Consider the following 144,179-nt stretch of genomic DNA (forward strand, 5'->3'; position numbering starts at 1 on the left):
CAGCGACCTTCATTCCTCCATTTAAGACCTATTTCTCTTGCTCAAATCTCACTCTCTGGGGCTGGATCTGAATGAACTCAGCCTTCTTCTTAGGTTTATTTCAATGACAACAGTCTCCTTTTACTGGACAATTATACACTGTTCACCATTATACACTATCTGCCAGGCACTAAATTCAGACTCTTTGTCCAGTTCCCAGGCAGAAAGCGTTTGGGCCACCAATTTTATACCAAGGGGAAGAACCAGTGAAATCAGTGTGCCCCCATAAGTGTTTCTTGGTGTGTCCAAGGTAGAAGGTGCAACCTTCACACCTTGGGCTTCCTAATTATAAATACACTACTTCGAGAGAAAGAAAATAATCATGATCTTAGAGGACTAAATAAAATGTTCATCAAATGAAGGTATAAATGAAGAGGAAGCTTTTCTATGATTGCTTGCCTGTTTTTCCTTCCTTTTTTAGTGACAAGAAGGAATTTCTATCTTTAATGAATAATGTCTTGTAGTTAGTTAAAGCATGTGTCTTTATGAGTTGTCATTTTAAAGATTCCCTCCTACTGGCTAAATATTCTGTACCTTAATTTGTTTAATATGACTAATGGTGTGAACTTGGGCAAGTCACTGTCCCACCTAGTTTCCTCATCAGTGAAGATTCTAGATTGGAGAATTGACTTTTAAATTTTGCTGAGTATGACCTACATAAAAGGAATTGATTTTACAAGGAGACCGGATTTTTTTTTGTAGAGAACTAAACATTTATTACTGACTAGTACCTACCATTACTTGTGGGCAAGGGTCTCTGATAGTTTTTGTTCTATTTACCATTTTAAAAAATATTACTTGTTGTAACTCATGAAACCAACTTTGCAGTCCTGTAAGGATGGTGACTGATATTTTACAGATTATGGAACTGGAAAGTCTTAAAGATTTTTTTTTCTGTTCTAATATCTTAAATAAAAATCAGAGGTGTGTATTCGGAACATGGCAAAACAAAATAACATTTATCCACAGTCTTAGTCTTACTGAGTCTTTCCTTTTGACCTTCCTCCACTTATCAACTGTTATAAAATAAAATAAAAGGGAATTTTCTGCATCTCCAAGGAACAAGGTCCCCTAGACACTGGTCTATGCTTAATCCCCCAACCTGGACACACAACAGCAGGTAGCCCAAGGCACTTAGCATCTCTAAACCCCAGCACCCTCATCTGTAAAAGGTAGCGATAATGGTGACTTTACAAGTTGTGATGAGGATAAATGAGATCGTAGTATGAAGGTGTCCACAAGGGCCATGGCCTGTCGGTCCCTTGAGCTGAGCGTGACCTGCAGGTGTGGTTTGTCATGCATCATGCACATCTTCCACTTTGCCATTGTCCTTACCATCCATATTTGACATGTGAAAATAACAAAGGATGCATACACAGAAGAAACTTGAAGGACATGCACTTTATTATGAATTAGAATTTTGGTTCTCATCTTCTCCTATAGGGACAAGGGTGTATGTTTGCCTGGGCTCCTTTCACCCAAGCAGCCTACCACACAGCTTTGATCCCTTAAACTCCACTTATGAAGCAAAAGAAAGCCCTAGATCACCTTGCTTCACTACTCTTAAATTAGATGATCCAAGATATTTGAAGAGAACTAAATAGAGGCATTTTAACCTTTTCAAACTTTTTTCCGTATACCACCATCTACTCTGTAGTTGGGTACTTTATCCTTAAGAATTCCATTATTTTGCCCTTAGTTCTTATTCATTAAGGGGACAGCTATAGGAAAATGTTTAGGCCCTGAGACACCCCCTCTTTTCTTCCAGGGGTTAGAGAATATAACTGGTATTTGTTCTAAATATCTTATTTTCTTTCTTGACATCTTAGGCCTCAATAAACAATCCGATGTTCAAACAGTGGTGTTGCTATTCCTAACAAGGAGAGAACAGTGGATTATCAAAATCCTGTGTATACTTTGAAGCTGCATTTACAGTTTTTGTTTTTGTTATATGTATCTTGCTAGAACCTGGAATATAAATGTCACAAGAACAGGAATGTTTGTCCTATGTTCACAGATGGATCTCAAGAGGACTGGCCCATAGTACATGCTCAATAAATGTGTTGAAAGGATGACCTGGAAAATTAATAATTAATCCTAGATTCAACTCAATTGGACTTTACTGAATGCATATGTTTCTATTATTTTATTGCCTCTAGAAGCCACAAGAAATGATTTACCTCAAACCCAAAGTATATGCTAGAAGTCATCCTTTAATTCTATTTCTTATTTTAAATTATACATAGTTATGTTGTCCAGACTTATAAGAGTACTATGTATAACATGTGCAAGAAACACACACATTGCCAGACATTTGCTACTTCAAACTTTAACTTTTCTGTAAAATGTAAGATTACAAAGTCTATCCTTTTGTCAACTCAACCTTTTGTTTGAAATTTAAAGTTCTAACAAAATTAATCTCCCCAGACAAACCATGAGATACTCTTAATCTCAGGAAACAAACAGGGTTGCTGGAGTGGATGGACGTGGGAGGGATGGGGTACCTGGCTGATGGACGTTGGGGAGCGTATGTGCTATGGTGAGCACTGTGAACTGAGTAAGACTTATGAATCACAGAGTTGCACTGCTGTACTCCTGAAACAAATAATCCATTATATGTTAATTTAAAAAATTAACCTCCCCAAAGATAAGTCAACTTAATAATCAAAATGCACAACTAATTGACTAAGTATGTAAGTAAATAAATTACTAAAGCAAAGTGAATACCTTCTAAGAAATGTATAAGAATGGTCATCCTCTACCATTTTCTACTTAACCCATTGTCCCAGAAGGATGAGGGATAGTAACATGTTGAAGTCTATGGTAAGCTCATGAGCCTTTTAAACCACGTCTGATGTTGAGTTACTGCCACATCAGATCTCTCACAATTCCATTTCAGAAGCTGCAGCTAAACATTAGGAGATAGCAATGTCTGTGCTTATACCCACAAAGGAGAGCAAACACAATCATAACCAATGTGACCACAGCAATAGCCTAATTTAGGTACCTACTCTCCCACAGGAAACACTTCCCAAGCAAAGATAATGTGCCCCATATCCAATACATATTTTATAATCTAGGCTACTGTTAGCAGCATAGAACATAGAAAATTTTCAGGTGTGACCTGGAATGAAATAGAAAATGGTCAGATAAGAACAAAGAACAAAGGAAAGGAACGCTCTTCTTACGGTGAAAAGGGAGGAGTTGGGAAGGGGCTCTTATAAACAAAAAGTCCGTTAGGGTAAACTGAGAGCTGGAAATATAGTGGCTTCTCATTGGCTGAGCTATACCTGTCTCTCATTGGCTGGGATTTTGCTGGAGGTGGGAGAAATTTTCCTTTCTCCTGGTCCCATAGTAAAGCAGTATCCAATTAGAATGAAAGTCTCTTCCTGTTGGTTCTGCTGTTGACTGTGAGTGGTACCTCATTGGAGCTCCTTCTGCCAACTCCCCATTCTACATTCTAGTGATGTTTCCTTTTATTGTCACACAATTCATTTAGACTTTATTTAATATGTTGTGAAATCATAAGAAAAAAGGACAGTTGATCCGGCTGTTAGCTCTGTCAGAACCTCTGTAGTTAAATGATTCCTACTGAAATTATCTCAGGTTTATTCTTTACTAAGTTTGAACTTAGGACGACAACCCATCAGTTTCCATTGTCCAGAGTCCAGCATCTGGGAATCAGCACAGTCGAAAAATTCTACCGTCAGGGCCTTGGCCTTGCCCTGAGTAGTGTGACTATTATCACATGTGTGGCATCTGGAGGTGTGGGTTTCCCAGCTGAATGGTACCCAAAAGGCTCCCTTGAGACCCTGGGACTTTGTACCCTCTGTCTTTGCATGAAAAACTGAGGAGGCTGTCCAATGTGGAATCAGACAGCTGGGCCCAAGAACCACAGGACACTTTCATTAAAATGCTATATCACAAGTGGACATTGGTTAGGGAGTCATGACTTCAGATGGTGCTAGGAAAAAGGAAAGTTTACACAAAGGAAGGAAGGAAGGAAGGAAGGAAGGAAGGAAGGAAGGAAGATAGATAGATGTTATGGTCACCATATACTGGAAAAAATACAACTCTGTGAACTCTCTGCTCTCTGATTGGTATTTCAGACACTCCTGTCTTCTTCCAAAACTTCAAAAATATGCAGTATGCCACATAAACAAATGCCCCCCAATCACTGGAACTTACCCATAAAGTCTGTCCCATACATTTCATATCTTTTAATTCCCACATTTCCTATGAACTTTGTGCTTCAGAGCATCTGAAAGTTGAACCGAGGATTGTCTCTATCGAGTAACTTGGCCTTCTAGTGAGCAAGGTAACTGGCTACTCTCCAAGCATTCTATTGCCTATGTTCTTCACAGTGCCAGTTTCCTGCCCCTTTTTACTTATCCTTATCAAGATATTAAGGTGTTTTTTATCCCTGGGCCACAGGAGCTTGCTTTCTCCCCTGTAATTCTATGCAAACATCTGACTTATTTACACTAACTGGTGACTACATTCATAAGAGAAATTTAAGCACATAGCCTTGATTCGTCTTGTTAAACGATAACTAAAACACCCCCTTGTTTTATTTTCCTCATTTATTTTGACATTTATTGATGAAGATTTGCAGACTTTTAAGTGGGACACTTTTGTCACAGTTTCAGTTAAAAATCCCAAAGCTGAAGATAGTAAGAATGAACTACCTTGCCACACATACACATCCTAAAAAAAAGCATCAAGCAGCTGCTAGACACCCACTCTAAGGCTTTCTAGCATATTTAAACTGTTCCTGTGAACCTCACCCTACCCCCATTCCAGTTGAGCTATAGGGTACAAGTATGTTGAATTAAATTAATTCATAGGGACAGTGACTGGTGGGGAGATTAAGGGGTTTCCCACAGTCTGAATATTGCTTTAGGTAAGAGACCGTGGAAATGGAAAGAAAGAAGTATGCAGATAACAAAAACAAAGCCCTGTATCCTGGTTTTTGGCAGTGTGGTTGTGTGAGGTCTCATGACTCCAGAAAGGAAATACTATGGGATGTGTGTCTAAGATAGGACAAAAAGAAACCTCATAAAATATATCAGTGTCCCAAATGTGGAAGAGAAGCCATAGCAAAATTGCTTTGTCCCGAGCAGGCATTGAACAGCAGCTCTGTGCTGGGTCGCATGAGTCATCAGACAGGGACAGTAGCAACAAGGCAATGAGGCAACTTGTGTGAATGAATAGACAAGAACAGGATGGCTCCAACTTTCCCTCTTCCCAATGCTTTGATATTGAAAAAGGTCTCACTTGAAGGAGTAGCCATTACTTAGCATGATTATTTTATGGGGGTAGATTCTTAATAAGACAACAGACTTTTTACTGAGGGTAATGGGGTGGGGAAGAATATAGTAGGGCATATTATTATTCTTATAAGGAGACTTGGTGGAGCTAAGAAGGATATTATTCTAGGATCTAAGGATTCTTCTGGGAAAGAATCGTATGGGAAGAACCAAGATGAACAAATTTGATTCAACAGAAATAGAAGAGTGTTTGAAGACAGCGGGGAAGTAGACTTTAAGTATAGCATGATAGATCAGAATGTATTTTAGGCCAGGCCTCAGACACTTAAGTCTGAATCCCTTAGCAAAGAGAATGCAGTAAACAGAGTAAATCTCCATAAGACACCAAAGCCAAAGAATCAGCAGCATTGGTGCCAACAGCATTGGCAGTAATAGAATGTACTATCCTTGAGGCAGTGTTAGTACTCTAAATGCAGGCATCTGCAGCATTGTCACAAGGAGGGATTCAGCATCAGTAATGTTGCCTTGGTCCAACAAAGAGTTTAGGCATTAGTGTTCCTGGTGAAGCCTCAGCATCCTGAAGTCATCTGTGGAGAGTAGCAGCAAGAGACATCATAATTGTAGAGAGGGACAGAAATTGGCTGAGATTCTTTAGAAGGAAATTATTGCAAGGGCTGTAAGCTGGGTAAATTAATCAAGAAGCTTAGGTTCAGATTCTATTTGGCCAATCTCAGTGCATTCCAACCCAATTTCACTATCTCAGTCAAGGCTATTGACTGGACAATGGCAAGGAAGGAGGCTAAAAAAAAGCATGGATTTTGTAGTAACAAGAATAAAAGTAAGAAGAATAAAACTGCTATGAAATTCTCAAAGGTGTCTACGGAATTCCTTCAGATTTATGGATGAGATCAGATGTGTGTTTAGTTTCTCCCTCCCTCCTTCTCCATTCAAGACAAGGTCATGTGGACACAGAAAAATTTTCTGGGCTAACATCAGTACTTGGCTCTTTGCATTGACACTGCTTAACATTAGGAACCTAGGAGAAAGTGGTAAAGGAAACCAGCATCAATGGTGTCTGATGTGACAAGAGGAATAGTGGGAAGTTTAAAGTAGAGTACAGAGGATTTGACCAACATGGACATTTACCACTTGAATGAGATAAAGAGCAATAAAACTTTATACTTTTTTTAACAATACAATTTTGTCTAGTATTACCTTAAGCTTAGTGTAAATATAGAAAATACCCAAAACTGAAGGATTTCCATTTCAGAAAGGAAGTGTGCAAACATCAGCTTTTCTATGTGGGTGGTACCTTGAGCTCCACAGGCCTAAAATGTAGCAGAAATCATGTTACTGAGACCTCTGAAACCTGCCAATATGACCCGTAAAAAGTTTACAATTAAAGTGTCTTTACTCCCAGGAAGTTTTAATTGACATTATTACTGCAAAACAGAAATCCACGTATAACTATTTTTATGGACTGGATGATGACATACAGATAGGGAATACATTTTTTCAAACCAAAAATTGGGGCAAATCGTTTTTCAAAATTTTCTTCTCTGATTTGCTAATGTATTAAGAACATTCCTACAAGTGAATAAGCATTAAATCACATTTAGCCATACATTTACATCTTCTTTATTTAAAATTAAATAGTAGTATTTACCCTAAAGATACAAATGTAGTGATCTGAAGGGGCTTGTGCCGAATGTTTATAGCAGCAATGTCCACAATAGCCAAACTATGGAAAGAACCTAGATTCCATCAACAGATGAATGGATAAAGAATATGTGGTACATATATACAATGGAAAACTATGCAGCCATCAAAAGAAATGAAATCTTGCCATTTGCAATGACCTGGATTGCACTACAAGGTATTATGCCGAGCGAAATAAGTCAATCAGAGAAAGACAATTATATGATCTCCCTGATATGAGGAACTTGAGAGGCAGAGAGGGGGTTTGGAGAGTATGGAAGGAAAAAATGAAACAAGATGGGATTGGGAAGGAGACAAACCATAAGAGACTCTTAATCTCACAAAACAAACTGAGGGTTGCTGGGGGGAGGGAGATAAGGAGAGGGTGGCTGGGTTATGGACATTGGGGAGGGTATGTGCTATGGTGAGTGCTGTGAAGTGTGTCAGCCTGATGATTCTGGGGCTAATAATACATTATATGTCAATAAAAATAATTAAAAAAATAAATAAAATTAAATAGTAAAAAATTGGAACTGTTCCAGAAATACCTGTGTGTATTTTTTACTTGTGCAATTAATATGTTGCTAACTATTTCAGCTATATTCAGCAAGCATCCTAGAATCCCTCAATTCCTCACTTTTCCTGGATCTTTACCCTGACACCATACCCAAACATCTGTTTTGTCTCTGCTGAACTCTGCAATAGAAAGTTCACTTCACTACAAATGTACGCCATTTAATCTCAGTTCAGCATTAATTACTGATTGACAATTCCTTATTCATCCCTATGTTGATGCCCCTCAAACAGCTGTTCAAAATGATTTCACTTTTCATAGGCTCTCAACCCTCAAAGAAGAAAATCAAAGGAAGAGAACAACAATTTTTAAAAAGTGTAATTCATGAAAATGTCCCTTAAATAGGATTTAAAGCTACATATCAAAAAAGGAAATTGACCTAGCCAAAGCAACCAACACTGAGATATATTCTGGTAAACTTAGTAGACTTTAAAGAGAAAAAATTTAGAAAAAGGACCAAAATCACTTATAAACGAGAGGAAAGTAGACTGTCATCAGACTGTTAGAACAAATCATTATGCCATCAGAAAATGGAATAACATATTTAAAATACTCAAGGAAAGAACATGTGAACCAAAAATTTTATACCCAGGCTAATTTTCACATAAAAAGCCACAAACAAATCTGTCAACATCTGAGAATTCAGGGACCATTGTTCCCACAAGTCCCTCCTTATTTTAGAGAATGAGCTTCTAACAACTAAAACACCTGGAGAAATTTCATCAACCTAAAGACTGTTGGCATTGATCATTAATAGCAGAAAAAAATATTACTATACTATGAAGTCAAAGGAAAAAAAAATCGGAACTAGCCTGTAGGACCAGCTACCCATCTATAGGAAATTCAGGACAGAGCAACATATTAAACTACAACAGAGGATAACATCGAGTAAAATCACGACTGTGGGAAACTCTAGAGTTCAAGGTACAGTTCTTCAACAAAAAAAAATCACAAAGACAAGCAGGACAGTCTCCAGCTTAAAAGAAACTTATGGGAAAGGAGAAAGGATAACTAAACTAGTGCTTAGGAAGGAACATTTGAGTGATAAATTTATAAAGAAAATTAAAAATTCACTACCATAAAGGTCAGAACTGTGATTACTTTTGAGGAGAGAGAAGGCCTTATGATTAGGATAAATGGACTGCAAAATTCTACCTTTTAGCCTAGTTATAAAGCTATTTGCCTCATAAAAACTGATTACACTACATTCAAAAACAACTACATTCATTTTAAGGGGTTTCTTATTTCTGTTAGATTTTACAATAAAAAAGTATTTTTTAAGAAAACACTATATGTTCTTTTGTATAGGTTATTCTTCTATTTTATAGCAGTGAGGTATTAAGATCCAACCCAAAATATACATTATTTTATATAACAGGGCAAGTCTAGAATGGTCTAGTTGCTTAGGAAATAAAGAAAACTCAGGGCTTATTCAGATTCCTGCAGTGAAAAAATAATAGTAGTAGTAGTAGTAGTAGTAGTAGTAGTAGTAGTAGTAGAAGATGGAGAAGAAAAAGAAGGATGAGGAGGAGGAGGAGGGGGGAGGGGAGGAAGGGTTGGGGGTGAAAAAAGAAGAGAGGGAGGGAAAGGGAGGGAGGGAGAGGGAAGTAGGGAGAAAGAGGGAGGGAGAGAAGATAAATATCAGGAAATACATTCCTCTGCTTTTGTCCATGAGAAGTATCATTACTTCCATTATTTCTATTATAAGTGGTGTTTCCTCGTGCTTTCAACAAAGTAAAAGAGAATTGTTTAAGAGAACAGTTATGCACAAAGACTTAATCAAATGTTGGCAATTGATGCCATTGCCTACAGAAGATCAAGGCCAACAGCCATAGAAAACTAATATTCTGCTAAAGTTGAGATTTCCCACTTGACAGTTTTAATTATACTGCCTGTTAACACCAGTGCTTATGGAAGATCGAAGCCAACAAATTCAACAGCTTTTTCTGGACATTTTGTAATACCTTACTAAACTTTAAGTTTGCACTGTAAAGGTTGTACTTTAAAGTTCAATCCATCCATATGAATAATCGAAGGAGAATTTACCTGGAAGCAAGGTTTGGGCTAGCCGCAGCTATGCTCTAGATGAAATCACTTAAAATGTTGAAACTGTCACCCCACAGGATGAGTGATACCAAAATTTTCTTGAAGTTCTATATTTCTACGTGTTTAACAAATTGGTTTTGAGTAGTGTTATCTTTCTATGGAGTTAGAAAATAATGCTTAAAAGCTCTTTCCAATGAGTTAACTCTAGTTGAAAAATGCTGTAGGAAAAATTAGGTTAAGATATATTAACAATTTAAGGAATATTTTAAATAAAAGTTTTAGCTAAGTATACAATCACTGGTATTCTGAGGAACTGCTATTCCTGAGACTTTTTTCCTAGCATAATTTTGGAAATACAAAGAGATATTTTTCTCTAAGGAGCTGGAAAACCATTGCCTGTATATAATGCAATACTCAATGAAGAAATATGTGGAAAGAAATAAGAAGTACATTAAAGCAAGATTCTGCTTCAGATAAATCTCAGAGCCAAATTTTTACCCTGATCTTAACCTCTGGAAATGACAAAATATGGTTAGCATTGTCATTTCTAGAAAAATATTGAACGTGAAAAACACTTCTTTTTTTTTAACATTTTTTAAAAGATTTTATTATTATTGGTTTTTTTTTTTGACAGAGACAGAGATCACAAGTAGGCAGAGAGGCAGGCAGAGAGAGAGGAGGAAGCAGGCTCCCTGCTGAGCAGAGAGCCCGATGCGGGGCTCGATCCCAGGATTCTGGGATCATGACCCGAGCCGAAGGCAGAGGCTTTAACCCGCTGAGCCACCCAGGCACCCCGAAAAACACTTCTTGATAGGAAAAGTAATCTTTGGATTGAAAATGCTTGTTCACCATTAATTGAGATTATTAGTGCTCCAAACCTTTCCTCCTACCACCACGAGAAAAGCCTAGAAAGTGGCATGACCGAACACATTCTAGTGCTGTCCTTTAGCACATTGCAACTGCCATGTCTTAGGACCATGCTGCTCAGAACAATGAGACACAACTCCTAACCCCCTTCAAATACTCACTAAAATCATTATAATAAAACTCAATTTGCCTTTTGATATCTTAGCCATGTAGAGAAAGGCTTCAGTTTTCTATTTCAATTCTGATCCTTTTGCAGCTGCTCTTAACTGTGAGTGGGGGTGGAGGGTTCAACAACTTACTGGCACTCCTCAAAAGTCTAGCAGTCCAGTCTCCAAGATCTCTGCTTCTATACTGCTGACCTAGCAGATCATGGTTGACTGGCCACTATCTGGCACACATCTCTGTCCACTACAAGATTTGATCAATGATTCCTGACTACCTAGGATTCTCTGTCCTCTTTGCCCATGTTCCTTTTCACTGTAAGATTTCTTTCTGGCTCTTCATTCACAATCAGGATTCCTTGGCAATATGGTTGCCCACTTTCCTTTCCACTAAGAAAGCAGATTTGCTTTCCATTGTAGTTGGAATTTCCTATCCATTGACAGATTTCTCATTGGCTGCCACGGTAGCTGGAGTTTCCTGCCCATGTTAGCTGTCCACTACCTTTTCTACCATGATCCAGGACAATGTTGCCACTATTCTAGAGTTCCCTGCCCACTTTGAGATAAGACTTCTACCACTTCTTTCTATCATAGCTTGCCTCTACCATGTTCTGGTGTTTTCTTCTTACCAGGAGACTCTTTCATGCTCCTATTTTTCTTCAGCAAAATTGCACTTTGGGATAAAAACCAATGCCACTCACATCCACATAATCTTTTCAATAAGCAAGTGGCATATAATCAACTTATCTAGCCATGTATTTGGTAATCACTTCTTTTGCCTCTCTCTTTCTTCAGGCAAGATTTAGTCATATGCATTAGGCAAAACTAATAACTAGTCCAGAAGCAAACATCACTGCAATTAATTTGAGATGCCACTTTTTCTCCCCTTTCTTAAAATCAGCATTTACTTATATTGATCAGGCCCCACTTTGACTAATTTGCCCAGGATTCTAGATCACTGGAACGCTTTTTGCTATTAGCATTTGTTCCCCTCCTCTTTCATATAAGCATTTACTTAAAATGATTAGACAACACATAGAGTCTAGAAAAAAAACAACGCTTCATATAATTTGGGAAGTGGCTTTCTTCTTTCTCCCTCTTCAGAGAAGGGGTTACTTATATGGATTAGGCCCCATGCCTAATTCATCCAGAATTCAATATCACTTGGATTGATTTTGGTGGTGACAGTTTTGACCCTCCTCCTTCAAATAAATATTTACTTCTGTGGACCAGACAACATGGTAGAGAAACAAACATTGCTGGATGTTATTTTGGCAATGACTTTTAACCCCTCCTCCTTCTGAGTCCAATTTGTCTAGATGCATTCTCCAGACCCCACAACTATCCTAGCCAGCCTCAAATAGCAGTGGAATTTATTTCAGTGTTCACCTAGAACCCAAGATTTCCCCTTTGGTTTTGTCAGCTTCTTTGCCCAGTCCCAACCTCAAGTCTTGCCCTTTTTCTAGTACCCTTCCTATTGTTTTCACTTTATTTGGCACTGTATGTCACTTTTCTTCCCCATAAGAGTAAAAGATATCTCCAACTTGGCACCTATAAATTATTCGTCTATCTGGTTTAAGGAGTGTCTAAGGCTGACACAGTCAACTGGATATCCAGAGTCCATGTTTAAAGATATAAAGGAGGAAGGAGGGGAAGAAGGAGATCAAGATAATACAAAGAAGCTGGTCCCATAATGTGACTTACAATTAGAAAGAGCTAAAGAGTGCCAGCTTTGATAAAAGAAAGAAAATACACATAATAAAAGCAGTTGGTCCACTGTCTATTTAGAATCTTGAGACTCATGATCATATATGATGATCAGTCTCCCTATCCAAAAACAGCATCTGCTAGGCTCTGCCTTTTATCATATAGCTCTTTCCAGAAAGTTCTTTCCTCATTCTTCCACCTTCAGAGAAACACCCAGGGGAGGGGGAGGTTAGTGCAGCAGTTCCAAACACATCTGACCTCACAGCCCACAATTTGCTTCTTCCAGAATGTTGTGTCTTCGGATCTCTGCCCTTGCAGAAATTTTTTGGGAAGGAGTGCTACTCAGCTCTCTTTGAATCAATGGTGTTCTGAGCCCACCCATGATATTTTCCTCTACCACTCACAAGCACTCCTGCTCAATCTTTTCCTTGTCCCATAGTCCAATTGGTCTGGCCTCTCCTTCAGAGCCCGGTGCCCAGACAAGGCTCTGAAGCAAATTCTCTCTCAGGGGCTGTAGCAATGGCAACAGAGGGCTGGTTTGGAGCAAGGGGTCTTATGGATACTGTCTGCTCTGCTTCCAGCATGCACGAAGCCCACTCCTCAGAACACACATGTGGCTAGACATGCAGGTTCTGGGGAATGGGTCATGGACACAACTCCTCAGGAGGAGATGCTGAAAAGTCATGTCTGAAGCCTGAGCTCTAGTGACTTTCTTCAGCTTTTCCTCAGTTCCCTATCAGTCCAGCTTGAGATCTGCCCATTCATCCAGACCATAAAATAGCTTCTTAAAAATACTACCCTAATGAAATTTATAAATAATGATGAATGGTTTTTGCAAAATAGTCCCATTCCCAGTGTGTACAGTGATGGTATTTTCATGAAACAAAAAGTAGGGCACGTCTTGTGGCATAAGGACTTAGTGCCAGTCAGAGATTTTGGAATTGAGGCTACCTTGGGTCGATCCAGAGCTTTCATTTCCTGGGGAGTAGGTATAAACTAGTTTTTTTTTTTAAGGAATCTGAAGTCCACTTCACTAAAATGAACATAACTCTGTCAGCTGGAATTTATGAAGTGCTCATGTGGTCAATGCTGTGTGCTATCGTATCAGACCCTCTACCATTGCTTTCCTCAAGAGAATGACAGAAATTGTTCCAGCTCCAAAATATTAGAAGGGGCACAAGTTTCTCCTTAAATGTGAACATGTGTAATAGCAGGGTCTGCAGGGATTCTGATGGTTGATCAGTGTGAACACCAAGTAAACATGCTCAGAGTGATTATTTATTAGATGTACGTTTGTTTATATACCACTGACAATCAGTATATATTGCAAATATTTCCAAATAATACCTTTTACAGGTACATTGATGGGTGGCAAGAGCTATGAACCAGTCATCAGAACACCAGGCATTACCATTCATTAGGTTGTTACCTTAAGCCGGTATAAGTTGCATGAAGCAGGTTACCTAAAAATCTTTGCCAATGATGGATCAGAGTCTGGACATTTTCAGTTTTCAGGATCCAACAGAAAGGAGAATAGTAGCAATTTGGATCGATAAATTCTTGGCTCTATAGGCCCTCTTCAAGTCTAGGTGTACCTGCAGATTAGCAAAGGCATCTCAAAGAAGGAGTTATCTCCTCTCTTTTTCCAGGTTAAGAAAGATGCTGTGGTCTACACTGCTATATTTGCTCAAATACAAATGACCACTTTACTCAATAGACTCCAGAACAAGGTACCAGGCATTTCTCTCTTTCATCCTGAACCACATATCTATTGATAAATGTGTAACAACTAGCTTTCTAGGGGGAAAGGGGTCTTGATTTGTAGCATCTACATATTTCAGCGGTCCAGCTATGGCCTATATCAAGCCAGCAAGGTGATGTTACTGAATCATTAAATCAGTGAAGTAAGAGTTACACAGAATTAGTTCTGATAAAATGATGTGAGCTGGCTCCAGTTCTGTGACCAAAAATATAATCCATCCAGAAGAGAAGACCAAGTTAAAAGGATAAAGAACAGAGGCTTCCAGTGGTGAAAGGCTATCATTTAAAAAAATGGTGTTTATTCATTCTTTACGTCAATGGTGCACAAAACAAGTGGAACAGTCTATGCAGGAAGATGAGTAATTGATATGGACACAGAAGTTAGAGCCACTTTGGATCCAAATCCTGGTTCTGTCATTACAAATGTGATCTGTTTATCTTATGAAACTTTTATAATCCTCATCTAGAATAACTCAAACTAATAATGCAAGCAGGGTTCTAAGAACAATATATGGCACATTCCATAAAATATCAGCTCTTATCAATATCACCATCGTTACCATTTTCTGCAGAGTTGGTATAACAACCAGACTGCTTTCCTTAAAAATGTATTACAGGGGCACCTGTGTGGCTCATTCAATTAATCTCTGACTTTTGATTTCTGCTCAGTTCATGGTCTCAGGGTCATGAGATTGAGCCCTACATTGGGCTCCATGCTGGGCATGGAGCCAGCTTAAGATTCTTTTAAGATTCCCCTCCCTCTCTAAAAGGTATTACAAACTGAAATACTGCATGTGAAAATAATTTGTATTCTACAAACACTATTCCAATCATTTTCATGATGATTTGTTGACCTCAGAGATGTAAGAAAGCTAAAGGTATTCCTAAAGGAAATGCATGAGTTCTCCAGAAAGCTCTAAAATTAAAAGAGTCTCATTGTCTATGAAGGATCCTGTCATAGTCAGTCACAGGCAAAGTCCTTAGACATTGGTGATCATTGGATCATATAGAGGTGAAAATAGTTGCTAGAAGTTTAGGAAACTTAATGAAGAGTTAGCATCAGAATTAGGATTAGCATATGGGGCATTTGACTCCATATTCTTGCCACCAAGGGCACATCAGTGTATTACCCTTTTGGAAAAGAACTTAAGAAAGAGAGTTGATTTGAGCCAGACACTGTGCTAGGTCCTGGAGTGAAGACCTATGGTAATCTGATTCCAGAGGTCAATTAGACTTGTAGATCCTGCTGTCTCCCAGCCAAAAAGGAATAATAAATTTTTAAAAATTGACTAACTCTTGAGATCAGAAATTAGTGGGAATTTTGATACAGTTATGTGTTTAATACAGTACCAGGTTTGGAATTTACTCTCATGATATTTTCACACAGGGTGGAAAAACTGAAGGATTTGGTTTAATCTAAGTTGTACTTTCAACAGTTAACAAAACCAAAAGACAACTGACAGAATGGGAGAAGATATTTGCAAACGACATATCAGATAAAGGGCTAGTATCCAAAATCCATAAAGAACTTATCAAACTCAACACCCAAAGAACAAATAATCCAATCAAGAAATGGGCAGAGGACATGAACAGACATTTCTGCAAAGAAGACATCCAAATGGCCAACAGACACATGAAAAAGTGCTCAACGTCACTCACCATCAGAGAAATATAAATCAAAACCACAGTGAGATACCACCTGACACCAGTTAGAATAGCTAAAATTAACACGTCAGGAAATGACAGGTATTGACGAGGATGTGAAGAAAGGGGAACCGTCCTACACTGTTGGTGGGAATGCAAGCTGGGGCAGCCACTCTGGAAAACAGTATGGAGGTTCCTCAAATTGTAGAAAATAGAGCTACCCTCTGACCCAGCATTAGTGCTAGTGGGACTACTGGGGATTTACCCTAAAGATACAAATGTAGTGATCCAAAAGGGCACGTGCACCCCAATGTTTATAGCAGCAATGTCCACAATAGCCAAACTATGGAAAGAACCTAGATGCCATCAACAGATGAATGGATAGAGAAGATATGGCCTATATATATACAAACACATACATACACAATGGAATACTATGCAGCCATCAAAAGAAATGAAATCTTGCCATTTACGATTATGTGGATGGAACTAGAGGGTATTATGCTTAGCGAAATAAGTCAGTCAGAGAAAGACAACTATCATGATCTCCCTGATATGAGGAAATCGAGAAGCAAAATGGGGGGTTTGGGGGTAGGAAAAGAATAAATGAAACAAGATGGGATCGGGAGGGAGACGAACCATCAGAGACTCTTAATCTCACAAAACAAACTAAGGGTTGCTGGGGGTAGGGGGTAGGGAGAGGGTGGTTGGGTTATGGACATTGGGGAGGTTATGTGCTATGGTGAGTGCTGTGAAGTGTGTAAACATCGCGATTCACAGACCTGTACCCCTGGGGCTAATAATACATTATATGTTAATTTTAAAAAGTTGTACTTCCAGTTATAGTAGAATTCTGGGGTCACTTTTTGCCTGTTCTTTTCAAGGGAAAAAAAAAACTGGTCTACTGAGATCCAAAGTGTGATCTTGTCCAAAAGTGCCATCAATTCCCTGAGCCTCAATGTCATCGGCTTGTTTGATTAGATAATTGTTTTCAGTCTGGAAAACATTTATTGAGTGCCTATTATGTGGCAAATGTTGTGCTAGACTCTGGGGATACGAAGAAGAAGCAGACAAGCCCCTATCCCTATTGACTTTAAGAGTCTAATGGAGGAAACAGTTTGTGTAATAATAACAATAATATGTACACAGTGCCATGGAAGAGAAAATGACTCCTGGTAATAAGGAAGGCTTCAAATAGCAGATGATATTTAGGCTAGGTCCTAAAGGATGAAGAGGAGTTTAATAGGTGAAAAACTTAAGGTAGAGCACTCTAAGCAGGAGAAACAGCCCTCACAAAGCTAGAGAAGAAACAAAGGGTCTGGTCGGTTTTAGTAACATCAAGAAATTTGGAATGACCTCAAGTGAGTGTCTAATAATAGTAGCATCTAACACGTATGAACACATCATATGGATGAGGAACTATTCTGGAATCAACATAAAAATACTGATGACATATTGGCTTTCTTTTAAATTTGATATGCATTTAATGTCTGCTTACATCTCAGTTCAAACCAGACACATCTCAGGTGTTCAGAAGCCATTCGTGACTAGCAAATGCTCTAAGTTGCTCTCTTTATTATGCTGTAGCGTGTAGAGGGTTTTTTTTTTTTGTATTGCTTTGTTTTTTCTGCTGTTTCAACACTATCACAGTTCATACGGTCTTTCAAGGTGATACCCTGTAGATCCTGAAAACCCAGAGACTCCCTTAACCGACCTGTTCTGTAGTCTTCAAATTTACTACCCCTTGGTTCAGGCCAATTCATCTTCCTCTGGGCAACTTTTGTATTCTTGGGCTTTCCACTAACTAAGCGAATGTTCATACCTGTACCTCAGCATAGACTAGCTTTATAGCAGGAGATATGCATGATGACTTATTCATCAGCATATAATGGTAATTGAAACCTTGAGAATGAGTAGGGTCACTCAAGGAAAGTATGTATATAAGACAGAATGAGAAGACAAGATGGCTGAGGGGCTCAAGAAAGCACCCAACTGAAGGGAAGAGCAAAGGATGAGAAATGGTCTAAAAGTTACAAGCAGAGCCAGGGACAGAGTGGTGTCTCAGCAACAGAGAAAGAAGAACCTTTAAAGAAAGGAGTAGGCAACCATAGCAACAACTGGAGAGAGGTCACCATGATTAAGGAGTCTATCCGCTCTACCACTATACAATTCCAAGATCAGTTAACTAGTATGTTTTCAAAGATAACCAAGTTCAATTTTTAGTGGAAAGAAAATAAAGATGGCAGAGCGTACATTAAATCACCTTTATTTTCATTTTAGCTAAAAGCTCCCCCTTGTGTCCAGAATGGGGATTTCCTTGTCAGCTCACAAAAAGGTTTTAAGAACAGCATCTGTTGGCTTATATTTATTTTCCTAATATTCTTCCATAATACTCATTTTTGCTGATCCATGTGTATTAATGTTATAATCAAATATTATAATAAAAAGAAAAAAAAACAAGACTGTTTTTCGTCTAGATTTAAAGCTGCATTGGACCGAAAGTCATAGTGTAAACACAAAAAATTGCATTGACTGGTCTGCCTTTCTCAAGGAGGTAGAGGGTTCATTGAAATCCAGTAACATCTGGGAAAGACTGACATGTTTAATAATCAGCTCAGGTGAACCAGATCACTTTGGAGTTTGAAAGCTCTCTCTCTGGGCCCCAAAACTATCCTGTCTCCAATAAAAGGAGAAAAGAGGAGCAAAAAACTCCCGTTTAGGGACCCAGGAGATCTGTAAAGCTCAAGAGCCCAGACGCAGGGAATAGAGTAGCCCTGGAAGGTGCCAGAAGCAGAGGTCCTAGCCTGGTTTGTTCCACTGGTGGGTGTGCTGGAGAATTGAGGAAAAAACACTGTCCTAGAGAGTTGGAGGCCTAGGGGCTAACATCATGAATCTGCCTCTAAATGGCTGTGTGTGTGTGTGAGAGAGAGAGAGAGAGAGAGAGAAAGAGACTGACTTTGAGCTGGCCTTTTCTTTCTTGGACCAGACTTCAGATTCTCTTCTGATGGGACCTTTTCATTCTGTGGTCTAAGAGTCACACCTCAAGGGAGGCTGGATTATAAAGCAGGTGATGTTTCCCATCTTCCTATCTCACCTATTTTCAGGACTATTATCCAGCATGAGAGTCAAGGCCCGAAGACCCTCTATTTCAGCACCTGTGCAAACCATGAGCACTTTGGACCAACTTCCTCTCCACAGTGCCGTTTACCTACTGGACAAGTTAACAGTACTTTGGCAGTGGTTGCATTTGCAAGATGAACTGAGGGTTGCTGTGCAAAGAGTAGAGCTTTTGCTGTATACCTTTTGTTAAGCTTGGATTGTTTACCATGTACACACTGTGTGGGTGCAAGTATATGTTCCCGTGTGTGCATTAAGCCACTCCCTACTTTGCCTGTCAGTTGGAATCTGGTTTCCTCATAGCCAAACACAGGTGAGAAAAGTGAATTCCCAGTGAAAGATTACTGGCACCCCACAATGATAGGAAAAAACTCTACATCCTAGGAGTGTTGGCATTGCTGCAGGAGGTGTGAGAGAAATAGAACTTCCTAATAGATCCAATAGAACCTTCTTAAGAAAGGGAGTTGATGTGAGTCAGACACTGTGCTAGGTCCTGGAACGAGAACCCAGGGCAATCTGATTCCTGTGCCTCTCCTCCCTCCACTATATCATATACTTTGCTTAACCCCACAGTAGAAACTGAAAAAGCTATAGCTCAAAGAAATATTCTTTGTGTAATGAAGTGCTGAGCAGAGAAGCGGGAACAGCCACACGAGCTAGGTGTGAAGCCTGAGAAACCACTGTTTCAGGGCTTTGGTCTTTTTCATTTCCTTTATTTTCACTCTGTTCTCCTTTCCTGTTCTTTCCTTTCTTTATCTTACCTTGCCTTGCCTTTTCTTTTTGTAACAAAGGCTGCAAAAACACCTCTCTTCCTCTCACCTCCTGGAGATGGGGGTCAATAGAGGGACAGCAGCGACAAGGATGTGGTGATATGAAGGCTGATGTGTTGGGTGTAGTAGCTGTAGCCTGGCAAGGGATTAGCAAGCCCACTTAGACTGATCAATGCAAGTCTTACCTTCGATTGAGAGCACAGCTGACCTGTGGAGCAGCAAAGAACAGTAGTTTTGTAGGGGAGATAGGGAGGTATAGGCTGCCGGAACATTGACTAGAGTTGTTTTTCTTCTAAAACTCAAAACTGTACTAAAAGAAAAAAAGGTATGTAGGAAACAAAGGATTCCAACCTCTTCTCATGAAAAATCAAGGGTTACATTTGGATTGGATTGTTACTACTAGTCATTGGGAAGGAAATAGTTTTGTGAGATTTAGGACACATCTGGTATTAACCATTGCAAGTACAAATCACACACAGAAAAATAGCACATGTCAGGGGCAATGCATATTCTCTCCTTTCTGTCTCCCCTTCCCTCCTCCTCCTCTTCCCTTTTTCTGTTTATTCTTTTCTCTCTCTGTGTCTTTCCTCTCTGTCTCCCTGTCTCTCCCTCTTCATCACTTCCCCTTTTCTCTCTCCCTCTCCTCCTCCTACCCCTTCCTTTCCCTCTCTTTCTCCGTTTTCTTCTCTCTCCCCCTTTCTCTCTCTCTCTCTCTCTCTCTCTCTCTCTCTCATAATCCGACCAGGGAGTATCTTCAGAGATTTATTACAATTATGTTGAAAGAAAGCAGAATAGTTTGGTTCTCTCCTATAAAACCCTATGCACAGATGGCAACACAGTACTCACCAGGGAGTTCTCTAACTTCCCTTCTCCCTTAGGAGGGAGAGGATGTAAGCAGCTAGTCAGGCCCGCCTGCTGAATGGAGGCCAAGTGTGGTGGAAATGACAGAGTGCTACTCCTGTGCTGTCGAACGGAGTTTGCCTTGAGAGCCAAACCCACTAAAATGGGGTCTGGAAGCTATCAGAGAAGAAATCTGATACATGTATGTTTTTACCCACAGTCGTCCATCACCAAGGATTTTTGCATTTGAGGCGTGTTGCATAGACTCAGGCAAGCTGCTGTATATCAACTGTGATCAATTTTTAACATGCTGTAATAATCTAAAGGGAAACAGCCCTTGGAATCTATACCATTTCTTTTTTTGTTCTTTTACTAATTTGCCTTTCAGTGCCAAAAAAAAATAAAATAAAAAACCTGAAAGGCAAGATTTTTTTAAGATTTTATTTATTTTAGAGAAAGATACAGAAATGGAGACCACAAGCAGGGGGTGCGGGCAGAGGGAGAGGGAGAGAGAGAGTCTCAAGTAGATTCCATTCTGAGTAGGGAGTCTGATGCAGGGCTCGATCCCAGGACCCTGCGATCATGACCTGAGCTGAAACCAGGAGTCAGATGCTTAACTGACTGAGCCACCCAGGTGCCCCTGTAAGGCAAGATTTAAATTCGGCCATCACTACTTCAGAAAGACCTAACTTACTTACATGTTTGTCTGTAGCTACAGGGCAGAGTGTGCATATAAAGGTAAACGGTAAATTCAGGTAATGAGTTGTGTTGGCCACCTGTGTTCCTAAGCACTGGGTCTGGTGCTGAATATTTTGCATAGGTTAAAACTAAGAGGAGGAAACTCTAACTGGGTCAAAAGTGATGTGACACTTCAAAGCATTTTAGGTCAATGAAACAAAGAAAGTACATCCAATTTTCTGCTTAGAGAGGCTTTCAGGTAAGGAGCTCAAAAAACTTTATCATGAACACTGTCGCAAAGCAATTTGTAACAATATTCAGAAAAAGGTACTGTATTAGAAACTGAAAATATGCAGTCCTAAAGTTTGTTAATATCCTCAATTATATAAGCTACAAAAGTTTTACAAAGTTCCAAGAAGGAAAGATTGAGGTTACTCTATTGGGGTTTCTTACTTAATCCCACAGTCCCTAAAATATACAGCCCAGACAAGTACCAACATTTCCTGGACCCTCCCTTCTGTCTTCCCCTCAAATGGTGATAAACTTCCAAGTTTTTACCTTTGGCCCTCCTCTGTTCTCACTGTATGTCTTCTCTCTAGGTGATCTCATCCTCTCTTGGTGACTTTTACCATCATTCATCTGCTGATACTTTCCAAATCTCAATCTTCCGTCTTGACATCTCCCTGGAGCTCTAGACTCATATACTGAAAAATGTCCAGTGAACATCTCCACTTGGATGCCTCCAAACCATCTGAAACTCAAGAGGACCAAAACTAAACTCATCATTTTCTTCCAGATTCTATCCCCTATTCTTTATCTTGGCTGGCAAAACCCAAGTTCACTCCTCATTTAGCCCATAAATCTGGGAATCTTTCTCAACTCTTTTTCCTTCAACCAGCGTATCAAACCACTCACCAAGTCCTGCCACCTTTATCCCCTGACTCCCCCATCACTCCCCTCCTCTCTGTCACTGCTGCCTGGCCTTAGTCAAGGCCCTCATCATAAGTGTGAACATTCCATGCTGTTGCCTATCTCTGCATCTTTGCTTGTGTTATTCCTGAAACTAGAGTGATAACCCTATTCTGACCTTTTCTTTGCTTGGATAACTCTTTTTACCCCCTCAAGACTTCATTCCAGAGGCCCCGCTTGTGAGAAGTCTTTCCTGAGCCCCCTGCCCCCAGAGCAATGTTCTTTCTCTGTGCTTCTCCAACACCTTATGTGTGTGTGTGTCTCACTGAATGTACCACATTGTATTGTAACTGTTGGTTTGCCTTTGATTTGGGTTCTGTCTTCTGCACTGTGTTGTCAGCTCCTTGAGGTTAGAGTAGAGGCTACATAGCAATTGGGCTTATCTCACCATTGGCATGGCTACCATGTTCGTGCACATCATCACCATTGCTGGCTTGAACTCTCTCCCTGTATGCAGCATTTCCATGTCCTTGATGATTCTCTAGAGGGTAAAATCCAAAATCCTTAGCTTGGCATACACCAATGGGTCTTGGCCAATCTCTAAGTCTATTTCCTGGCAATACATAACCCTGCTCACATCTGTAGTCCAACTATCCCCAACTACCATGCATTTGCATACTTTCACCCCTCTTGATGGACCACCGCAGATGGGCCACCCTCTATGATGCCTTCCCTAAATCTCCCAAGGCAGGACTGGACAGGTCTATCTTTGTAATTCTGTTGAATCTGTTATAGCATCTTCTACACTCAATTATAATCATCATTTTAACTTGTCTGGGCCTCAGTTTTCTCATCTGGAAAATGGAAGATTACCATAACTTCTACTTCACAAAGTAGTTTGTAATAAGTAAAGGAGAGACACGCAAACACATAGCCCAGAGCCTGGTACATCATAAGTGCTGAATTCATAATGGCTAACATCGTTTGAGCTCTCAGTCTGTGCCAAATACTACACCTGTATGAACTCATTTCATCATCCTCATGACATATGTATAATTACTGCCTCTGCATTCCAAATGAGGATACAGTGACTCAGAGAGGGAAATGACTTGCCCAAGGTCACATGGCTGGCTGGTTAGCAGGAAATCTAGTTGAATTCATGTGGCCTGGCACCAGGACTGTACTCTTAACCTTTATACCTCCAAGTATTCTCTTCTTATTCTGACTCCTCAGAGCAGAGAAACCCCTCTAGGAGAGAAATTACTTTTGCCTCCATCCAAAAGTCAGACCCACAATCTCTCTTTCTGATGTGCTCCCAAGAGGAGCTACAGATGCTGGTGGCCAGCCTTCAACTCTGCTTAAACAACAAGCACTTTGCCTCTGCTCCCTCACTTGCCCCCGTACTCAGTCCCATTGCCCTAAAACATTTCTAAGTGTTTTACATCTCTAAGCCTGTCTCCTGCTGCTGCTTTTCTCTTCACACTGCCTCAATGCCTTTAATACATTCCAGATCTACCTGAGGAACCCGAGTGCACTTCTGATAAATAGAATAGTGTTCTACGCTACATAAGGATTTCAGTCAACATTCATTAACTGTTTTATTGAGTATAGTTTTACAGTGATTACCAATAGAACTGCAAATGCACCACAGAGGCTGCTATTCTGATTGATACGTCCAGGCCACAATCTGGGAACTATACACACCAGCTAAATTTGACAAACATTGCCATCCATTTCAAAGATGTTAAAAGTTGGTATTGTTTAGCAGTCTTGAAAAAGGCAGCAGCCTATGAAGTGAATGGCGAGCAGTAGCTCCAGAATGTCTATACGGGCATCTGCCCCCAAAACATTGTGTTCATCTTCTGTATTTATGTGGGAAGGGGCTTGAGGAGGCTGCAGAGTAAGGCATTTGCCTTTAAAGTGCGTTTGTAGAGCAAGTAAGCACACTTTTTGCAAGCATATTTGGGGTAACTCAAGGGTGACTAATATCCTCTTCCCCAAGCCAAATGACACTGTCAGTGAGAATGGCTCACGGTCACCTAGTGAGTCTCCGGTAAAAGACAAAAGTTTCCACTTCTCAGCTCCAGTTGCAGGGTTCCTGAAAACTTAGTTTCACTGTCCTTTCCAGACTTACTAATTTGGGAGAAGATGGAAACGCTTTGCTGGTGCAAAGTCCCAATTAGAAAGATAAGAGAGTCAAGCCAGGAAAGGAGGGAGTAGGGGAAAAGTGGGACAGGAGCCAAGAAGAAGGAAATCACACCCACACCAGAGTCAAGGCAAGGTTTGTAGTTCCCACTAAGAAACCAAGAAAGCTCAAAACAGGAAGAAAGAGGTGAGGTGCAATCCAAAAAGCAATCAGCTCACTGACATTTTATTTATTTTTACCTGGGGTAAATGGGTGTGGGGAGGGGGTTGGGGTCCCCAGGCTGACCCAGCAGCTGCTGCTGCCATAAAGGAAGAAGGTGTTGGAGGAGAGGGAGAGGGGACCAGAGTAGGGAGGGGGGTGGCAGGCAGGGACAGCCTGTTCCTTGCTCCCAAGAGAGGCCCAGAGAATCTGAAGGAAAGAACCTGAAACTGTGTGAAGCCCAAGAGACTAAGGTATTTCCAAGCCTGCAGAAAAGGAAGCTGCTCTCCAAGGACACGGAATTTATCCCAGTCCAGATGTGGAGACCCAGAGGAGACTTCCCTCCCCCACTGCCTTTAGACTGCACTGTTCTGTTCACCTGGGGCCATTTCAAGTACGGGTGAAGGTAATGGGGGTGCAGAGGGGATGAAGAGAAACTATGCCAGTAAAATATACAAAATTAACTGAAAACAAGACTTTCCTGGGATTTCCCCCCCTCCCCACCCCCCCACCCCCGGTCTTAGAGCATCTGGTTTCATTTCTCTTCCCTGAAGGAAAAAAGAAAAGAAAAGAAAAAGAGAAAATGGGTCAGCGGGGGGGGGGGTGACCAAAGCACATGTGTTTTCAATGGAGTCCCTTTAAAACGTACACAGGCAGCTGGGAGCTGGAGCCCCTGAAGTGGAGCTCGTGTTGCTGCCAGAGCCAACACCACCCTTCCAGGTGGAGATACCGGATTCTGAGTGGTCCTGAGGAAGTCACTTGGCTCTCCGTCCCAGCTTCTACCTCACAGAATGAGTAGTGAGACTTCCAAAAGAAGTAACAGAAGAAAACATGGTACAAAGCACAGTAACAATGGCACTAACATTTTCTAGAAGCTTTCTTGTGCTTGACCTGCAATCTCCTTTGATTCCCACAAAACTCAGCGTGATTGTTATTCTTATTGTCCCCCTTTATAGGTGAGAAAACTGGATTATATGGAGGTTCGACTTGTTAATGTCAAAGAGTCATTAATTAGAGGGATTTGAATCCAGCTCTGACTGACTTCAGAGTTTTTAACTGCTTGATCATACAAGGTTAAGATTTGGGGTATTGTCACTAAATTGTACACGTCATCATTTCCATATTTTGTCTGGAGCAGAGATGCAATCGGAATAGGGTATTCTTAATGAACTCTGAGAGATGAGGATTGGAGATACTTCTGTCTGGAGAGTGGGAGTTCAGAGAAGGGCATTTGATGCCATGACCCAAATTCCAAAGTTATAACTGAAGCAAGTGACACCCCTCCCCGCCATTAGGCATCCTAGACTCAATAATGTCACCCTCACCTGGTCAGGGAATGCTTCCACTAAGTACTGAAGTCCCCAAACTCTCTGTAATTGTTTTTTCATCTATAAAATGGGGCAATAATAGTACCTATCACATCAGATTTTGTGAGACTTGTGAAAAAAAAATGGTAAAACACAAAAAAAGCTTCTAGAAAATGTTAGGGCTATTGTTGTATGTCTCCTGTCACTCACGTGCACCATCCAGGAGCTTCTTCCAGCTGCACCCTCCTAAAATCCAGATCACATGGGGGAAGGAGCATATCCACTAGGTATGGAACTGTGGAACGTTCTCCGGAGCTAAAGACGAGATAATGATGTTCCACCTCTAGCTTTGTTTCTCTCTCACAGTATAACCATGGGCAAGTCACTTGCCTATTGGTATATGAGGGTTAATCACACTTGTCCAGTCTGCCTCCCAGGGCTATAGCCTAAAAGAGAGTGAGTTGTACAAATACAGAGTTCTATAGTTGGTTCCACAGACCATGTAATGTCTATGCCTTGTAATATCAAAGATTAAAAAAGCATTCTGAGATGGTGAAAGCAGCCTTTTTGCAAAGTGACACTATTATTTTTTATTGGCATGTCACACCATTTTTTCAATGAAGAGACGAGATTTCATCTTTGTCCACACTGAACAGGAACAGCCCCCCCCCTTTACTTCCTAAACCTTAAACATATACATGGGTGGCTAGGAGAGGATATGATGATCAGAGGCAGTGAGTAGAGGAGAATGTGACCAGCCAGGAAATCACTCTGGAGAGAAGAAAATACAACTCTCTTTTCTGGCTATGGCTTAGCCAGCAAAGATGAAAAGGGAGTCAGAGAAGTGGGAGACAAAATCCGATAAAGGAACAGAGAGGCAAGAGACAGAGCCGGGAGGCAGAGGGGAGGAAGGCAGAGTGAAGGACAGAGAATTGAAGAAATCCAGATGGGAGTCTTGGGCTTTAAACACATCCAGCAGATGCTTGACCCTGGAGCAGACAGGGAAGGGTATACAGATTTTAATTTCTTCTGTGAAACAAAATACAAAAGAAGCCTTTGGCTTACGTGAAGATAGCTTGTGATTTCTTGAGTCACGGATGCTTGCCTGAGCCCAGACACTAAAGGGTGTTTCTGCTATGAACTGACTATACTCTTTCTCCAAGTCTTTCCCATTCCCCAAGCTTTGGGCCTCTCAGAAAGAACTGGAAGCCCTAGGGTTGGGAGAAGAGTAGGAGAGAAGGATTCAGAACCCAGGTCAGCAGGATGAGGATGGGCTTCCTGGCCTCTGCAAGGATTCCCCAAGCGGCCTAGGACGCCAGTATAGTATAGTCATTGGGATATGGGCACCAAAGGTAGCCAGACCTGGGCTTGAATCCTGATTCTGCCATGTAGCAGATGTGTGTCCTTGAACTAGTTGCTTCCATCTTCTGCGCCTCTCTTTCCTCACAGGTAGTGTAAATATAACTCAAACTTCTTTCATGTAACCGTAAGAATTAAATGAGTTAGAACAAGTAAAAGGCCTGCCCTGGACCCAAAACCCATTTGTAGGCACTCCACAAGTGTTTGACATTACTCTAATAAGTTGGTACCAAAACAGGTGCCACCCGAGCCATATTTTGCAGAAGCATCTTGTTTCGTTCAGCGTGATTGCCAGAACCACAATAGCCCACACCCTCCAGGCTCTTGGAAAGGCTTTCTCAAAATCCTGAGCAGGTTTTTCTTTTATCAGTCTCTTTCCTGCCTTAGTGGCCTCCCCAGCTCTCTCACGCTCTCTTGTGCTCTCAGCTTCTCTCCCCACACCCCTCCTCCCCCGCCATCACCAAAGAAGCCCCCAGTGCTCTAAACAGATATAAAGATGTGGCGGTACACAGGCCTCGCTTCATTTGAAGCGGGGTAGACTTGTCCAAAAGGGATGACAATATTGCTTTTGTTTCTCAGATCCTAGAATCTCCCACAAATCCTCAAGTGGACATTCCAGCGCCTCTTCAATCCACTCCTAGCTACTTCAGCCCAGGCTCCCAGGAATCCAACAGTGCCACCTTTAAGGCCTCACTCACAATTCTGACACCTGCATCCTGGCTCCTATAGAAACGCTTTCCCTCTTCTCAATGTATGTGATGTTGAGAAAACTGCAGGATGAATGGGGAAGGCATAATCATAATGTTAATGGGACTTTAGACATGCAAATGTATGTTCTGAGCATGGGTGAGCTGAACAAAGTCGATGTGAGAGGCAGGAATGGACAAGTGCCATCAGAGCCCCAGATGTGCGACGCTGGGAAGAGAGGACCGGGAGAAGATGAAAGGAAACACAGGGGTTATTTAGAAAAATGGGACATTTGAAGGACTCAATGAGAGGTGTGTAAATGGACGGACAGCATGAGAAAGTAGGAGAAAGAAGTCTGAGTGTCTGCAAGGAGCACAGATCAGAGAATTCTTGAAAGCCAGGGAGCAGGAGAGGAGGAGCCTGGGTGGGAAACTGCCTGCAGCTGGGCGCTTTGTGCTCAAAGGGTGACAGGACACGAGGCCATGGGAGCCTGTGCAATCAGGCTTCCAGGTATATTTACAGCTATTTCCACCTGGGACCAAACGACCCACCGAGAAATGAGGCTGAAAGGATCTTGCTTCCCGCTGATGAGTTAAGCTAGACTGTGAAACTGGACTCTTCTTAGCTCTCTTTTCCTTTGCACCTTGCATTTCTTCCCACTGCAATAATGCATTTCAAATGGAGACCCAAAACTCCTGGCCAAGAGCAACAGAAGAGGCCGAGGGACACAGGGAGGGCCCACTCTTATGTCTAGCTCATATCAGTATCTATGCCCCAGGAAACTGCTCTGCTCTTAAGTGTTTTTCAGACTGTCCTCTGAGAGAAGGTCGTGTCCTCTGAAAACCAGACAAGCAAACAAAAGAGTATTTTGTCACTAAAAATGGAACAAACTGAACTTGAAATGAGATGGCGGTCTTTCCCCAAAAATTTTTCAAGGAAAGCAAAACATTGATGGATTGAGTATTCCTGTAAATTCTGTGGACTTCCTGCTTCCAAGGGCCCATACTAGAACATACAATTTAGCGTCTGAGTTATCACAGAATTACACAGAGAGAAATTTTATGGTTCAAATATGAATATTTCATGATATTGAGCAAAGAGTGCTGTGATTTCCAGTGCTATGTCACTGAAACAGGATTAAAAGTGCCAGAATCAAGGATTGGGATCATAATCTTTATCCTGCATGACAATTTTCTCCCTTTTATTTTTACTCTGTTCCAGTTCATTCTCCACACAGTGGCAAGAATGACCTTTCTCACATGCCACCAGATCATGTCATTTCCCAGGTTTAACCTCTTTCCTGGCTACTCATCGGCCTCAGGCTAAAACACGGACTCCTGACCATGGCCCCCGAGCCCAGCGTGAGCTGTCTCATGCCCAGCTCTCCAACCTCATCTTGCCCCACTGTCCTCCTTGTTCGCAATGTCCTGGCTAAGTTGGCTTTTTCAGTTCCTCAAATATGGCAAGTTGGAGTCCACCTTCTTGGACTCGTTCATGTTGTTCCCTCTGCATAGAATATCCCTTCTATGTGTGATAGAATTTGGGCCCCCATGACCTTCACCCGTGGGGTCGCACTCATTGTTATATAACATTATACGGCAAAAGGAATTATTCAAATGTAATTATGATTACTGGCAAAGCTCCCCTTAAGACTGAAAGGTTATCCTGGATGATCCAGGTAGGCCCAGTGTGATCTCAAAGCCCCCAGAAGCTGAGATGAAGAAAAAAGGAAGTCAGAGAGACTGGAAGCATGAGAGGGACTTGAGTGACTTTTCCTGGTTTAGAGATGGAAGGGGCCATGTGGAAAACATGAAAAGGAGAAGAGCTCAGAAGTGGATTCTTTCCCAGAGTCTCCACTAAGGAATGCAGTCCAGCCTACCCCTTAATTTTGGCCTCGGGAGACCTTGAGCAGAGAACCTAGCTGAGCCACACTGTGCCAGGACCACTGACCCATGGACTGTGAGACAATAAATCAATGTTGCTTTCATTGAGTAAGTTTGTGGTAGTTTCTTCTAACAGCGATAAAGTACTAACACATCATCCTTCCCTTTTCATGATTATCTCCTCCAAAACTTTTGGATATCGACTGAAATGTCACCACGTCAGAGGGTCTGGTGCTGACCATCCTACTCTAAATGAGTCTCCTCTCCCCACTGCCATTATTCTTCTCAGTCCCTACTGTTTCCTTCCTTTGGCACTTACCATCTTTTTAGCTGTTTTACTTATTTGACTTTTTTTTTTAACATAAGCCCCATGAGAACAAGGACTTTTGTTCAGTACTGTGTGAGCATTCAATAAATATTTGTTGAATGAATAAATGAATATTTTAAAAAGATTTATTTATTTATTAGAGAAAGAGAGGGAGGGAGAGAGAGACACAGAGACACAGAGACAGCACAGGCAGGGGGAGTGGCAGAGGGAGAAAGAGACTCCCCACTGAGCAAGGAATCTGAGGTGGGGCTGGATCCCAGGAACCCGGGGATCATGACCTGAGCCAAGGCAGATGCTTAACCAACTGAGCCACCCAGGCGCCCCTGGAGAAACAAATATTTAGTAAGCACCTTTGTGCCAGGCACTATCATCTGCATCAGATCTACCTCATCTCATTGCAACCTCACAATACCAACTCAAGTTAGACACTATCATTTTCCCTATTTTATAGATAGATGATGCTCAGAGTGGTGACATACATTGTTCAAGATCACATAGCTATACAGTGGGGTAGCCACAATTCAAAGCCAGGTCTTTCTGGCTCCAAAGCCTATTCTTTTCGCCACACCACACTAACTCTCAAGTATTAACACAAAGGCCGACAAGAGCTTCACAATGGGTAAAAATTTGGAAAAATGCACATGTGCGCAGGCACATGAAACTTTGCACACAGCTGCAGGTAATTCAGAGAACCCACAATCCTCAGATTAATTTATATACTACCTGCATCAAAGAGTGTTCACACTTTAATAGAAATTAGCTGAGTTGGATCAGATGCATCTCAGACACCCTTCCAGTTTTTAGACGGGCATTCCTGAAGGTGGGGAGAAAAAAGCCTGTAGGAGTTCCTTTGGTGGAACCTAATATTCCAAGTATTTGTGAAGTCACCAGAGATTTGAGAATAGCCTAAAGCAAAGCAAGTGACAAAAAGCTTACAGCAGAGTTGGGAACTTTGAGGTAGGTCAGGATTCCTAACCACCCAGCTCCTGTGGTTCAAGGTCTGGGCGCTGTAACAGTTTCCCTTCCTTCAAAAGCTCCCACCCAGCGCTGGCTCTGAGGAGCTTTCCAATCCCCCTCTGAGCACTATTTCATCGAAACCAAGTATTTATGTTCCCTCGCAGCTTTGTGTAACACTTGAAATTCCTTCCAGATAAACAGGACTGTGGCCAAGAAGGAGCCAAGAAAGAAGTGAGAGATAAGACCTCGAGGCTTGATTTATGAAGTTGAGTTTCTGAAAGCTGCTCCTATCCTTCAGTGGCCAGACAGCAGCGGGCAGACTTCTCCCTTCCAGCTTGGCGGCTGCCACCCGGGAGCTTGCTGAGACTCTTCTGGTGCCCGTAGCCTTGGAATGCTTCTCTTCTTTTCCTCATTTCGCCCATCCCTTCCTCACGGTGAGTCCTTACGACAACCACAGACTCCCAGGCCGGACTCCCTGAGGGCAGCCGAAACCCCTCCGGGCCGGCCAGCAAGAAGAGCATGCGCACAATCAGTTCACACACACGGCTTGCTCATTCCCCACAGATAGGGGTCACCCCGCAGCCTGCGTTCTCTTAAGGGTCTGGACACTTTCCAGTTATATCCCCTTCACTTGGCTGAATAGCCTCCTCACTCCCCAGAGGCTCTCCCGGGGTTTCTGCTTCGAATTTGCAAGGGTATAGCATAGTGGTGAAGAGTCCAGGCTCTGGAGCCACACTGTCTAGGTTCGTATCCAGCTCCACTACCGCTCGCTAGCTAGATTGTGTGGCCTGCAGCCAGTGACCCAACCTCTCTGGGCCTCTTTCCTCCTCAGTAGACAGGAGATAAGAATGATAGCCCTGAACTTGGCCGGCTCATAGTTAGCACTCAGTGGACACTTTTTTTTCCTTTTTTTTTTTTTTTTTTTTGCCTATTCTGGAAACAGATTCTCTCACATATCCATAGCACAAGTGGATAGCTTACCTGCTGCGTTCAGTGCTATTACTATGTACTACCTAGAGTGGTATGTGGGGTTTTAACTAGGGACCACGCAATGCCCCACTGTGATAACAATAGCAGATAGGACTTCTTGAGCACTCACTCTGTTTTGGGACCTGCCCTGTTAAATGCTCCTAAAGTGCATTTTTTTATTGAAAACTCACTGGAAACCTAAAAGGTGGATGCTGTTGTTTTCTTCATCTACCCCATCAAGGCACAGAGAGATTAAATAACTATGTAATGAAAAATCAAAGTAAGCTTTGCCTAAGGGGTAATTATCGTGGGCTGGGGCAAGAAAGAAATGCTCTAGGGAGAAAACCGAACTTTGATTTTGAATCACATACTAGAATTTGGCCAAGCAGAAGGGGAGGGGGAAATGGAATCAGAGGAAACCATGGAAATGGGAGGTGAAAAATGAGCCTAGTGTGCGTGGAGTAAGGGCGTACACTGTCCTGAGGTCAGTGATGGAGAAAGGACTAACACAAACCTTATGGATAGAACAACTGAGCCTTGTTAGCAGAAAAGCACCACTCGGCACTCCGATCCTACAGCAAACTTTTGCTTTCCTGCCCTACTCTATCCACTTTAGATCATCATGCCTTCTAGATCATCCCTCTGGGCTCCCCCCCAAATGGCCATTTGGCACACCCTCAGTTTCCAAGGCCACAATCCCTCCTTCTTAGCACCCCATGGAGATTCAGCAAGGTGCTTGGGCTGGGTCAGGAGAGTGGGGCTCAGTGAGGTTTGAGCTAAAATTGATCCATTCCCTACCTTACGATCTCAAAGCACTTTAAATCGGAGACAGAACTTTGCCACACTCCCAGACCTGTCCTCATTTATATTTCTTGTTTCACTGCTGACCCTGACCCTTGGGTTTTGCTCCAGGTGGAGACAGCCCTTTAAGAAAAATATTTATTTTTGTTACAAAAACGTGGGAATCTCTCAGCTATGTGCCATTGGGGGAATCCTATTGCAGCATATGAAATCAGGAGAAAAGAATTAAGGAGAGCTTGATTTCCAAGGAAGGACATTCAGCTAGAACAATTTTTTCCAGGCTAGAAAAGGTTAATGGCAGCACAGTGTTTTATATTGCAAGCAAAACACCAATGGGGAGGAAAAAAAAAAGCGTCTCCGCTTCCTCCCTCCCTCCTTCCCTCCTTCTCTCCCTTGCTCTCTTCCTCCCTCTAAACCTTCCTCCCTCTCTCTCTTCCTTCCTTCCCTCCCTCCCTTCACCTTCAAAATTGAGTACATTGCAAACAGGAAGAAAAGAGTGTCCACCTTCCCATCACCCTCTTCCTGCCCCCCTCCCCTTGACAGTTGGAGGTCCAGGCTCTTTGAGTGATGAATCCCATCTTGACAGGAATGAGAGGCCAGGCAGTATGTGAGAATTCTATCTTCTCCCTGGAGCCTGAAATGCATGCCCAAATGTTGCCATGGTAACTCACTAGTAGTCAGGCTCCAATCCACACAAGCATGATGCTTCTCCAGTGACCACCCAGTTCCATAGCTTTTATGTTTGTTTCCTCTTTTTTGGACATCAATAACATGCTGGAGTCTTAGCAGATCACAGACTAGTTTGGGAAACAATCATACCACCAGTAAATACAAAAGGAAGAAGAGGAGGCTAAAACAGGTCTGTGAGGTGGAAGATGGTTTTACTTGCAGCTCTGTGTCAGAGCTATGCAAGTTAGCAAGATGCTTCACCTCTCCTGATCTCACATTCCCTTTCTAGTATATAACAGGTGTGGACTAGCTGATTTCCAAGGGCTCTTCTCTCCCCCACAAGATTCTGTGTATATCATCAACATGCACAGAAATGTCATTGGTGACTGTTTCTAGAGCATCAACTGGGATCCTGAGAATTTTAAAAAGAGGCTGTTTAATGAAAAGCCTGTGAAGGGAGCAAGGAAAAAGGAATAAATGGGGGTTGGAGGGGCTAGGAGCAGGAGACAAACTGTAACATCATACCCTCCAGTTTGGCGGGAAAACACTCAGGGTCAAATATAAGTCGAAAATGGAGCCATCCTTCACTCTTCTGTCGTGTGCAGCTTCTGGGTATGTGGTATCCCTCACTTTACTTGGCCTCCCAATTTCCCAGATTTCAGGAGCTCATGTGCACTTTCTGGCCTCTATGGGAACAGATTTCCCCACCCAAACTCCCTATCAGTTTTACCAACCAAATCCAACATGTGTGTAGAGTCTAGTGTAAGTCCCAGCACCCCCATGCAAGCTCTCTGTAGCTCTCTCACACTACAGGGGTCACTCATGCTTCCAAAGTTGTGTGGGATGTGCACCTCCTAATTCTTAATCACAGACAGCTCTCCCATTTGGGATATTTTTATTTTTATTGCCGTAAATGCATTTCTTTTAAAAATTTACTTACTTTCATATTAATTTTCGTATGGAGGGGTACAAAGAAGGAAATGAAAATGAGCCATAATTTTCCCCCTCCTGTTGAGGTTTTTTTTTTAATACATTAAAGTAATAACACATCTAAAGGTGAGCAAATTCAAACTGTGGAAAGGTAACAAATGAAGAGCAAAAGCTTTTCCCTGCCATCCCAAGTCCCTTTCTCAAAGATCACTATAAAATATTTCGTGTGGCATACTCCAGAAAAGAAAAGAATGTAACATATACTAACATATGTGTGTATCTGTATTCAGGGCATAATTGCTTATCCTAAACCCTTGAGGGCAGAAATATGTTGGAATTCAATGTTTTTAAGATTTTAACATGATGATGTAGTGCCTTTGACATTTAGTATGTCACTCCCTCAGCAGGGTTTGGGACAGAAAAGACATAAATTATATATGTTCATTATTAATCAAGCACATTAACATTTATGGAGCAAAGTGAAAATTCACACTGCTTGGGATAAATGAAGATTACAAATAGCCATGTGTCAGTTAATACCAGGTTTTCCCCCAAATGAATCTAGGCCAAATTTGGGGGGGATGGGAATTGTTCTGTTTTCAGAGCTTTTGAGATTAGGGAAAAGTAGATAGGGGATTTCTTTATATTAATGTTATCTTTCTTTCTTTCTCTCTCTCTCTCTCTCTCTCTCTCTGTCTCTCACATGCACGCACACACAAAGAGGGTATAGTACTATACCCATACGATACCCACAGTTCTACCCTTGCTTCTCTTTCCCCTGAAAAACATCTATTAGATATGTTTTTGTATCAGCCTGTACAGTTCTAACTTATTCTTTTTTTTCTTTTTAATTTAAAGATTTTATTTATTTATTTGACAGAGAGCGAGAGAGAGAACACAAGCAAGAGAAGTAGGAGAGGGAGAAGCAAGCTCCCTGCTGAGTAGGGAGCCCAATATGGGGGTGGATCCCAGGACCCCGGGATCATGACCTGAGCCAAAGGCAGATGCTTAACAACTGAGCCACCCAGGCGCCCCTAACTTATTCTTTTCAAGGCTATCCCCCAACATTCCAATGTATGGCTGTACCAATATTTACCTATTTACTTATTTATTTCTTAAGTCCCCTAATGGTGAACATTTGGGTAATTTCCAGGTTTTTCATTGTGGTTTTTGTTAGTTTGTGCATGTGGTTCGGCTTGTTTTATTATTATAAAAGTTGCACTGGGTATTTCTTCAAACTTCCTGGTGAGCCTTAGCAAGTCTACCTGTAGGGGAAATTCTTACCAGTAGAATTTGGTAACGTTTTATGTGTTTGAGTCTTGCTTTATGGATAGACAGCAAGCTCCAAAGAGCACAGTTTGTATCTTTAAATCCTTTGTATCCACCTGAGTCTTGACATACAATAAGTGGTAGTAAAGGTTAAATGACTAATAATGAAGATTATGAAAATTTTGAAGGTAAAGAAAATCCTCATGAAGATCTTCATGCAGATCTTAAAATATGTAGCATAAATTTTGTCTATTCTGCCGACAAAAAGATGTAGCAAGAGCTTAAAAATATCATAGCATTTGATCCTATAGCTCCACTTCTAGCTTTTTTTTTCCTAAAAAAATCATTTTAAATGTAGAAATTTATGAATAAAATGATCGGGTGAAACAGTGTTCCTAATAGCAAAATCTTTGAGAATGCTTCTATGCTCAACACAGCTGGGGTGTAGGGTGCATGTTTGCAAAACTTTTTTATGATATGGGGAAAACTTTAAGATCAAGTTGGAGGGGGCAAGTGAGCTAAAAATAATATATACAATTCTCACCTACATAGAGGTGTTTTAAAGGCGCTGGAAGGAAAGCAGACCAAAGCAGAAACAGTGACTGCGTCTAGGTGGAGAGTAATAAGGAACGCTTTTTTCTGCTGTTTTACATCTTCCTATACTATGCTTATTACATTTCCACACCAACTTGTATTGTTTTCATAATTGGGACCAAGATTGTTTTTTTTTAAGTTAGCCAGAAGGAAAGTGCCATAATCTATCTGAGTGGCTCTCACAAAATACCATAGATTGGGTAAACAACAGAAATCTATTTCTCACAGTTCTGGAGGATGGGAAGTCCGAGATCAAGGAATCAGCAGATGTCAGTGTATGAGGAAGCCCACTTCCAAGTTCACAGACAGCACCTTTTCTCTGTGTCCTCAGATAATGGAGGGGATGAGGGATCCCTTTGGGGCCTCTTTTATAAGTCACGAACCCTGTTCATGAAGGGTCCACCCTCATGACCTAATCACCTCACAAAATCTTCACCTCCTCATGCAACCATCTTGGGGGTTAGGATTTCAACATACGAATCAGGCAGAGAGCGGGGGATAGGAGCATTCAGTCTGTGGCAGAAAAGATTCTTCTTTCTGTCTCCACATGGAGGTAAGGGGACATCTTTCGGTACTTGCTCATACCTTCCCCCACCTGGTACCCTAGTGGATTCTGCCAAGTTTCCCAGGATGCATTACTGGCCATAAGATGTGTTCTGTCATGTACCCTTTTCATAAACTCCAGCCCAGCTTGAACTATACCTTGCTCAGAAAGCCTTTTTCTCCTCGTCCCTAGCTCCAGAAACAACTATCTTTTAGACCCATTCTAATTCAGATCAGTCAGGTTGACTACTTGATCATTTTAACAGCTTTTTCATTCTTGGTATTGTCTCCATAAAAGTTGGCTGGTTTCTCTTTCAGAAGCTTGCCTACTTGAAGTCCCCTAAGACCTGGGGAATAGTCATACCATACATCAGAAGGACAAAATCCAAAGAGGTTAATGAGACAGTCTGCGCAATATAGGTCACTATTTGGCACCAGCTCTCTTCTGTCTAATTAGTTTCAATGGGTATTTTTTCCTGAGTTCTTTATTCTTGCCTTGTCTTTGGGACTTGTATGGAGGGTGGAGGCTGTTTATAAAGCCAGATCTATGTAGTATCCCACCTGTATCCAACCAAAATTTTATCCTCAAGCCAGTCCTGTCTTTATCATAGCCATTACCATATTTTTTCCCAAACTTATATGCATGATCATATGTCCTAACTGGGGGGAAGGGAGCCTCTGATCTACATGTTACCTACCACATTAAACATATGGATTCTCTAGGCCAAGAACTGGCCAATGACAGCCTATCTCTCAAATCTGCTCAAGCAGCCTACCTGGGGTGGCCTATGAGTCAAGAATGTTTTCAGTTTTTACACTTTTTTAATGTTTAAAAATGAAAAGAATAATTTGTCATGACCATGGAAATTATATGAAATTCCCATTTTAGAGTCCATATATAAAGTTTTATGCCAAGCCCATTCATTTACAAATATGTCTATGTCTGCTTCTGCACTACCATGCCAGAGCTGATGAGGTGATTCACAGACTACATGTCCCACAAGGCGAATAGTATCTACTATCTGTCCCTTTACAGAAAAAGTTTGCCAACCCCTGTTCCAGCACATGCTCATCTATTAATTGCTAGTGTTCTCCTGGAGTCTTGTACTTGGAGAGTGTCAGTATATTGACACAGATGAGGGAAGCAGCCTGGATATAAAGCAATAGGGAAGGAAGTGGCAAAATAAAGAGCACATGTCTATCTAGAGATGACAGCCATGACTTGGGACCATTCATGGTGCAGGCTCAGCTTTGCCATATTTTCTTATTTTTCCAAGAGAGGACAGAAATCAGATTTTTATGTGACCTTTCCTGAGTTTTTATGTTGGCAAACACTGCTCAGGTCAAATAAATCATGTCTGCCAACTACCAGTTTACGAACTCCTCCTCTACAGCTTCCAACATGCGATGAGCCTGTTCCGGTTAAGTCAGAGCCCCACACTGCACCAGCTTTGCAAACCAAGGGTGCAAGCAAAAGACAATTAAGCTCATGATGATAGTCTGTTCTACTGCAGGTGCCGCAGTGTTCAGGGGTATGGACTGGAAAAGAAAATCAGGAGAGAAGCCCATCGATTTCTTCTGCTGCCTTAGCTATGTGACTTCTCTGGTGGCTTTTCATGTAAGTGACCTCTCTGGGATTTTTCTCTTCCCTCTCTTTTTTACTCTTTGTTTCTCTGGCTCCTCTTCTGCTTTTGTTTCTCTGGCTCCTCTTCTGCTCTCCTCTATTTTCTCTCTTTGATTAAACTGGGGTTCTCTCTCTCAAATTGCCACTCTTTCAGGCACCTGGGTAGACAAGGGATCACAGAATTTGCCCTTGGCTCTGTTGTTCTTACAGCTTCCTCCAGAACTACCCAGAAAGTGATAGGCTCTAGAAGGTGGAAGCCCTATTTAGGCCTGTGACCTAAGCTATGTACAACAACCCAACTTTCTTAGAGAGCCATGCACCAAGTTTTCAGCTTTTCTATTAAGTGATACTTTGTCCCCCATTTGGATACTGTTCTTTGCAAATCTTTCCCTAAGGAGTCTCACAAGAACAAAGACCTGATTGGCAGTGAAGGATTTGAACATGCCCAAGTACTGTGGACAAACTCGTAAAATTTCACCCCAGATCCCAACAGAAATCTTCCCTCTTTGTTCTCTTCTTTCCTCTCTGGCTGTTCTACCCCAGGATCCATTACTAAGCACTCTTCTTGTACTCACCCCTTAAATGCCACTGTGAGTCAGGGTTCTCTCCATGCCCCTTTCTTTTTGCACTCTGTATACCCTTCCTACGCAATCTCAACTGATCCTGTGGCCTTAAATACAACATACAAATTGATGATTCTAAAGTCTTTTATCTTTAATCTAGATCTCTCTCCTGAGCTTCAGACCCATGTATTCATCTGTCTACTGGTCATCTCATCTCAGATGTCCCAAAGGCATCTCAAACTCACCATGTCCCAAACTAAATCAATTGTCTGTACTCCCTCCTGTCAAACCTTCTTCTCTTCCTGTGTACTCTTAGTGCATTGCCCCACTATTCACCAAGATACCCAGGCCAGAAACCTGGGAGTTATCTTAAATTCCTCTCTCTACCTTCCCCTACCACATTCAATCACTCACTATGTCCTGTACATGCCACCTCCCAATTATCTCTGACATCCATCTCTCTTCTCCATTCTCATTGTTTCTGGTTGCCCTAGTTCAAGCATTAACTATTACCTATAGAAAAAGGGGGGAAAGAAAGCTATAAGAACAATGTGTCTCAAGACTGTCCCCTTTCAATCCATCCACCAGAGTACTGCCAGAGTGATGATCTTCCAAATGCAAAACTGGTCATGTCCCTTTCCTGCTTAAGGTCAAGTCTAAATCCTTGAGTGCAGCATGTGAGACTCTATATAATGTGACTTCCGTTTGGACACTCTACTTCAAATATGCCCTGCGCAGTTATCTTGAGAATCTGGCCATCCTCAGTCCCAAACACACCATGCCATTTCTGACCTTCATGCCTTTGCCTGGAATACCCTTCTCAGAGCTTTGCTGGCTGACAAGCTAGCTAACATCTCATAGACACTCATACTGAAATGGCTGGTGGCTACTTCTTGTCAGAGAATAATGCTATTTACAGCCAATTCTTTACGTGGTGCTCATGATGTAACAGATGTTCTTCTGAGTATTTTCTTATATTAATGTATTTAATTCTGATCACAGCTCTATGAGATAGGTACCACTAGCATCCTCATTTTAGAAATGAAACCAATGATTCAGGTTCACAACAGCTTGAAAGCTATAGAGCAAATTTAAACCCAGGCATTCTGGCTCCAGGTTGTGTGCTCTTAACTCCAGGTCTCTTGTTAATGTCGCATTAACTGTGTTACCACTTTGTGGAAAGGCAGTACAGTATAGCAGTCCAGACTATGGGCTCTAGGGTCATCTGGGTGGCTCAGTCAGATAAGCATCTTTCATTGGCTTAGGTAATGATCCCGAGGTCCTGGGATGGAGCCATGCATCAGGCTCTCTGCTCAGTGGGGAGTCTGCTTCTCCCTCTCCCTCTGCCTGCAGCTCCCCCTCCTTGGGCTCTCTCTTCCTCCCACCATCCCGTCAAATAAATAAATAAATAAATAAATAAATAAATAAATAAAATCTTTTTTTAAAAAAAAGAATGTGGGATCTTCAGACAGAACTTTTTCCAAATCAAAGCTTTGCCCTTTGCTCACTGTGTGACCTTGAGCAATGAACTAACCTCTTTGATTCTCAGCTTCCTCTTTCTTAAATGAAGATAGTTGATACAAAGGTTAAGTGATAAAGTCATAGCTGTAAAATACTTAGTGCAGCACCTGATATGTAGTAAGATTTTAATAAATGTAACCATTGATGACTGTTACAGTGAATGAAAACAATGACTCTCCTCCGGTGGAGATTGCAGATATCAAAAAGAAGGGAATATAAGACAGTGGTTAAGAAAACAAGTTTGACCCTTAGCTCTGCTTCTTGACAATTTAGGCAAGTTACTTAATCTCTCTGTGCCTCAGTTTCCTCACCTATAAATTAGGATAATAATAGTACTTATTTCTTAAGATTATTTCAATGGTGAAATGAATTAATAGATTTAAAAATTTCAAACAGTGCCTGGTACTATAGCAAGTACTACAGAACTCTTGGGTTAAGACAGTGAATTTATTTATTTGAAGCTCTTGCCTCTTCTGGCCATGTGTATGGTCCACCCTATATGCAACTTTGTTTTGGTAACATTTGTGCCAGACAGCTACTGCTTCTTCTTTTAATCGCTAATGTCCTTAAAGGCAGATACTTAACTTCTTCACTATATCTCCAGAGCCAGCACACTATCCTATGACATCATTTGATGAATAAATGAATAAATGAATGAATGAGTGTCAATCACAACATGAACAAATACACAAAAGAATGAAAAATTTCGGTGAATTTCTGGCACTGCTACATCAGCAGGTAGGATCAATTTTTCTGACCAAACAGTAAAATGAAAATTCCTTCCTGCCCACTCTGGGGATTTACTAAATATTTACTAAATGGCAATATGCACATGACATATTCCCATTCCATTTAGTTCAATGTGCTACTTCAGGGTTCTTCGTTTGAAAGCAAGCATGAGAGATCATTTCATTTGCCTTACATATCACGCATCAGCACAAAATAACTGCCTATTTTCAAACCATGGTGGCCTGAGGGTCTGGAACTGATCTAGTTAAAGAAAGCTGAGACTGGCTCTTCTCCAGTTATGTCCACCTCTTAATTTTGGAGGCCCTCTAAAGGAAAGGGTTTTTAATCCTGGCTGTGTAACAGAATAACTTGGGAGTTTATTCAATGGGCAGATACCCAGGTCTCATAACCGACCTACCAAACCATATCCTCTGGGAACAGATTCCAGGTCCCTGTATTTTGAGAAATCTGCCCCCAATGACTCTAAAGCAGTGCCTCACAGATAGTCAAGATTGGCCAGTCGTTGTCACTGAATCCGACCTAGCCTACATCACCCACCTGTCCTGTTGTTCTAAACTTGATGCATTTACTGAGAAAGCTGTCTGTAGCAAGTAGCTCTGACCATATCCCAGAGTCATCCATAGCTCAGGTCACACGGACCATGAGAGAGAACAAAGGCCCTGTCATACATAGCATCTGGATACCAAATGTTTTCTTGGGCATCTTGGTGAAGTAAACTTCGTACAGCCTGTACAGGAAGCAATCCTCAAACCTGTGGGTTTGTTTGTTTGTTTGTTTGGTTTTTTGTTTCATCTTGATGCATTGACTGCTAAGATGATACAGTCTGAAGGAGCCACTGTTGGCTTTGGATACCTGTAAATAAATAGATCTGAGCACAGAATCAGAAGCAGCAATGGCAATACTTAAAAAACAAAACAAAAGAAAAAGAAAAATAGCTTAATTTCTACATGGACTTCAATTTTGAATTTACTTTTAGTTCTAAAGAAACAGGAAAAAACCATAGCAGAAGAAGGTACAGAAATAATCCCATCTGCTACAGAATGCCTCTACAGAACTTGACCACTAAAAAAAGAAACAGAGTGTTTCTTGCTTCAGCAACTCAGCTTCTCATGGTTCCATCAAGCCAGCCTTACTACAGAAGGTTTCAGCAATTTGCTCAGAAATGTGGCTTTAGTTTAAAACACAAATGACCCCCTGCTGGAAAACAGTTGTTGATTGCACAAACCTACCACTGACTTTCAGTGATCCTTGTCTGGGAATAATGGCACCACTCATTCACACACCACACACCACTGCTCCCCATGTTTAGGGACCTCAGGTCAGGGTGGAGTTTCCGTTTCTCTTGATTTGTAGCCTTTTCTTCCCCTGCTTCTGTGTTATAAGTCTGCATGTGCCCAAAGTGCGATGAGATGTGTCTTAGTCGGCTCATACAAATACTGTCAACTGCCTGCATTAAACGACAGATACTTATTTTCTCATATTCTGGAGGCTAGGAAGTCTAAGATCAAGGTCTGCCAGGGCTTGGCTTCTGGTGAGAGCTCTCATCCTGGCTTGCAGACAGCCATCTTCTCTTTGTGTTTCGCATGGCCTTTCCTCCTGGCATGCTGGTGCTTGTGGAGAGAGACATCTCTTTTCCTCTTCTTACAAAACCACAAATCCCATCAGGTTAGAACTCCACCCTTATGACTTCATTCTACCACAATTACTTCCTTTTAGCCCCATCTCCAACTACAGTCACACTGGGAGTGAGGGCTTCACCATATGAATTCTGGGGGGCCACAAATCAGTCAATAGCAAGAAGGCAATGTAGGAAGACAGCAAACAGACACTTAGCCCAGCTTGCAAACAGCTTCTGGAAAGACCAACCCAGGAAAAAGAAGCACACCACACAGACAAAGGAAAAGTCAGCTCCCAAAGGGCCAATCAGCACTCCCTAACTCCCATCCTCCATCCCCACAGCCACCCTGTTTCCATCTTCAATGGTTGGATGTGTATGCTCTGCCATGGAGTGCCTACTATAACCCACATTTCAACAGTTACTCCAGACAGTAGATTTATGGTCCCTACAGCTCAGTTTTCCTCCCTCCAAGGAGAAGGAGTAAGGGAAGTTGGGTAAATTGGGTATCAGTGATCATCAGCATGTTAAGTTAAAAAAAAAAAAAGAATACTAGCTATGTAGCACAAGAGCAAGGATGTGAAATGCTTGTACAATGATGATTACAGTTGCATCTGTAGAGCGTGGTTTACTTTGACTAAATGCATTTTAGTCCATTACCCCATTTGGTCCTCAAAGTAAACCAGGAGTTATTGTTCCCATTTGATAGATGAAGATAAAGATACAAATGAGCTATGACAGTGCCCAAGATCACAAACCAAGGTAATGGTAGAGTCAGTACTGAAGTCTTAAGGAATGTCAGTAATCATCAATAAAGTAATAGGGACACACTGGCTCCCTGAGCCCCAGAGGTGCTGTTATGTAGACAGCACCACACATTTAGTACTGAAGTCCTCTCCTATTATTTCACATACATTTATTCAGCCTCCTCGGATTGTCAGCTTCTCAAAATCAGAGACCTAAGTTTTTATATAATTGAATTGCCTATAAGGTTTAGTACAGGGTTGGGCCAAGAGGATGAACTCCCTAAAAATGCTTAAATGTTAGTATAATACTTAAGAGCTTGCAAAGTGCTTTCACATATATTATTTTATTCCATTTTTTATGACAAGCACCAGAATAGCATTTTAGGGAAGGTCATGTTGTCTCTTCAACCTTGTGATGCTTATTTTTATTCTATTACAATGCAGTCATTTTATGAGACATTAATTAAGAACTCGCCATTATTTTTACCATTAGTAACTAACACTGATTGAGCACCTACTATGTAGCAGGCATTGAACCAGGCATTGTACCAAATGCTGAGAATACAAACATAAATCTTATGTATCCCTGCCCTGAAGGAGCCTTGTGAATAATTATGCAGTTTGATGAATGCCTGTTAAGTGATCATTTGGCCTCTGGACTGTACTATTCCAATGATGAGGATCTAATCATCCTCTAAGCAGCTCATTCCACTTTCAGATAGTTCTGATGGAAAACTTTTCCTAACCTTGCATAAATCTTCCTCATTTTCGCTGCCACTCCTCACTCCTAGATCTAGCCCTTAGGATACAGAATGTAAATCTTCCCTTTCACTTGACAACCCTTCAAATATTCAAAGGCAACTATCCTCTTCAGCCATCCCCTCTTCAGCTTCCCTGTCTCTGCCTCTGCCTGTCCCAGCTCCCCACAGCTTGGCCTACTGATCTACGCCAAGGACTGAGCCTAGCCCATTTCTGGAGCAAGTGAAGCTTGAGGTAGGAGGGGCTCAAGGGGCCACTCTTAGCCTCCTCTATTCCACATTCCAATCACTGTCCACCCCTCTTCCCACATTAGGGCACTCTCCTTGTTCTCTTAGTTCTTCTGCTTTGAAGATGTGTCTAGCAAGAAGTTGCTGTGGCCAAGGTCAAAGAGGTTGCTATCTGTGTTCTCCTCAAGGATTTTGATGGATTCCTGTCTCACATTTAGGTCTTTCATCCATTTTTTAGTCTATCTTTGTGTGTGGTGTAAGAAAATGGTCCAGTTTCATTCTTCTGCGTGTGGCTACCCAATTTTCCCAACACCATTTGTTGAAGAGACTGTCTTTTTTTTCCATTGGACATTCTTTCCTGCTTTGTCGAAGATTAGTTGACCATAGAGTTGAGGGTCCATTTCTCGGTTCTCTGTTCTGTTCCATTGATCTACGTGTCTGTTTTGGTGCCAGTACCATACTGTCTTGATGATGACAGCTTTGTAATAGAGCTTGGAGTCCGGAATCATGACGCTGCCGGCTTTGGTTTTCCTTTTCAACATTCCTTTGGCTATTCAGGGTCTTTTCTTGTTCCATACAAATTTTAGGATTATTTATTCCAGCTCTGTGAAAAATGTTGATGGTATTTTGAGAGGGATTGCTTTGAATGTGTAGATTTTCTCTGGATAACTTGATACTTACTCTTTGTTGAAAACTCAAAAGAGTCCACCTCAAAATTTTTAGAACTCAGACAGGAATTGAGCAAAGTGGCAGGATATAAAATGAATGCATAGAAATAAGTTGTATTTCTATACACTAACAATGAGACAGAAGAAAGGGAAATAAAGGAATCAAGCCCATTTACAACTGCACCAGAAACCATGGGATACCAAGGAATCATCCTAACCAAAGAAGTAAAGGATCTGTCCTCTGAAAATTATAGAACACTTATGAAAGAAATTGAGGAAGACACAAAGAAATGGAAAAACATTCCATGCTCGTGGATTGAAAGAACAAATATTGTTAAAATGTGTGGAATACATTCTGAAAGGAACAAGAAACTGGCCAAGGGCAAATACAGAAGTTCCCAGATGAAACTGGAGTCTCTAAATGTGTAGTGCCACCAATTTCTTCATCTTTCTCAGGAAACTACAGTAACTTGGTTACAGGGGTGGAGAATATAGTTTGCTGGACTGAAAAAAAAAGTTAATAAGCAGTTACTTTTTTTTTTATTATTAAGTAGGCTTTACACCCATCGTGGGGTGGAGGGCGGGGTGGTTCAAACTCGGGATCCTGAGATCAAGAGTCACTCAACCAACTGAGTCACCCACTTACTTTTTTTTTTTAAGATTTTATTTATTTATTTGACAGAGAGAGAGATCACAAGTAGGCAGAGAGAGAGAGTGAGGGAAGCAGGCTCCCCGCTGAGCAGAGAGCCCGACGTGGGGTTCGATCCCAGGACCCTGAGACCATGACCTGAGCTGAAGACAGAGACTTTAACCCACTGAGCCACCCAGGCGCCCCACACCCACTTACTTTTTAATGAGGCACTATTCTATACTCTAAGGATATAATAATGAGCAAAAATAAGGTCATTTACAATATCAAAGTAGTGCATTACAATATCAAAATAGTGCATTTTTCCCATTCACTCTCTGGGAAATCATGCAAAAGTAACAAGGAGAACAAAAGAAACCTTACAAGCTTCATCTATCCACTAAGACAGATATATAGAGACTCAAAAATAAAATTGTGTCTTCTAAAAGTATCTGAGATAAGAGAGGAATGGGAAGAAGGGATGGGAAGTGAAGAACTGAGAGTGCAGCAAGGGTATAGCTGATCTTAGGAAGCTTCAACAAAAGTATACTTCCTGTAATTGACTGGTACATCCTGAGTTATAAAAGCTTTGTCTCTAGTTTGCAGCAACATGTCCAGGCATTGGGATGGATAGAGCAGGGGTAGATGCCTTCCTGAGCTAGGTTTAGCTCAGAGAGACTGATGACATGGGACAAGCCAAAGAACCACTCAGAGGAGCCACATTTGCAGTAAGATATCCACCTTTTGCCTATAGGGGATAGAGCTTTTGGATAGTGAAGCATGGAAGGCTACTCTGGCCCATTTTCCATAGCCAGAATCTTCCGCAAATAGCTGAGACCAGATAATCCAAATCATTCAAGGATGAGTAATAAAAACGGAACTGGCACAGTACTGACAAAAATAGATTGTCTTTTAAAAAGTGGAAAAGTGCAACAAAAACAAAACACCATAAAAATTATACCACTGAGTAGATGAAAATTGTATGCAAATGTTGCTCCTTAAAATTAAATAGTGAGGTAGCCAACTCGCTGACAACACAAAGCAGACGTGAAGAAACTGGAAGAGATGGTGATGCAACAGAACATTAAACTAGCAGAACTCAGTGGGAAGATCAGATTCTGGGTATATTTTGAAGGTGGAACTAATGAGATTTGCTGATGGATTGGATATGGGATGTGAACCTCATGGGCCCATCCCAATGCTGTGGGAGGGTCTTCTGCAGTGATAGGTAACTGTGTGTGCCAACTTTACTAGGCTATGGGGTCCAGTTGTTTGGCAAATACCACTGGAGGTGTTGCTACGAAGATATTTCTTAGATGCAATTAACATTTAAATCAATAGACTGTATAAAGCCCATTATGCTTCATAATATGGGTGGGCTCCACGCAATTAGTTGAACACCTTAACAGCAAAGACTGAAATTTTCCAAAGTAAAAGCAATTCTGCCTCAATATTTTGGACTTGCCAGTTTCTCTCTCTCTCTCTCTCCATATACATATACAACTACATATACATACATTTATACTGTTGTCATTTCTCTGGAGAACCCCAATATAACTGCTGTCTCTTTCCACTCTGACTCCCATACAGTACATTCTCTCTCATTTTTGAGATCTAACAAAGGGGAAGTTCAGTTGGAGATAGATTTAGTTTGTGTTCAGTGACATGTATTTGTGTGGTTTGCAGTCAGTCCTGTGTATAGATAATTCATTGCTAAAACATCCTGGTAAAAGAATAGCTTCCAGAAATACCCCAGTTGCTCACTCTGCTGGCCTCTCTAGCATGGTAATAGAAAGGTTCAAAGCTAGAGGTCTTATCACTATATGAATGTGTCTTATGTTCCTTGACACTGAAAATATGTGGGTACTGAAGTGAGGTTTGAAATGTATAGATCCAGAATCCGATCCATGGAAAATGCCTTTGATTACCTGATTTGCAAAACAGGATGCAGAGTATTCAGTTCTCACTTATGTATAAAGACAGAGGAAGTTTTCTTCTGTTAGGAATACACTCAATAATGTAGTGTATACAGCTATGCGTAGTACTTTTGTTCATTCTGTGATGGGAATTGCATGCAATACAATTTATCAGAATTCTTATGTTTGTAGAGTACAAACCTGGGTCAGTTCCATAAGCATCAGTTCTACTTCAAATGTATAAAGTTGTGTGCATTAGCTTGTCAACTATCGGTAATAACAATATATTTTCATCAACCATGCTAGTGAAAAGACTAAATTATCTTCCTGTTCTCTTGACAGAAAATGATATTGTAAGACCATTAGCATATGAAGAAGCAAACACAAAATATGAGGCCAAAAGTATAGGAAAATAGTACTATAGAGGTGTGTTGGACAGCTAATAAAAAATAACGTGTGGATACCACCTCACATCTGTCAGAATGGTGAAAATCAACAACACAAGAAACAACAGGTATTGGAGAGGATGTGGAGAAAGGGGAACTCTCTTGCACTGTTGGCTGGAATGCAAACTGGCACAGCCACTGTGCAAAACAGTATGGAGTTTCCTCAAAAAGTTAAAACTAGAACTACCCCCATGATCCAGCAATAGCGCTACTAGCTATTTATCCTCCAAAAATACTAATTCAAAGGGATACATGCACCCCTATATCTATTGCAGCATTATATGCAATAACCAGATTATTAAATCAGCCAAAGTGCCCATCGACTGATGAACAGATAAAGATGTAGTATATGCGATGGATTATTACTCAGCTATAAAAAGGAATGACATCTTGCCATCTGCAATGACATGGATGGAGCTGGAGAGTATTATGCCAAGCAAAATAATTCAGTCAGAGAAAGACAAATACCATATGATTTCACTTATATGTGGAATTTAAGAAACAAAAAAAATGATCATGGGGGAAAGAAAGACAATCCAAGAAACAGATTCTTAACTCTAGGGAACAAACTGATGGTTACCAGGGGAGAGGAGGTGAATACGCGATGGGGATCAAGGACAGCACTTGTTGTGATGACCTTTGGGTGTTGTATGGAAGTGTTGAATCACTAAATTCTATACCTGTAACTAATATTATACTCTATTAACTAACTGGAATTTAAATAAGAACTTTTAAAAAAAATGTGTTTTTTTCTTATTTATTGTCATGTTTGTGATATTTGTCAGCTTTCAAAAATTATAATTAGCTGTGATTTCTCATTCTAAATAAATACTTTAGAATCTAGTGTATGCATAACTTTTTAAGGTCTTTTTTATTAAGAGGGTCTTCCAGGGGCGCCTGGGTGGCTCAGTGGGTTATAGCCTCTGCCTTCGACTCAGGTCATGGTCTCAGGGTCCTGGGATTGAGCCCGGCATTGGGCTCTCTGCTCAGCAGGGAGCCTGCTTCCTCCTCTCTCTCTGCCTGCCTCTCTGCCTACTTGTGACCTCCCTCTCTGTCAAATAAATAAACCAAATTTAAAAAAAAATACACGCTTTTAATTTTTTGAATCTTTTAACTTTGGTCATTGGGAAGAATACATGTTTTTTAGATTATTTATTTATTTATTTATTTGAAAGAGAGATAGCCAGAGAGGGCACAAGCCCCGGGGGACAGGGGGCAGAGGAAAAAGCAGACTCCCCGCTGAGCAGGGAGCCTGATGCGGGGCTCTGTCTTCGGACCCTGAGATTATGACCTGAGCCCAAGGCAGACATTCAACCACTGAGCCACCCAGGTGCCCCGGAAGAATATGTATTATATGTGTTTTTTGCACAACTAGTTTCTAACACCTAATAGGTTACCAAAAAAAGTTATTTCCCTTTACCCTTTCCCCAGCTTCACTTAGTTCCTTGGGTGTAATGGTGTCTCAGCAACTGTCATCATTTACTTGGCCATCCACTGCAACATGACACATGCCTTGATTATTTCCCTTCTACTCTCCCTTGTTTGTGCCACCCAGTCCCTTACAACTGGATAAATGCAAATTACCATTGACTCATGGTTTAAAAGAAATGTAAACTACCCTGCTTTCCTCCTGTTTTGATCTCAGATTTTCCTGGGAAATTTATTCTTGCGGACATGTCTTCGTTGGAAAATGACAGGCCTAGTAGGAGAATAGAGTAGGTATAGCCAAGACCGAATAAAAAGTCAAGTGTGGGCACAACCAGTGGGGAAAAGAACTGAAGCTTGATGAACAGATCTTAGGCCTGTAGAATACTTTCAGTTTATTCAGATTTTAAAATGTCTTTTATCTGTGCTGCATAGTCAATTTTGGATGCATGTGAAAGAATTTATGACCTCAGAGGTAGTATTTAGTCTCGTGGAATCAAGGAATGTAAGAGCCAGAAGGGACATTAGAGATCATAATCCTGTGACCTCATATTACAGAACGGTCACTGGGGCTAAATGAGCTGGCTAAGATGATAAATATGGTTGTGGTTGTTTCAAAGACTATAAACCATGTAAACCAATAACAAAAGTAACCAATGACATGTCTTGTTTGATCAGAGCAGTAAATCCACCCACTTAAGAGTCATATCTGGGGAGAAAAGACAACCATTTTGCCATCAGTACTAAGGGTGAATGAAGAAAATAAAATGGCTGCCTATTAAAGTAAGGGTATGTGTAATAGTTAATGTCCAAACTGGATTTATTCATTTAACTATGTGCACTTGGGTGTCAGTTATGTAGCAGGGTGGAAGGGTGGAAGAGTGGAAGGGAAATAAGATAAATGCCCGGAAATTCTCAGCCAGTATTTGTCCAAGTATGTGCTGTCAGGATGAGCTACGTCAAAATCTCCCAGGAAGCTTGTTACAGTTCAAATTCCAGGGGCTTGCCCTGGAACAACAGGGTAAACTGTTCTGGGGGGAAGATCACGGGGTGTGCAGTGAATAAACACTTGAGGTGATTCCAATACAGATGGCTTGGAGATGTCTGCAAGAAGTACTGTTTTAAGTTAACATCAGAGAAGATAATGACATCATAGCAGTAGTGTCCTATAAGCATGAGAACAAAAGATATTCAGAACAAAGCATGATGATGATCCTGCTGGAATAAAAGTCTGAGATATCTGGGTTTTTTATTCGTAAATCCATCAACGGTAGAACTTTGGGTTTGTTGTTTTACCTTTTGTGGCCCCATTTTATTCACTTTGCAATGAGAAGCTTTCAAAAGATTTTAAGCAGGAGAATAACACAATATGATTTATATTTGCTGCTGAGTAAATATAAATATAAATTCTTATATAAATATATATAAATACATATTACTATATATATGTTCTATAAGTAGAATATATGTTCTATATATGTATATATACATATGTATATATGGAACATATATATGTATATGTAGTATACATATGTATGTATATGTAGTATACATATGTATGTATATGTATAGTAGAACAAAAGTGGACATGGCAAATAAGTTAATATGCTATTGAAATAGGCTAGGCAAGAGGTGCCTGGATGGCTCAGTCTGTTAAGTGTCTGTCTTTAGCTCAGGTCATGATCCCAGGGTTCTGGGATCCAGCCCAGCATCGGGCTCCCTGCTCAGTGGGGAGTCTGCTTCTCCCTCTCCCGCCACCGCTGGCCCATTCTCTCTCTCTCTCTCTCTCTCAAATCAATCAATCAATCTTAAAAAAAAAGAAAGAAGAAGTAAGCTAGGTGAAAGATAATGGTAGCTTAAAATAGGTTGTTGACTATAATTAGATAGTGGGTGAATTTTTTTCATTTTGTTAGGATTAATGATGGATTGGATATCAGCTATGAGGAAGAGGGAGGTGTCAAGGATGACCCATGAGGTTCTGGTTTGCAAAGAATGGTTGAGATTTTAAGGGTTATGTGTGATTTCAGGTGATTGAGCATGATGTCCAGATTAAGTAGGTTGGGGCTAAAACCTAGGAAAAAAAGGGGGACATCAAAGGATTTCAGGTCTCCTGGAAGTCAAAGGGCAGATAAAGTCAGACTAGAAGAGCTGGGAGGATGGGAGCCTGTGGACAGAGTGTGGGGTACTGGTGTATGTGATTTCCATGGTGGATCACTTCTCCCTGATGATCAGGTCTGGGTTAGCCGTGAGCACAGCAGGCTGAGGTGGAGTGGATGTGGAGGTCAGTAGAGTTGGAAAGGACAGTGAGCTAATAGTGCAGGATACTGATTGGCTAGTTTGGGCCTGGAGAGGACAACTGTGACTTAGGGTCCAAAATCATCTGAGCTTGGGATAGTGACCTAATCAGTAGATGAAGATAAATAAAGAACATGTCGAGGACAGGGACTTTAAAGAAGCTGGAGCTTTTTATATGAGTGGAGGAGAAATAATAGCTTAGAAGCTGCACTGGGGAGCCTTTAAAGAAAATATATTCCCCTTTGATATTCGGATTATGGGAGAATGAACCCCTCTATATTTGAGAAAGTAGGTTTCTGTTTAAGGCAGGAGTTGTGAGATCAAACAAAGAAGCTTTGTCAATGGAAAAGCACAAACGGGCTGTCATCTTGTTTGGGTTCCAGGAGTAGCACTTTACACTTTTCATTATTAAAAGTTTCATTTTTATGAATACTGAAATATTTATGGATGCACACTAGGATGTCTGGGATGTGCTTCCAAATAATATGGGGCTGATGGGCACAGGTGATAAATGAAGCAAGATTCACTACACATTGATAATGCTAAAGCCCAGTAATGGACACATGGAGTGGCCTTGTCCTATTCTGTTCTGTGTATGTTTGAATTTTTCCTTAAGAGAAGTTACAGAAACCTCATCCTTATAAATTCGTCCCATTGTTTCTGACTGGTACCTTTTTATGTTCTCATTTTATGAAGCTCTCTTACTCCCTCTCCATGAGGTCCACAAATACGAGTATTTATCCCCATTTTACTGATAAACCTCTCTGATCCTGGTAAGGGACTTATCCAAAGGTAAACAACTGTTTAGCTGCAGATTTAGGACTAGACGCCCATGTTATTTCAACTACTGGACCAGTACACTACATTCTACCACCTAATCAGGGAAGCTTGTAAATTTCCATTTAGAGGTGTTAAAATTCGTAGTTCTCTCAGGCCTTTGGTCTTGGAAACAGTGGTCTTCATTTGATCACAGGTCCAACAAAGTAACATTGTCTTTGCACATACCATTCCTTCTGCATGGAATGTTCATCCCCATTCCCTAGTTCACCAGGTTAATGCCAATACATCCTTCAAAGCCCCCCTTAGACCTCCCCGCCCCCTACACACATTCTCTGTGCCATCCCAGCAATCATTCTGTCCTTTGCACTAGTTCTGAATCTTGTTCGAACTTTTTTCATTTCATATGCCAGAAAGAATTGTAAATGTAGGTATGCGCATGCATATGTGTCATTTTCTCTAGTAAATTAGAACCATGGGCTATGTTTTTGTTCTTTTTTTTTTTTCAACTCTGGGGCCTTTTACATAATGGCAACATCTAATACGCAGTGAGATTCCACAACTCATATGTGCCTGAAACCATTGGTTAGAGGTATTCAGCAAGAAAAAACCCATGGGAGCCTAAATAAATACCTTGGATTTGGCCAGCTCGTGCATCTGAGTATTTGTGGCGTGGTATGAAATTTTGGTGTCATTTCTTTTTTGGAAACTAAGTCCTGTCCTCCACAGGTCTTCACTCAATTATCATGGTGATAACCAAGTAATTTAGAAAGTATTCTAAAACTAAATCACACACTTTTTTCCTCCCATAAAAACCTCCCTGCAGGAGAAGAGGGAGGTGAAGAAGGTGGGAAGCAGCAGGTGTTTTTTTGTTTTTTTCCCTGCAACTATGGAACTCACATAGCCTGCAAATAGCTTCACAGTAGGGAGGCCCACAGCAAGGGGAGATGAAGTACCCACACAGATGATCAGATCAGTTATAATACCAGCTAATTCTACAAAGCTCCTACAATGTAATCTCAGTCACTTTTGAAGGAACCTGTTTCTTTCTCCCTGCAAATGGCTGCTCATTAAGAACTGGTCACAATATACTTCTGAAAAAAAAATGTTTCACAGAGCTTTGTAAGGTGCGGTTGAGGGCACCTGGGTGGCTTAGTGAGTTAAGTGACTGCCTTCGGCTCAGGTCATGATCCCCGAGTCCTGGGATAGAGCCCAGCATCAGGCTCGGGCAGGGAGCCTGCTTCTCCCTCTCCCCCGCCTCTCTTCCTTTCTCAAATAAATAAATAAAATCTTAAAAAAAAAAAAAAAGATGGGTTCACTTAAAGCCATCTTCATCCCAAAAAAGAGGAGTGGGCTTTCATACCTAGTGTGACGTTTCCAATGCATTCATCATAAATATGGAAGGAATGTAGCCCGACTTCATTATAACAAATCAAATCTAGAGTTTAATGAATTCTATATCCCCTTCCCATACATTTTGCAACACCCATCCAGCCAATTTCCCTGTAAGAAGTGTCATTTCAAAGCCCGTGGGGGCTCTTACCCTTTGCAGTCAGGGTGGGACCCAGTTGTAAACAGGAGGTGCAGGGAGGGCAGTGGAAAGGCAGCTTTAACATTTTCGGTGAAAAAAGCCAACTTGTTTGCGGTTTTGATTTGCTTTTAATAACAAGCTCCCTCAACCAAAACTGATGAATTGGCATAAGAACAAGGGTACAAAAGAAACATCAAGGGGGCCTTCCAAATTGCTAACTAAAGGATGAATTCTCTGCTTTGGGTGGCCATCATTTTATCCCTCAGAAATGGGAGATAAAAAGATGCAAAGCTTTTAATATATGCTGCCCGAATACAGAAAGGAACCGATTAGAGCATGTGGCCTGTGGTGTTGTCTTAATACTTTATAATCACACTCCATACTTTAAGCAAATGCAAATTCTGTTGCTTGCTGCCCTTGAAAGGCAATTTCACTGCATACTAAATTCAAAGTGATCACCCATACAGTGTAAATAAAGCCTCTGTTGGGTAAACACCAAAACATTTTCCACGCGGCACTACATTTTAAAATAGCTAACTTTATTGTCAGTGAAAAGAGAGGCACAAAGTGGATTCAAACCTGCTTATCTTTATTGGAACTAGCTCAGTCGATTACAGAATGGGGTCTCAATCATTATGGGGCCACATACATTTTAAACCGAAGGTGCTTCTTCTCTAGCCATCTGCCAACCCCAGCTATCCATCTTATAAACACATGCCATTAATCACAAGGGAGGCCAGAAGGAGGTTTGACAACTCCATGTAACCATCGTTGCTACTGGAAAATATAAACTCCCGACACTTGTCCTACTGATGATGAATGATACTTGGGAGATCTCTTTCCAAGGATCATGGCGGGCTGAAATAGATGGCAATTAGCCCATAGCTGATGCCTTCCTTTGACAATATGTTCAGGAAGAAAGCACACATTTGAAGTAACACATTCCATATGTGAAATGAGTAACTGAGATAACAGGAGATTGTATGGCTAACAGACATGAGAATATCATTTATAAAAGTTAGTCCGTATGTATGCACTTTAAGCTGCCGCATTCTGAGTGTTTCGACTGTTCCTAAAAAGTAGTTTGCACAGTCACTTTGTTCATTTTCCAATCGTTGTACCCACCCAATTGCGTAACAAGAGAACACTCGGTATTTCCTGCAACAGATGATGGCAGATATCTCAGGTTTCTGCTATCCTATCATCCCGAAGCTCAAAAGCAGCATGGAAAATAAATCCTTCATTGAAACAACAATCCAGATACATGATTTTAAAAGAACATTCAAGCTCCTTTTATTTAATAAAAATCGTTAATAGGAGTTTTATATCAAGTAAAGTTCGTTCTAATGAAGTTTTTCTGTACATGGGACATTGGGGTACAATTGACTTGAAAGGTCCCCAGAGGCCACCGGGCAGTACACGTTAAGACAACAAGGTCACCCTTCTGTCCTGAGGTGCCGGTAAAATGCATAGATAAGTGGGAGTCCACAAAGATCCCCCAAATGTTACATATCCACACAACTGTGAAAGGTGACTAACTTGACGTTTTTCCCATAAACCTGAAATTTTAAAAGGACACCTATTAGAGATTTTCTGAAAAGGCTGAATCTACCTTCCTCGTAAACATAATACACTGACATGGACTTCCTCCATCTCTTAGATGTACGGTATTACTTTAGCCAATTACCAGGGAGTAAAAACTGAGCCAAAAAGGACTGCCTCTGGTGTGAGGGGGCAGACATGCGGCGGAAAGTTCAAGGTAGCACTCAGCCAAGAACTTCTTCCTTTCCCAAAATTACATGAGTCTAAAGAGATGGCTGCCACACAGCGTGGAATGTATGACATTTGTCACCTTACAGAATGTGATTAGAATGATGGCTCCCAGAGCTAGCAAAAATTCTGGCAATGTGTGATAACCATAAAAGGAGTAGATGAAAGGTTTAAACTTATTTGGATTTTTTTATTTGGCTAGAAAGTAGCAGTCCCAAAGTTTGCTACCTGTGGCTTCTACTAGTTGCGGACTTTCCCCCTTATGACTAAAGGGGAGTATGAACCAGTATTAACACAACTGCGCTTTTAATTTCTATTTGGGATTCACTTGCTGACAGAGGACTAACGCGTAGGATGATCACTTCATTACTGAAATGTCAAGACTGGCTGAAAATCACATCAGTCTCCCTCTTGTCTCTCCCTCCACCCCACAGAATGATCCCTACGGAAGAGAATCAGGAATGGCGCAAAAATACTGTTAAACAGGCCACCATTCCTGTGGTCACAGAGGAACCCTGTAAGATGATCTGAGGCAGTCAATCCACAGCAAGAGAAGAAGTGAGGTCGATTTCTTTGAGGTTGGGGTGGGGAGAGTTTCATGTGACTCAGTGTTGAGATGAGGACCAGGACAGGGAAGACCTTGCAAAAGGCACTGCAGGAGAGGCAAAGTAGGAATTCAGAACCCTGGACAAACTACTCAAGCCAGGAACGTTTTACAAAATATGTATGCCCTGGTCTGACAAGATTCCTTTTCTTAAAATGAGGCTTGCTGTAGATAAGTGTTTCTCGAAAGAAGCATGGTAAAATGGAAAGCTGTGTTGTTGTGTGATCTTGAAAAAGTCATGTAACCTCTCCGGGTCTCAGATGCCTCATCACTAAACTTGAGGGTATAGGGCTCTACTGCTACAGTTCTTTCCAGCCACTATGCCTCACAACGTAATATATCAGGCCTACTCTTCTATTAATCTGGTTTCTAACTAACACATCCCCAAACTTCTACCCCCCACCCTTACCTAACACCCCCCCACTTCCCTCACCCTCCCATACCCCTGAAAACTGATCTTAATGACATTGTCGGCAGATTTGTCACCTTAATGAAGGGCAGAGAGGTGACACAGAGCAGGGACCTGTGGCAAAAAGCAGCTCTTTCGTCCCTTGAGGCAGCCCCATGGCAAAGCTTGGAGCCACAGTCTCCTTGGTCCCTGTCCACATGCACATTTCCTGCTGCTCTCCGAAGGTATTCTGAGACGGAGTCACTGGCAGTGAGAAGGGATAACTAAGGACACATCTGCAACCCACCTCTCCCTCGGCTGCAGCATAGTACTTTGGGTTTCTGATGCTATTCCCTCGGAGGTGAGAGTCAATGATGCCTTTTAAGACGTATGCTAAGAATTGGGGAAAACAAAAGGAGTTATTTCAGAGGAGTCCCCAGAAATTCAAAGCATTCAGCCCATCACTGAAAATGCTTCCTGGTTTTGCCAACGATTGGAAATTTGAGACTGGTGACACAGCCAGTGAGTTCATGCTGGAGAAGAAATAAACACTAAGCAGACTGGTCTCAGGAAAGGCAAGCGAGCTGTGTTCATGGCCGCACACAGCACTTCAAACGACTCTCCATCAAGGCCTCTGATGGTCTAACTCCCTAAGAAAGAGGAAGTTGTACATCACACAGCTAATTTACTCTCCTAGCATCTGAAAGCAATATATTAATTATCCAAATGCATAAATTACTCCAGAGTATATATATGAATGTATGAACCTCCATGAGGGAACCAAAAGAATCCACTTCCAAAGCACCACTGAAATGAAGATAAACACAATCTCCTGGTACAGGGCAACTGGGAAATTGGGAGGGAAAATTAGCTCCAGCACCCTTCCACACCCCCAAATTCCCTGCCTTTTCTCTAGCTTACACAGCTTCCAAAACTATTCCCTTTCATGAGTCAGAGCCGTAGAGCTCTCTCTCTCTCGACGCTGTGTAGATGGTAAGTATACAAAACAGCACACGTGCAAATTCTCTCCAGCTTCCCACTTCTGAACTACATGTTACACACTGTCTTCCAAACGTACTGTGCTCTCCAAAATGCTAAATAAAATTATGCACATTGAAAACATTCATGTATAACCAGCTATTAACAGTCCAAGTATTTGTATAATTCCAAACAGTAAACTTTAGAGCACATTCTGATAATCGGTCTTTAGAGGTACTCTCTAAGTGTGTACCAGAATAGACTGGAGTTTGTATGGTATTACTTAAGTACTAGGTCGTTTCAATAAAAAGTCCCTTTAAAAAACATCCCCCCCAACCCTTGTCCTCACCCTCAAAATAAGAACAAACAAAAGGGAAAAATGATTGAAAGCACTCTCGCTGATAAACTGCAGCTCTCGAATACGCCGTTTAGATGAGATATTCCACCATCTCTGCATCAGGCTCTTGTCCCAGGATCTGAATGGGAGCTTTTCTTTCCAGAGTATTGGAGTGGAACACAGGGCCATCTAAATGGAAACAGGGATTGGAAAGCACTTAGAATAAGGTAAAGCCGCAGATTCCTAGAAATAGACAGCTTGGGAGCCATGAAGCCAATGGCGAAGTGAGACTTGCCTGCCACCCTCTCCCACTGTTCACCTGAGCATTTACTTCTACTGAAGAATGGCTTTGGCTCATCCCTGTTCCTATCCCGGTGTCCCAAGGAGTCATCTACAGACTCTGCACTTACGTCTTGTGATCAATCCCCTTTGAGAACATGAACAACTCTGGCCAAATGACCAACAGTGTCTACGCAGCAGGGTGCCAACAAACAACCTGTAACTGAGGGCAGAACCCGAAGAATCTTTACCTGTCTTATCCAGATTGCAGGTCAGACTTGGTACAGACAAACGACGTGACCCAGAACTGGCAGCCAGACTTGCAGAAGCCTCAGCCTGAGCCAGAGCTGGAGCTGGAGCTGGAGCTGGAGGAGCAGCCGCAGCCGGAGCTGGAGCTGGTGCTTGAGTCTGAGCCGGAGCAGAAGCCTGAGGTGCTGTTGGAGTCGGAGCCGGAGCTGGAACCGGAGCCGGAGCAGCTGGAGCAACCTGAGCAGCAGCAGTGGGAGCAACAGCCGCAGCGGCGGCAACAGCAGAGGCAGCGGCTGGACTCTGAGCAGCAGTAGCTGGAGAAACAGCAGCAGCGAGAGCAGCAGCAGCAGTTGCCGGAGATGGGGTGGCGACAGCGGCGGTGGCAGCAGCTGGAGCGGCAGCGGCAGCAATCGGAGCAGCGGCTACCATGGTGATGGTGTTGTTGGTAGCAGCGGCGGCAGTGTTGGTGGCAGCGTTGGCAGTGATGGTGGCAGCAGTGGCGGCGACAGCGGCTGGCGTAGGAACAGAGATTGGAGCGACAGCTGCGGTTTTGTTCGGTTCTGTACCCCGCTCCGTTTGGGTGCTGCAGTCTCGGCTGCCTGTCTTGGAGTGAGCCGAGAGCAGGGGAGTGGAGGGCGGCACCGGCGATGGTGTGGAAGGGACAGACTCAGTGCGGTAGTCTCCACCCAGGAGAATACCTAGGAGGGAAAGAGGGAAAGAGGTGAGAGAAGTACAGGCTCTTCAAACGCAGACGTCTGGATGCCTCTTCTCTCCTGCAGAAGGTTCAGGAGAAACTTTCCCTGTGCCTCTAGAGAATCCAGGAATTGGTTTGGCAGGCACATCCCTCCTGGTCCTGGCTCTCCACCCCAAAACAAGGTATGAAACCTTGAAGTGTCAAGAATCTGTTTTATTTTTCCAATGGCAACTCATTTCCAGCAAGCTTTCAGAATGCTTCCACTCAGTTCCACTTATCGCCAACATCATTTACCACCAGGCAACTGGAAAGGATTGGGGGAAGAAGTCTGTGGTCATGGATGAGGGTGATAATAATTGTGCAACCGGAGGTTCTAATCCTGACCATGATCCCCAGAATGCCTCTTCTACCCAAAGGACACTGCAAGTGTCAGAGGACCAAGAAAGGTATTAGAAGCCACAAAGAGACCTAAAATAAAAATACAAAGTGGGCTTTCTCAGGCTTTAAAAATGTGCCTCGTGGTATCTACGATATTTCTGGGGTTTTGTTTAGAGGGGAAGGAATGGACAGGAATGGAATGAAAAAGTACATTCAGTTCTCATCTCAAAACACCTGGCTCTATTTAGCTTAACTAGAATTCTGAGTCCTCCTATTCCGTGGGAGGAAAGAACAGAGAAAATGTGAAATTTTGAGATACTGACTGACGTGAAAGACACATGGGCTTTGGACAAAGACAAAGGGTCTCACTTGGCAAGGCCAGATCTGAGAATTTTTAAAAGGAAACTGAAGTTGTCTTCCTTCCCACCCAAACAGAACTCAGAATTCTTATCTTCTAAGGCCTTGGTTTCAACCAGTATTCTCTCAATGACACATCAAAGCGTGGAGGAGCTCCTCTTAGGAGGACAGAAACCCAACCTGATATATCATCCTTTCTAGATTCTGGACCATCACTCCTATTCCTTGCTGAGTGGGCACATATCTAAGTCAGGGCTCTCCTTAAATGCGTCATTTTAATCTTATTTACTGTCATTACCTAGGCTCCCCTTCCAGCTCTTGTCATCCCGCTTCTCCTCCATGATGGGGTTGCCAGTCAGGGTGGAAGAATGTGAGAGCAAGCCTGACCCAGCATTGGAAATGGACATCAGAGACTTTGCAGGTCGCATGGATGACAGTTGCTCTGTCTTACTTGGCTCCTTCCGGGAACGCTGCTGGAGTACTTTGATCATGGCATCCTTCTCAATAATTTGGGCATGGAGGGTCTTAATCCTAGCAGCCAAAGACAGAGAACATATAAAAACGTTGTTGCCACCTCCATGTTATGGTCTCACTGCCTGCATGGACTTGAGCTTCCAGTATCTTTTCGACTGAAGAGTGGTTTAGTTATTTCTGGGGTGTAAAGTAAGGGAAGGTGTGCAACATTTCTTAAAATGCCCTTCTTAATACCTAGATGAGTATAGCAGAGCATCCAGGACATGTTTTAAAAATTAGGAAGCCAAAGTAAGGTCATGGTGGAAAAGAAGACTGTATATGAGAGAGTAAACTGATGTAGTGGGTGCTGAAGTGAGCAATCTGAGTCAATGGGTGATGTATTTAATGAAAAGATGAGAACTATGAATGGGCCACAATTTCAGCTAATAAGTAAATGATCATGAGTTTATAAAAGGTATCGGGTACCCTACCTCCAAGTTGGAATGGATATTCTCTTACTGTGCATTCTGCTGTATCACAGGGTTGAGGTCCAATGCTAGAAAGAATACCCCAGAGTGCAAATACCAGCAATAAAGTTCTGGCAGAGGGAAGATGGAAAGCAATTACCAAGGCTGATGGGAACAGCCAGGTAAAAGTCATTGCATTTCAAATACCAAGTAAGAGGCTGGCAGGGGTGGAGGGGTTGGGGGAGGCTGCATTATCAGGCTTCCCGGTTGTGAATAAAGATGCCTGCCCTTCCCTTCTGACCTATCTGGTCTCGATACATTCTTCTCTGATCTACCAGGGTCCAGATCGGGATTTTTACCTGCCCTCCATGTCAAGGCAGCGCTTGTTGGCCATCAAGATTTCTTCCTCCTCTTTCTGGATGCGAGCTTCCAAGGCCGTGTCATAGCTGGTGTTGGGAGAGTGGCTGATGACTGTTGTGTCCCTGAGAAGGAAGATGGCAGTGATGATGATGACAAGGCAGCAAAATCAATGAATCGTATCAACTTCATCTCAAGTCAAAGGTATTGCTGGAAAGCAGTAAGCGATAGTCAAACTCATTAGGAATGGTCGATTTCTGGATGACTTACTGAGAAGAACCTCCAAGATGGGAAAGCACAGCTTTCAGAGTTAGAAGAGGTTTTTGGCATGAGTACAGCTGCAGAAGTCAGTGAGGGATTCTACATGAGGAGCACAGGCCTGCCTTCAGAACTAGACAGATAGCCTCCCAAAGCCTTCTGGAAGAGTCCCTTTGAGGTTTTTGATCATGGCCAGGTAATAGGAAGATATTTGCATTTCCACTTTATATTATTATTTATATTACATATAAGACAGTGTAGATTTCCACCTTATTCTCATGACAGTTATAAATGGGAAAAGGCTAGACTTTGCTGAAAGACAGAGAATGTACCAGACAGTTACTGCTACAGATGTATAACAACAACTACACCGACTGCTAGAAACAAACTAGAGACACGTCAACAGTGAAGGTCAGACAGAGCGTGTGAGCTGACTAAGAAGTAGGGCCTTTGAGTCAGTGCCACTTAATTCCTATCTGACCTACATCAGAAACATTCTAGTGCCAAATCAAGGAGTCTCTTCCCCAAATACACTATTGGTCTCTTGCCAGAGTCCCAATTGCACGAGGCACCACCCAGTTTCATCTGAAAGTGTCTCAGGCCATTAACTCAAAAGACTAAGTAATGAGTAAAGTATGTGTGTGTGTGTGTGTGTGTGTGAGAGAGAGAGAGAGAGAGAGAGAGAAGGAGAAGAGGGAGTGGGGGAGTAAGAAGAAGAGGAGGAGGAGGAGACGCTGCTGGGGAGAGGGTCTAGCCCAAGGACAAGGCTGATGTCTAAACAGCACAAGTCAAAGATATACAGGAATCCTGTATTGTCCTGATAAATGAGGTCATGCATCCTTCTTTAGTGCATTTAGAACTAGTGGTAGAAAAGAGGGAAGGGAATGAAGAAAACTAGATCTTCCTTGAATCACTTGGAGGGGAAAAAAAGGGATTAGGAAGAATATTGATGTAATTATATGGGTCTTCAAGGGAAGCCGACAATAGACCAAGAAAACAATGAACTGGCACAGCTTCATTATACTTCCTTTGAGAATGAGGATCTGTGGGAGAATTTTCTGCTGGCAGCTAGCTGTGTTCTCTTAGCTTAGAGATTGTGACCAGTGCAGATGGGAAGGAAAGGGCAGGGGAATGAAGAGGCAGAAAGTTGGTATTAAAGTTAGGGAATTTGGGTGAGTTTCTATAAACCTACTGCTTCCCCAAATGCTTGCACTTTACATGCAAGGCTGAAACAATGTACTTGAGTGGTGAAATAATTGGGAGACCAAGAAGCACAAGGACTACAGTGGCTCACGTCAATTGCTAAATCTGAAACATTTTAGCATCTCAGAATTCCACACTTGCTCTGGTGAATTCACCTGCTTCCAGTCCCATTGCGGATGGCTCTTGTGTTCCAAAGTACCCAAGGGGAAATGGCATTGTGTAGGTGGAGAACACAATGGCTCTTACTACAGACCACACCAGGGTCAAATCCCACTTTCTCGAGTACTCTGCCACTAACAAATTCTATGAGCCCAGGAAGTCAGTTAACTTCTCGAAATCTCAGTCTCCTATATGCAAGATAGAAATCATAATTATACCTCTAATCTTGTGGCATTTTGGGGGGATGAAGTCAAAGTATGCATGTAAAAGACACAGTGCCAGGCACAATAAAAACATTCAATAAAGTTACCTACTACCTAAGAGAGAAAAGTACATAGATAGAAGGGAGAGTAACATACAAGAGAGTGTGACTCTAAAGAATTCCAGTTCTGGGATTATATCCCGAAGGCAGTTCCTACAGCGCACAGTTCCAATGGAATGGCTGCTTCAGAGCCAGGCCTCTCTAGAGAATTCTTGGTGTCTATGGACACTGGGGACATGAGCGTACGGTTTGTCACTGGGGGAGCCAATGCTGGCTTACTGCCACTTTCACTGCATAAAAGACCATTTTGGGGACTTAGAGCCCTGCCAGCTAATTGATATGGACACTGTGAGCTCCTCAGGAATGGAGCTTGAAAATGTGGGACACTTAGTGAATTCCTACAGAGCTGCCAGGATGCCCTTCAACATCAATCTTCCTTCTAGAAGACTGGGACTACTAAGCCAATGGTTCAGGCAAAAAGCAAGCAAGCACAGTGCTGGAAGGAGCAACTTGACCTGCTAACTTCCAATACTCTGAGACAATCCTTAGGCACATCTGCAATGAGCTCATGTCTTGAAAACACCACGTGTATACTCCAAAATACAGATCCCCAAATTTGACATCCTACATCTAAATTCTTAAGTAAAGCAGTTTCTGGTGACCCTCCCCCTCTCTCATCTCTCATCCTCTCTCCTTCCTTTCTCCAATGAAGTTATCCCTATCCTGTTGCCGACATTGTTTTCTCGAATGTCACCCATTAATTCCTCATTAAAACATCTAGTGTTTTAAACTTTTACACTTCAGGGCACTTGGGTGGCTCAGTTGTTAAGCGTCTTCCTTCAGCCCAGGTCATGATCAAGGAGTCCTGGGATCGAGCCCCACACTGGGCTCCCTGATCAGCTGGGAGGGCTGCTTCTCCCTCTCTCGCTCCCCCTGCTTATGCTCCCTCTCTCGCTGTCTCTCTCTCTGCCAAATAAATAAATAAAATCTTAAAAAAAAACTTTTACACTTCAAATCCATCTTTTCTTATTGATAGCATCCTTTTGTTTATTTAATATGTGAACTTGACCATGAGTGGGGCACTGTGTTTGAAGTTACTGTGATGCTACAAAGTGGCTAGACACGCATAAGACTAGTCCTTGACTGCAGGAGACTTGCAAGTCGAGGAGAAAAAAAAAAAATACAGGTAAATAATTAGTTATTACAGAAGTGAGTTTGAATTTTATTCCAACAGGCACTGAAAACCATTAGACATTTTTGATGGGACTGAGATGATCCAAGCTGTGCTTTAGAAAGATAGCATTCTCTCTGGCCAAAATGTGATGGGGAGTTGTGAGGGAGGATACACTGGACTTGGGCAAACCAGTCAGGACGGTTAGTGTAATAATCCCATCCAGAGATACTGAAATCATGAACCAATTCAACAGCAGGGAGAATGGAACAGGCCATAGGAGGCAGAATTGCTACAACTTGGAGACTATTTAAAGGTAGCTGTTGGAGAAAGAATGAATGAGAACTTTGGTGTTTCTAATTCAAATGCCTAGAAAAGATGGCATACCACTCACTTTCTGTGCTAGGAAAGTAAGGAGAGATCTCTGGGAAAACATTATAATGTGTCTTGATTTTTAGTTACATTGGAGTTAATATGTCTTATGAATAGCCATATGACAATATCCAACAAGTTGTTGACAATTCTAACTTTAAGGGATGTCAGACTTACTATTTGAAGTTGTAATAGAGAACAAGATAACTAAGACAGAAGGCAGAATGAGAAAGCCAAGGATGGAAACTGAGGAAAGCCTACAAGGAAGGGATAGGTAGGCATGTATAATGTGTGCAAGCAGCTTCTACCTCCTGTTTTCTCCTTCCTTCCTTCTTTCCCAGATTTACAGCACCCAAAATAAAAACAAAACATTGCATGTTTGGAGAAGGTTAACAACCTAATTCAGGAAATGCAAATTTATAAATTGCAGAGCTGATCAAGTTTGTTATCTTTTTATCCTTTTGCTGCTATTCAGAAATATATTCACCATTTGTGAACATCAATCTGCACTGCCAAATCTGTTCTTCTAGGATGAACTACTTGGTAATAATTTCCCTTATCTATATTAAGCACCTAGAGAACCTCTAGTTGCACAACAATATGGGATTATAATTTGGGCCATATTATTGTGATTATATATTGTATTTTTTAAAAGATTTTATTTACTTACTTGACAGACAGAGATCATAAGTAGGCAGAGAGGCAGGTAGAGACGGAGGAAGCAGGCTCCCCGCGGAGCAGAGAGCCCAATGCGGGGCTCGATCCCAGGACCCTGAGATCATGACCTGAGCTGAAGGCAGAGGCTTTAACCCACTGAGCCACCCAGGTGCCCCTATATATAGTATTTTAAGTCACTAAATAAGAAGCCTCAAATGGGAACTCTTGAACAGTTCATAATCCCTGTTGTACCATCTTGAAATCATCATATCTGGGAAGCAGCAGAGGATAGTGGTAAAGGTGTCAAAATGTCATTTTCAATCCCAGCTCTTCTTCTTAGTAACTGTGTGTGATCTTGTACAAATTATTTTACCAGTTTTTGCTTCAGTTTTCTCACCTATACAATAGACAATTGTCTTATCTCAAAGAATTTTTATGAGGATCAGCAATAACTGTAAACTACTTAGCAGAGTACCTTATACAGAAAAGACTACCTGTGATTTCTTGCATTGACCACTTTCCCTTTGACAAGTGGTGCTTGGTAGCATCCAAGTGCTAACATGGGCATAAACTGATCATCTAATAGGTTTTCTCACCTGAAATAGTGGGAATAGTTGTCTGTTATTATATTCCAATCTATATTTTATTATTCACAATGGCCAAAAAAGGGAAACAATCCAAATATCCATCACCAAGTGAATGGATAAGCAGCTGTGGTATGACCCAAACTATGGAACACTGCTCAGCAATGAAAAGGAATAAACTACTTATACATGCATCAGCTTGTATGAATCTCAAAATAATGATGCCAGGTGAAAGAAATCAGACATAAAGAGTATATACTCTATAAATCCTTTTTTACAACATTCTAGAAAAGGCAAAACAATAATGCCCAAAAATGTTGTCTCTGGTCAGGTGGGGGAGGAAGGGATCTAGCTGAAGGAATGCAAGAGCACTTTAGAATGTTTCCTCTATTTTGATTGGGGTGGTGGTTCCATTACTGTATTCACCTGCCCATGTTCATCAAACCATACACTTGAAATAGGTGTTTTCTTAATATATCAATAATACCTCAATTGAAAAAACTCTGTAACTACCACTGATATCACCCAAGCAACATTTCCCAAATTTTACCTCCGTATAAGCTATTACTTGGGAATAGATTAAGCCTGAGATACCAGCAGAATACACAGGAACCAAGCAGGTCATTAAAATATGGCACTAGATTTAGAGATTTAAGTTATAGAATTGGAAATCATTTCCTTCTCTTTCGCTTCTTTTCTCTTTCCTCCCTTTTTATTTCTTTCTCTCCTTCCTTACTCAAATACATGTTGAGCACATTCTATTTGCAGCCAATACCCTAGGCACTTAAATATTATTTAGAAAGAAAACAGAATGTAAGGTTTTTACCACAGAAAGGGGCAAAGAGCAGAACCATGGTCAAAGTTTTAGGGATGAGAAGAGACAGAATGAAACCACTGGACAGGAAAGGAATGACAAGAGATGTTGGAAGGCAAGGCAGAAGAACTCACAGGTCCTGAAATAAAGTTTTCTGAATGCTGCCTTTCGAATTCGAAATCTCATTGAGAAAGGAGGAAAGGGAAACCAGTCTCCGTGGCCAAGCGTAAGAGGCATTATCTTTGGAAAAAAAATAGTATAATCCTAGAAATAGAAGGATCTGGAGGAATTACCTAGTCCAGTTCTCTCATTCTGCAGGAATTTGAACACAGTCTCTCAATTTCTCCTGTGGACTGGATTGACAGGCACACAAAAAGTATACAGTCCAGATACCAGGATGTCTGCCTCAGGAACTAACTTAGGGTGTTTCTACTAGGCGGAAACTAGCTGCTTTTCATCATATGAAATGATAAGCATTCACATTTAACTGGAAACAATGATTCCACCTCCTACCTGGTGATTTAAACGAATTTGATTTAAACTTACAGAAGCCAGTAGATGCTGGAAAGAAATTCCTGAAAGGGGGTTTCCCCCGATACCCAAAACTTCCAGAAAGAAGTAAAGAGGGGTCCTTTCTTTATACAAGATCCTGGGGACAACCTCCTAGCTTTCCTGCCTTTCCTGACCTGAAGTCTATTCTGGAGTCAGTTTTAACAGCGAACATCCCAGCACCGAGAACCTTGGCTGCCCACTATTTTCTCACACTGCACACCTTTGCAAGCGGTGTCTGTCTCAGTTTCTGCACAAAGATGACAGAAATCATCCTGCATCTCCTTTGCAGTATTAGGGTTACCTGAACAACCTTTGTTAGATAAGGACAGAGCACAGATATTTTTCTTGGGAGACAGAAGCTAAAATGACACTTAATTGTGCTTCTAATCTACCATTTGCAGAAAACAAAGACCGGTAAGCTTAAGACCATGAGGGCCTCAAAATTGGGGCAGAGGTAATTCCAATCCATTTAAGGTTTATAGAGGATACCTGGAGATGGGCAGAGTGTGTTACACAAATGTAAGATGTCTTCTTGGAGAATTGAGAGTAGGTTTGCAAACCACCAATCCAGCTCTTGAGCCCTGCACTCCTTCTGATTTGGCATGAGAAGGAATTACAGATAAATGTATCCACCACTGCCTCTGCACAACACTCACATCCCAGCCTAAACTCTGGCAAGCGTTTCCAGATTCCTCCAGCTCACCACATTTAGGAGAACATTAAAAACAGCACTGTGGATTTTAATAACTTTCGGGGTAGAGGCTCTGGACTCCCTCAGATACCCAACCACAGACCCAGGCTCTGTCCGTCTCTCCAACAACCCAGGCCACCTCCTGCTTCAAACTTAATTTTTGTTTTGTTTCTTTTTTTCCAACTCATGATTCTGAGCAGCGGCAAGACAGCCAGACAAGGTAAGAGCACTGTTTCCTCCAAAAACCAATATTTAATGTTTTCCTCTGAAAGGGGGAAATGTCAGAGGCAAAAAATACGTAAGAAATCCTCCTGCCACTTTCTCTCCCTGACCAAATGGAATGTGACCGTTTCCATGTGACCCACTCATGGACGCAGAGAATGTGGCCTTCAAATATAGACCTGCTCAAAGGGCAGGGATGGATCTGTGTTGAGCACAGCCTTTGGCATACTTGGGGTGAGCCAGAGCTATCAAATGGCGGCCACCACTCCTGAGTGACATTTAATTTGAGTAGCGTTTCTCCGGAGATGCCTCCACTCTAGTCCCAGGGCTAAACAAAGAAAGCTACACACGTGGCTGCAAGAAGCTGAGGCTCTGGTGGAAAGAGGTGTGCGAACGTCTGGGTGATCCCACCTGCAATGTTTCTGGCTCCCAAGGAAAGCCGAGCTAGGATTCTGGTAAGTTCATAAATTAACGTTAATTTACCAATTCCTGACCCTCTACCCTCACAGTCCCTGCTTCACCAGATGAAAGAAAACACACTTAAGCCGAGATGGGCCAGGGAGGGGATGGGAGGGGGAAAGAGCGTTACAGGAAAAACAAGAAAAAATACTGAAACATTTTTTCATCAGTCCCCTTTCTGTTCTGCCCCCCACGCCCACCCCCACCCCCAGGCCCTTCAAGCAGTGACTCTGACAGCCAGCTCATTACCTCTGAGCAGCTACAGTTGCAGCAGCATCTAGAGCGAAATGTCTCATCACGTTCTCCTCCAAATACTTCTGCTCCCACTTAGTCATATCGGCTTCCAGGGCCAGGATCCTCTCCTCCTTCTCACGGAGGAGCTCCATCAATGCCGTGGCATTGTATTCGGAAACATTGGTGGGCTGAGCGTTTCCCTGGCGCTGGGTGGGGAGATGTGGAGAAGCCTCAGGTTAGTGAGGGAACCGTGGTGGCCAAGTCCCATTCGTAGAGCGCCCATTCTTGGAGAGGATTACTCCCCCCGCCACTTCAGTTTGGATTCTGATTCGAAGCAGGGGAAATTTAGAACTCCTCCTAAGGCCACAGGACTGTCTACCTTGGGATCGAAGAGGAGACTCTTTTGATCAGGAAAGAAGCTTGCCATATCCCATTGTCATGCTGCTCAGAAAGTGGATCAGTGGTTGAAAAAAATCACTATCCCTGCCTGCCAGCATGGTACATAACAGAAATAGACATTAAAAATCTAGGACTGGGGCCTGACTTTGCCCCTAACTTCTTGTGTAGCCTTAAGTGAGTTTTGCAACCTTTTCTGAGTCTTGATTTTCTCCCATCTAAAATGAGGAGGGGTATGGGGCACCTGGGTGGCTTAGTTGGTGAAACGTCTGCCTTTAGCTCAGGTCATGATCCCAGAGTTCTGGGATCGAGCCCCACGTTGGACTCCCTGCTCAGTGGGGATCCTGCTTTTCCCTCTGCCTGACGCTCCCCCTGCTTGTGCGCTCTCTCTCTCTCTCTCTCTACCTCTCTGACAAATAAATAAATAAAACGTTTTCAAAAATAAAATACATAAATAAAAATGAGGAGTATGGCCAGATGATTCTAAAGACCACATTCAATTCTAAAATGTCAAGAAATCTATTGGTACAGTATCTTGACTTCTTACAAGGTCTACTGTTCATTTGAAGATAAAAGGGATAAGATAATAGGATTCTGCTGGAACAGGAAAGATAAGGATGCCGACTTCATCTTTACCATGAGGAGTCAGTCTGGAAGTAAAGATGGGCGGGACAAAAAACCAAAAAGATGAGCCAATCTTCACATCAGACACCAAATGAAACATAACCGACCAGGAACAATCTCATTTTCTTTAAGTTCTCCATACCTGCTGAATTCTGAGGGACTCCAGTTCCCTCTCCAGCCGTGTCCGGAGACGATGCTCCAACTGCTCGCGTTTTTCACATGCTGCCTGGAGCTGTACAAGGGCTTGCTGCATCTTCTCCACCTTATCTACGTACACCTGCTTCTTTTTCAGCTGAAATTCCAGGGTGGGAGAGTTGCAAGATGGAAGGAAAGAAAACAACAGGGTCAGGTATTTAGCTACCAAATCCATCCTTGTGTTTTGATCACTTTCTGTCCAGCTCCAAAAAAAGAATGAATGGTAAGAAGGTCCTTCATGAGTGCCTTGTAGTTAGCACACACAGAATGTGACGAGGAAGAGGAATTGGAAGCTCCCTTTTATTTTTGCTTCTTTCCCCCACCTCTCTGTCTTCCCCAGACCTACTTCCATCAACAAAGTCTGTCTTTGATGGCAAACTTTTAAAAATTATTAAAATAATAATCCTGATGGATTATCTGCTCTTCTTCATTCTAAACTGGAATACTCTGGGGGCAACAATATATTATTTTGGTCATTACAGTACAGAAATTCGAAAAAATAAAATGGGGGCTCTCCAGGGAGAAAACCTTAATTTGGTATGGAAAGGAAACCTACTACCCCCGCCCTTATATAGATGTCTCCTCTCCTAGTGACAGAGAAAGGGTTCTGGAGTTACAAGGAAGCCAGAATTGTCTTTTTGAAGTCTGTGGTCCTTGTAATTACTCAATATGGTTATCACTGCTCTCCCGGACAGTTTCTGCTTCCCAAAAGTGAAGCTACCATACGTTGAAGAGTTTTTAATCTCCTCATTACCTAGCACATGCCCCACTAGATATTTATTAAAAGAACACAGGTTATTTGCAATTTCTGCCTCAGTCACGAGCCTGAGTTGGTAACAGTGGACCATAATTTCTCAACTTCATTCTGGGACCTTTAAAGATATCTAAAGACTCAAAATAATGAATCGAATCTAAGAGTAAATGAGTCAAACATGATTCTTCCTCTTTCCAAGCCTATGAACCACAACTAAAAGCAAAGGGGGAAGCAGGTTGGGACTAAGAAACTGAGTTCTTTGTACCCTTGTAATTCATAAATTTAATCCTGGCTCCCCTGGAATGGCGGAATGAGGAGGATCTCAGGGCTCTTTACGGAAGGCATATACCTCCTCAGCATTTAAGAAGACAGGGTAAGGGGCGCCTGGGTGGCTCAGTGGGTTAAAGCCTCTGCCTTCAGCTCAGGTCATGATCTCAGGGTCCTGGGATCAAGCCCCGCATCGGGCTCTCTGCTCAGCGGGGAGCCTGCTTCCCCCTCTCTCTATGCCTGCCTCTCTGCCTACTTGTGATCTCTCTCCCTGTCAAATAAATAAATAAAATCTTTAAAAAAATAATTTAAATAAAAAAAATAAAATAAAATAAAAAAAGAAGACAGGGTAAATGCAGCCTTCCCAGATTGTTAGTCAATAAGGAGGTTCTGCTTTTCATCATATTTGTGGGGTGCTATCATGCTAATAAAATCAATACATGGACTCTTTCTCAAACAGAAATTCCTCCAAGCTAGTCACAGCTGTCATTATCACTTTCACGGAAGCTGAGGTTAGGGATACTTTTACTATTAAGATCCAAATAAAAATATTATTGTTAACCTTGTCAAAAGGAAATTGAAGAATTCAGCTCAACTCTAAGTTTTCAACAAATTCCCAAGACCTTGATCTACCTAGGCAGATAGTTGTAATGTGGGAAGTTACCCACCCTTCCAGCTTTGCCCACCCCCATTTAGCTGGGGCCAAGCCAGCAGAACCACCCCAACTTCCCCACTGCAGAAACCAGGTAACTTCTTAACGGTAATGAGTCCAAATCACTGCTGTCTAGAATGTCCGGTCAGACAGCAAAAGCATGTGCTGAACTGTCCTTGTCTTATAACTGTCTTCTCCTAATGTCAGAATTGCTAAACTTAATCTTGGTTGCAGAAAACCTATCTTATATTTTCCCACCAGACCTGTGGTATGCTTTGCCTAGGTGACTGAGAAAACTTAAAAAAATTGTCTTGGAGCACCTGGGTGCTCAGCGGGTTAAAGCCTCTGCCTTCAGCTGAGGTCATGATCCCAGGGTCCTGGGATCGAGCCCCGCATCGGGCTCTCTGCTCTGCGGGGAGCCTGCTTCCTCCTCTCTGCCTGCCTCTCTGCCTACTTGTCATCTCTGTCTCTCAAATAAATAAATAAAATATTTTAAAAAATTTTTCTTATAGTTTCTTGTCATTTCCTTTCATTCTAAGACCTAGTTCAATTTAGCCTTGTAAACCAGTTGAGGTGAGCTGGAAGTCTACATGCTTTTATCCAGTAGACCTTTGCCTAGGAAATAAAACAAACCGTAATCACCGTAATCTTCCTCTCAGTAAGCTAACTCTTTTCTTTCCTGGGATGGGTGACTGTAACGACACTGACTAGGGCAGTGAAGACTGTCAGGCCCCAGATGTCTCTGCCTTCCTATTTGCTAAGCTCTGAATAACTGGAGAGCAGGGAATATTCTCCATCTTCACCTTCTGGGTTCTATAATCCTCATGAGCTATTTAAAGTTGAATGCATTTATTTGTGAATCACTGAAAATCCTAAGGGAGCAGTGCAATGTTAATGCAGAGGATGTTAACTATAATTACTCAGGCTTACAGCAGTTATACTTAAAGGCAATTAAAGTGAGCATGCAGTTCTTGCCTTGATGGTAAAGTACTCTGGTATAAGCACAGAGAACTGAAAAAGAAGCAGTCCAGGGCCAGGTGGATATCTCCGTGTCTTCCCTTTCTTGAGAAAGGAAACCTTAGTATCTTAGCAAAAGCATCTCCAGCAGTCGGAGTCACTGAGCCACTGGGATGATTACATGTAAGGTACCAGGACCACTGCTGCTGGCCTAATTCTCCTCCTACCTCTTTTACAAGGATAGCTCACCCATAAATACCAGGGTCACTTAGGAAATGCTTTATCTCTAGATAACTTATGACAGAAAAGGACAACTCTAGGACGCTACCAATGCAAGACCTTATAGATTAAATCTAGTCAGCTATATTCTAAGTTATGTACTCTGTTTTCTAGATCTCATATTTATGTTTCTTTGTTTTAGAGAGGGAGGAAGAGGGGCAGAAGGAGAGTAAGAATGTTAAGCAAGCTTCACCATCAGTGAGGAGTCCAACACAAGGCTTGATCTCACAACCCTGAGATCATGACCTGAGCCAAAATCAAGAGTCGGATGTACTCAACTGACTGAGCCACCCAGGCACCCCTAGATCTCATCTATATTTTAAAAGGAAAAAGGTCTATATGGTTTATTAATTCCTTTACTACTGTTATAAGCTTCACTTTTACCTTCATCATGATAAATCCCCTTTTCTTTTCTGACTCTCTTCTGTATACTTATCTCCTGTGCGTATCTCCTCAAATGTTAGATCAGTAATTAGGACACTCTGGGTGCCCAACTTCACCTTCCAATGTCATCAGAAATGTCAGTGGTTCCTTCTTGGTAAAGAGAGAGGCCACATAGTACAATGGCTGTGGTTATGAGCTTTGGCCTCAGACTGTCTGAGTTCAGAACCTGGTTCTCCCACTCACTAGGTATGCAACCTGAGGTAAGACAATCTCTCTGAGCTTCCATTTATTCATTCATCAACAACATGGACATGATGATGATGTGCTATACCTCTATGAGAATCAAATGAAATAACACATGAAGTGCTTAGTAGATCACCCAGCACAAAAAGGACTTTTTTTTTTTAAAGAATAAGTTAATGCCAAATCACACATGCTCTAAGCCTTTCAACTTGGTACATTCATGCCAGATAGCCTTGATATGGTTTTCATTATATCAGTAACTCTCATTATCACATCAGTGTCTAATTAAGACAAACCAAACAGACAAATAACAACAGAAAGAGAAACACATTGATAAATACAGAGAACAAACTGGCGGTTGTCAAAGGGGAGAGGAGTGGGGGAATGGGCAAAATGGGTGAAGGGGATTAAGAGGTACAAACTTCCAGTTATAAAATATGTAAGTCATGGGGATGAAAAGCACGGCATAAGGAATGTAGTTAATAATACTGCAATACACTTATCATGGTGAGCATGTTATCATGTAAATAATTGTTGAATCACTGTGTTGTATACCACCAAGTAGTATATTATGTCAACTATACTTAAAAATTTAAAAAAAAGATATTAAAAATACAGGAATTTCCCCTAGGAAAACATATTAAAATTAAGCCTCAGGGCACTTGGGTGGCTTAGTCGATTAAGCATCCTATTGTTGATTTCAGCTGGGGTCATGATCTCAGGGTCATGAGATTGAGCCCCATGTTGGGCTCCACACTGGGCATGGAGCCTGATTAAGAGTCTCTCTCTCCCTCTGCTCCCCCTCCCCAAAGAACAACTAAGCCTCACACAGTTCATATGACAGAGCTTCAGGTATCTTTATAGGTCAAGGCCAGTCATTGGTGGTACAATTAGAGGTAAGCACTAAGTAGCTGCAAGGACACCATATTTTCTCCAAATGACCTCCGTTTTATGAGAAATAAATACCTTACTTATGGTCAAGGGTACTGTTCAAAGAGCCACAGGCAGAGCTCATTCCCTACCACATGCACACACACACATACACAATCAGGTATTTCTATCTGACAACAAATGAAAGGTAAAGGAACAAAGTGGCAATCAGGAGACTTGGATTCTAGTCCTAGCTCTGCTATTGATGGTAATTTGCATCCCTGTTTTCAGCCTCAGAGTCCCCATTTGTAAAAAATGAGGAAGGTTTTAGGAGTCAGCCAAGCAAACTGGTCAGCAGCAGGCCAAATCCATCCAACCCCATCTACATACACACTGGCTATAGATGCCTTCTGGCTAGAATTGCAATGCTGAGCAGGCCTATGGTCTACAAAGCAGAAACTATTTACTATCCGGTCCTTTGTAGATAAAATGCCAGGCCCTGGAGTGATTTTCAACTGTTCTGTGGAGTGCTTCAGAGGCCACTATGGTGGGTTAGTTGTATCAGATGGCTTCTCTTTTATGTGTTTTATATATATATTTATATATTATGTATGTATTTTAGGTGTTTTCTATATATATGTATTTATATATATAGGGTTCTACATAAAAGTTAACTTCCAAAAAAGATTACTACATATATATCATATTACCTCATTCCATCGTCTTTCATACTTAACTTTTCAGCATGGTTAACTTACTTTAGGTTCCCGAGGACCCCATGGCATTTCACGCCTCATTGCCTTTGGGTATGGCATTCTCTCTCTTAGGAGAGACCACTGACCAGTAGGTTTCAAGAAGTTAAAAAAAAAAAAAAGCTACATAGGCTAGACAGACAGCCTCAGATGGTCTCTGATGGTCTTTCAATTCACGGGTATTTTATGGATCTGCTCTTCCCCTTTTCACCTTCAACACTGACGAATAATTAAGAAAGGAGGCAAAATGAAATCCTAGAATTCTATATGGGCACATTCTTGGAGGTAAAAACAAAACAGAAGTTGTGCCTTAGTTTGTGTGTATGTACATGGAAAAGAAAACATACAATGTGTGCGCTCCCCACAGGATCCTAGATGATTTATTCTTCTATGTCTTCAGTATTCAAGGAAGTCAAAGTTCACTTGAAAAGTTTCTAAAGCCAAGGTAGTGACTCAGGTCTAGAGACGAGTACCCATGCACCTCTAGAAGAAGCCAAGTTAATCCATCATTTAAACCAAATTCCCTTTGGATATTCTGTGAATAGGGGAAATCATTCCATCCATTCAAGTTCTCTTACCAAAGGCCAATTTTCAAAAACTTGTCAAAGCTCCCCTTCCCTTGCTTTCTTTAATTCTGTATTCTCCTAAAGTGGTTCCTTAAATCACTCTTACTTTCTGTGTTGATATTTTAGACCCACCTTCCCTCCCAACCCCATCCCTACATCTCACTATACCACAAAGGTCTAATCTATAAAGTTTATTCTTTTTGCCTCTATACCAATGGTTCTTCTCCAGGAATCATGGAGCAATGTGTGGAGACATTTTTGGTTGTTACAACTAGGGGTAGGTTGCTACTGGCTTCCTGTAGGTAGAAACCAGGTATACTGCTAAACATCCCACAACGTACAAGGCAGCCTCCTCTATTACCACCAGTAAAATATTATCTGGCCCCGAATGCCAATAATATTGAGAGTGAGAATCCTTCATCTACACTTCAGCACTACTGGAGATCTCATTCATGCCACACTTTGAACAAGTGCTTATATTCACATTTTAATGTTATCATGCTCTCTTTAGTCACAGACCTCTAGCTGAGTGCAAGATTTCTCACTCTGATACTTAATGTGTCCCAGACTGCTTTCATCTTCTCCAAAAGGCTATCCTTTTGATAGTTCAGTCATTATCATCATTTACTCTATTTTTCCAGTCTCAAAATCTTGAAATTATTGCTCCCTCTTTCTTTTGTCTAACATACCCAATCTCTCACTATTACTATGTGTTAATTCTAACATATCTCATATTCTTTCATAGCCTACGTGGTTTTTTTCTTAAAAGATTTATTTACTCTAGAGAGAGAGAGCACGCGTGCACAAGTGGGAGGGGCAGAGGGAGAGGGAGAGGGAGAGAGAATCTCAAGCAGACTCCATGCTGAGTGTGGAGCCTGATGCCAGGCTTCGTCCTACAACCCTGAGACCATGACCCGAGCTCAAACCAAGAGTCAGATGCTCAACTGACTGCATTGCCCAGGCGCCCCTTTGGCCTACATAGGTTTAAGTACTAATTTCACAACAAAGTTACTGTAATAATAACCTAACAGATCTCTTTTCAACTGCCCTCTCCCATCTACATATAAGCATCTGTGCACATAGACACACACGCACAATCAGTCCATCCTATATACAGTGGTTATAACAGACTTCTTCAAGTAGTATATTATGGCACTTCTTTATCTAAGAATAAAGCAATCTACTGCTAGTGTATCCATTCCAATAGTATTGATTAGGTATCTACTATATCCAAGACACTTTTTATACCACCTCTCTCATTCTTTAGGCCAGAGCTCTTCTCTCTCATTCATATCTCAAGCTACTTGATGCTTTTCATTTCATCCCCAGTCTGCTATCACCCCTGTCCAGTCTAGACACAGCTCTTAAAACTACTTTTATCAAAATGTTTCTGCCTCCTACTGCCTTAAAACTCAACCAGGCCTACCTTGCAAATAATCAACCTTTGTATTAGTCTGATAATTTCTCTTTCTTTTTTTAGTCTGATCATTTTTTCATCCCCACTCACCGTATCACTAAACTCTCCAGGAGTTTCTCCTTTACTAATCTTAACTGACCCTGATTGCTGCTTTTCTCAAAAGCCTCTCATAATGTATACTCTATTAGCAGTCACTGTAAAAGATTTTATTCATGTATGGATTCATTCATTCATTCAACAGGTATTTACTGAATGCTTATCATATGTCAGGCCCTATTCTACATCGGAGAGCAGTAGTGATGTAATAATGGGAAGCAAGACGAAGCCCCTGCCCCACTGGAGAGCAGTATCCAATAAGCCCCATAACGGCAGGGACCTTCTACTCCTTTGCATCTCTCTGAGGTTCTAGTTCTAGTTTATTGTTCACTACACTCTTGGTAACCAGTTAATATTAATTAGCTGTCAAAATGAAGAATAAAAATGAGCATAGCATAGTTTAGCTATAACACTACCAATATATGAATAAATACACATTCATCAATGTATTTACTTTGGCTAGTCAAGGGTTTCAAGTTACTCTGATTCAGAGATAAATTTTTAAAGGGGAATCATAAAGTGGGAGGAACAGCAGAAAGGCAATCCAATGAAGAATAGGGCAAATACTCTTGAGCTCAATCAATCATATTTTTCCATTACACTTCTGCAATAATTTGAACCCATTCCCAAGCATTTGGCAGATCTCTTAACCCCCTTCTGACTCAGGAAAATCTGATCCCTGCAAATGAATACCACGTGATGGCATCCCTTCCCTCCCTCCAACAACTGTGGATGTCTTTCAAATTTATTTTTTAAAAGATGGCTATATACAAAATTGCTTCTCAGATCCCTAAAGGTACCCATTTATCTCAGCTATTTGCAAGGAAGTCATTTAATCACTGACCTTTTCCTTGTATGCACTGGTGGACAAAGTGTAGGGTAGGATATTTTGGAATTAAGAGATCTGGGCTTTGTCCTAGATTTATCACTAAACTATATAATCAGGCTACACTTTAATTTCCTAATCTGTTAAAAGAAGACAGAAGTTGCAAGGTTCATGGTAGGAGATATAATACAGATTTGGAAATGTTTCTGAAAAGTTAAAAAAAAGCATGTAGGGGGTGGGGATGGATAAGCAGAATACAGAATTTTTAGGAAGTGAAAATACTCTATATGATACCATAATGGTCAATACAGGTCATTATACATTTGTCCAAACCCCACCAAGAGTGATCCCTAACATAAACTATGGACCTTGGATCACTGATGCGTGAACATAGGCTCATCAACTGTAACAAATATGACCTCTCTGGTGGGCAGTGTTAATAAAGGCAGAGGCTATACAGGTATGGAAGCAGGGGGTAGATAGAAAATCTCCATACCTTACTTTCTATTTTCCTGGGAACCTGAAACTGCTCTGAAAAGTCTTAATAAATAATAAAAAATATATATACAGATGGATAGGTAGAGGGGTTAGGCTATTGTTACTGGCTAGACTAACACCATCATAGGCATACACTTACTTCATTGGCTAGAAGACACTAAAACTGGTCACACAGAACTAAGTGCAGTGCCATAGAGGACAGCCTTCATTATGTTTGATTTTCATCTTCCTGTCCATTGCCACAACTCCACTCACTATGTCACAGATGTCACAGTTCAAGTGTATTTTCTTTGCTCCTCTCCTTTGTAAAACTAGTTCATATGTTGCTCCATGAGCCTTCAGTAATTTCCGTGTAATTTGATTTAGCCTTACTCAGGAGCCCCTGGCTCCAAGTAAGAGTTCCCTCTGAAGTAATTTGGTAACACTACCCTGGTATTAGCAAGCTGCCTCTGTCCATTGCCAAGAGGCTGTGGTCCACTGGTGGATATTAAAAGAACTGAAGAGTAGAAACCACCTCTAGAAACTTGCTACCAAGAGAATGAAGTTCATTCTGTTAAGGAGACTAAAGAAATTATACAAGGCTTCCATTTGGGAATTTAAAAAGTCAAAATCATAGGAAAAACTGAGAAAATCAAGTTTTCAGTGGTCACTCAATCTTTATTTGGGGTGGGGACATAATTTCTTAATATATTGGGTGCAACAACACCTACTTCAAAAAAATATGTTGCCAGGGCACCTGGGTGGCTCAGTGGGTTAAGTGTCTGCCTCTTAATTTCAGGTCAGTTCATGATCTCAGGTCATGAGACTGAAGCCTCTGTCAGGCTCCACATAGGGTATGGAGCCTACTTAAGATCCCCCCCCCCATCAACACACACGCTCTCTCTCTAAAAAAAAATACTGCCATAAATATGGAAAATGTCATCCTTAGATGAAATGCCCTTCAAATAAGCCAAAAATCCATCCTGGGTAGATAAAGTACTTTATCTGAATTCCTATCAATACTCTAAATGCACACATAATTAGTAACCTCAGATGTTCCATCCACATTTATAATCCATCATAACTACTGTGTGAGTTTTACCTACTCACACAATTGCTATTGTCTGGAGATGATTTTGGATGAAACATAAATGTCTATGCCTAGTACATCTTCCTCCAGTACTGGGAAAGGAGACCTTCTTATGGTACTATGTGGATAAGTGTGACAGCAGAAAACTGTCCATCTCCAAAACCAAAATGACAAATCAAGTAGGTAGCAAGGGAATTAGAAATAAGAAAAAATATCAGCCATAAAAGAATAATGGTGGAAATGGAAGGAAAGAACATGAACTTTGTTTTGAAGAATTGAGTGGAGCAGCAAAAGGACATTGGAAAATGCATGGGCATCAAGAGTTATCAGTGTGATGTCTAAATCATCACCAGCTACTGTAGTTCAGAAAAGGTTAACACTTGGGCCCCTTTCCCCTGAATCTCTGCGGCTGTCATTCTAGCCTAAAGCCAAAGAACAAGGCTCACTGACTTTTTCTGCCAGCCCTCCCACATTCCGCTCTCTCCCTTCCAGAGCCCTCTGCTCAGTAAGCAGCCCACCCGCAGCATCTTCCCTCTTTGATCTTGCCAGGGCCTTTTCCCCAGCATTCCTGAAACAATTACCCAAGCAGTGGCTCAGCTCTGGATCATCGTAAGACAGTAGCCAGCCAGAAGTCTGGGCTGCCTAGAGCCTATTGAGTGGATATGCCAGGCATCTGTCAAAACTCTCCAGTGAGGTCAAATTAGTGGTAGTGTGTGTAGGGGGTGGGAGGGAAGTTGGGGGAGGTCCCTTTGCATGGAAGCAACCATGGTTGCTGTGGACAGAGTTCTTTTGCCTTGGAGTTTAATGGGCCTCCACTTCAACACAGATTGGTGGCAAGACCTGGGTCATAGTGAATCACCGAAAAACCAGGTCTCTCCTTTAGTAAAAGTGCTAGCCCCTTCCAGCAAGATACCTCCCCAGATGTCAACAGAGCGAGGTCCATCAGAGAATCTCTGCTGAGCTTGGAAGAGGAAGAAGCTGTGATTGTGAGACAATGTTCTCTGTAAGCCTGAGGCACATTTCTGTATAAAGCTTAGAGCACAGTGAATTGTACCATGGACAAGAGACTTAATGGGATTAGAAAAATGAAATGAATTTGAAGAGCATCTAAATGAGAACTTTATACACAGAAAGACATAAATACATCCAAGGGTCCTTGGATCATTAAACTAGTCATAATCTTTCCCTGGCCTTCTTCTTTTTAGTTGTGATATATTTGACATATAACATTATATTAGTTTCAGGTATACAACATAATAATTTGATATATGTATTGACCTGACATTATACTTAGTAGGCTAAGAAAATACTCCCTAGGCCAACTACTTAATTTGGGAAATGTTTCCCTAACTCTCATTTGCTAAGTAGACTACAGAGGTTTCTCTTGGAAGAACTTCTAAGGAAAAGTAATGGTAGTGTGTAAAAGTACCATTTGTAAGCCATAACTAAATTCTCTGTTTACAGGAGACATAGCAAATGTCTGACATATCCCTCTGTCTTCAAAAATGATTTTATGTGAGTTATCTCCAGATAGGGAACTACATTTTCTATTCCTGAATACCCTCCTCAATTTAGAGATGTTAACTAATTTTGTGAACACTGAAGATTCCTTACTAGATTAGCTCCAGAGCTACCTTCCGTAATGTTCCATACTTAAAAATTTTACCCCAGACAGAAGAAGCCTAATGGAGGTTGAGTCGCAGCAGGTGAGCGAAAGTTCAGTAACCAATTCCTGTATTTGAGATTAAGGATAGGGAATGTTTTCCTCTGAATATTGTAAAGGAGATAAGGCAACCACCACCCAGGTGCAAACCAAGGTCAGATAGGCTGCTAAGACAGAAAAGATAATAGGAATCAGTGGATTTTTCCTGAGACATGGTTTCAAGCCCATGTGCTAGAGTCTGGGAGACATTACACGACCTTTGCCTTTGTGATTCCATTGGGTAAAAGGCTCTCGGCCCGTTCTCTCCATCAAATGTTACACCTCCTTTAGCAACAGCAACTCAGATTTCCCAACAACCAGACTCTGAGCAAAAGTCCAAGTTGGGTGAAGCCTAAAAGTTAACAATAATCAATGAGCTCATTTAAGATACCTGGCCACCAGGTGCCATGATTGACTCCTAGCCCAATTTTCAGAACTTCTTTTATAAATCGTAAATCTGTGTGTTTCAGGGGCAGGGCCCTAGAAATCTAAATCCTAAAAATCTCTGGAACGAACGCCCAGAAAAGCCTCAGAAGCCAGAAATATATTTCAGGCAACTGTTGCAGTGAGGGCTGCCCAGTGGGAACTACAAATTAACATCCTCTCCTTAGATGTATATTGTATATTATTTTCATGATTAACAACCAGTTACCACTGAGCCCTAGGACACAGCAAACCAAGAGATTTGCTTAGTCTTTGTCCCCATTTATCTCCTACTGGATGGACACCCTTCCTGGAGGGGTAGCAGGGCTGTGTATACAGCCCAATCTCAAACCACTCTGGACAAGCTTCTCATAGTCGTTGAAAAAGAGGGGCCCTATGAGTGAAACTTTTTTTTTTAAATGAAAAGACGCAGGGGTTACTAAATTTGAACAAGCGCCCACATTTTCTCTTTGGGAATAGAACCAAAGGATGATTCAGACAGGGAGACAAGCAGCAAGGGTAGGGAATGAAGAGTCATGAGATTCCAGTTTTATTCCTGGCTTTACCCAAGACTTGCCATGTGACCACCAGCAAGCTACTTCTCAGCCAGTCTCTCAGTTTTCCCTTCTCTCGAAGAATACAGTCTTATCCTTGTCCTGTAATTTACTCTGTGATTTCCTCACAAAAAGGGGAAGGAAAAGCACTAATGAGGTATAGCAAAAGGTTCAAGGGTGTGCTCCTTAGGTCTGGATACCAGACATATACAAGCATTCCTCATGTTCAGAAAAGAAACTTAGCAGTATTTCTCATGTAGACAGCTTAAGAAGCAGGACATGAGCCCGATTTATCCAACCTGAAGTTTAATGATTAAGCAAATCAGGTCAAGGATAATATAGGTTAGGTGACATTACCTACTGGAAATCTATGAACCCACAACACATAAGCATTTTTTTTAAAAGATTTATTCATTTGACAGAGGGCAAGCAACGAGAGGGGCAAAGGGAGAGGGAGATGGAGAGAATCTCAAGCAGACTCCCGCTGAGCTTGAAGCCCCATCTCAAAACCCCTGAGGATCATGACCTGAGGTGAGATCAGGAGTCAGACACTCAACTGACTAAGCCATGCAGGTGCCCCTCCAAAAAGCATTTTAATCCCTACCCCCAAAACCAAAGGGTATCTGTAAGTCAGACCTCTAGAACTAGAACCATTCTTACTGAGAGAGAAGAAGCAGGCAATGAAGGAAGGTAGGAAGAACAGCTCATACATAAAAGAGCTACAGTGCTGAGGGCTTGGACACTAAACACGTTTTTTTTGGGGGGGAGGGTCTCCAGTTTATAAGGCTTCCAATGTTACAACAGAGGCTATTTTTTCCTCTTAAAACAAAATTCAAATTTTAGAATAGTTAGTGAGATATGAAATTTTCTTCACCAAGTTACACTTTGGCATCAATTATTGCTGGAACACACCCATTCCCTAAAGTATAAAACATCGAAGAGTTAGTAGTACTTCAATACAATGACAACTGACAGGGAAGATTAATTAGTGACAGGCCAGCAGCAACACTGCCTGTATTTCACATGAACACAGTTCAGTGTTGCAATTGAGTAACATCTACATCAAGACTAATCAGATACATATTTATCATATGCTTAGTAGTTTGGGGGCTCCTGTATTTGTCAAAGAAAGACTCCATCCTTGCACACAAAAAAAGTGACAATTGTACCCCACCACATACCTACATTCTACAATCTAGCCAGGAAGAACCAGGGCACTGCTCGTGGCCTGCCACAAACTGTAAATTGTCCCTGGGTCCCATCCTGTTTAAGACTGCTTCTATTTCAAAACCAATCTGTAAAATAAATCCTAGGACAAGGGGCATAGCCATCAAATTTCATTTACCTTATTAATTTTCACCTAAGAGGACCAACTTCCCACTGAGTATGGGAAGACAAGGACCATTTTGATGTTAAGATCCCTGGAGTACTTTAAAATTATGGAATCATTTTTTTAGCCCTTCTTTAAAAAAACAAGCTTTAAAGCCCTATAAGGGCAGGAATTAAAAAGTATATATCGGCCACAGGCTTGAAGTAGGGCTAGGTCTACAGTGAGAACTTGGTGGGGAGTGACTAGCTTCTTAGATGAAATGAGCAAATGGAAATTGCTCCTTGACCTTGGTGATTTTCTATTCTGGAGCCAAAGGAACTTGCAGAGAAGAGAAAAGAAATCAAAGTCCACTCACATCAGCACAGCTATAACTAGAAGTAGCAGATGGCAGGGCGCCTGGGTGGCTCAGTCAGTTAAGTGTTCGACTCATAATTTTGGCTCAGGTTGTGAGATGGATCTCTGAGTCAGTCTGCGCGCCCCATGGGGAACCTGCTTGGGTTTCTCTCTCTCCCTATTCCTCTGCCCCTCCCCCCACTTGTGTTGTCTTTCTAGCCCATGCTCTTAAATAAACAAATAAATAAATAAATAAATCTTTTTAAAAAAAGAAGTAGCAGATGGTACTTTCCTACTGGGGGATTGTGTAGCTGCTAGCTCACCAAAGTGGGGAGTCCCCAGCACCCTTGATCCCTTGATTTCCCAGCTTTTCCCCACCTCAGCCTCATATGCTACTTAAGGAAACTACACATACCTCTTCTTCCAGCTTGACCACCTTGGCCTGGGCATTGCTCAGGGCCTGGTCTCGGATTTCAATGTGTCGCCGTTGGTCCTCATTGGTAGAACGGGCAGTGGCCAGCTCGGCCTCCAGCTTCTCCTTTTCCCTTTGGCTTTCCTTATCTATCAAGACAAGAGTTGTCATTACTGCCACTCCAGAGCTGGCTCAAAACCTTACCTGAGTAAAACTGACAATGAGACCCATTATTAAGCATTGTCTAACACACAGCTGAAAGAACCAGCATACCCAAGATCTGGACTCTCTCACTGGCTCTACCACCGACTTGAGATGTAAATTCAGAAAAGTCACAGTTCCAACCATGCAGCACCCTGTCGATGTCCAAAGGCAAAAAGAACTAAGAGGCCACAAGTCAGCCCTCTTCTCTGCTTGTTAAGTAGAGTCCATTTTTCCCTTCTAGAACCATGCAGCAGCCTTTCCCCTTGCTGTTAATACAGTTTTTTATCTACTGAGTTCCCACATTTTATAAACCAGTAGCAGAGCTCCCAGGACCCCTGAAATACCATTACCACACAGGGAGGAGGAGTATGAACTAGTAGACCTGGGGCAAGAATCCATACGTTTTCTCTTTTGATTTGTTTTGTCCTGGGAGGTCACCACCTTCTCCACGAGGCAACCAGCTTCCAGGGGCACCGTGACACCCCAAAAGCACTGCACAACAATTTATACCAGAAAAACTGCGTTCTTCCCTCTGAGACATACCGACAAAGGAACAGGAGGCTCGAAGAAAAAAGCCCCACTTCTGAGGCCAGTGCACCACAGAGCAACCCAGGGAGGGAGGGGGATATTGTAAGTGAAGATCAAACAAACTTGTAAAAGCGGACTGGAAGCTGCACGGAATGACTTGAAAGGGTCATGTGGAGGCCCAGCAAAGATGGGGCTTGACAAGTCCCCTCCGTGCGCTACTCCAGCTGGGAGCCGCAGGGAGGGAGGCTGGGGGTCGGCAGCACCAATTACGGGCACATGCAGAGTGAGGGTAGTTCATCTGTTTCCCCCTATGGGTTCAATCCACTGCAGAGTTTTTATTGCCGGTTTTATTGTGGTAACTGCAAAGAATGAGGCATTGTCTAGCTGGGTGGAGTCTATTAGGGACCGATAAAGAAGAGGATTAGTTCATTGTCACGCTCCTTGGAGTATTTCCAGACAAAGGAAACACTATTATGGGGAAGACGTAGCTCTGCCCTCCCCCACATCCTCCAACTGGGCGACCAGAGTCAGTAGCTCAGTCCATGGCAGTGGTCCTCCTCTAGCTCCCTTTGCCCTTGGCCAATATGGAATGATATGATATAATACAGGGTGTTTAACTAAGGGAGCCGCAGGTGCGGATTAGGTATTCCAAACGCTACCAGCCTGCATGTTAATCCCGTCTCTACCACAGCCAGCCCACGGAGCCTTCAACAATAAATCCCTCCAACATTAAGAGACCCCATGTTTCTCTAAGGTCCTTTTCAGCTCGCTGGGACAAAAGCAGGGGTTTCGAGGGGCTTCCCTAGTTTAATACAGAGGGAGCCATGCTGATGTGACTAAATGTGGCAAGCAGCCTTCTTGGCCTCGAAGGAAAAAAGAACAAGATGCCTGAACAGGAAAAAGAATCCCTAGATGTCATTTGCTCTGTCCTGGCTGTTCTAGAAGGATACGCAGATCTGTGTAAACTTTTTACACATCTGGCGCCCAACCACGCATTAATACCTGCTGCCATAGCTTTCAGACTTACTTTTTGCAAAGAGCTGAGAGATGGTTTTTCTAGTATCCTCTGATCCCTCATATTCCTTCTCCGCAAGCTGCTTGTTGGCAGTCTCTAGACGCTCTGTGGAATTCAGAGACGATCAACAGGGCTCCATATACAAATTTCCAAGCACATGGTGTTTGCTCTCTAAATACTGATCTTGGGCAAAACAAGCCTGCTTCTTCTTTTTACCAGGGAATAGGTGACACAGACACAGATTCACCAATGTGGAGCCCCAAACAAATCTAAACCATGGTTGGGAAGGAGGAGGTCAGCACTTAACACTTTCACCCCTCCCTCACTAAACCAAAGTGCAGAATTCTTAATTCTGATGAAGGAATCTATCCCTGAATACATGCCATCTTTCATTTGCCAGGAAAAAAAGCATCAAAGTTATCATGACGTCTTTAAAATCATGTATCAAAGCTAGAAGGGGACCATGGGCAGTGTCTAGTTCAGTTGTCTCATTTTATCAATAAGACATTTTAAATTCAAAGACCGAAAATAACATTCCCAAGGTCATCAGTTTTGAAGGTATTTAAGGTGTCTTTTCTCACCATCTCCAGTATTATCATGTTAAGGTAAAAATAAAAGGAGTGAGTCCCAGAAACAACAGAGGACATCACTATTTCAAGCTTGCATGGCCAAAAGACAGACCTCTGCAAAACCTAGAAAGGAGAGAGGCAACACAGATTGTGGGAACAAGCCAGGTGGGTCCAGGAGTCCTGGGGGGATACTGCCTGATTAACACATCAGCTCATCCCACTTTCATGAAGCAACCTTAGGACCAAGTTCTGATGCCATACCCAAAACCTAGCCTGTTCTATGCCTTGCAATTTCCTAGTCATACTAGTGGGCTGGACAAGCCTTGAGAGCCCCAATGTATGCTCCTCAGCCCTTCCCTTCGCCATCTTGGCCAATGCTTCAGAAGTGAGTCCCTCACCTCTCAGATCCCGGTTGAAGTCATGCATCCTTCGAATTTCACCCTCAAGCTTGTTTCTCATGGCTTTCTCCAGAGCCTCTCTTTTGGAGGATGATTTTACAAGGTTCTCATACGCCTCCGAGACACGCTGGATTTCTGTCTCCACCTGGAAAAGACAAAAAAAAGGAAAGATAGTGGGGATGGTAGGAGCTTAATGGGATAGATAGTCTGAAAGGATATATGCAAATCCTTAATAACAGCTTCTCCCAGGGCTTTACAGAAGGCTAAGAGGCCTGCCTAACAGATAAGAAAAGTTTCCCAGAAGAATTTCTTAAAAAAAAAAAAAAGATTTATTTATTTAACTTGAGAGAGATCTATTGCGCTTGCACGGGGTCAGGGGAGGGGCTGAGGGAGAGTAAATCTCAAGGAGATGCTGCACTGAGCATGGAGCCCCACGGGGCAGGGGGCTTAATCCCAGAACTCTTGAGATCAGGACCTCAGCCTAAACCAAGAGTCGGTCGCTTAAACCAACTGAGCTCCCCAGGCGCCCCCAGAAGGATTTCTAAAGTCAATGTTCAGCTAGCTCAGCAACCAACTCACAGGGTCATGAGAGTCCCTCAGGTTCAAAACAAATATGGTTTCTACCTTCAGAGAAGGTGGTAGGAGAAAATAAATTTCATAAGTACATTTATAAATGATTTTAATTTCTGCACAAGAATTTTCTTAATTTTGAAAATATGATTAATAATGTATACAGTATGTCAATAACATTATTTCAGAGTGTCCAGAGGGCTTTCACATGTTTATTTCTATTTGCCCTGCTATCTGCCTTCACAGGGACACTGCTCCCCATTTTAGCACAGGGAAAAGTGAAACGGACCTTTCTGAGATCAAGTTAGTGGCAGAGGCAAAGCCTAAAAACTCAAAAACTCGAAACCTCGGCCTTATCCAGTGGTTCAGTTCACTCTAGCAAACGTTTACCAAGGGCTAAATATTTACAGAGCTCTTTAAAATACCCGTGCGGGCGGGGGTGCCTAGGTGGCTCAGTGTTTTAAAGCCTCTGTCATCGGCTCGGGTAATGGTCCCAGGGTCCTGGGATTGGGTCCTGGGATTGGGTCCTGGCATTCGGTTCTGGAATCGGGTCCCGCATCAGGCTCTCTGCTCAGCGAGGAGCCTGCTTCCCCCTCTCTCTGCCTGCCTCTCTGCCTACTTGTGATCTCTGTCAGATAAATTAAAAAAATTTAAAAAAAAAATTGTAAATACCCATGGGGTGTGTAGGCATGAATGAGGACATTACTGTTTCCCTTCAAGGAGCTTTCAATCTAATCAAGTAAAAGAATAAAGAGAAGGATGCCTTAGTCAGAGCAGTAGAAGTAAGTGCTACGAAAGTATAGGGAGGAAGAGGTTAACTCCTGGTTGGGGTAAGGGGACAGGAGACCAATTTCAGGCAGGAGGTGGCATTTTGAGTCAGATCCTAAAAGCTAGGTCAGATTTCAATGAGCAGAGGTGAGGGGAGGGGTATTCTATTCTGAGTGAGCGAATGCATTCCCAGAATGACCAGTAGTCTCATTTGGCTAGACTCTGTGGGGTACACAGAGGGAAGCTGGTGAGATCTGGCTGTAAAGATAGACTGGAGTCAGATCATAAAAGGGCTTTAATGCCAGGTATTTGGACTTTATCCCATAGTCAGTGGGAAACCAGTACAGATTTTTGAATGGAAATTCACGATCAGAGTTATGTTTTATGATACCACTGTAAATCTTGTAAAATGGGGGGAGAAAAAAAACATACACACAAAACCTCGAAGGGAAAGGGTCTTGCCCCAAATCAGCCCGAATCAAGAAGAAACTAAGAAATTAGACTCCAGAGTCTTTCTGTAACCAGTACAGCTTCATTGCACATGAAATAACTACAGAGATATTTGCATATAATTTGTATAAGATAAATAAACCCCATGGCCTATTCAGCAATTTGCAAATTGAATTTGACTCCTGCAACCATTCTGCATTCCTTCTCAGTTTCCCACTATCCTCCTTAACAAAGCTCAGGGTACTTTATGGGGAGAACTATCAGGTCCCCAGTGGGAGACTGGAGGAAAGGTGGGGTTACCAAACAACTCAGATTCCACCTGCCCAGCTCCAAAATTATGCCCAAGGCAGGACTGCCTGCAAACAAATGAGGCTTATGCCACAGAAAAGAGCAGGCTCCAGAGTGTTTTTTTCCTTGCAGATGGCACCAAGATAGCAGCACAGAAGGTGAAAACTGGTAGTGAATGGCATTTAGAGACAAGATCTGCAAGGCCTGGGCCTGATAAAGCTTTTGCATGAAATTCAAGTGCAGGGTACAGAAAATAAACATTTCCATTTGAAAGAGCAGTCTTGGTATTAGTCTGAACTGGGCAGCCTTTAGACGGATGGCAAGGCTTTCCAGTTCCCCACAGAATGAATGCCACACCTGGAAAGCAGGCCCTCTGCTCACCTTGTTCAGAGTACTATTTCGAGATCTGTACCAATCTTTCTCTTCCCTGCCCCGTGTAGAAATACTGTACCCCCCAAAAGGGCGAGTTTTACATCTGTCAACAGGCTCTTCCAGGAAAAGAAGTCATAGAAAGGCAGACCCACTGGTTTGGTTGGGGATGGTGGGGGCAAGGAAGAGGGATGTGGTGGTGGGTTTTTGTCTCATTATTCCCCTCATGAGCCTCGGGCCTCCGTATTTTTTTCTAGCACCAGCTGGTATCTCCCATAGCTCCCTTTTCCTCTTCTAACCCCACTTAGGCCTCTAATCCACTGTAGCATCGGGTCAGCCTTCACTTTCCCCAGCACTCAGTTACACTTGGTGAAGGCATCTTGGCCCTCGCTAGGGAACAAGCAACAACTAACAATGCCACAAATCCTGTTCCACTCCTCTTCCCTGTCACCCACCTTCCTGATTACTGCATCAAAGATGGGGCTGGGGCCACCCTGAATAGAGTCTGGGGAGGGGTGTCAACAGTTAAACACAATCAGCCAAACCCGGCCAGGCTGCTTTTAGTGCGTGAGTAGGATTAATTTGTTGCACCGATGTGATCTGGGGGTGGGGCATATAGTTAAATGAGAGGAGGCAGAAAATGGAAAACTGGGGGTAAAGCCACAGAGAAACAGTCCTCTCTGAAGCCCAAGATTTGGGGACACTGTGAGGGGGGTGTTTCTGTTACATAAAAATACTCAGCTGACAGTAAGCCCTCCTCTACTTTAGGACCCAGATCTGGTGTTTACAAATTCTCAGTTTCATTCAGGCCCCTGAAATTTCCACTCCTGGGTGTCTCCTAAGGACAGAGTTGCTGAACAAAACCGGGCAATGTCCCCTCCCTCCCACACCTTCACCCTCACCTCCCCGAACAGTTCACATTGTTGGGAGATCAAACCACATGAGATCCACAATGACAAAAGGTGCAAAGAGGCTGCCAAAGGTATAACCCTATTCAGGGACAGCCACTGGAAGCCAAGCGCTAAGGTTCCTAGGTTAGGGCACTCAAGAGCTAAAGTCCCAGCTGGAGGAGACAAGAGGGGCCCAGGGAAGAATGTGAACTCTATGGGACATACACTCCTTTTTCTACTTCCTCAGCCTAGGGCTGTCACCTGTCACCCAGCTGTGGTGCTAAGCCCCTTCTGCCCCCCACACACACCAGAGAAAGACAGCAGATGTTGAATGTGAGCTGCAGGGAAAAACCAAAGCAAAGAAGAGGCAAAGGAAGAGGTGTTGAAAAAGAGTCACTATGAGAACTCCCACTTGGAAAAGTGTTCTAAGCCCTTTCCAGAACAAGGCAGAGCACGATCTAACTTCAGTGGTGAGATGTTTGTGGGAATTACGGTTTTACATTTAAGATCCAAATTCAGTTACGAGGGAAAATATAATCAAGACAAAAGGTCTTTAGGCTGGTAGGACCCTCACCTACATAGGCATTGCCAGTGTTCTTGACCCTATGAAGAAGTTTCTCGGCCTTCTAGAAAACAATTACGTTTTCCTTAGGGCTATGGTATCTGGGAGAACTGTACAAATATGTTCTTTTCTCCCCCACATAAATGTAAAATGTGACTCCTGCTAGGAAGACAGGCAGAAGGCTTTTTTTCCAGTTTGGTCCATATCTAACCTTTAGATACAAGACTCCAGAAGACCCGAGTATAAGTCACCCAGGCACCACCAAATGGAGACGTACATCTCTAGGCAACATGTGATTGAGAGAAGACTCTGCTAGCCCGAAACGGAGGCCTCACCTTCTGCAGCCTCGCCACCTTCTCGTAGCATCCTTCCAGTTCCTGCCGCAAGTTCCGGTTCTCATCTGACAGGATCTCAACCATCTGCTGGGCTCGGGAAACGATGGCAAATGGGTCTGCTGGCATTGGCTGGTAGGAAGCGGAGGACTGCTGAGCCCGAGGCATAGCTGAATAGGGTTCGCCGGCCTGCTGCTGGTGATGGTGATGGTGCTGCTGCTGTGGCTGACTCAGGCTGGGCTGAGGGAGCCGGTAATGATCGCTCTGGTGAGCCGGGGTCGGGAGGAAATGCTGCTGAGGCCTAGGCAGGTGAGCTGAGTGGTCTCCTTGGTTTGGGACCAAGGGGTGTTGGGCAGGAGACAATCTCGTGGCTGGCGGAGACTGCAACAAGGACAAGGAACCCCCAGACGTGAGGGAAGAAGTAGGACTGTGAGGCCGTGAGCTCCGGGCCGACAGTGGTAATGAGATGTCCTGCGCCGGCCTGGAAAACACGGTTTACACGCTCAGGTTAAGCTTTCTCCCGTGGCACGGTGGGGGAAGAGCACAAGAAAGTGAGATGAGGCGGCTTCCGGGGCCCGCCCCCCGCCCCCAAGGAGACCTGCAAAACGAGGAGCAGGCAGGGTTAGACTCGGAAATCTCTGCAAAGAGCTCCACAGCCCTTTCCAGGCCTGACCCATGAGTGACTGATGGAGGTGTGATCCCACGGAGGATAGAACCAGGTGACCTCCAGGGTCGCTTGGTGAAAATCTGAGTGACATACATGAGTCTTCCAGAAGGTAATTTTCACATCATTATTTTAAACAAAACCTCTGACATTCTGTATGTGGTCAGCACATGTAAAGGGTCAAGTTCAGAAAATGTGTTCCACTTGCCCACAAGGAAATGGCAAACTGCAGTCAAAATTAGTCCTCTTCTCGCTATTGGCAACTCTCTATCATAATTCATATATTCACAGAAAATTACTTGAGGATGTCTAGGTCCTTATGTTAGAGACACCAAATAATTATTGTTGATTACACTTAATAAGTGAGTAAGGTCTATTAGCAGTGATGATACCAAGAATTGGAGAGGATTTACAGGCAACACTGTCATACTATTTTTGATGACCTGACCACAAAATGTAAGTACTGGAAAAGCCTTCAAGAAATAATTTAACCCACTCTGTCACTGGACAAACGAGGAAACTGAAGTCCAAGAGAGAGGAAGCAATCTGTCAGATATTACAGAATGACTTATTGGTAGTGCCAGGGTAGTGCCCTAAGCCCAAATTCCATTTTTCTGCTCCTTCCACTACCATAATACATTGACTTCCACACAATGATGTTCAGATCCCCAATCGATTTCTTATAGAAAGTTCCAGAAAGAGAACTTCGGTACATTGTTTAATGTGGCTCTCCCATTTCTGTACCTACTACTGGACTGTTAGCCATTAAGGGAAATAAGGACAGTATGTAAATGGATCACTTTCACCATCTCCACCATCAGCAAGAATATTTCGTCTGAAGACGAAAAGCTTGTTCATCCTCCCAGCCCATGCCCAACTAACCTCATATACTCCCACATCCTGTGGATGCTTGTCCTACAGTTGATATTTCTCAATCCAGGGAAGACAGATGGCTAAGAGCATGGGATTTGGATCCCAATAGAATTTTGAGACCTTTTCTACTGCCTACTGGCTGTGTAACCTTGCTCATGTTACTTAATCTGCATGAGCCTGTTTTGTTCCTGAGGTCACCGATGAATTACAAAAATACTGGGCTCCTCTCATTTTTGAGCTCTACAGGAATTACAAAGAGTCCCTTATCTATCTTCCAGTAAGATAGGTTGACCCTGTTAGGGATTTTACTTATGGGATATTCATTTAATCTTTGCACTACATTGCACAGAATTCATGGTGGAACTGGGACAAATCACTAGGAGCAATTAACTTTTAACTGGCATTCCAGAAGCTAAAGCACATCCCTCCCACATACATCTCAGTTATCATTATTGTTCACATATCTATCCCAACAAGAGATCCTCACTGTAAGGCTGCAAAGTCATTTTTTTTATGGCTGCAAAGTCATTCCAAACACTTGCTGATGGCTACCCAATAACCCAGATGCTTGCCAGAGCCCTCAAATGTTCTCAAGCCTTCAGTTCTGTATCTCAGTCCCAGGGATGCCTCTGTCGTACTCCTATTCTTACAATTCCATATACAAAACACTATCAATAATTGCTGAATACTGAAGAAGGCATGCAACCTTTTTGTGGACAGAAGAATTTACACGATTCCCATTATTACACCTGGAAAGTTGCTACTGTATATTACCTTTCTTTGGAAATGTTCAAACCACTTGTCCAATCAAAAGCCTCGGAGCTACTTATAAATTTATTTGGGGAAGTCTTAACCCATTTTCTGTACCGTGGATCTTCAGTTTCCTTAGGGGTCAAATGGACGCTGTGCTCTCTCTCTTCTTTGAGTAAGAACTATTAAAATTTTTATATATCCCTAGAGTTAAAATATTATGTACTGGATTTGTTAAGGCTTTTGGATCTCTTGGGCAGAAGAGAGGGGCTTAAATTTCATATTCTCCAATCCAGCTCTGAAAATTAAAGGGAAAAATGGCCAAATTAATCTTCATCCTTGTTGTCAGGATTTGGAAATTCCAGGCCTGGGAGGTATTCTCTTTTAAAGACTGAATGCCCAGTTCTGAAATGCGCTTCCTCCCCTCAGCTCCTCTGGGCCCCATCAGCAGTCCAGCCTCTCTCTCAGACTGGCCACTGGCTTCCCTCCTGCCTGGAGGCTGATAGGCCCTTCCGTGCCCTGGACAGTACATGGCCTCCGAGGGGCCTCAGGAAGGAGGAGACCACAAGGTCTCCAGGAAGAGGTCTCTGGAGTCAGATAAGCCCAGGACAGCAATGGCTCTGGCCATGACTCTGAGCGCTACTCAGAGATAAGAGAGACAAGGTAGCTGCCCCTCTTGGGCTCCCCAGCCTGGGAAAGAAAGCAGATTTCAGCGCACTATGATGTTGGGAAAACCAAGGCAGTCCGTCCCTGGCAGGTTTGCAAACATGAAGCAAGGCTTGGGCAGTCACAAAAGGAGAGAAAGCCCTCCAGCCAACCAGCTCCATCTGGGCTCCAGCATCCACCCACCACAAAAAAAGCAGGACTGTATTAACACTCCTGTGAAGTTTCCCCTGAGAGGAGGGAACTGAGGCATGACAGGGATGAAGAAGAGGGTGGGGGGCGGATGTCAGAGGAAGCAAAAGTACATTCAAGATGAAATAATAAGAGTAATAGTAAGGACAGTAATAATACAGGTGGCAGCTGGGTGAGCGGCGCGCTCCCCAAGTGCTTCAACGGCACCGGCACCGCAGTGTGAATCGCTTCCCGCTGACATTTTAACCAGGAACAACAAGTTGCCAGCAGACAATAGAATCACGTGATTCCCCGTGGAAGCCCTGACCTGCCTCCAGGCCCTTCCCTCCCTTCATCCAGCTCCTTCCCAAGACAACCTGGGCCCCTGGGGCTGGGTGGAAAAGGGGAGGACAGGGCCTAAACGCGGGGCACAGACCAACGACCAAACTCAGCATCCTTCCCCAAAGCGGGGGAGGGAGGGACTCCCTCCGGAAGACGGCCTGTGAGGACACAAAGGGAAAGCAAAAGCCGGTCGTGGAGCTGACACAGCACCTTCCCACCCTGCCACCTCACTGGGAGCCCCTGCCTTCCTCAGTTACACACACACCCCGCCCCCTCCCCACACCCCTACACCCCACACAATCCTGGCCCAAATGTGTGCAAACCCACACATGCACACTCTCACCAGAGCAGGTGCCACCAACAGCCTGGAACCCAATTTATTCTCCCCACAGAAACTGCCTTTCCCAGGCTCTGTGACCGTGAATCTGTGAATCCTGGAGAGGGCTGCAAATTCTTGATTGTTTCTCTTGCACAACCAGCTCGGCTCTGAACTACAGAGTTAGGTCACCCTTAGATTCCACTAAGCAAGGATTTCAAGAAACCTCAGATCTGGGCATGATTTCAACAACTGAAAGGAAGTGGCTGCTTTACAAACAGAAAGGTTTTAATTTTTAAAAGCAGTTGATAAATGTGTAAACCCCAGATGCAGAAAAGGCTCAGCACTTAGAAAGACAAAGCTTCAGAAATTTTTTTAATTCTTCAGATGGCTTGGCCTTGTTTCCCATCTGGAGTTCTGGGCATTCGGGATATTTATTTTTCAAGTGGGGAGGAGGGCACAGGGAAGATGAAGTAATAAAAAAAAATTGTTTGTAACATTTTGTTAATTCTAACAGCCAATCTCTAGCCTTTCACTGCACCTCTAAAAGCAAACAAAGGTTTTCTGAACAGCAATTTGTTCAAAGAGTTTGCTGTGCATTCTTGATCTGTAATTTATGGATTAAGAACTAAGAATTTCATCGTCTAATTGATGTTAGCGGCAGTTACTTGGAAAGGTACTCACAAAGTGTCTAGCAAGTTGGTTCAAGGAAATAAAGGAGGAAAAATGCGTCACCACCTAAAAGCAGTCCATTTCTGGAAAGCGGTTCAACTACTTCCCCTTACCAGTAATTTGTCAATAGGTGCCACTCCCTCACCCCAGGTCCTAAAGAAATTTTATTGACAGAATTTGTCTGATGCAGACCCAAACTTCACACAGAGCATCTTCTGATGAGGACCATTTTAGGTCTGATTATTCACCAAGCATATCAAGTACCCTGTTCCTCTCCTATAGAGGGGGGAAAAAACTACAGAGCTAACCTGTGTATTAAAATTCTGCTCAAGAGAGGGGAATCAGCATGGGCTCTACTGCTTCTGGGGATAGGGAGATAGCTCTACAGATAACATCAGAGGGAAGAGAAGCTACAAGTATCTTCCTGTGAAATATACGCAGCTAAATTTCTCTGGTGGCTTAATCAGTAAGGGAAGAAAAAAAAATCTCTTTGGGCTCCTTATTATTTATTTAGGCAGATCAAAGGGCTTTTCCATCTAGCTTCAAACACTGTGGGAGTCATTTCAGATCACAAACAATACTGGTGAATGAGTTCTGAAAATAGCTTTCCTGGGAAGGCGGGCCTTGCACTAAGCGGGGCTTTGGATTCTGCTCCACACCCCAGCCAACATACTCCCCCTCCCACAAGGCAACAGACGTCAGTCCTTCCACATAAGGGACAGAGTCCCACAGACTCTTCCGTGCTGAAGGGAAGAGCAAAACAAAAATCCCCAGCTTCATTGACATTTTGCTGGCTTGGATGGGTTTCCACTAAGCTAAGCAGTCCAACTGACCAACCCCTCCCTGGGTCTTCCGTTTCATGGGGCAGATGGGAATCGGGTTCTTGCTCTCATTTAAATGGGAAGGGCCCTGTCTGTTACCCCATATCCTGTTCTAAGACACTTATCAGAACTAGGGGCGCCTGGGTGGCTCAGTGGGTTAAGCCGCTGCCTTCGGCTCAGGTCATGATCTCAGGGTCCTGGGATCGAGTCCCGCATCGGGCTCTCTGCTTGGCAGGGAGCCTGCTTCCCTCTCTTTCTGCCTACTTGTGATCTCTCTCTGTCAAATAATAAAAAAAAAGACACTTATCAGAACTTAAGCTCCTGCCCTTTGAAAGCTGTACATTAGGGGTTGAAAAAGGTTAGGATATCAACCTGGGTTAAGAAGAAAAAAAGTCCTAAACTGGCCAAGTTATGGGTGGAGTCCAAAGTGAATTGCTTCTAGCTATAAAACAGAACCTGGTGGGGGGAAAAAAATGAAGTAACAGGAAATGCCAGGTGCATTCTCTTACCTTCACCCTAGTTGACCCCCTGACTGCCTTCTCTCTTGAGTCACCCAATGAACTTCAAGCCAAGCGGCTCTTTCCCAAGTAAGTGAGGAGATACGAGGCGAAGAGTTAGACATCAAAGAGATCACAGGCCTAACCTGGGAAAGGGCCCCCCTAGGTCCAGGGACTTCAAACCTCACGGTCACCCATAATTGCCCATGGTAACAGGTCAGGAATGCCACGCAAAACTGCCATCATTGTTGGCCATGGTCAAAACCTCCCCCTCTGCCCCATATGCTGAACTCCTACCAATCAGAGACATGGCCCAAACAGTAACAAAAGAAACGACAAACAGAATCACGGCATCCTAAGGTCCAGTTGACACAGCGATGGGGGACAATGGGCCAATGAATAATGCAAATGTACATTTAGGAATAACTGGATAATATGAAACAGTCCTCCTGAACTAATGACACGTGGTAAAGAAATCATGGGAATATGATTCTTTCCGCATTTTGGCAACTGACCAAAAGTTCTATGTGACATGATGTCGCATAGATGTCACAAAAACGTGACAGGCAACTAACAACGCTCTAAGGAAGAAAGATGAAGCAGTCCAAAGTTCATGAACTGCAAGGACATCAAAGGCAAGTAACATTCTGAACCTGCACATATCCAGTTCCCCCCACAATAATATCTAGGTGTTTGTTTCGTGTCCAAGAGAATCATAGGAATTCTGCAGAAAGATTTGTTCCTAAAAGGAAGTGATGAGAGTACTATGGAAGGGAATAACTGAAAGCGATAGGTTATTCCAGATTGAAGTCCAATATAATTTGCTTCTGCTCCTCCAGGAAGGGCTTAACAACTCAGAAGAAGAGCCAACACTGACCCTTCCTTCACAATCCCAGGAGACAGGACAGCGTGTAGCTGTAGAAATCAAGACTTGCGCTCCTGTTCATCCATTAGGCAGTTGGGGCCATGCTCAACCTATAAGGTCAAGAGAATGTTAATACAGCACTAATTATGGCTGAAGAGGCTAGAAATCCAGGTTGGCGGGAAATTTACTAAGCCAGAGGCCAGCCATGCATTGCAGAGTTTGTTATACCAAACACCTGCCCATTCCTTCCCTTCAGATTCCCAACACACAGCAGAAGCTGGTTGGGAATGCCAGGAAATGACAGAAAGGGAACTCTCTTACCTGGCTGCTCCATACTCAGGGGGATGCTGATACCTCATCAGTTGCCCCTCTGTTCTCCCTGGCTGGTTCAGACGATGCTCACTATAGAAGTGCCCTGGCTCTTGGGGCTTGCACACTACAGACTGGGGTGGCATGCCCTTGAAGGGATACTCTGGTGGGGGACCTCGGTGTTCCATGCCCTTCAGGCTATGCTGGCTGGGAGGTGGCCCCTGGGCCTTGTAGAATTCACTGGAACTTGTGGGAGTCTTGTAGAGGTCACTGGGTTGTGGTGGGGAGAGGGGAGCGCTGGTAACAGGTGGATGGGCCTTAACTCCACTGGTGGCCAGTGACATCTGCATTAGTCGTTCACTCAAGGAGCGGACATGTCCTTGCTTAAGGTCTCTGAGTCCTTCATCCTGGTGCATCTTCCCAGGATTGAGTCGCTGAACTGATGGGCGTCCCTCGGTCCTCATCTTCTGGTTGGTGACTCCGGTGACATAGAAGGCAGCTCCAACACTGGCATGCTGTTGGCCCCGAAAGTACTGGGACTGGACCTTGGCTTCTTCATAGGTTGGGAGTTCTTCATTATTCTGCATTCTAGGGGAAAGCTGCTTCTCCATGATGATGTTTTCTGTCTGGATTTCCTGCCCCTGGGGTTCTTGTCGAGCAGCATGAGCCACAAGCTGTTGGTGGTGATCTTGGGGACTCAACACATCATTCTGAGGGCCTGGGTTCCCACTGCTACTGGGGAAAGGAGGGCCATTCCCTGTGGCTTGCTGGTGTATGGCAAGCAGGTTGCGATTCTCATTAGGATTGCCATAGCGAAGCTGCTCTTGTAGCAGACGCTGCAACACTGTGGTTCCTCCACTTGGCTGTTCTTCAGAATTTCTCATCTCTATTGCTTGTGGTGCCTTGTGAAGAGAGAGAGAAATTGGGCACCTGGGCTGCCCTTGACCTGGGAAGGGGAAACAGTAAGCTTAACACCCAGTTGATGGATAAATCATTTCTTCTAAAGGGAAAGAAAATGGTATTTGGGGGTGAGGATTCCACTCCAGAGACAAAGGAGAGAATTCAATTTAGAATTAATAGGTTAATTGGTGACTCCTGGCTCTAGCATTGATATGATGAGGAACATGGGGGCATAAGACCTCACTGTTTCCTCTTTGGCTTTTAGCACGGCTTAAATATACAATCTTGACTTAACTTCTAAGAGAACTGGGGAGACCTGGAGCAGTCAGGTAGGGTGACCAGAGAGGGCAATTTTCTTAGGTCCTTACTCAGAAAGTTCATCTCTCTGTATTCTATTTAAATGAAAAATCCAACTCTTAAGGCCGTGACACTGGGGACAGGCCAGTAGGGAGAATTTACCCCACAGGCAGGATCTGTAAAGCAAGTCATCATGTGAAGGGAGCTACAAAATGCCAAATAATAATTAAAATAAATAAGAGGTGAAGAGAGCTTGGCTTGCACTTAGTGGAAATGATCCCCACTTGATGCAAATCATTTTCTCTGATCTCATAAAACTCTGAAAGATAGCCTTTTTTAAAAAAGTCCTTTTTGTATTGTCCATTTTGGATTCTCTTTGGCTTAGTAAGAGAAGGGCTTGAGATAACTGCTACTGACAAAGTTTCTCTTTCAGCCATCCAGGAATAATCATTGAGTTCTGGGGGTTTTTTTGTGAGTTTTTTTGCTGTTGTTCTTGGCTAGGAGGAGCTTAAATGGAAAGCCCTCTTTCATTTGAAGTGTGCCTCTGACAGCATTTAGAAATTGAAAAATAAAAAGGTCACCCTTCTAGAAAGGGTCCGATTACCGTATCCCTCCCCCTCCACCACCACCACCACTAATTCTTCTTAAAGAAGAAACATAGGTTGAGTGAAACAGGTGTCGGTGGTAAGACAACTCAAGATTCAAATTCTAATCATGATGGTGGATTTACAGGATAACCTAAGCAACTGATTTCTATTATCTTGTCTTCGATTTTCCTGCCCAAGAAATTAGTCGTAGATGACCCCTCTCTCCTTCTCTTTCTCTTTCTCTCTGCATGGTATAGGACACACAAATTCATCAGAGGCTCATAAAATCTTTGGACAGAATCTGTCATGTGAAGTATTGCAATTCAGTATTCATGTTCAGTAATAAAAGTTTTACTCTAAGGATCTTAAGCGGTGTTGGAGCATGGGGATAATGTCACAGAAAAAGTCACAATAAAGGTCAACCTAGCCAGCCTCGGGTTCTTAGATGAGAATTCTGGAATCCCGGCTCCCAGGCTCTGATTTCTATGATAGTGAACAGCCTCCAATCTCTCTGGAAACATAACCCCTTTCCTTTAGTTGTGTAGGGAATGGACAGAAGGTGTATATGGTAGATAGCAAAAGGTCATCTTCTCTTCTTTTTTGCACTTCTTGCATGATTACTGCTACCTGGTCTCAAATTGTTCTAGGGACAAGTTGACCCCACAGTTAACCTTCCAAAGGCCCTTTTTAAATCCCACTCATCATATTCTCTGAAGAAGGGTGCACCAAAGGGCCAAGCAGCCTTGCCCTTTCCCTCCCTCCCAGTCACCACCTGGGACTCCTGTATTTAAACTGTCAGACTGGGGTTTTCTGATAGGCTGACAAGCATAACGTGTAAATGTCCTTTGGTGCCTTTAAACTGGAAGATGACTACCAAGCTAACCTTCCTCTCTCAAGAAAATGGGAATGGGAGCCTGTATGATTGAATCACAATCACTTGCAAACCCATCCTACAAGGCAGGGAAACCCTGACATTGAGCGGCCCAGGACCCTGAAAGTACACCACCCCCTCCCAGTCCACACCCGCCCCACCCTGCACACACACAGGCTCACGCACATGCACAGGAGCACACAAAGACATGTGCGTGCACTCACACACACACTCACACACACGAATGATCCATACCTATTTCTGCTTTCTTTTAGGCTTAAAGCCTTGATCAGGATAGGGAATTCTTGCTTATGAGCAGCTCCAGAAACCGCAACGGCAGATTCCCTCTCCCCTAACACTCAGGTTCAGGGTAAGCGCCGCCAAGAGTCCAACCACTGGTCACTCTGAAATGTTCAGGAGGGGGAGGGAGGGAGAAATAAAAACGTCGTTTCTATTTTGCCACCAACGGCCAACAGTTCACCAAACCAGTCTTTCCAAGGGAATGACTTCTCCTCCGTGTGTTTGCCTTTTACGTGAGTGGCAGAATCCATTTCCATTAGGACAAAAAGAAACCTCACTACCAACAGCTGTGTTCAGGAGGTCACCCAGTTTCCAGAGGATGGAAACGTTCAGGTCTGGGACCAGAAAAGATTGCTCTGTTCTAGCCTCGCAGCCCCCAAATGTTGCTGCTTCCACTCTGAGTTGAAATGGGGGATGAGGACAAAAGACATAACCAACGTCACCTGTAGGGTGCGACCTTGAAACTGCCACCAGTAGCAGGGCACATGAGTCAGGCTCACTCCCCACATCCTGGGAGGGAAGGCCAGGATCAGAAGGCAGGTTTTAGGTTAAAAAAAAGGGGGGGGGGAATACTCCATAAAGCTCCCGATTTAAGTGCCACACCTCAGATGGACAGAGGGAAACCAAAACTTCTTTTCCACCAAGTCATTTAAGTATTTATTGCATGCTGGCTATTCCAGATAATCGCCAGCCTTGTGCTAGGCACAAGGAAGGATACAAAAGACACACAACATCTGGTTCCTGCCCTCACAGAGCTTACAATCTAATTGCAGGCCCATCTATTCTTACTGGAGAAGCAAAGGTGATTGTTCTTCTCAACACACAGTAGCAACTCTTCTCTCTGAGGACAAGATGCCTCCCTCCACTTGCTTTCTCAGCATTTCCACGGCGCTGCCCAGGGCATCTCCCCAGAAGTAAACTCCTAGACTCACACGGTTAAGAGGCTAGATGCAAACACCCTCCAGGTATGGATCTGCCATAGTCTTCCTTTCTAATTACTGCGCTGGCCCTCTGACAAGCCCAGTAGGGCCAAGCAAAATGGTTATGAAACCGAGGAATTTGTGTTTAGGTGAGATGCACATGATCCACACTCCTATTTTCTGTCCCAGACTCACCATGACTCACTCATGTCACTTAAACGAAAGGCTTTAATCCACATCAGAGATGCCATTTGAAGAGCAAGGCAATGCAAAGGAAGCCCACAGCGTCTCTGTATTTTGGGAGCCTGTCCAAAACATCCAAGTTAAAAAAAAATCCACAAAACCACACAGTGATTAATTTAACGTTATTTCCTTGCAATGTTGCCAAAAATAAAGTGAAGAGATACGGAGTGAGCAAACACGGAAATTTGTCTTTCAATCTTGTTTTGGCCCAACATATAATCTCAATCAAAAGGAAAATCATCTCCAATCTGCACGGTAATTATTTTAGGGTATCTTCCCTAATTTCAAAGCAGAGGAACAACTTCTAGTTGGAATCAAAGCTGGACTATTAACAGAGTGTGGTAAATAACCACCGTGCTTCTATTGTGTGATTCTGAACAAAACAGTTGTCTTTGTTTTTCAACCAAAACATGCAGAAAACAGCCTGAGGCCTTTAAACTTGAGCCCCTGGCGAGAAAGCACCATACAATTATTTTCCAGGACAATTTCGATTCTTCATGCCAATTTTGACTGCCTTGCTCCTCATACCTAGCTTCTCACAAAGAAAACTTTCCTTGCCCAAAATCTTACTCTCTTCCCTTAATTTTGTCCCCTCTTGTCCATATCCTTTTCAAAACCCAAATCACTCAATGTCAACTGAACACAGATTGTCCCTCCCCACCACCCCAGGGCCCTGGCTTTTTTCGTTTCTGTCTAAAAGAGGAAAAGAAATCAGCCTAAGAAAAAAGCTTTGCTGAATCCTCTCCAGTATACTGATTTTTTTTCTTCAAGAACTTATGTTTGTCTACATGTTAAGAGTCACATAAGAAGGAAAACACTACTCCATTTATTAGAGAAAGGAAGGGAAAAGATGCCTTGTCTCATGCCAAGAAGTAAAATAGTATGAACTCCACAACCTTCAGTCTGCCCACAGCTTTAATCCCGCCACTGCCAGGGTTCTGACGTCATCTTCAATCAATAAAATAACCTTGTTTCCCCTGGACAAACAGACAGTCTCCGAGGGCATTTGATATGGGAAGAAAGGCTTTCCAATGGTTCTCTCTTAAAAATACATTTTGAATCTATATATTCATCTCTTCTGTAACAACAACAGGGCAGCAAGGCCAATCTAAATTCTTAACTATACCTGCAATCATGGGCCTCTCCCAGTATACCTCAGTCAAACCCAGTTCTGGTTAAACCAAATCACATGAGTGAGAGCCCGGATGTTTCTCAAGCTACGTCCCAGAAATATCAGTGTTACAAGCTGGCCAGGATAGACCAAATTCCTGCCCTTTGAAGAAATGTGAAATATGCCTGGAAGATCTTCTTTTTATCCCTTCTGCCTCCTCTTCCTAATCTTCCCTCAACCCTCACTCTGCCAACCAAGATGAAGAACTTAAGTCTAGGTAACCTGTTTCTCTGATAAATCTCCATCAACTTTTTCCCTACAATGACTTTGAGCTAAATGGAAAGAAGCCAGTTCAAAGTTTCCCCTATGTCTACATATCTACGTGCATATATATTTGTGCAGAAAACACACATGCATGCATGCGCGCAAAGCCTCCCACAGAAAGAGGCAAAACAGCCTTCTGAATTCTCTCACGTCTTCTCAGGTTGGTCCAGGTTTTGGCCTGAAGTGTCCTAGAGAACACCTTGCTTGACAGTCTTGCCACCCAGGATGCTAATTCACTTCCTCTGGAAGGTAAGAAATAATAATCCCTTTGCAGGTTATCTCTAACCTTTCAATGTGTGACAGGCAAGCAGTGTAAGGTCTATGGTTAAGGGCCTGGGCCTAGATTCACACTGTTTAAGTTCAAATCCTGGATCTATGGCTTATTAGCTGGCCTCATACATTTCTTTTGACCTCCTTACATCTCATTTCATCATCTTCAAGATAGGGATAACAGTGCTCATACCTCATCCAGTGTTGTTATAAAGATTAAGGGAGGTAATTCATGTAAAGTGCTAAGCACAGAGCCTGGCACAAAGTAAAGGCTCAATAAAATCTATTACTATTATTATTTCAAAGTGGCCTTTTTTTCTAGAAGACTATAGCAATTTTATGAATTAAAGTTTTCTTTAAAACCTTTATTTGCAACTCAGTCTTTGTGCAGGGGTTCTCAGATCAGTGAAGGTCAGAACTAAAAAGACTCTAAGGAGACCATCTAGTGGTCCAACCCCCTCTTTCTGTATATGAAGGTGCCAGAGCTTAACAACGGTCAGTGCCTGGGCCAGAATGCAGGTTTTATGACTCCCAGGGCAACAGTCCTTCCACTGTAATATATTATCTAGCATATTAGTTTGTACATAGAAGATGCCTAATAAACATTTACTGAATTGAATTGACTCTGGTTTTAAGAGACTATAAACCTGGCTCAATGCTACCACCATGTTCCAATTCCATCAGAAGCCAAATGTTAACAGCAGGAGGAAATATTCAGAGTTAAGAGAGAGAGATGTGTGTAGCTAGAAGCATGGCAGAAGGACCTTGCAAAATCTTCCTTCTTTAGGCCAAGATTTGTAGGTGGGTCAGAGAGTAACATGAACCTCCACTGATCAATGTCTCCAGGCCTCCGTTCTTGGTCCTGCCAACATCAAACCAACTTGGAACTTGCCCTTACGTCAGTCCAGCACTAAGAAAAGGCTTTGAGTTGGTCCCACCTCTTTGCTTCGAGCCCTACCGCTATCTAGATTATGTTGGAAGATTATTTTTAGAACCACAGCAAGGCCTTGGCATTTCCAAATCATACTGACAGTGTCAGGTATCTGTTTCTGAGATGGTTAACTCAAAGATGCGGCCAACTGGATCCCAGTTTTACTTTTCTGTACTCTAAAGCAATTAACTTGAACATGTTAACAGGCAACCGAGGTAATTAACCCTGAAGTGTACATGAGCAATGATGTACTGAGTAACAAGAAGAATCCTGTTGCCACCACACCACCTCCCACCATACACACCCATTTCAAGGGAGGAAGAGGCCCGTCATGACATCCCATGTCTCCTTACTTCAGAAAAACGATACGCAGTCCATGAAATCAGACTGAGCATAAACTGAGACAAGTTCAGGAATATACCTAGAAGCTGCCTGCTTTACCATTTTCCTATCTTTGATGCTACACTACTCACTTTTATTTTTGTTCCTACTTTTATAAGTAATATAAACACAGCATGAAAATATTTATAATGAAGAGGAAAAAAAATTGCCCAAGGTCCCAGCACCTCAACCTAAACGTTGTTACCGGTACAGATTATTTCTTTTATTTCTCTGTGCATTTGTGTTTTTACAAAGTCATGAAATATTGACATATATATAATGTCAGATCCTACATTTCACTTTCTCATAAGCACTTTCTCCATAGTATAGACAGACTGTGGTGTAGACTTCATAAAAACATCCCAATGACTGTGTAATAGTCTGTGGCAGGAGTGTATCAAGATTCACTTACCCATTCTCTACTTATTAAGACATTTAAATTGCTTTCAATTTTGTGCTAGTCTAAATAATGTTACAAAAACATCTTTAAGACATAGCCTTTTTCAATATTTTGGATTGTTTTCCTAATGACAGAATCCCACAAGTGAAATTAATGGGTCAAGGTGCAGGAATGTTTTTTAGACAATCCACTAAAGAAATAAAAGCAGCAAAACACCAAAGCCCCACGAAATCTCGCCTTCATTTAATGAAGAGTTCTCCTCTCCCATTTTTCCACCAGGGTAGAGCAGGACTCCTGGGAGGGAAAGAAGCCAAGAGAAGCACTGTAGTATCCCAGCGACTTGCGAAATGGCAGAGTGGAATGTGGGCTCCCCTGTGAATCCAGCTTGCATGCACTTGCCCCAAATTGCCACCCGGCCAAGAAGCTAATTAGTAAAAGCATCAGGTGGGTGAGAACAGGTTCATGGCCTGTAATGGCTTATATCATGTTTCATTTTTGCCCTTGGAAAGATCTGACAGTCAGCTTGAAGACATTCAGTTCTGGTGACCCAGCCTGCTACATTCTGAGAATTAAATCTGTTAGTTTTCAGATACCAATCTTCCCTCTATTTTAAAGGGTATCTTTCTGTATAGAACTAAGCATACATGACCAATGAGCCTGTGTGTGTACCTCTATTTTCGGCCACAGTTAAGGTGGCACATTTAAGGTCAGCTCTGTTTAATATTATATGAGTTAAGTGGCACCGGTCTGAAATGGTCAACGTGTTATAGACAAAGGTTTATTTGCAGACTCAACCGTAAGAGTCATTCAGTGCTGAACAGAGAAGGCAACAGGCTTAGCAAGCGCAGACACCACAAGGCACTTCTTTCCTGGGCTGCTTAGTCAGAGCTCTCATAAGAGGCCAGGTCCACTTGCCACCTTGCCCTTCAGGTTTTTCTCGAAGCCTCCTCCATCTTGCCTCTGCCCCCAACTCTGCTCAATATGGAAAATTAATTCTCTCTCCTTGATGGTGCCCTGGACTTTGTACACAGCTCAACTGCAGAACAGTCACACACACACCATGTAGTTTCCACAAACATTTATTGAGTGTTTGCAGTAGCCATGCACTGTCTAGGCCCTAGGGTGGATGGAAAAAAAAAAAGAAGAAAGAAAGAAACCAGAGATCAGTCCTCAAGAAGCTCCCAGTCAAGCAGAGGGGGGCCCAATCCAGCCAGAAGCTCTGGCAAAGCAGAGGACCCGGCCAAAAACTCTGCGCCCACCCCCCCAGCAAAGCTTCCCAGAGGAAAAGACCAAGGTGCTGAATAGGAGACATCTGATAACCAACTTGATGTTGAGGAAGTTGGAAAGGGAGGAGCCGAAGATAGGATGAGATAGATCTTCTGGAGACATTAGCATTCAGATAACAGGTAAGGTCAAAGAGTGGGTTAGAACAGGCATGGCAGGAGGCGGAACAGGAAGGATGAAACTAAGGAGGGACCTCCGAAAGAAACCATCATTCAAGGGTCAGATACTTTGTATTTGTGGTAGTGAGAGGGAAATTTCTTTATTTACCCCAGTGCTTTGTACCCCCCCACACCCATGCCTTCAATCTAGAATACATGCTCCAGGGACAGAAGTCTGCAGTTACAATGCAGAGAGGGAGACAGAGCCAGAGAAAGAAAGAGAAAGAGAGAGAGAGAAGTTAAATTTTGTCTTCTAAGCTTCTAAATACCAAGGCAGAAATCACTCTGCTAGGTTAAGCAAGAAATGGAAGATCTTAGAGATCACGGGTTGGGTGCGTGATTTCCCTCTGTATCCTTCCCAACAGCTACAATGTTAACTGGTACACAAAATACCCAGAAGAACAGCGTATTGCCTATTGAGTAAATCACAACTTTCCAAAGACTTTGCTGGAGGCAACAGCAAGAGAAGACAAGGGATGAAAGACATAGAATAGCAAGAACAATAATTCTGTTACCTTTAGTTTCTCAGCTTTTCTTCTAAGGAGACAAAACCTCTTTCACTTCCGTTATCTTATTTGTCCTTCTCAGCCGCTCTGTGAGGAAATAGAGGCAGATGTGATTGATTCTATTTTACAACTGGAGAAGCTTTAAGCCCAGAACAGATAGCTAATGATAACTCATTTGACCAAAGTTTCACCGTAGCATACTTGTGGGGCCAGGATCAGAACCCGGGTCTGGTGACCTCCTCCCCTCTGCAGAGTTACTAGACAAAAATCCCTGTGGACTGGACTCCCCATTTTTTAAGGAGGACTGTTCACAAGAGAAACTCGTTAGGAAAGCGAAATTCTCTCAGGACTCTAACAGTATCTTGAGCAAGCCCGGGCACTGCACCCATAAGAAAAAATCTAAGACGTTTTCCTGTACCAACACTGGAACGGTGAGCTATAATTTGCAGTGGTGCTGCACTAAAATAATCAGGAGTTCCCTGTTCTGCTGCACCCCTTTCGAAGGGAGCCCCATCTGCCTTCGGTCTGGTTTTTGTGTCTGAGTGGGGCTCAGGTGCTGACTGCAGGTGTGGCATCCAGCAGGTGCATGGACGGGAGCCAGAGTTTCATATCTTCATACCAGAGGGCCTGAGTCACTCCCCAAAGGCAGCCCCTCCTCCTCACACTTACAAGCCCCGGGAACCTGTCTTGACCAAGTTGCCATTGCAAAACTAAATCTAGACTCTGCCTTCCGAGGAAGGCCTAGGGTAAAATCAGTGAAAAGTACAAATCTTATAACCCAGCCAACTGAAGCTACTGTAGGCATATGCCGCAGGCATAGCGTCAGGGGATAGGTGTACAGAACGACTGTTCCCCTGCTAGCTATGGAGAAAAGGAGGACTACAGCAGGCCCATGTTATGTATTTAGCTAAAGAGTACTTAATTCTATTGGAAACGGCCCTAAAACCTCACGCACAAGTATTCATTCCTCTAAAAAACACAGAGTACGGTAGAAGGTAGACACTAAGAATCCTGGACTCCAGTTACCATCAAGACCAGTCTCCTTCAGGCGGCCAAGAGACAACCACTTAGCCTAGTCACAAAAAGTACCAGGTCAAAAAAGTCATCACATTGCCCTCCTGGAAGCCCAACTGAGACCCTGGGGCAGACAGAATGCTCTTTGGGGATAAAGGGGGTCATCCAAATTTCCTTAGCGGCAAAAATTGTTTGCTTTTAAAGAAACAATTTGCCGGCCCCAAAGACACACAGACACAGACACACACACACACACAGAAGAGCAAAGAGAAATTAATTGCAGGGGGAAAAAAACACAAATGTTAACTTAATAAAATGGCTTATTGTCATTCACCATATTTCTCCAATTCATATGGAAAACTCAAATTAATAAGCTTTGGTTTACAGCTGGTGATCCCAAAAGTAAAACTGGTTACTAAACTAAAATGTTATCACTGTATATAAACAGAGTGAAACAAAAATCTGAACTGAAAACCTAAATGTAATAGAGAGGAAATTAAACTTCTTCAAAATAGGCTATCTAAATAATTTTCCCCATCTGTGATTTTTATCTTAGTTTGCTGTCACATGGAAAGAAATGCCATTAATTCAATGCAAATCCTGCCCCTTGAAAACAACCAAAATGAGTAAGTGATGTACTAATTAGCTTCCTAATGGGGAAGGTTTTAATTGAACTCTTCTGTAACAACCTTCATCAAAGTTTCCAGGGCAACTTCATAAAAGGATGTCAAACCTGGCCCATATTTTTATCCCCTTAAAAATAATTCTCAATGCACAGAAACACAGAAAGCTTATTTCTCTTCAATGCTGTTAACACTCAGGCCACTACATTTTCTGATGTCAGCAATCCCCTTCCCACAAATATTCCAAGTATGCACCACCGTCATTCTCCTTTCAATTATGTGGTTTCTCTGCTCCTTTACTGATTGAGTCCAGGCCTCTTGGATAATGAGAAGCATGTGCAGGGAAAATATGCTCTTAAAAAACACATACATCAGTTTCATCTGCATTTTGAAGGGGGGAGATCATTTGTCCATATCAAAAGGATCAAAATGAGATATATAAAGAAGAAAAAGATCGGCACCAATGCCTAAAGTTGGGGGGGGCAGTTATGGTCATCTGAAGCAACACCAGTAAGAATAAGGGAGACCCCCCAAAATCCACCCTTTCTAGCTTGGCCACATGTATATTTAATGTTATCTTAATGTTGCTTTGGGGGGTATTTGAGTTCTGACATACGCATGGAAATGAGCCACGAATTGTACAGCAAGCATAAATATTCCATCATTAATAAAAACCAGCTGTGTATAAAACACTACAATGGCTGGGTTTCAGTTACTGGCTATCATCAGTATGTGTCACAAGCAAATATTACTCAAAACTTTCTCCCTTAACACACACACACATTCACACACAAACACACGCAGAAATTTGTTGTACTCTTTTTAATCTTTTGGAAGTGCTCTGAAGAACTCGCTGATCTCTATGGCACATTTCAACTGATGTCTCTTTTCGAAGCGATTTTTCATCACCCTGGAAGAGGCCAGAGTCCTCTCACTAGAATTTCAGCTTACCACATAGAATGAAAATGTTTAATGATTAAGAGCCAAGAGGGTCAATAATACAAATGTTGGGATGATCAGTTATAGTCAGTAAGGCAATGGGGCACCAAAGGGTGTGACAGGTTTTAAGAGAGCAAAGCTCATTAAAAGTGAACACCTGCTCAGGACCTTATAATAAACGGGCTCTGCCATCATGCAAACACCTTTCATCCAATGACCTCGAAGCATGTGTCTAATATGAAGCATGCCTAAACACCTCTGTGAAGTATTAATATCCCTGCTTCCCAGAAGGGTAACTGAAGCTCAGAGCAGCTAATTCATTTACGCCTGGTCACATGGCAAGTCAAAGAGGGTTGGGCACAGAAAGCATAGATCCTGGCTTCAAGTCACACAGTCTAATGGTATTTCATGCAGTTGGGGCAATAATGAAAGTGACTTTACAAACGTCAAGGGCAGCCTATAGAGTTAAAAAAGAAAGGTAGATTTTCAAAAATTATCTTTGGAGGTACTAGGAAATATATCCATCTGCATTTTCCCCACGAATACATATCATTAAAAATGTACTTAATTTGGAGCTTTCTAAGGACTAAAAACCCATACTTCACTTTCCTATCCTGGTTAAAGAAATATAATCTAATTTACGATGAGCCACTGGTTTCCAGGAATGAATTCTCCAAAATGGAGATCATATGTGCAATATACCTTCTCTTTATCAAAGGAAAATTAAAGGACCGGTAACTGAGCTTCCACTGTATAGGGAAGGCCTCAAATGAAGAACCCATTACGTGTGGGTTATCCTGCCACACCTATATCTCTTTGTCTCAAATCATAAGTTCCCTTACTATTTTTTAGTCTAACTTCAACATATTATTTTCAAAAGCCATGAAACAAGAATTTGTGCCTTCCTGCTTTTCCTTTCTCATTGGGGAAATTTTATAGTCCACCCAAATTTGTACTCTCTTGATGGCACATCATGATACAGTGATTTAAGAATCCATTGCTAATGGTTTAGACAAAGTAAACAGTGGAATGTAGTTTTCTTTTTGCTTAAATAGAATGAGGGAGGGGTAACAGGAGGTCAAGGGAGTGGACTGAACAGCCTTGCTAGATACATGAACAACCCTAAATCACAGAAAGGGCGAGGGATTACTTACTAAATCTAGAGACTAATTAATATTAGTCTCTCTTGGCATTCAAGGAACAGACATACATGATTCTTCATGCGTACTTAGTCAGATTCTCACTTCATTTTTCCCCACAGGTTTAAAAAAAAGTTAAGTCTTAGGTGAGCACTTATTTAAAAGAAACTGTAAATTTCTGTGACCCCACCCCAACTATGTAAAATTCATGTTAAGTACAGAAACAAAGACTTGAAAGGAGCTAAGAAAAATGAAAGTGGATGATCTGTTAGGTCGATGGGATTCTTGATGAAGTTCTGGGCAGGATCCTAGCTTTTTAATTTGATATGTTGTTAAAACACAAAGCACAATGCATTTATATTGATATATCCTTTAAGAGATTTTTTTAAACATCCAGATGATTACATGATTGCATTTTCTAACAATTGTTGCACCTCATTCTAGTAGGAATCATTCACATTCACACCACAAGTAGAGGTGGAGGAAGGGAACCATAAACTTTTGAGAACTGGTTCTCAAAATCACCCTGTCCAAATTCTCACAATTTACAGAGGAGGGCCTGCCAAGGGTGGTAAACTAAGTTAGAGGTGGGCCTAGAGCCCACATCCCAATCTCCAAGAGGCTCACTAGGAAAGTTTATTGTAGATTCTTCTAATAAAAATAGCATTAGTTGCTGCTATTTGCCAGAAACAATCTTCTGGATCTTGGATTATTCAAATACAATAACTAGAATTAAACTGTTTGACCTATGTGGGGTAGACAGTCCCATCCTTAGACTTATCAAAATCTGCGAAGTCTGATTTATTTCCAGAAAGTCATACTAGCTCCCTTCTACAAGTGGTTGTAGGCTGGAGCTGAACGTGGCCAGCATTATTACAAGCCAGAATGATTTAGACAATTAACTCCACCCCATATAACAAAAAGATTTCAAAGGCCAAATAATTGCCTCACTTAATTCAAGCTATAGTCATTACAACAAAATTCTAATGTCTTCCTTTATGCAATAAATATGTTTGTGAGAAGTCCCAGTTATAGTAAATTGTATATATCAAGTCATAGCTCAAAAGCACAAACTAGGAAAGCTAGTTCTTTCAAAGAAACCTGTAGTGGATTCTTTTATAAAGCAAATGACCTCTTATTTTCCTTCCTTTTCCTTTTCTTTTAAGTTCAGATTTTGCGGTGTGTGTGTGGAAGGGGCAACTTCCCTCCTTTCTCTGGGTTAAAAGGGGTCAGGAGCCCACCGCGGAGGAGAGCAGTGCAGGATGCGCAGCCTGTTTTAATGCCCCCTTAGTTCCTGGGACCAAATTCTAACCTTTGACTTGGGGGTGGGACCCTAGATTTTGGACCAAAGTCCACAAAAGGCAGCAAGGAATGAAGAAGTAAGCAAGACTAAAGACAACACATCATAGAAAACCACCAACAAAAATTCCTGGGGACGGGAAATCAATGGAGCACAATTCTGAACAAATTGGTTTAGTCCCAAGCTAATTAACTTGTCAAGCAGATCTCCAAACCCACTGAATCCATGGGGGAAAGAGGTGATGTAATAGGAGACTGGGGAACATTTACCCATCCTAAAAGGCTCAGCCTGACCACATACACCTTTCTCCACCCCTTTCAGTGGGTTTTAGCCACACTTAATGGGTGCAAAGGACAGTTTCTTCCAGACAGTCCCTAAGAATAGACTGTTCTCATGCATTCCAAATGCTCAATCTCCATGGAGGAGGCTACCTGATCACAAGCATTTCCCAAGAGGGAATATATCCCCTACTTCTCCTCACTGGTAACATCCCCTCCATCCCAACAAAACAAAACAACTTCTAACCATCCTGAGAACTTAGGGGGACTTTTGGGGGAGAAAGGAAAAGAAACCTTAAGAGGGGAGTAGGAGAGTGTGAGAAACTCCTCTTGTCTCCAAATGGAAAAAGGGCCTTAAAAAGCTGGATCAAAGGAAGAAAGGGGGATGGGGGAGACAGTCTGCTTAATTACAAAGACACCCTTTTAAAGAAGGCACAGGCCCTGGGAGAGGGCTCTTAGGAGAGGCACAGAAGCAGATGTACCCACTTAGAATTCTGGCACTCAATGGGACCTCAAGGTCATAGCATCCATCCCTCTGTGTTCTGAATAGACTGTTCTTAAGGGCATTCTAGAAAGAGTCTCATTCGCTCTTTACAAAACTTTAGAAAAAGCAACTCCACAAAATGCCTTGGGTGTGCATCTAGTAATTCCTACTTCACAAACCAGAAATGAGCTGTCAATACCCAAATCCAAAATAGTATTGAATTTAAAATTTCCTTCTAAAATATTTTAAATAGGTAAGCAGATCCACAACTTTCACATAAAAGTTACTCTGCATACAAGCATGGTCAGAGGTTTACTGCATATCTAGACTATGAAGTTAGAAAAGGCACTTTCAATTTTAGAGAGCCACAGAGTTTTCCAAAGAAAGAAGTATCTTAAAACGAAGTATGATGTAGTGCCAGAAAGTGTCTGTAAATGACACCGGATAAACCCATACAGAATAACTGGAACCTGAGTTATCATCTGTAAATAGATGCAACTACTCTACAACCACCTGGCTATTAAAATGTCCCAGGCCAGTTATAAAATGTAGTTTGGTCAGGCCAGCTTTTCCCTCCCAGTTGATCTGAAAGATGATAGCCTTTAAAATTGTCACCCTGTGCCGTTCCTTCTCTCCCTTCATGCTTTCCTTTCCCGTTAAAATCAACCAGCACAACTATTTAAAAAAAATAAGTAAATAATTTGTTCCCAAATAAACCATGGGTTGCTGACAATTTAGTTACAGGTCTTTGAATACCACCACCCTTCTCATTTGGCCATGTTCGCCCAATTGGAGATAGGTGGGAAATGGGAGAAAATTTATCCTGCATCCAAAATGGTACTGCGAAGTATTCTTAGCTACTAAACAAGGGTGCTGAAAAGGTCTAACTGAGAAGGCTTCACAAAGGCTGGCCGGAGATACGGCTTTTCACAAAACCTAGTTCAAGGAGACTTAAATTACCTTAGCCCTCCATTATTGAAGATTATGGTGACTAATTATCTTCCTCTCTGAATAAAAGAGAGTCATATTTTAAAAAGTTTTAAATGCCTCCCAACTTCTAGTCCTAACGTGGGGGTGGGGAACAGAAGGAGATAGAACTACATCCAACACAACTCCACAATTCTTTCAAAAATACATGCTAGAGACTGAAAATGCTGTTTCTCACAAACGTCCGCTTTCCTCTCTCATTTAATTGTATATAGTCCCTTGCTGCAAATTATTATTATACTACTATTATTGGCAATTTATCGGGCTACAAAGGCTGTCACTCTCCGTCTCGCTTTTCCTTTTCTTTGTTTTTATGTATCGATAAATCCATCTTGCTGTTGAAGTACCAGTGTACAGGGACCCAGACTTGGGACCCTCAAGACACCTGCATGATCCTGAGAAACTCGTCACTTAACATCTATAAACCAGATACTGGGCAATTCCATCATCACCACCACATACATACATACATGCATACACACACACATACACACACACACACACACCGAAAGGAGTGTAAATTGTAGATTACTCCCAGACTTTTAGACTTCAAGAATTCACAGCCCCCGGGGGAGGGCAGTGTGAGCCCCCACCCCAACTCTAAGCATTCTGGAGGAACGCATCTAGCAATCTGAGATAAGCGCAGACATTCCTTCTGAGGTAAATGAAGACCTGAAGTTCCCTCATTCCTTTTGTGCTTAATTACCTAGAGACCCACAAGGATCCCAGGAGGCAAGGAAGTAAAAGTACCATTAAGTAGTGGTACCCACTAGCATCTCTGTAGGACGAGAAAGGAGCGCACACTCTTCAACCGATTTAAGTTGCTGCTCATCCCGGAAAACTCACGGCCAGCTGCAGAGAAAGTAGAACACACGGGCATCCCCACACGCATCTAGATCGACTCACTCACGCCGAGGGCACGATCAAGTTCATGCCACCATGGATTCCTGCCCCAGTTCCCCGCGAAAAGTAACCATGCTTCTCCTACCCCTGAAGGTACCGAAGACCAGGTGACGACTCTCTGTTCGCTCAAGTGGCTTCAGTCCCGGGCCGGAGGCCAGGGATGGGCAGGGGGAAGCCCCAACTCCCGGCTGCTCGGCTCCTCGCCGCTCCGTCCGGGCTCTCCTTGGTGGCAGTGGACAGGCAGGATACCGGAACGGAGGGTGGAGCAGCGGATGGTCGGAGGCAAGACAGGCTGGAGGTGGGGGGTGGAGGGGGCGGTGAGAACTAAGAGAAGATGAGGCGAAAGAGAGCGGAGATGGAGGAATAAATCAGGGGGTCTACTAGCTTGGGCAGCCAGAAAGCTCCTCGGAAGGAAGGGGCGTGACTGCGATGAAGGCAGCTCCTGGGCAAAGGATGGGAGGTAGGGGAGGGGGGCGAATGGGTGGCTTTTCTTCTTGCGGTGAGCCGCTAGGACCGCCCCGGAGCAGGAGGGTGGACTAGAGAGTGGGGCGGAGTAGAGGGCGGAGAATGGAGGGAGGGAGCCGGCCTGGACCCAGGGACTGGGGGGGTGGGGGGGCGGAAGAGAGGCGGGGCCAGAGGGCGGGGAAGTTTCAAACAATTGAACGGCGGGGTCCAGCCACTCTGGCGAAAGTGGGGGGTTCCTAGCTCTTGTCCTTCCAGTAACGTGGCTTAACGCGCTCGCTGCAGTCCTGAGAGGCTACGCAAACACTGATTGGGAGGAAGGAAAGGGTTCCGCAAAGACTACAATAATAATCTACGACACCAGCGGAGCGGAGGCGCGTGGGAGAGCCCGTGCAGCTCCCCGCCCCACAGCGGGAGGAAGAAACACAAATAATAGAAATGCTGAAAAGCAGCTACTCGCAGAGCCTGCTCAAAATAATGCAGGAAGGAGCAGCGCTCCTTCGTCTTCCTTCCCCTCTTGCTTCCTATTACCAGCAGGCCCCCACCCAGGTTTCAGTTCTGCGCGACACCCTTCTTTCTTCCTCCGCTCCCCCTAGCCTCCCCCCTTCCCACCCCACCCCCGCGTCCCCGCCCCCCTTCCCTTTGGCGGGCCGCGCTGGGGACAGGGGGCCTGGGCGGAGCTCCGCGGAGTCTCCGCCTCTTGGGAGGGCAGGCCTGGACGGAGCAGGTCTCGAAGAGTAATCCCACCCACCAGTCTTTTGCTGCTACCTATTGGCGAATCCCAGCTCAGGATTCGCTCGCGATTGGTCACTTGCATCGTCGATCCGATCTTTTTGTCCCACCCGCCCTCAAAATTAATAAAACTGAACAAGAGACTATTGTCTAGCTCTCCGTTCTCCCCCAGCTACTGCTAAGAGAAAGAAGAGACGGTTGGTTTCTCAGTCTGAGAGAGTGCGACAAGTGTGTCGGCTGTCTCCTGTACACCTTTGTGGCACTGTCCGGCCCTCTGGGAATAGGTAACTTTTCATCCCCCTTAATTCGTTAGGCCAGGAGGGGTAAAAAGTACGTGAAGTGTCAATGTGGTGTTCACGTTTCCCGGCTGCCAAAAAAAAAAAAAAAGTGGTACCGCCTGAGAACACAGGGTTGAGAACAGCATCCTGGGACACTGAAAATCTACCATTTTACATCTGTGAAACAAAAGCACAAAGAAACCGTGTAAGGTTAGCAGAATAACATGGAATTTGGAACTAAAGGAAGAACTCATTTTGCGCTGTAGCACTTACCACCTAGTTGTGCGACTTTTGTTGAGTCACTTAACTTCTCTGAGCCTTGATCTATCTTTAAGTAAAGGCTGTAAGACATTCCCTTATATTAACTTAACGACACTGATATATGAAAATAAGATGAATTGTGTGTGAAAACTCTGTAAACCACAGAGCACTCCACACATGTATGTCTTTCTCCTTGCATATGTCCCATGTCCAGGAACCAAACATATTGCTCCTCTGTTTTAAGCATCTACATCCAAGGTGTGTAGGTTTTGTGGCTTTATTTTTAAAAGTCAACTCTTTTTCTACAGTTTTGAGGTTGGATATGAAGTCAGATCCCTGCAGTTAGAATAATAAATTACTCCCTTTCTAACCAGGGTGGGTGAGATTTCTCCTTTAAACAGTTCTGAAGTGGCGCCACAACCTACATCTATTGTGGCATTGGTACTGAAAGAGGAAATCATGCTGTGTATCTCCAAAGTGAACTTGAGAAAACAAACATGAGGGAATACTTACCATGGAAATCACCATTCTCCACAGATCCATATTTCCTAGAAAATGTTGCAAGGTGGAAATGAGTTTAATTGTAAAGGTCTTGGCAATGCAGAGCTATTATAATCAACTCATGCGAATAAAAAAGTGACATCCATTTCAAGCCCCCCAAAGGAAGCCTTCTGAGAGCCATGGGTCAAGGCATGCAAGAGGAAATGGGCTCAAAGGAAACACTATCTCACTGTGAACGGGGTTCCTGAATATAACGGAGTCCAGGAAGAGTAATAGGCTGGTGGCATGCTGTGGGGTAGCCTGGGTATGCAGGGTGCTCTGCTAGGGCTGCTCAAAGATTCAGAAGCAGGAACATGAGCAAAGTAGATTCTTGGTGTGATTGAGGTTATGGGTGAGGTGAAGGTATTTGGGTGATTTTTTCATGGGGAAAGTAAGATTTTGAGTGTTCAAAACATGGGCACCTGGCTTGTGAGGCAAGGGAAGATTATTTCAGCCTTATTTGGAGGGGTGGACAGCAGAGCTAGACTGGATAGGTATATGCTGCAGACTACTACCGATCACAATGGCAACAGGATACTTGTTAAAATGAACAATGCTGGTCAAATGGAAAAAGTAACGTGCACATGGTAAAATCAAAACTACACTGAAAGGAGTAAAAAGTTCCTCTTTGCCACTGTTCTCACAGTCCCTTTCTCCCCTTCTCTCTCTGCCTGTGTACAATCTTCAAAACATACTATTTACATATAGATGTTCCATTTTTGCCCCTTCTAAGTGGGATCATCAATCACAGCACACCTTGCATTTCTTTCCTCAGCAAGGTCTCTTACTACTCTTCCATCTCAGGATAACTTCCTTTAATTCATTCTTTTCCGTGATAGCTCAGTGTTCCATTGCACAAATGTGCCAAAATTCCTTTATGCACTCCCCTATTGAGAGGCCAAGGAGGCTAGTTTCCATCTTTTGCCATTACAGAAAACGCTGGGAAGCAAATCCTAGTAGCAAAGGCATGGTGGCTCTTTGTCGGCTGTCTGTCCCCAGCTTTGAAGTTGCCCTCAAAAGACTTTTCCAGCCTGTCTTCCCTACAGCTATGGGGCCCTTCATGCAATGGCAACCCCTAAAACACTTAAATCCTTTAATACCCCTCCTCAGATCCTGCCTGGGGCATTGCTGTTCTTCTCTAAATGTTGAATTTTGATGGAGTAGAGTGAGCAAGAGTTCTGAGTTTAATGGTGGATTCAGGCTGTGCGTGAGTCACTTCTTAGGCCTGTGGCAAACAAACAACAGGTTTTTTGGTACCTGGGCTTGGCCCAGGTCTTCAAGCGTCTTAGGTGTTCCTTTTCTCCCGCCACGCAAGACTTCCTTTTGTTTTTACCCTGAAAACCCTTGAGTTTGTTTAAACTGGGCTTGAATTTAGAGTTATGCTTTGCCAGCTCTACTTAAAAGGAAGGGGGAGGGGGAGGCCAACATCAACAAACATTGATCAAGCTGCTATTATGGACAGGACTGAAAAAACAAAGAGGGATGAGACTTGGCTCCTGCCTTCAAGGGTATATACAGAAAAAGACAACTAACAAGCGTATGCTAAGTGCTAAATGAATGGGACTGACAGTAAAAGCTGTGGAAGTTGAGAGCAGGGAGCGAAAACTAGTTCCATAGAGTGAGTTTATACAGCAAAGTATGCCACACACATTTAACTAATCCCCAGAGCATCCCTGTGTCTTCATAGCCTGACTATAAAATATGGAGAGGCCTCTGGGGGATACCAGGAGAATTAACCACTAACTGTAAAACACCTGTGTAAAGACACTGGGTTGCCTAAGTACATTAAGACCCTCTGTATATTAATAATGGATATAATGATCATTTGAAGCTTATAAGTAAAGAGCCTCTACACCAAACCACCTGTCCTGTTTGGCCTTTTTTTTCTCTAATAAAATGCAACTCCTCCTTTAACATGCAATAAAAATCTGTGTCTATGCTTTTTTTTAAAAGGCAACTTAAAAAATCAGTTTCTCCCTTAGAAAAACATTATGCTAAGTGAAAGAAGCCAGACACAAAGGGACAAATGTCTGATTCCACTTATATGAGGTGCCTAGAATGCACAAATTCATGGAGACAGAAAGTAGCATAGTGGTGATCAGGGCCCTAGGGGAGAGTGGAATGGGGAATTACTGTTTAATGACCGTAGTTTCTGTTTGGGATGATGAAAAAGTTCTGGAAATAGACTGTGGTGATGGTTGAACAACATTTGGAATGTATTTAATGCCGTTGAATTTTATGCTTAAAAATGGCTAAAATTGTAAATTTTACTTTACATGCATTTTACTGCAATAAAAAAATTTTTTTAAGGTAACAACCCTCGGGCTAGGTGTCAGGACACAAGACTGATGATGGAGGCCACCTTCTTCTTGGCAGCAAAGGGGGCATGTAGAGAGGGGAGCTTGGTTAACACCATGGGAAATGCAGGCCCAGTGTGTCCAAGACTTCTGAAAGAGAAACCGAAAGTGAAATGTTTTAATGTAAAATTTCCTGGTTTTTAATTTTGGCAATTGAGAAATGTTCTAATTTTTAAAAATCTGCCCTTTTCATGCAATATTTTGCCCAGCATATCGGAAAAGTAGGAAGGAGAATGTGGCTTGTAATCTATTTCTCAACCCCGGCTAGGTTCTTCTAGAGGAAAAGACCACAAAACCAGAGTGCTTTGTATTGAGTGGCATTCTCCTCCACCCACCAAGTCAACTGGGAGTGTGAACCGAGCACATCTTCCTCTAATTGCCTGGTGAACAACTAAATCATTTAAATGCGTCTAGAAACAAAAGCAGAGGGAAGCACGTACACCAGGGAAAATAAATCCTAAGGATTTATGGCTCCGCATAACTCTCCCCCCCTCCTCCAAAAAAGCACCCTACAAAATACATCAGCCAAACAATGAAATGTAGCCTTCTTGAGGACATCTTCTAAACTCACTTCTATTTATGCACAGGCAGAAGCCAGCTGATCAGAATATAGCGGCTTTATCTGAATGGGAAAGGAACAAAGGGACACATATGCAATACAAACTCTTCTTTTTGGATCCCTCCTCCCCCTTCTCCACCCTTTGCAAGCGTATAAACACACACGCACACGTGCGCACGCGTGCACATGCACACAAACGGTCCAGACACAGGAAGTTTGAAGCCTGATCCATGTGTGGAAAACAGCAATGTGGGAATTCAGGAAACAACCACCACGACTGCGCTCCAAGGCCAAGACCTGCTCCAGCATCTGGGAGCAAAGTTGCTCCTGGGATACTTGTGGGCCCCAGCATTCTGGAAGTAAATCGGCTGTAGAAAAATAAAGTTGCCTGCAAGACTATTCCCCAAGCACTTCCTAGGGTCCTGTTTGAGTAACCCGGTTTCGCCTCTTTATGATTTATGCAGGGCTTCACTTCAGCTTAACTAAATACCATATCTCCTTCAGCAGCTTGAGTTTCTGGAAAGGCCCTGGCTGTCCATACTTCTCAGTAGGTTTTGTTTGCAAAGCGCTAAGTTAGCTGGAGCAAGAGGGAGATGGCAAGACCTAGGAACACATATCGAAGTCTGCACTCCAAAAGGTAGGTGGTGGGATGAGAGAAAAAATATGATTATTCAATGATAAAAAACAAATCAGTGAAAGCAAGTCAGAGGGAAATCAAATTCCTGAGCCAGTAAGCTCTTCAACTGTATAGAGTTTGCAGGATTTAGAGGAAGTCCGTCCTCTGACATTACCCTTTGCAAATAAACTCTTGATTGATTCGGCTCTCTGTCTGTTTCTGTAGTTGCCAGAGAGTCTGAGAGCTGTTACCCCAGTTGGAGGAGAAGAAGCCTGGAACAAGAGTGGAGATTTATCTTCCCTGGCACACTGCCCCACTTCAGGAACTATAGGAAGAAGGTAGGTCAACGCCATTCCGTGTGATTTAAGGCAGGCCCACCCTGCCCTCCCCAATCAGCCTTCCTTCTCAGTCTGCCATGGTCCTGTGAGATTCACACAGGAAAGACCCTTGTTAAAGTGCAAATATGTAACCAGGGAAGGGTTAAATATTAAGCCGTCTTTGGTGTGCTCTGATGGAAAGGGTATAGACTTTTTGGAGTCACTAGAGCCTGGATTCCGGTCGCAGCTCTGGTGCTTACCAATGAGGTAAATAGCTTAACCACTCTGGGCCATGGTTCCCTCATGTGTAAACAGGGGATAATAATTCTTCCCCCACGAGGAGTTGCTGTGAGAATTAAATGAAATAACACATTTAGGGTTATCTATCATGATGCCTGGCATTTGTAGCTAGTTAACACAGTTTATTTCCTCATGCCCCTCCATTCAATTTTAGGGAATCCCAGGGGGTAGGACAACAGGTTTGCTTAGTGGCCTGCAGGATTTAAGGCCCTCATAATCTCTCTTCTCTAGGAGCCCTGCTCAGAAGTGCAGTGTGGTACTAAGTATATGGGCTGTAACACCAAAGGGACCTAGTGTCATCGTCTTTGTTCTGTTGCTCACTAGCTGTGTGACTTTGGGTACGTTTGGAGCCTGTTTCCTCATTTGTAAAGTAAGAGTAATAATAGCACCTATTTCAAAAGGTGGTGGTAAAGATCAAATATATAAATATTAATTGATATTGTTCATTACAATGGTTTATACAATGTGCTGACTAGTTTACTTTTTACACCAAGCAGTTTCTAATCTAAACCAGTGGATGGTTTTAGCAAGCGTGTTGAAAATCCTTAAACAATCACAGCTATGTGTTCCTGGCTTCCTGGTCTCAGCTAACTTGGGGGTGATGCTGGAGCAGCTATGGACATCTCAGTTCCAGGCTGTGGGACCTCCTCCCCCAAGATTTTCAGCATTTGGGCAGGATGTGAGCAAAAAGGAACTCCTGGGAGGGCCTGCAAGAGATCCAGGGATAATTGAACATTCTCACTGTGGAGTGTGGGCCTGGGACCCTCAGGCCTCCAGCTCTTTAGATCCTGCATTTTTTCCCTGTGCTAGAACTCTTCTTGTACATGTTATCCTTCCTGCCAAGGACACTATACGCACCTCCCTCCACTCTACTCTCTTCCCATCCTTCCCTTTGCTCACTGAATCTTATTCATCAGGCTTCAACTCAAATATCACTTCTTTAGGGAAATATTCCCTGAGCAGTCACCTCTATCCCTGTCTCCTATTTATCTTTAGATTTTATTTTAGTTTTTTTTTAAATTTCTTTGACAGAGAGGGACACAGTGAGAGAGGGAACACAAGCAGGGGGAGTGGGAAAGGGAGAAGCAGGCTTCCCCCCGAGCCAGGAGCCTGACATGGGGCTCGAGCCCAGAACCCTGGGATCATGACCTGAGCTGAAGGCAGACGGTTAACCACTGAGCCACCCAGGCGCCCCTTCTGTTTATCTTTAAACATTAGTGTGAATTAGGTATTCCCCGTGATAAACTGTATCAGAAGTGGTTTAAACATAAAAAAAGATATTTAAATTATTCAATAGGTGAACTCTTTAACTTTGTCGCCCAATTTAGAAAATTACTGGTCCAGAAAGAAGCTTCAGGCTTATTCTGTAGTTTTGTGTGCACCCTGGTGCTCTCTTGCCTACCCCTTTAGTGATGGTCATGGCCTGGCCCGAGTTAGTTGTTTTTTAGTATTCCTGCTCTAGGTGGGGACATTGAAGTAGATGATGTTTGGGGTTCCTTGCAAGTCTCCACTGATGACAGTGTTCAGAGTGCTGACAGGTTTTCTGAATGCTGGAGTGAGAAGCTTTTTCAGAAGTGCCATCCAGATTTTCCTTCCTCCCAGTGCCTTGATCTAGGTGTATAATGGGGAGTTTTGAAGAGCGCTGTGGAAATGTGGATGTGAACAGTTTCAGCAGAATGTGGTATGTGTATTTGGTGTCTAGCAAGTGAATGCTTCAAGATCAGAAGAAAGGCATGGCATGAGTGCTGGAGAGTAGCTGAATTAGAAAGGCATCAGTGACTTCGATGGCAAGAAGATGGTTCCAGATGACTTTATGGATGGTGTGACTTCCTATGCCCATCACAACCATAAACCAGGAATAGATTTTTACCAAAAGGCAGCCTAGTACAGTGGAAGAAACAAAGAGATTTTCATTCGGATAGAACTGGGTTAAGATCCCCACATTCAGTTGCTTATGTGACCTTAGATAAATGACAACCTCTGAAGTCTCAATTTTATAATCTGTTGGCTGTGTATTAGGATCCACTCTGTCTTCACCACTGTTCTAAGCACTTGGGATGCATTGGAAAACAAAACAGGCAAATGCCTACCCTTATGAAGATTGCATTTTTCAGGGATGTGGGAATGGTGGGTAGACCTTTAAATCTGTGAAGATTTAGAATGTTGTCTACACAGTCCTGGAATATTGTGAGTACTCAATAAATAGTAGCTATCATTATTATTATTATTATTAAATAAAGCAATCACCATCTGTGAAACCAGGTAATTTCTAAACAAGCTTAAATTGCTATACAAAGGATTGTCAAAAAGAAACAAAAAAACTCAGGTGAAGCCAAGTAATTTCTATCTAAGAGACAATAGATGGCTTGAACAAAGTACTTGAGGTTCTTGCAATATGGTAATAGCAGGAGGCTTGTGTGAGTTTTTCTGTCCTAAGTGGTAATGTTCTTCTACTATCACTTTCTCAGCAGCAGTTCCATTTGTGGCAAAATTTAGCCCAGGGTGGCCCTAAGCGGTAGGTTGAACCTCCATTTGGATAAACTTTCCTCTGTTACCTCCAGGCAATCAAAGAGCATAAATCTGGGATCATAACATTATCCTATGAGCTCTCCAGTCATACTCCTACCCAGGTGACATTAACCAAGCCAAAAAGTTTGGTGTTCCAGCCTTCCAGTCCCATAGTCTCCTTTCTAGAAGCATAATGTCAGAAGGGAGAAAAGAAGGGAATACTGCTCATAGGTTTTCATGGTTCATAGTTCCTAGCTTGATAAAAAAAAAATGCAGTTTTTACCTTATTATAGAACAAGAGAACCACGACTTACATTTCACAGTTTATGTAGTTCATTTCAGGAGGTGTCATGTTTCGTGTGCTATCACATTTCTGCTCCCCTCCTGTGCTGGAGTGGGACAGGCATTGGGTCAGGGTGTTAGGGAAGCATGGTGCATCTAGGACTTCCTCCTCCTTACCCTGGGCTTCAGGTCTGATCCTAGTTCCTCTTTCTATCAGATTACTTATCACATTGTTTTGTAGCTATTTATTCTCTGGATTCCCAACTACACTTTAAGTTCTCTTGAGGTCATGGACAGTGTCTTAATTCGCTGCTGTATCCCCAACATCTAGCATTTATAACCCTTTTCAATTCTCCCATCCTACTTTGTGTTTAAATCCAAGACCAAAGCTATTTTTCTCAGTATCTGTGACCAGCCGAGCAGGTAGTCATTGCTCTAGTGTATCCCTCTGCGCCAGGTGAAAACCCTGGAAAAGCCAATCTCTGCGGCTTTACCAGGTTACCCTCGACATTTTAAAAATACATCTCCCCATTTCCTTGGAATGCAGACTCTGGCTTCAGAACTGTTTCCATTTAAAAGCCTTTAAAGGGGCGCCTGGGTGGCTCAGTGAGTGGAGCCTCGGACTTGGTTTCAGGTCCGGTCATGATCTTAGGGTCCTGACACCCAGACCCACATCAGTCTCCGTGCTTCCTGGACAGTCTACTTGAGATTCTCTCTTTCCCTCTCCCCCAGCCCCCCCACCAAGCTCTTGTGCATGTGTGTATACACAGGCTCTCTTATTCTCTCCCTAACATAAATAAATAAATCTCTAAGAGCCTTTTCAATTCCCAGCCTTCAGAAAGCCTTACATTTCTGCACAACTATATCATCCTCACCTTCTTTGTTCATTTCTGTCCTAACCGCTCTAGCTCCCAAGTGGGTCACCTCTCCCAGGGATGTACTTCTTGGCCAGCCATTTCCCACCTTGATGTTTTCTCGCTAAGAACACAAGCAGTTGTGTAAACATGAGCATTGCATTTGGAATCTTGAGAGATTTGAGCGTGGCTCTGTTGCTTGAAGCTGTGCGAAATTGGACAGGGAGCTCAACTCTTCTGAGCCTCTGTTTCATTACCTTGTAAAACTTGGGAAAATAATCTCTGTCCCATTTTAGGATCACACTGGCCTGTGAGCTTCAGATCAAACAATGGTTGTGAAAACACCTTGGAAACTGAAATACACGGTTATTTTTAGGACACCTGTGGTAAGTACTGTTCCCACCCACACTAACCCTTCCTCCTCCCAATTAGGCGCTGAGCATTTATTCAGTCTCGAACACTCTAGCCCGGGGCAATAGCTGGGTGGGGGAAAGCATTGTTCTTCCTATCTTCCTGACAAGTTGATCTCAGCTTAAGACTTGTTGCCCTCAGGTCTTTTCAGTCAGCATTTGCGGGGGCGGAGGGGGGGGGGCTCCCTTGGTTTCTCAAAAGCGTATTTGTCAGGTGTGCTTTAGATACTCCGAAGTTTCTACCTTCTGGCCTGCTTTGTGCTCCCTAGTGGAAAGTGGTTCCTGTGGGGGATGGGGAAAGGGAACATTTCTAACCTCTTCCTCTCTTGCACCAGAACTCCCAGTGTCCCCAGACTCCAATTTTTCAGGCATAATTTCTTTACATCCATCAGGGTGTACCCGGTAAGGTATTTTAGACTGATCCCAGGCAGGTAAGTTACAGTTTGCAGAAATTTTACTTATTCCCAAAGTGCAATCTCAGCTGCTTGGTAATTAACAAAGCCCAGGACTTCCCCCTGCCTTTGTGGTCAAAAAACAGCCTCAGCATTTGCCTCTCCTTGACCCCAGCTTCCAGACTGCCTTTGGGTCTGTTCTGAAAGCTCCTGGGGGAGTTCCCCAGCTTTAATTTGGCCAGATGCTCAGTGTCCTGCTCAAATCACACTCACCAGTTTTTTTTTTCCATTTTGAATAGCTTTTGCACAGACCCTTAGATTCACCCAAACCTGCTCCCCTCCTCCAGCTAGCACTCTGTGCACAGAGTACTTGCTCTATTTGCTGGCAAAGGATCCCTGATTAGAGTGTCTTGGTTTTAGTCTGTCCCTCATTCAAAAATCCTCTTCATATTTACTGGAGAGGGTTTCCATTGCCGATATTTCCACTGCTGATTCTTCAGTTAATCTTACTATAAGAAAATAATTTTTCAAGTTGAAATCTAATGGAAATTTACACATATGCCATCTTTTAGAGCAAAGGTGCACAAGCTGCTGCTACAATTTTTTTTTAAAAACATACTTAAAGGGTCGTTAAAAGAAACTAAGGAGAGGGGCGCCTGACTGGCTCAGTGGGTTAAGCCTCTGCCTTCGGCTCAGGTTATGATCCCAGGGTCCTGGGATCGAGCCCCGCATCGGTTTCTCTGCTCAGCGGAGAGCCTGCTTCCTCCTCTCTCTCTGACTGCCTCTCTGCCTACTTGCGATCTCTCTCTGTCAAATAAATAAATAAAAATCTTAAAAAAAAAAAAAAAAGAAAGAAACTAAGGAGAATGTGCCACCGAGACTCTGGGATTGCAGCTTGTAAAGCCTAAAACATTTACAATCAGGCCCTTTATAGAAAATGTTTGCTGACTCCCAGAGCTTCTCTTGACATCCAAAAACAATGCCGAGGAGTTTGACCGTATCACCTTCTCTCCCAAGGTTACAGGAGCTTTCTGACTTATTTATTGCCACATTTTATCATCTCATCTATCTCTTCCATTCAATTTCGAGTCTAGCCATGAAGAGTTTAAAGGGTTTCTGTTCTACCTTCTGAACTCACATTTCTTTTCTTTCACAAGGAATGAACTAACTTCCTTTGGTGAGATTGGTTTCTTGCTTGCCCCTCCTGCCTCTCCTTAATGTTCCTTTGGCTTTGGTGGACACTTTGGAAAGTGAGAGCTTCTTGCTCATTTTCACAGAGTCTTAAGAAAAATGCCGAGGTAATTTGAAGACGGAGCAGATGTTAAATAGGCAGACATTTTTCTGGAGGCCTAAAACCATGGAGACACTTAAAATCCCCCTGCAAATGAAGACTAACTCTGTTTCACCCACAAGGTGATTTATTTCCGTAGCTCTTTGGAAGAAGGCAGGATCAGTTTACTAGGGCTCAGCTTACTCAGCAGAAGGGCTAATCTCCTCTGTTAAAATGTATTTTCTGCTGAATTTAATCTACAGTCCTTGGTTTTCCTTGTGAACTACCTTCATAGTTAGAGGGTGGGCCACACCTAAAGAATGTTGCCAAACTCAAACAAAGAACATCAGCAGCTAGTCCTAAAACAAATACTTACTGAAAAACTATTACATACCTACCAGGTGACTGGTGCCATGTGGGGTACAAAGAAGTCTAAACTTGGTATTCAGCCTCCAAAACCTCCAGTGTAGCCAGAGAGACAAAATGCTAAAATAAGAATGCGAGGGGTTCTCTGACATGACTCAGATGAGTGAATAGCCTCAATTTTAAATGGCCTCTCCTTAATTGTCCCAGACCACACATATATTTGCCAAATTGTCATTTGATTCTGAATATATGGTTGCTGTGACCATGCTCATTGTAATAGAGAAGAGAGAGGAGAGAGCAGAATGAACTTTGATTGGCAAAGGAGGTACACAGTTATGTGTTAAATGAAGAGTCAATGTAGGTAGAGAAGTTAGTGGACGGTATTCCAAGGTCATGGAATAATAGCATTAGCAAGGGTTTGCAATCTGAAAATCTCTGGTTTGTTTTCAGTACAAGTGAGTAAACAGTCTGTGTAGAGGCTAGGAAAGGTTTAGTTCAGCTATGTGAGGTAGGACCAGAGTTTTGAGGAACTTGAATGCGAACTAGAACAATTGGAAATTGTTCTTTTGGAGGTTTGGGGGACTGATAAAAGTGGTGTTTTATGAACAGTAATCTTGTGGTGTACAGAATGGTTTGGAGGGTGTACCACTGGAGGCCAGGAAGACTTTACAAAGCATTAAGAACAAAGAAAGCCAAGAATGTACAACCTCATATTTATTCTATCCAGTTCTTCTTGATGCATAAATGCTATGTAGTGAGGGAAGCAAGACTGACAGGCCCCACGTTGGACTTTCTAGGGTCTCTTATCACTCTCCAAAGAATACCTTAACCACTGCATATGTCACACTTCACAACCAAAGTCCACACACCTATCCTAGGTCAAGAGCAGATAGAGAGCTGGGAGAGCTAAGGCCAGCTTGTGATCAAGACCATGAAAGCACTTCAAGGATACCTGGAAGTTTCTACCCCTTTAAAAATGTCTCACGCACCTGCTGTTGAAGATTCAGAAACCAAAGACTTATTATAACCTCACAGAACAATGAGGAAACATGTTCACTGATGACTTCAAAATCAATGCCACCTGCCACATCTCTTATACGATCAATGTATCAAACTGCCTCCTGAAATCCCCTGAATGCTACATAGGCATCTTAAAATGAACATGTATGAAACCAAACATATCTTCTGCCTCCATCTCTACCCATCATTTTTATCTGCCTCTTCCTTTATCCCTCATCTCCGTGAGTGATACCACTATCTACCTCATTGCCTAGTTAACCAGGCCAGAATCACAGGAGAGGTACAAAATTCAAAAAAATATGAAAGGGTACAGGACTCCTGTCCCAAAGGATTGATCCACTGCATACCAGTCCATCACTAGAGCTATATTTCTTTTGGTTTTGAGAGCTTTTCGATCTGTAAGGTAGGCCCCTTTAAGAATAATACACTTCTGTGAGGGGTCACACCTCAAGCTGACCCCTTGCTAACAGTTATTACCTTAGTAGGCAAAATTACCACAACGAAAGCAAGAAGGTGGCAAGGACACAAGTCAGGGCACCTTACTGGGAGTAGGCAGGGGGGAGAAGCTGGAACATTACGGAAAATGGGGTCTCTATGCATGAATAACGGAGTAAAATAAAGACAAATACTGTCTACTTCATCAAATTGCCAAGGGCTTACCATGGGGGCACCAGGGTTCAAGAGGTAAGGCCTGGACTCTGTTACTGAGGTTGACATTTAATTGGCCTTAGATATGCACTCTCCCCTCCCCACACCATAAACTCTGAGGTGAAGTCCTCATATAGACACATAAAATGAACTGTGTATTTTATTAAATTTTAGGAATGAAACAGTGCCACATTGTGGTCCCTGCATAGTGTTTCTTAAAATGTGTGAAGAGCTCCTCATTTTAAAGCATGAGAAATGTCATTGGGAAGATGGATACAGCAGGAAAGATATAGGCAGGAAACAAAATGAAAGGTATCCTAGAACCTTCCCTACTCTTCTCTCATGGCCACCCCAAGGAGAGGGAGTTGTGTGAGTAACTGTGTCCCTTGATAAATGGAATACTCTGAAATGTCGGGAGAAACCCGATCTTTAGAGTACATAAGTACTCCACATACATGAGCAAATAAAACAAAAAACACATGTTTGCCAGGTTACAGGTTAGGGAAAGGCATCTTTGGGGCCCTGAAAATAGCCTAATCCTTCACAGAAACCTGAAATCTGCTTTTATTTATTTTCTTAAAGATTTTTCATTTATTTATTTGACAGGCAGAGATCACAAGCAGGCAGAAAGGCAGGCAGAGAGAGAAGGAGAAGCAGGCTCCCTGCTGAGCAGAGAGCCCGATGCAAGGCTCAATCCCAGGACCCTGGGATCATGACCTGAGCCGAAGGCAGAGGCTTTAACCTACTGATCAACACAGGTGCCCCTGAAGTCTGCTTTTAAAGAAAGAGTAGAACCCATCTTATTTTTGTATTTCCCTGGTGCCTAGCAGAGTGACTGGCACATGGTTCTTCTTCAGTAAATGTCTCAATGATGGCCAAATAACAGTGTGTATTAGTTTCCTAGGGCTGTCATAACAAAGTGCCACAAACTGAATGGCTTAGAAGAACAGAAATTTATTCTCTCACAGTTCTGGGGGCCAGAAGTCCAAAATCAAGTTGTTGACAGGGCCCTGCTCCCCCTGAAGGTGTGAGGGGAACCCCAGTCATCACTTGACTTCTGGCAGCATAATGACTCCAATCTCTGCCTCCGTCTTCTCATGACCGTCTTTCTTTCATGTGTCTCTATATCTCCACATAGTGGTTTCCTCTCTATGTGTCTGTCCCTTTTCCTCCTATAAGAATACCATTCTGGGGCACCTGGGTGGCTCAGTCAGTAAAACGTCCAACTCTTGATTTCAGGTGAGGTCATGATCTCAGGGTTGTGAGATGGAGCCTCATGTGGGGCTCTGAGCTCAGTGTGGAGTCTGCTTGTCTCTCTCCTTCTACTCCTACCCCCACTGGCTCCTTCTCTCAAATACATAAATAAAATAAAATCTTCAAGAACATAGGTCATATTGGATTAGGGTACACCCTAATGACCTTATCTTAACTTGATTACATCTGCAAAGACCCTATTTCTTTCTTTTTTCTTTTTCTTGTTTTTCTTTTAAAGATTTTTTTTTATTTATTTAAGTAATCTCTACACCCAATATGGAACTGGAACTCACAACCCCGAGATCAAGAGTCACATATGAGCCAGCCAGGTATCCCTGCAAAGACCCTATTTCTGATGGTGACATTCACAAGTACTGTAGGCTGGGATTTCAACATGTCTTTTTGGGGTCAGGGTTCAACTCACAACAGGGCCCAAATGAGCTCAGGTTCCTAATAGCATTTCCTGGTTATTAAGTTTGGAGAACATAATCTTTCTCCAAACCTAGCTCTAGGTTTGATCTCCATCATGATCAAGCTCTCATTCTCTCTCCCAAACATTCTTTTTCGGGGGAAATATATGTATAATTTTTTTTGAATGGCCATGCTTTTAATATCTTAATTTACTTGGAGAAATGGTATGCCCATCCCCATGGTGTTAGGTTTGCTTACTTTCTTTTTTAAAGTGCTCTTTGTTCAAATTCTTTCAGTGTTACAATATGTTTATTTTCTTAGTTTGCAAACATTGGAGGTGGGGAAAGGAGGGTTCTTGAGGAAGCAGGAAGGACTGAGATACTAATGAAGCAAATGGAAAATGTTTCAGTCCTACCCTTAGCTGTAGAGGACTTCATTGGCCCAACTGAAAAAGCTTGGATAAAAAATATCACTGTTGTTGAATGGACTGTGGTATGTCAGACAATATCCTTATACCTGGGAAATGTACGCTAAAGCATTAGGGGCAAAAGGTCATAATGCATACAACTTACCTTCAAATGATTCAGGAATATAGTGTGGACAGATAGATAAAAGAAAATAGGGTAAAAAACCAATAATATGTGAATCTGTGTAAATGGTGTAGAGATGTTCTTTTATTCTTGCAACTTGTCTAAGTTAGAAATTTTTTTAAAAGATTTTATTTATTTATTTGAGAGAGAGTATGTGTGAGAGAGAGAGCACAGGAGCAGTGGGGAGAGGTAGGAGGAGAGGGAGAAGCAGACTCCCTGCTGAGCAGGGAACCCAAAGTGGGAGGTGAGGCTTAATCCCAGCCAACATGGTACAACATGGTACAATCCCAGATACAACACGGTACATCCCAGAACCCCAGGATCATGACCTGAGCCAAAGGCAGGTGCTTTACTGACTGAGCCACCCGGGCACCCCGATTAGAAATTATTACCAAATAAAAAGCAATTTAAAAATGCATGGAACATTAATTGGGGAACTGGATGTCTTCCCTTTGTTAAAATATTTGCATTTTATGCTAAATAAACAAATAACATATTTTAGCATTATTATTCAAATATGCTAACATTTATTGAGTGCCTACTGTGTGCTAGGGATAGTTACACATGTTTTCTTATTTCTTAATTCCCCAAACACTTTGCTATTTATTACTAATCCTCTTTCATGGATGAAGAAGCCAAGGTCCACAGAGGCTCAGTGTTTAACTTAAAATCATGGGACAATTATGCAACAGAGCTAGGATATGAACTCAGCTCCTCTGGCCCCAGGTCTAGTGCTTTTTACACTACACCATAACTACCTCCAACTACAAATGGCCCATTTCAACTTTTCTGAACATAGAAATCTTTATTTTCAGCCTGACTTTCTATTCCAGTGGTCAGGAGGTCAGTTGGAGGGTTTTCTCCCTTCTCTGGCTCCACAGGGATTATAGCCTTGGACCCTGAGGAGCCAAAAAGGGAGGACCAGCCTAAAGAAACAATGTTTCTGTCCTTGTTTGATAAATGGAATTAGCATTCCCACACGAACAGGAAATGTTGAATTGTTAATAGCCTCCCTTGGGTTTATTATATACAGTATATCTACATGCCTTAGCTATACCCAGGAGGTATTCAAGATAAGCAGTCCCATCTGAAAGTGATGTTGTCCTGTTTTTTGTCAGTCTGTCTACTGACAAGAGTAGAGATTAAGCATACTGCTCAATTTTATAATATTACAACATAGCACAAACATATAAATTTAGTTACATGTTAATCGAAACATTTTTTATGATAGATTGGACATAAACCATCCAGCGTATTTATTGCATGTCTATAATGTACATAGCATTGGGCTAAGTACAGTGGGGGGTGTAAGGTAGATGAAGATTATGTCCCCAGGTCCTAAAAGCTAATTAGGAAAATGAGACATAAGAGCAGAGAATTTTAACCAATACAAGGAGATAGGGGCCAAACGTGGTAGAGGTGCCCAGGCGGTAGATAATCACTGTGGTCTGGATTCCTTAGGGAATGTCCCTTCTTGGATGGACTGGACCTTGAAGGATGAGTGAGATTTGGATAGGCAGAGAAGAGGTGTTCAGCAGATGGTCACGGAGGTGGGAAGGCATAGGTTTCATGAGTTTGAATTGAGTCAGATTATGAGGAGCCTTGATGTTGGTCAGTGCAGGCTGATTAAAGATTTTGAGCCAGTAAATTACATAATTAAAACAGTGTTGGTAGAAGTCCTGGCAGTAGTGAGTGGAATGGAATAAACATTGCTTCATACACAACCTTGGACGCACTTTAAAATCAACTGGAGGCTTTAGAAAACTACTGATACCATGGTCCTAACCCAGAGATTCTGACTTAATGGTGTGAGATGTAGCCTGGGCCTCAGGATTTTAAAAAGATCCCCAAGTATTACTAATATGCAGAAAAGCTTGAGAACCTCTGCGATAGAGGAAGGAGAGCTGTTAGTATGAGATACCTAGCATGAGAGATACCTAGCATGCCGAGGAGGCAATTATGATGCGAGCTTTAAACCGTGAGTCCTGGGACTGCTGGAGTGGGTGGCAAAGGGAATAGAGAGGAAGGTTTGGATATGTGTGACATGTCACAAGAACTGACTGAGCCTCTGGATAGGCTTAAGACAGAGAATGAGAGGGAAGATTTATAGATGCCTGCATGATTTCAGGGTTCAATGTCTTATTATTAATCGGAGGCAAAACCAGAGCTGGAGACCATCAGTAGAAATCATCGTCATGGCTGATAGTTGAAATCCTGAGACTGCGTGGTATCACCTAGGGAAAAGAATATAATAAGAAGAGAAGAAGGTTGAAGAGAAGGCCGACTTACTATGTTTTTGTTGTTTTTACCAATCAGGAGGTCCTATGCATGTTGATTAGCAAAGAAGATCAAGGTAAAATATCTACCAGGAAGGGTGCCTGGGTGCCTCAGTCTGTTAAGCGTCTGCCTTCGGCTCAGGTCGTGACCCTGGAGTCTTGGGATCCAGCCCACTTCTCCCTCCAACCCTCCTCCATCTCGTGCTCCCTCTTTCTCTCTCAAGTAAATAAATAAAATCTTTAAAAAAATATCCACCAGAAGCAGGAAGAGAAGAGATCCCCAGCATTGCATAGACAGCCTAAGAAGTAGAAGTCAAGGTCCCTCTCCTTCGATAGATTATAATCCAGTTATGTAGACAAGTCGTGGTGCTGGCTGTAGTAGTCAGTAGAGCTGTCCATGCTAAAAGTGACAGTGCTAAAAGTGTTCATAGGAAAGTTAGGAAAGGTGAGTTTGGACAATGACTGGGTATAAGATTTGTGTTGAAGCTAGAGGGAAGGATGAGAAGATGAATTCAGAAATAGAGAAAAGCAGAGGTAGAGAGGATAAGTTTACCCCTCTGAAAAAGCAGGGCCCAGACCCCTATCTTCTCTGTCACATTCCCTGAACACTTCAGCCCAATGCTTACTCCTCTCCTCCATAGGACCCACCCTTAATATATGGCTTCTGTTGAGCCCAGCCTTGCCCTAAGTCAGCAGACAAGAAGATCAGTACCCTTAATTTGCCTTAGCCTAAGATGTCCCCGGTGGAACATTTTAAAAAATATTGCATGTCTGTGTAGATGGTTCTTTAAGTGAGTATGAATCAGGTGGTTAAAACTGGACAAAATCAGGTGATTTTAGTACATCTCAGAAAGATCTGAGAGTCTTTCCTCAGGGTTCATTCACTGAAGTGTTTAATGAATGAATGTGTTCTACATGTTCCGAACCGTGTATCAAGATGAGATGTGGGAGGGTGGCGCAGACAACTCTAACTTCACAGGACAAGCTTGACTGTGCCTCTCAGAAGAATTTCAAGTTGCCAACCTCTGGTGTAGGCACAACCTGAGACACTCCACAGGTTACTGAATCAGCTCATTATTTGTTTAGTGCCCTACCATTTGTTTGACATTATGTAGACACAGGCTCTATTGAATGAGGAGAGTGTGTTCCCTGGTAGGGTCATAACTGGGCCTTGGGATTGCAGTCCAAACAACCTGTCACACATTTCAGTCACACATCGCAGCAATATAATTCTGTTGCTTTGGAAATAGTTAAAAGCTAGTTTTACAATAAGAAGACAAGCTCTTGAAAACAGGGAGGGGTGGGGTTGGGGTGTGATTGACAGACTGTCATTAGTATTTGACAGATATCCATGATTGTTTTTTCTAACAGGAAAATGGTGATTGTTAAAAGCAGTTTTAGATCCCTGCTTCTATTTTTTTTTTTAAGAAGAAAGAAAGCCTCTTTCTTCAACTTTTCTGTGTAGTGTCAGTAAATGAACTGTTTCCTCTCAAATCATGCATATTGCCTTGCAGCCTTCAACTGCATAGTAATATATCACAAACATTTGGATGTGGGAAGGAGAATGGCCAGAAATAACCATTTAGGTCATGTGGGCTTGCAAATGCATCTGTTTACGCACATAGGGTCCCTACAGAAGACTGTTTTATTTCAGGGAATATTTTACCCTGATGACAAACTGTAAGTCAATGAGTCATTTTCATGGCCTGACATTTTGCTGTCAAAGTGCTTGAAAGAGAGTGCGTCACTTTTGTAGGCCGCTGTGTCCTGAAGCAACATTGCAGTCATCTTGTATGATACTCATAGTGTCATACAAGATATATTGGATGGTAGACTTTTGTAAGATGGGGTTAAAATGGAAACTTGCATTTTTCGACTTTATTTCCATTACCTTGTTACGGAATATGATACTGGTTGCAATAATGTGTAATTCAAGAACTACAGAACAAAACTGGTATATAATCTAGTCATAATACCTGTAATGTGACCGTGAAATATAGCCATCATTGCTTTCTCCTAGTTAAAGCCCTCCATTTTCATGTATCTCTAGATTTCCCCTGATACGCTCATGGTACTTTCTAAAAGAATTCCGGAAGTCACCAAGTTAAGTTCCAAGGGTCTGTTTTTTTGAACTCAGAAACAATTTTCCCATATAAACAATGTTATAAATTATGGGCATACTCCCAAATGAGTTCACCCAAGGCTACTTAACCCATCATAAGCTTGAAGTAAAGTAGTGTGTACATCATATACAATAGCATTTCTCTGAAACACAGAGTTCAGCTCCAACGTGGAAAACTCAAACAAATTTCCCTTTCCTTCAGGGAGTCCCCTCCAGTGCTGCTCCCTACCCCAACTCTGAATCCTTTATTAGACAGTGGTTCCGAGCCTGGTGTGGTATCTTTAGAGGCAGAAAAGAAGGAAGTCAAGAACTTTTAGGCTTTTGAGGTTGGAGCCACTCTTTCTTTTCCATCACCAGGTATTGGTCTACCTGCTGCCCTGATGACACGGAGTCTCTTTAAGTACTGTGTTTTGGGATTTTTACTGATAGTAGTGCTGGAAACCAGGATAGAAATGAGCAGATCTGTGCTACCACTTCTATTTATTCACTCACTCAACAATGCATTAATCAATTCCTATGTAGCAAGCACTGAGCCCTAAACCCTGGGGATATAAACATGAATGAGCCCTTGAGGTCCTCCCAATCTAGTGACAGGCACAAATAAACAAACCATAGCAATGCTGCCTGCTACTGCAGTGATAGAGTGCCATATTAGGTAGAGTGCTGGCACAAAAGAGGTAGTGTTCTGCTTGCCCTGAGGGGGTGGGGGTGCATTGGAGCCCACACCAAACGTTGCCTTGAAGGGTGAGATGTTCGTCAGGCAAATAAGGGATTCTGAAAATGCATTTTATTTTATTTTATTTTAAAGATTTTACTTATTTATTTGAGAGAGAGAGGGAGATAGTGAGAGACAGCATGAGTGGGGGCCGAGGAGAGGGAGAAGCAGGCTCCTCACTGAGCAAGGAGCCTGAAGCAGGGCTCCATCCCAGGACCCTGGGATCAGGACCTGAGCCGAAGGCAAATGCTCAACTGACTGAGCCACCCAGGCACCCCTGAAAAGACATTTTAGGCAAAGACAAGAAGTCATGAAATACTACATTTGGAAAAATAAAAGCAGTTTGGTATGGTTTGACCAGAGATATGAAATAGGGCAGTGTTAGGAGATGAGGGCAGGTAGGGACTTTAGGCTAAGAGCTTTGCATGTCAGTCTGAAGTCTGTATTTTTTCTCATAGTGGTTAATAGGGAGGATTGTGATTAGACTGACTGTTCGAGTGGCAGTATGGAAAATTGGTTGGAAAAATTGATTAGACTGACTGTTCGAGTGGCAGTATGGAAAAATGGGAGACTAAAGGGAGGTCGAGATCTTTTAAGAAAGAGGAGAAGGAGAGGGAGAAACATTTTTGTTTGGTTATATTTTTAATTTTAAATTAAACAATTAAATTGTGGTGAAATGCAGCTAATACAAAATTTACTATCTTAACCATTTTTAAGTATACAGTGCAGTGACATTAAGTACACTTACGTTGTTATACAACTGTCAACACCATCCATCTCCAGAAATTTTTCATCTGCCCAAACTGAAACTCGCTACCATTAGTAACTTCCCATTCTCCCCTCCCCCACAGCCCCTAGCCACCACCATTCTACTTTCTTTCTCTATGAATCTTACTACTCTAGGTACCTCATATAAATGCGATCATACAGTACTTGTCTTTTGGTGACTAGCTTCTGTAGTTATTTTATTTTTTAAAAAATTTTATTTATTTATTTGTTAGAGAGATTGAGATCACAAGTAGGCAGAGAGGCAGGCAGAGAGAGGGGAGGAAGCAGGCTCCCCGCCGAGCAGAGAGCCCGATGCGGGGCTTGATCCCAGGACCCTGAGATCATGACCTGAGCAGAAGGCAGAGGCTTAACCCACTGAGCCACCCAGGCATGTAGTTATTTTAATTTTTTAAAATAAAAGTCACTCGTGTTTGTGCTTTAAAAAAAATTCCAAATGATATCAAAATGTGCACAAGTGAAAAATAAAAGCATTGAATGGAGGGTACAGATTTTGTTAAAGAGATTTTTTAAGGCCCATTTGGGAACTGACATTTGCTGAGTGAATGCCATATGACACTGTGTTGAGTGCTTTACATATGTAATTTACTTTAGCTCTTAAGACATATGTGATTTTATTTACTCATCGGAGTCAATCATTTAATCATCTGTAGTCGCCAGCGAGAAGGGTATGACAAAAACTAGGAAAACAGTCAAGGTTAATGCCATGACTGAGATGTGGAAAAGAGCTTCCATGCCGGTGAGAAAACTGCAATATACTCCCGGAAGCAAGAAAACCCAACCTTCAACACTAAACAGAGCAGAGCAAGTCAAGGGGGAAGGTATATAGCCCAGGTGGGCCTGGAGTTCATAGGACCTTCCTCAGACACACTGACTTGTGAGTATGAAAGATTTGTCAGACATACTGCCTGGTGGGGATGGCTTTCTTGTTGAGCTTTCTCTGGGTTGGCTTGAGAACTTTGAGATAGGCTGCCAGAAACTTCTTCTTTTTTAAGATTTTATTTATTTATTTGACAGAGATAACAAGTAGGTGGAGAGGCAGGCAGAGGAGAGAGGAAGGAAGCAGGCTCCCCACTGAGCAGAGAGCCCGATGTGGGGCTCAATCCCAGGACCCTGGGATCATGACCTGAGCCGAAGGCAGAGACTTTAACTCACTGAGCCACCCAGGCGCCCCTGCCAGAAACTTCTGACACTGCCTTTATACTCTAGTGTAGATACAGTGGTTGTACGTCATACATATTATTGCAATAGTAGTCTAGACTAGTATTCCTTAAGCTGTATTTCATGGAAACATACTAGCTTTCTGTAAGATGGTAGTATGTAGTCCTCAAAAAGAAACAAACAAGGGACGCCTGGGTGGCTCAGTGGGTTAAGCGGCAGCCTTCGGTTCAGGTCATGATCCCAGTGTCCTGGGATCGAGTCCCACATTGGGCTCCTTGCTCAGCAGGGAACCTGCTTCTCCCTCAGCCTCTGTCTGCCTCTCTGTCTGCCTGTGCTCGCTCGCTCTCTCCCTCTGTCCCTGACAAATAAATAAATAAAATCTTTAAAAAAAAAAAAAGAAACAAACAAACAAAACCCTGGTCAAAATACATTTGGAACACTGTTCATACTAGATGCTTCTCCTAAAGATTCATAGCATGTATGAGCTTATTAAAGCCTCTAAGATGTACCATAATGAATAATAAACCTGTTGAAAATTTAACCACTAGTTCCCATTTTGACCCCATGCAATTATTTTATTTTATTTTAATTTTTTTAAAGACTTTATTTATTTGACAGAGATCACAAGTAGGCAGAGAGGCAGGCAGAGAGAGAGAGAGAGGAGGAAGCAGGCTCCCCGCCGAGCAGAGATCCCGACGCGGGGCTCGATCCCAGGATCCTGGGATCATGACCTGAGCCGAAGGCAGAGGCTTTAACCCACTGAGCCACCCAGGTGTCCCTTATTTTTATTTTTAGTGTATCTTAATTTTTACTTTTCTCCCTAGAAACATCAATATATACGTGGTAGGACCCTAGCGTTCTATGGAGCCCAGAAGCACAGTGAGTAGGTAGCAACCATCTGGGAATTGACAAAGGCCTCCCTGAGGAAGCATCCCAGATATGTACGAATCAGAACTGGGCTTAGTAAGCGAGACGCCAAGGCAGTATCTTTAACTTCAAGTGTGATTAGACTATCGCCAACATGCCTGGGGTGACGATTTCTGCCAAGAGGTTTAAGTTATAAATCCATTAGTTCAAAGGTTTTAAAAACTGCTTACAAAGAGCAGGCCTAACCACATCCCATCCCCCCCTCCAGTTTTATAGCTATTATTGAGGCTTCAGTGCCTTCACTGTCCAGGATTGAGGACTGAAACCTCTTATCCATGACTTCTTAGGCTACAGTTTCTTTTGCCTAGGTTTCTGGAAGACATACAAATCGGTATGAATTTGGAAGGAAGGAGAAATCCATTTTCCAACTGAATATAGACAATGTTAATGCCAGATCGCTCTCCTCTATCTAACAATCCTGAAGTCTCCCAGACACTTATGAATATGATATTTCATTACGCACTTGAACAGCGTGGGCTTTCAGTCTGCTTTAGCAATAATGCAATGTACAGCAATAATACGATGTACTCTAATATCCTTGCTTGAGTGACTAGAACATCTCCTTCTGTAGGGATCTACTGGCATCATTAATTCTATGAAAACCTGCAGAAACGTCAAGCCAACCTTCGAAACATCAGATTTCTCATCCTATAAACGATAAAGATGCTAACTACCAAAGTCTACACCGTGCTTTAAACATCAAAAATAGATCACAAATTGCCTGGTCGTTCTAGATTTCATGGGATATCACCGGCATTCTGTGAAATGTAGCATAATGGTAAGAATGCACACCTTGGAGTCAGATCGCCTAGATTTAAATTCCAGCTCTGCAAATGAACATTTCTGGTATCTTTGTAAATTGTTTAAATTAGAGTCGCAATACCTATTAAATAGGGTTATCATCACGTATTGTATATATTGTACAGGCATAATGCCATGCCTGTAGTAATAGTAATAATAGAACCATGGACTGAATACCTAATATGTGCTCATTGTGCTAAATACTTTGTATGCATTATATAATTGAGTATATCTAACACTATTTTGTGCATGGACCTTCTTAATTTGATCATGGGTGTGTCACAACTTTGGAGTTATGATGCCATCCATTGTTTTGAAACTGGATTCTCTCAAAAATATGCGAAAATACATGCATCTTTGGGCAAACATCCTGCTCCCTATTTTTCTGTGACATTATATCTCCAATTATGGCCCAGATTCATCTCCTGATCTTTAGGGTTCATGTTTGACACCTTACTCATTACATTACACTTCTCTTCTTACATCATTTCCAGATTTTTGGGTAATGACTCCATTTTTATACCTATTAGAGCAAAATATGCAGGTTGGCTTCCAACCCTCACTGGACTTCTTATAAGATACATATCTTACAGATTACGTATCTATTGAGAATCCTCCATTCTACACCAAATGTGGCTTCACCTTTGTATCTTTCAATTCCAGCCATGCCCACTGTTATCTCAATTAGACATGACTGCCTGATAAAGATCCCAACAGCACAAATATTCTTCAGCTAGCAACATCCTAGAACAAATTCAGTTCCAATCTGTGTCAAACCCCTGGATAATATCTGAATAGAGGTCCAAGTCTGGACTTTCCTTGGAAAAATAGATTATAGGTTCTATGACCGTATGCTGGTTATATCTTGGTTTTTCTGTCCAGCATCCCCACTTCCTTTGGGGAAATGCTCCTTCTGTCCAATCTGGTGAGGCAGCTGCTAATCCTAATGCCCTATCTCACTGGTCATAGGGATGGGTTTCTGAACCAGGCCTCTCCAAACATAAAACTTCATTCCTCTAGCCACACTGATTGTTCTGTGTAGAGCATCTAACCAAGCTTAGCCAATTTGAGTCGTTTCTTGAAGTTTTCAATTTTGAGCTAGAGAAGGAGTCATCATCTTTGCCATAAGGAAAAACCCAACATATTAGAAGAGAATAAGGCCAACAGACAAAGAAAAGCAAAGGCAAAAGATGGACAGAGATATTCCTCATGGTATCACTTGAGTGTCTTGTCCAAATGTTTCAGATGTACCTTAGATGTCCCAGTTATAGGAGCCAATAATTTTCTTTTCTTTTCTTTTCAAGTGACTTCAGTTTGGGATTATGTCATTTGCAAATGTGCTTTGCCATAACTGCTATTGTCTATCTGGTTGCCTGGCTCTCTCCGTATTTCAGATATATTCCATGTTCCAGAAACTCCTCCTTTTGTGTAAAGAGGACCTTGCTCCATACCTGGCTCTTTGTGGCCCACTACCTAGCACTATCCAGCAGTATTAGAACTCCAACTTGTAATGGAGCAGACATTTTGGGAAGTAGCCATCCAGTCATGAAATTGGGTCTTCAGCATCAGGGTAGTGTGAAGTAAGAGCAGATAGGGTTTACAATGAAACAGTGAAGCCTCCTAATAGGGAACATACTACAATAAAGTGGGAATCCAGAGCTAGACATACTCAGAGCATGAAATAAGTTAAAGTTCAGAAGAATGTGATTTTTGGTTTTTGGTGTCCTCTAGTTATTCTAGTTCTGTCTAGTCAACTATTTACCTAGTTACTGCCAGCAATATCCATTGTTACTCAAATAAGAAATGAGACATTAGTATTAAGTAGAATGTATGTTTCTGATTCTCTTGGCTTATGTAGCTATTAGTTATCTTGTTACTAGTTAACTAATTATAAATTTTTTCTTTTTTCTCTAGTTTTCTGTAGTCCTATCTTACTGTTCTAACAAAAAATAAGAAGTTAGTTTTGGAAAGAATGAGTTTTTTAGCTTCTTGGTTACTCTGCCTATTCTAGTTATTTTCACTTAAGTGGTTGTGTAGTCAACACTAGTTACATCAACTTATCAATAGTTATTCAAGCAAGAAATGAGAATTTAGAGTTGCAAGTATCATTCTAAGCCTCTTGGCTTACTCAAGTTATTCATTATCTAGTTCTGAGTTAGCTAGTTACTAGTTAACTTTCTCCACCATTTTTCCCTGTTTTTTTATAGTTCAAAGAAATATAAGTTTAGATTTGAGAGGATTTTTTTTAAACTTTCTTGGCTTCCTCTAGTTGCCACTAGTTACACCTACTTATCAATAATTGTTTACCAAGCCTGTTTCCTTCTCTTAGGGACACAGCTGAACTCCCTTTCCCAGTTCTCCTTTGTCTAAGTGGGGCCATCTAGTTCTCTCCTCTTCTCTCTCTCGGAAGTGTTGTGTCTCTTCTGCACAGAGACAGGTAATGTGTTTTCTCCTGCACTCTTTCTTTCCTCTCCATAACGATCTTGAAACCATGTGTTCAAGGTGGTGGTATAATTATAAGATTGAAGGAGTCTAGGTCCCTAAATGACTGGCCAGAGTAGAGGCCCCTCCACCTCCTTCTGATCACATTGGACTTTGACTTGCATGAGCAAAACAAAACAAACAAACAAAAAAACCCAAAAAAACAAACAACAACAACAAAAACCTTAACAGAGTTAAACCACTGATATCTTGAGATTTGTTATAGCATGTAGCCTATCCTGACAGATATATCCCATCCTATCGTAGTAGTTATCATACTCTATTGTAAATTGCCTGTCTTATTTCTCCATCTCCTCCATTAGACTGTGAGTTCCTCAAGGGCAGGGCCAGTGTCTATTTATGCATCATTATATCCCTAGTAGTGCAGTGTTCAGCGCACAGTAAGTACAGTAATGGATATTATTGTTAAGAATAGAGTAAACAAATGTGTATGCGCTGACAGGGTTCCCCTTATTGTCTCACTGATAAGGACCACTCTTCATTAAAGAGGAGATGCTAATGCTTTACTAGTGGAGACCCAGTGCATGTTCCTTACGTTGCCATTGAAGGTAGGTAATGAGTTTGATCTAAGAGTTCAAAGGTTGAAAGATTAGTCAGTGGCTTACTCACAGTAGATTTAGAGATTCTTGGTCTACACAATTGAGTTACATTTTAAGTTGCTTATAA

The 144,179-nt window shown here is 42.5% G+C and overlaps 1 protein-coding gene across 4 annotated transcripts; it reads right to left on the minus strand.

The window, feature by feature from the left end:
- Positions 1 to 54,732: 54,732 nt before the first annotated feature.
- Positions 54,733 to 116,330, minus strand: AMOT (angiomotin). Of its 4 annotated transcripts, none has more exons than XM_032837040.1 (14): positions 115,882 to 116,330; positions 108,139 to 108,216; positions 101,557 to 101,705; positions 98,659 to 99,592; positions 91,707 to 92,184; positions 87,475 to 87,619; positions 86,520 to 86,612; positions 84,764 to 84,909; positions 70,324 to 70,473; positions 69,177 to 69,367; positions 61,526 to 61,648; positions 60,545 to 60,777; positions 58,820 to 59,515; positions 54,733 to 58,478 (listed from the first exon to the last, which is right to left on the minus strand). In XM_032837040.1, exons 4-14 carry the CDS (start codon positions 99,528 to 99,530, stop codon positions 58,381 to 58,383), a joined length of 3,225 nt encoding a protein of 1,074 aa, XP_032692931.1. In that variant the 5' UTR covers positions 99,531 to 99,592; positions 101,557 to 101,705; positions 108,139 to 108,216; positions 115,882 to 116,330; the 3' UTR covers positions 54,733 to 58,380. The 4 variants fall into 4 exon arrangements, with proteins under 4 accessions (XP_032692931.1, XP_032692932.1, XP_032692933.1 ...); XM_032837041.1 differs by lacking the exon at positions 115,882 to 116,330 and adding an exon at positions 115,664 to 115,872; XM_032837042.1 differs by lacking the exon at positions 101,557 to 101,705.
- Between the last annotated feature and the right edge of the window lie 27,849 nt (positions 116,331 to 144,179).

This window comes from Lontra canadensis, unplaced genomic scaffold (assembly GCF_010015895.1).
Source record: "Lontra canadensis isolate GAN:19392208 unplaced genomic scaffold, GSC_riverotter_1.0 scaffold96, whole genome shotgun sequence".
In the NCBI taxonomy this organism is placed as follows: domain Eukaryota; kingdom Metazoa; phylum Chordata; class Mammalia; order Carnivora; family Mustelidae; genus Lontra; species Lontra canadensis.

Excerpts from the sequence above, each read along its gene's own strand:
- AMOT (XM_032837042.1), bottom strand. The coding sequence starts at position 99,530 with ATGAGAAATTCTGAAGAACAGCCAAGTGGAGGAACCACAGTGTTGCAG. Across the intron at positions 70,474-84,763 it reads TGGTCAAGCTGGAAGAAGAG|CTGAAAAAGAAGCAGGTGTA; the intron begins GTATGTGTAGTT and ends CTGGAATTTCAG. Across the intron at positions 61,649-69,176 it reads GCAACTGTAGCTGCTCAGAG|GGACACAACAGTCATCAGCC; the intron begins GTAATGAGCTGG and ends CTTCCTTCTCAG.